The sequence below is a fragment of the Felis catus genome, chromosome D3 (assembly GCF_018350175.1).
Source record: "Felis catus isolate Fca126 chromosome D3, F.catus_Fca126_mat1.0, whole genome shotgun sequence".
NCBI classification, from domain to species: domain Eukaryota; kingdom Metazoa; phylum Chordata; class Mammalia; order Carnivora; family Felidae; genus Felis; species Felis catus.
The window spans coordinates 30,956,271-31,100,449 of record NC_058379.1 but is presented as its reverse complement, the minus strand read 5'-3'; the positions used below and the strand labels follow the sequence as shown (position 1 = coordinate 31,100,449).

At 38.7% G+C, this 144,179-nt stretch overlaps 2 protein-coding genes and 1 long non-coding RNA gene across 3 annotated transcripts; 2 read left to right on the top strand and 1 right to left on the bottom strand.

Moving 5' to 3' along the window:
- The first annotated feature begins 26,376 nt into the window (after window positions 1-26,376).
- On the top strand, window positions 26,377-30,529 carry MC5R (melanocortin 5 receptor). The gene is made up of 2 exons (XM_019814371.3): window positions 26,377-26,718; window positions 28,037-30,529. The coding sequence occupies exon 2, from the start codon at window positions 28,063-28,065 to the stop codon at window positions 29,038-29,040; it is 978 nt and encodes a 325-aa protein (XP_019669930.1). The 5' UTR covers window positions 26,377-26,718; window positions 28,037-28,062; the 3' UTR covers window positions 29,041-30,529.
- A 15,289-nt stretch (window positions 30,530-45,818) lies between these two features.
- Window positions 45,819-102,344, top strand: LOC123381324. The gene is made up of 3 exons (XR_006588205.1): window positions 45,819-46,064; window positions 56,813-56,856; window positions 101,201-102,344. It is a non-coding gene; the product is annotated as an uncharacterized LOC123381324 (long non-coding RNA).
- Window positions 102,345-109,818: 7,474 nt separating this feature from the next.
- MC2R (melanocortin 2 receptor) lies at window positions 109,819-111,428 on the bottom strand. Its single transcript, XM_003994992.4, has one exon. The coding sequence runs from the start codon at window positions 111,183-111,185 to the stop codon at window positions 110,292-110,294; it is 894 nt and encodes a 297-aa protein (XP_003995041.1). The 5' UTR covers window positions 111,186-111,428; the 3' UTR covers window positions 109,819-110,291.
- Between the last annotated feature and the right edge of the window lie 32,751 nt (window positions 111,429-144,179).

The window sequence follows — 144,179 nt, the reverse complement described above, 5'->3', positions numbered from 1 at the left end:
TTGCATAAAAAATATACAAAGAACTCTCAAATTTCAACAGTAAAACAAACATCCCAACTACACAATGGGCAAAATGTCTGAACAGACATTTTACCAAAGAAGATATACAGATATCAAAGTATATAAAAAAGATGCTCAACATCATATTTTATGACATATGCAATTAGGGAATTACAAATTAAGACAACAATAAGATGCTACTACATACCTATTAGAGTGACTAAAATCCAAAATACCAACAACAAATGCTGATGAGGATGCGAAGCAACAGGAGCTCTCATTTATTTCTGGTGGGAATGCAAAATAGTGCAGCCACTTTAGAAGACAGTTTGATGGTTTCTTACAAAATTAAGCATACTCTTACAATAGAATCCATCGATGACACTCCTAGGTGTTTACCCAAATGAATGGAAAACTTATTTCCACACAAAAACCTGCACAAACCACACAAAAACAAATGTTTTTTTTATTTTTAAGTTCTTATTTAAATTCTCGTTAACATACCATGTAATATTAGTTTCAGGTGTACAATATAGTGATTCAACACTTCCATACAACACCAGATGCTCATCACAACAACGCACATAAATGTTTATAACAGCTTTATTCAGAGTTGACAAAATCTGGAAGCAACCAAGATGTCCTGCAATAGGTGAATGGATAAACAATTGTGGCATATCTATACAATGAAATATTATTTAGTGATAAAAAAGAAATGAGCTATTAAGCCATGAAGAGACATGGAGGAAACAAATGCATATTCCTAAGTGAAAGGAGCCAATCTGAAAAGGCTCTGTACTGTATGATTACAACTCTATGACATTCTGGAAAAAGCAAAAGTATAGAGATAATAAAAAGATCAGTAGTTACTAGAGGTGTAGGAGTGGGAAATGAGGAATACATGGAACACAGGACATTTATAAGGCAGTAAAACTATTCTGTATGGTACTGTAATGGAGGGTAAATGGCATCTTACATTTGTCAAAACTCACAGAATGTACAACATCAAGAGTTAGGCAGTGGTGGGAGCCCAATAAGTTCTCTGTTCCTCTAGAGGGCCCCTTTTAAGGCATTGACAACAAATAAGTAAATGAATTTCTGCTAGTTTTAGAGGGTGCACATCCATAGTTCTGTGCTTCAAAGACACGCTTGGATGAGCAAGTCATTGACACATGAGCTATCTACCACCTGGGATTTGGATCACATAGGCCTTGGGACTTCAACTGCAATAGCAGGAACCTATGTAGGTTCAGTTCCATAATACTTAATAATGACATTTTTTTTTTGTCACGAACGATTAAGCGGCAGGTGCTATTAGACCAGTGTCTAGAATTTGTTAATGTGTGTTGGACATTCAATCAAAAAATGTCTGATGAGTAATATGTAGAAAAAATATCTATTTGTACTTGGCACATCAAACTTGGTTCTGTCCCAACCTGAGCTCTTCTAAAAGAAATAAACTTTTTCCAATTCCTCCAATAAAAAGAACCCAAAGAAGCTCTATCTGGTACCATGTTCCTCCATTTGCCAAATTGCCACTCCCTTTATCAATTTGGCATCCCATCCATTTTCTAGCCAGGAGGACCTAAGGTCAGTTGTTGGACTTTTCCTGGATTCCTGGTGTTTGAATCCTTGTGCTAAATATTCAATTACTTGACATACTTTAGACAATTTCTTGTAACAAAAAACAGCTTATCAGAGAGCATCTATAACAAACATTACACCGCACAAGGACCCAGTCAAGAAAGTAGATGGGAGTTGAAGTCAGTCTGCTTCTCAGGCTGTCCATCAGTGTTGGTAGGGGTGAGGGGCTATCTTCCTGGAAGGAGGGATGGCTTTTTTCTGATTTCCACAAAGCCATTGTTCAATAACCAAGCTATGTGTCAGTGTGGCTGTCTGCCCAGAGGAGACCCCTTTTCCTAATTTGTATCACACCTCATATAAACTAGCTATGATTTGGTGACATATTTAAGGATGGGAAATTTGATATGGTACCCTGTTCGATATATTACAAAATTCTGACTCAGTATGTATCTTTATTAGATTGCACTATCTTTTCAGCTTTTGTTTGAAAATATCAGGCTATGAAGGTGCTAGCTCAAGGAAGTAAGTCTTCCCCCAAGTTCTTCAATGGGATGAAAGAGAAAGAAAACCATTATTAGAAGCTGCAATGGTAAATCTCTGAACTGAAAATGACTGACATAGATGTAGTTCGAGTAGGATTGGACCCAGGAGTGTTGTTGAGCCATATACTCAGAAATTTATCCCTCTGAAGCAGTCTTGTATTTCAGAGACTTCAGAAGATTCCAGAAGTTGGAGCAGTTTCCTGGGATTTTTAATGGCTCCCACCACAGATATCTGCAGAGGATGCTTTTTCCTAGCTTTATAGGTAAGCACAAACTTTGAAGCACTGAACAAAAGTAACAGCCTATGGGTGCTGTGGATGCTGACTAAGATAGTAGGAATCAGCTCTTCCCAGGGGCTTTTTTGCATGGCAGCTTTTTTGTGAATGATTGTCTTTGCTCATTCACAACATAGTCATGCACTGCCACAATGGTAAAAATCATGCACATCTTGAAGAACACAGGAACATTAGCAACTTGGGAAGAGAGCTATGCCATTTACAATGAATTCCACTGCAAGCCAAAGGAACCTTGGCTCAGGCTAGCTTAAGAACAAGAAATTAATGATCTCCTATACAAGTTGTCCAGTAGTGGAATGGGTTTAGAGTTGGTTGACTCAGAGGCTAATCAAATTCCCAGGTTGTTTCTTTCTCTCTTCTACCATACACAATGAAGACCTCACCTTCATGCTTACTAGAAGTTGCTTCAGCAGTCCCAGAGTTTCATGCACACTTGATGCTGCCTCCCAAAGAAAGAACCCTGTTTTGTTTTGTTGCTGTTGTTGTTTTGTAGCTCTCTTAGAAGCCGTTCAGCAGATTCTTCTCCTATTTTATTGACTAGAATTAGCAAAACCATGAGGCCCACTCCTGGGACTGGGTATGGTAGGGAGACAGCTTCCTCTGAGGAATGTGGTAGGCAGTGGGTGGGGGGAATGGATCCCTGAACACAGTCCAGAATCTATAGGGAAGGATAAAGGATGAAAACCCCCAAACTCCTAAGCAAGAAAATTTAAGTGCTGCTGTGGAAGATTCCTATACCAAAGCTAATGCATCAGTGGATTTGATTTCCATCTCATTCTCTAGCCTTTAAGAACCACACTGGAAAAGACTGGACAAGACAGTGCCTGTGAGAGCTTAAGATCTCCTAGTGTCACACATTCAGAGTTTTAAAAATAGTTCCTGAGCTTTACTTTCAGTAGAATCTGCACTTAACATTCTTACATCTGCAGATAGACTTCAAGTATTTAGATTTCAGGGTTAGGACAGAGACTATGAAATCCATACCTGATTCAATTTGTGAAATTTAACTCTTAGAACATTATTGGGTCCTGAAAGTTGCACTTCCACTAATCCCTAAAGTTCTGAATGTACCAGTCTTAGGTGAAATAGTGATGAATAATAATTTTATTAGGGAAAATTAGACTCCCAACTTTCCAGGAATGCAACATGCTTTTTGTTCAGCTACTTTGTTATCTCCTTTGTTTAAGATAGAATAGAAGGTTCTCAGAAAATGATTGCTAGAACTCTTCTTCCTAACTTCCAGGTTTTGTTTGAATATTTGGGAGATTTAGACTTTCATGGGGCTGCCTAAGTAGTGCCATCTGTGATCAGGAGAGGGCAGCAAAGAGTCATTTGAGTCAGGCCTCTGAGGGCCAGTCTGCCAGTCTGCCCAGGAATCAATTAAGGAACCAAGGGAAAATCCCAGCCTCAGTTGATACCAGCAGAAATCAGGGAAGATTTAGAGCTAAAGCAGAGTCCAAAGCAATGTGTATTGCAACAGGGTTGAGGTTAAATGGTGCTAGAATCCAGGAGGAATAATCGCATCAGGAGGGGCTTATATTTCCAAAACAAAAACTGGTGTTAGCAAAATGAAAACTGGCAAATTTGAGTCAGATAGAAGTCAGGCCAGAGGGATTGGGTTGGATCAGAGAGTTATAAAAGGTTAATTATATTGATGGTTTGAGGTGAGATGCAACATTTTTATTTTAAAAATACTGCGGTGCCTGGATGACTCAGTGGGTTAAGGGTCTGACTCTTAAATTTGGCTCAGGTCATGATCCCAGGGTTGTGGGACCCAGCTCCACGTTGGGCTCTGCATTGAACATGGAGCCTGCTTAAGATTCTCTCTGCCCCATTCCCCTGCTCACACACTCTCTCTCTAAAATAAAAAAATAAATAAAAATAACATTTGTAGTTTATAATTACAAATATAAAATACCTTCACTATAGAAAATCTGGAAACTAGAGAAAAAGACACAGAAGAAAATAAAACTCATTTGGAGTTGTTAGCTCATCAGAGATAACAGTGTTGGTATATATTCAATCAGTTAATCATGTATTTGCCCAAATAAAATTGAGATCATGCATTTAACCATATACTATCAACATTTCTCTTTGGTATTAAATATTTTTCCAAATCATTTTAAAAACTGTCTTCATAACATTCCACCATATGGATGTGTCATGAAGCGTTTAGTATGTGCTGTCTAGTCCTCTGGAGGTCATCCTGGAACTGCTTTGCACTGATTGATGTCAAACCTCATCAGATGCTCCAGATCAGGCATGATAAAATCAATACATTCAAAGCTTGGGAAATTAAGAAAAAAACAAATCATTGCTGAGCCCAGTACCCTAGTCCATTTTTATTTTTGTATATTTCCTCCTAGTCTTTGTCCAAATGTATAAATATTTTAACATGATTACAATCATTATGTACCTTTGAATCTTATTATATCATAAACATTTTAAAGCTGATTAATGATTTTCTAAATTTTTAATGACAGGGTAATATTTCTGTCAGTAGACACACAATGATTCAATTAGTCATTATCCTATTGCTTCTTTTTGGTATTATGAATAATTCTTCAATGAACATCTTTATGATATTGCCCTTATCTTTTATTATTTGGAACATACCTTAAGCAAAGTCTTTCAAGGGGGTGATAGAGTCTGCTTAAACTCTAGTAGTAATGTAAAATTTCTTGACTTAGACATTGAGAGTGGATCAAAAAAGGTTTTTGACAGTGGATTTGGATTGATTTTGTTACTCAATTATTTTTAAATTGATTTCATTTTTATTCCTAGAAAACATGTCAATTGGATAGGGGCACAATTTAGAAAAGAAAAAAAGCTGATTTTAAGTGAGATGAGACAGTGATTGATTTTTACAGAGGTATTTTTGAGTAGATGATCTTTTCCTTCCATATGCAGCCATGGAGACTTGAGAGGACTAAGACACACTCATAAAAAATAACTAACAATATACTTGGCAAAGTCTTTTCACATTAGGTTTTCCTTATGTGTAAATTTTTATTTTTATTTATTTTTACTTTTTAATGTTTATTTATTTTTGAGAGAGAGAGGAAGGGAGAGAGAGAGAGAGTGGGGGAGGGCCAGAGAGAGAGACAGAGACACAGAATCCCAAGCAGGCTTCAGTATCTGAGCTGTCAGTACAGAGCCCCACGTGGGGCCCAAACCCATGAGCCGTGAGATCATGACCTGAACCAAAGTCGGACGCTTGACTGACTGAGCCACCCAGGCGCCCCTCCCTTATGTGTAAATTTTTTAATTTATGTGTAAGTTTTTATTTTTTTTATTTTTATTTTTTTAATATATGAAATTTATTGACAAATTGGTTTCCATACAACACCCAGTGCTCATCCCAAAAGGTGCCCTCCTCAATACCCATCACCCACTCTCTCCTCCCTCCCACCCCCCATCAACCCTCAGTTTGTTCTCAGTTTTTTTTTTAATTTTTTTTTTCAACGTTTATTTATTTTTGGGACAGAGAGAGAGCATGAACGGGGGAGGGGCAGAGAGAGAGGGAGACACAGAATCAGAAACAGGCTCCAGGCTCTGAGCCATCAGCCCAGAGCCCGACGCGGGGCTCGAACTCACGGACCGCGAGATTGTGACCTGGCTGAAGTCAGACGCTTAACCGACTGCGCCTCCCAGGCGCCCCTGTTCTCAGTTTTTAACAGTCTCTTATGCTTTGGCTCTCTCCCACTCTAACCTCTTTTTTTTTTTTTTCCTTCCCCTCCCCCATGGGTTCCTGTTAAGTTTCTCAGGATCCACATAAGAGTGAAACCATATGGTATCTGTCTTTCTCTGTATGGCTTATTTCACTTAGCATCACACTCTCCAGTTCCATCCACGTTGCTACAAAAGGCCATATTTCATTTTTTCTCATTGCCATGTAGTACTCCATTGTGTATATAAACCACAATTTCTTTATCCATTCATCAGTTGATGGACATTTAGGCTCTTTCCATAATTTGGCTATTGTTGAGAGTGCTGCTATGAACATTGGGGTACAAGTGGCCCTATGCATCAGTACTCCTGTATCCCTTGGGTAAATTCCTAGCAGTGCTATTGCTGGGTCATAGGGTAGGTCTATTTCTAATTTTCTGAGGAACCTCCACACTGCTTTCCAGAGCGGCTGCACCAATTTGCATTCCCACCAACAGTGCAAGAGGGTTCCCGTTTCTCCACATCCTCTCCAGCATCTATAGTCTCCTGATTTGTTCATTTTGGCCACTCTGACTGGTGTGAGGTGATACCTGAGTGTGGTTTTGATTTGTATTACCCTGATAAGGAGCGACGCTGAACATCTTTTCATGTGCCTGTTGGCCATCCGGATGTCTTCTTTAGAGAAGTGTCTCTTCATGTTTTCTGCCCATTTCTTCACTGGGTTATTTGTTTTTCGGGTGTGGAGTTTGGTGAGCTCTTTGTAGATTTTGGATACTAGCCCTTTGTCCGATATGTCATTTGCGAATATCTTTTCCCATTCCGTTGGTTGCCTTTTAGTTTTGTTGGTTGTTTCCTTTGCTGTGCAGAAGCTTTTTATCTTCATAAGGTCCCAGTAATTCACTTTTGCTTTTAATTCCCTTGCCTTTGGGGATGTGTCGAGTAAGAGATTGCTACGGCTGAGGTCAGAGAGGTCTTTTCCTGCTTTCTCCTCTAAGGTTTTGATGGTTTCCTGTCTCACATTTAGGTCCTTTATCCATTTTGAGTTTATTTTTGTGAATGGTGTGAGAAAGTGGTCTAGTTTCAACCTTCTGCATGTTGCTGTCCAGTTCTCCCAGCACCATTTGTTAAAGAGGGGGTCTTTTTTCCATTGGATGTTCTTTCCTGCTTTGTCAAAGATGAGTTGGCCATACGTTTGTGGGTCTAGTTCTGGGGTTTCTATTCTATTCCATTGGTCTATGTGTCTGTTTTTGTGCCAATACCATGCTGTCTTGATGATGACAGCTTTGTAGTAGAGGCTAAAGTCTGGGATTGTGATGCCTCCTGCTTTGGTCTTCTTCTTCAAAATTCCTTTGGCTATTCGGGGCCTTTTGTGGTTCCATATGAATTTTAGGATTGCTCGTTCTAGTTTCGAGAAGAATGCTGGTGCAATTTTGATTGGGATTGCATTGAATGTGTAGATAGCTTTGGGTAGTATTGACATTTTGACAATATTTATTTTTCCAATCCATGAGCAGGGAATGTCTTTCCATTTCTTTAAATCTTCTTCAATTTCCTTCATAAGCTTTCTATAGTTTTCAGCATACAGATCCTTTACATCTTTGGTTAGATTTCTTCCTAGGTATTTTATGCTTCTTGGTGCAATTGTGAATGGGATCAGTTTCTTTATTTGTCTTTCTGTTGCTTCATTGTTAGTGTATAAGAATGCAACTGATTTCTGTACATTGATTTTGTATCCTGCAACTTTGCTGAATTCATGTATCAGTTCTAGCAGACTTTTGGTGGAGTCTATCGGATTTTCCATGTATAATATCATGTCATCTGCAAAAAGCGAAAGCTTGACTTCATCTTTGCCAATTTTGATGCCTTTGATTTCCTTATGTTGTCTGATTGCTGATGCTAGAACTTCCAGCACTATGTTAAACAACAGCGGTGAGAGTGGGCATCCCTGTCGTGTTCCTGATCTCAGGGACAAAGCTCTCAGGTTTTCCCCGTTGAGGATGATGTTAGCTGTGGGCTTTTCATAAATGGCTTTTATGATCTTTAAGTATGTTCCTTCTATCCCGACTTTCTCAAGGGTTTTTATTAAGAAAGGGTGCTGGATTTTGTCAAAGGCCTTTTCTGCATCGATTGACAGGATCATATGATTCTTATCTTTTTTTTGTTAATGTGATGTATCACGTTGATTGATTTGCGAATGTTGAACCAGCCCTGCATCCCAGGAATGAATCCCACTTGATCATGGTGAATAATTCTTTTTATATGCCGTTGAATTCGATTTGCTAGTATCTTATTGAGAATTTTTGCATCCATATTCATCAGGGATATTGGCCTGCAGTTCTCTTTTTTTACTGGGTCTCTGTCTGGTTTAGGAATCAAAGTAATACTGGCTTCATAGAATGAGTCTGGAAGTTTTCCTTCCCTTTCTATTTCTTGGAATAGCTTGAGAAGGATAGGTATTATCTCTGCTTTAAACGTCTGGTAGAACTCCCCTGGGAAGCCATCTGGTCCTGGACTCTTATTTGTTGGGAGATTTTTGATAACCGATTCAATTTCTTCGCTGGTTATGGGTCTGTTCAAGCTTTCTATTTCCTCCTGATTGAGTTTTGGAAGAGTGTGGGTGTTCAGGAATTTGTCCATTTCTTCCAGGTTGTCCAATTTGTTGGCATATAATTTTTCATAGTATTCCCTGATAATTGTTTGTATCTCTGAGGGATTGGTTGTAATAATTCCATTTTCATTCATGATTTTATCTATTTGGGTCATCTCCCTTTTCTTTTTGAGAAGCCTGGCTAGAGGTTTGTCAATTTTGTTTATTTTTTGAAAAAACCAACTCTTGGTTTCGTTGATCTGCTCTACAGTTTTTTAGATTCTATATTGTTTATTTCTGCTCTGATCTTTATTATTTCTCTTCTTCTGCTGGGTTTAGGCTGCCTTTGCTGTTCTGCTTCTATTTCCTTTAGGTGTGCTGTTAGATTTTGTATTTGGGATTTTTCTTGTTTCTTGAGATAGGCCTGGATTGCAATGTATTTTCCTCTCAGGACTGCCTTCGCTGCATCCCAAAGCGTTTGGATTGTTGTCTTTTCATTTTCATTTGTTTCCATATATTTTTTAATTTCTTCTCTAATTGCCTGGTTGACCCACTCATTCTTTAGTAGGGTGTTCTTTAACCTCCATGCTTTTGGAGGTTTTCCAGACTTTTTTCTGTGGTTGATTTCAAGCTTCATAGCATTGTGGTCTGAAAGTATGCATGGTATAATTTCAATTCTTGTAAACTTATGAAGGGCTGTTTTGTGACCCAGCATATGATCTATCTTGGAGAATGTTCCGTGTGCACTCGAGAAGAAAGTATATTCTGTTGCTTTGGGATGCAGAGTTCTAAATATATCTGTCAAGTCCATCTGATCCAATGTCTCATTCAGGGCCCTTGTTTCTTTATTGACCGTGTGTCTAGATGATCTATCCATTTCTGTAAGTGGAGTGTTAAAGTCCCCTGCAATTACCACATTCTTATCAATAAGGTTGCTTATGTTTATGAGTAGTTGTTTTATATATTTGGGGGCTCTGGTATTCGGCGCATAGACATTTATAATTGTTAGCTCTTCCTGATGGATAGACCCTGTAACTATTATATAATGTCCTTCTTCATCTCTCTTACAGCCTTTAATTTAAAGTCTAGTTTGTCTGATATAAGTATGGCTACTCCAGCTTTCTTTTGGCTTCCAGTAGCATGATAAATAGTTCTCCATCCCCTCACTCTCAATCTAAAGGTGTCCTCAGGTCTAAAATGAGTCTCTTGTAGACAGCAAATAGATGGGTCTTGTTTTTTTATCCATTCTGATACCCTATGTCTTTTGGTTGGCGCATTTAATCCATTTACATTCAGTGTTATTATAGAAAGATACGGGTTTAGAGTCATTGTGATGTCTGTATGTTTTATGCTTGTATTGATGTCTCTGGGACTTTGTCTCACAGGGTCCCCCTTAGGATCTCTTGTAGGGCTGGTTTAGTGGTGACAAATTCCTTCAGTTTGTTTGTTTGGGAAGACCTTTATCTCTCCTTGTATTCTAAATGACAGACTTGCTGGATAAAGGATTCTTGGCTGCATATTTTTTCTGTCTAGCACTCTGAAAATCTCGTGCCAATTCTTTCTGGCCTGCCAAGTTTCAAAAGAGAGATCAGTCACGAGTCTAATAGGTCTCCCTTTATATGTGAGGGCATGTTTACCCCTTGCTGCTTTCAGAATTTTCTCTTTATCCTTGTATTTTGCCAGTTTGACTATGATATGTCGTGCAGAAGATCGATTCAAGTTACGTCTGAAAGGAGTTCTCTGTGCCTCTTGGATTTCAATGCCTTTTTCCTTCCCCAGTTCAGGGAAGTTCTCAGCTATTATTTCTTCAAGTACCCCTTCAGCACCTTTCCCTCTCTCTTCCTCCTCTGGGATACCAATTATGCGTATATTATTTCTTTTTAGTGTATCACTTAGTTGTCTAATTTTCCCCTCATACTCCTGGATTTTTTTATCTCTCTTTTTCTCAGCTTCCTCTTTTTCCATAACTTTATCTTCTAGTTCACCTATTCTCTCCTCTGCCTCTTCAAGCCGAGCTGTGGTGGTTTCCATTTTGTTATGCATTTCGTTTAAAGCGTTTTTCAGCTCCTCGTGACTGTTCCTTATCCCTTGATCTCTGTAGCAAGAGATTCTCTGCTGTCCTGTATACTGTTTTCAAGCCCAGCGATTAATTTTATGACTATTATTCTAAATTCACTTTCTGTTATATTATTTAAATCCTTTTTGATCAGCTCATTAGCTGTTGTTATTTCCTGGAGATTCTTCTGAGGGGAATTCTTCCGCTTGGTCATTTTGGATAGTCCCTGGCATGGTGAGGACCTGCAGGGCACTTCCCCTGTGCTGTGGTGTATAACTGGAGTTGGTGGGCGGGGCCGCAGTCCGACCTGATGTCTGCCCCCAGCCCACCGCTGGGGCCACAGTCAGACTGGTGTGTGCCTTCTCTTCCCCTCTCCTAGGGGTGGGATTCACTGTGGGGTGGTGTGGCCCGTCTGGGCTACTTGCACACTGCCAGGCTTGTGATGCTGGGGATCTGGTGTATTAGTTGGGGTGGGTAGGCAAGGTGCACAGGGGCAGGAGAGGCAGGCTTAGATCACTTCTCCTTAGGTGATCCACTTCAGGAGGGGCCCTGTGGCAGCGGGAGGGAGTCAGATCCGCTGCCGGAGGCTTGGCTCCGCAGAAGCACAGAGTTGGGTGTTTGTGCGGAGCCAGCAAGTTCCCTGGCAGGAACTGGTTCTCTTTGGGATTTTGGCTGGGGGATGGGCGGGGGAGATGGCGCTGGTGAGCGCCTTTGTTCCCCACGAAACTGAGCTCTGTCGTCAGGGGGCTCAGCAGCTCTCCCTCCCTTTGTCCTCCAGCCTTCCCGCTTTCCGAGCAGAGCTGTTAACTTATGACCTCCCAGATGCTAAGTCGTGCTTGTTGTCGGAACACAGTCAGGCCCCTCCGCTTTTGCAAGCCAGACTCGGGGGCTCTGCTTGGCCAGCGAGCCGCCCCTCCGTCCCGGCTCCCTCCCGCCAGTCCGTGGAGCGCGCACCGCCACACCACCCTTCCTACCCTCTTCCGTGGGCCTCTCGTCTGCGTTTGACTCCGGCGACTCCGTTCTGCTAATCCTCTGGCGGTTTTCTGGGTTATTTAGGCAGGTGTAGGTGGAATCTAAGTGATCAGCAGGACGTGCGGTGAGCCCAGCATCCTCCTAAGCCGCCATCTTCCTTTCCATCTGTATGTGTAAGTTTTTAAAGGCCAAAACCAGTTTTATGTGTGTACTAGATTATGTGTGATAAATAAGGAAATTCAAGAAGTAACTGGAAAACTATGAAAACTCTTCCTTAGTTTTATATATCTCTCCTTGGACTAATTTATGTTCAGTACAGTATTTAGTAAATGATGTTTGATAGGATGGGTCCAAAAGCTAAGATCCTAACAAACTTTTTTCCTTAAGAATTCCCACAAAAATGGAAAGCACAAGCCACAGAATGGATCCAGAATGCTTTCGGCTCATTGTCATTGCTCACATTATCTATTGCAATAGCAATTGTAAGAGAGTTCATGGCTAAAACTTATCAAATTAATAAACATAGTTTCTAAAAACTTGTAAAATATATAACAACAAAAACCAACAGGTAAAATATATATTTTTAAATTTTAATTTATTTTGAGAGAGAGCATATGTGAATGGAGGAGTGGCAGAGGGAGAGGGAGAGAAAGAATCCCAAGCAGACTCCATGCCCAGTATGGAGCCCTATGTGAGATAATGACCTTAGCTGAAATCAAGAGTTTGATACCTAATTGGCTGAGCCACCCAGGTGCCCCACTGAGAAGTAAAATCTTAATAACAATGACCACCTTGCTATAAAAACTGAGGAAAGATATTCTTAGCATCACATCCTGATTTTTCTCTCTCTTATCACTTACCTCCTTTTCACCTCTTTCCATGCTCAGAGGAGGAAAGCTGATATTAAATTTGTCCTATATCTTTAGATTTATATTAATTTTCTATTGTTTATTCATGAAACCATTGATTTCTTAGAAATTAAACATATTTTCAAACATAATTCTTTCAACTGTTCTCCAGGTTACAGCCAAAGTAATACTGCCACATGCACTGAAACTTCAATGTGTGGCTTTCAAAGGTCAAAACCTTTCCCTCCTTTTCAGATGTGACCAAAAGTGTGAATGAAACACTTCATGGCCATTGCCTAGAGTATATCCTCTTTCTGAGTACTGCATGCCCCCTCCGGTCCTAGTGGGAAGGTGTGGGGCCCTACTGCCAAGCTTGTATCAAGGGAAGACCTACCTGGCCAATGCTGATTGGCCCATAGCTAGACCAATGATCTATGTGCTGGGCCAATCTTATAAGGTTTTGAATTTGAGTACAGAGACTAGTTATGACATTCTACATCACTGTTCAGTGAATATTTACTCCATTTCTTCTTCCCCTATATTCTGATACTGAGCGTGACCATGCAATTTGCTTTGGCAAATGGAATATTAGCAGATGGGTTACAATCATAGGCATTAATTATGTTTGCATGTCTTGACTTGTTAATGTTTGCATGTTTTGACTTGTTTCTTACACTCTCTGGTGGGAGGAGGCCATGCCCAGGTCACCACTGTGCCTTCATCTTGACCTCAGGATGAGGTAGGGAGATACTCATGGTAGCTAGTGGAGCAAGGACTGAGCAGAACTGAAAAACCCTCTAGTCTGAAGTCTTGGAGCCTGATGTCTGGTGTAGCCTGGTGGGGTTGCAATTGAAGTGAGCATGAGAATAGGTTATTTTTATTTTAAGCCTCTGTATTTTAGTGTGCTTTATTATGTAGCATTATTGAGACAATAACTGACTCATAAACTAGGAATTATTTTATTGTGTTTCTTGGAGATGACATGTCATTCAGCCTGGGCTTGAAGTGGCCATTTTGGGACACTGGAAGCTAGTGAACAAGTAGAGAGAACTGCAGCTATCTCTTGTTCCTTTCTCCATTGGAATGTATTCCTTGTTTCTTGGGGACTGATTTTTAAGTGGTAGAGAAATAGAACTGACTCTTAGTCAAATGTATGATGTGCATTTTTCTCCAATGTCTTTTAGACATTATTTTCCCATTAGACTGGAATTTTGTAATGCAGAAGACCAGTATCTTGAGTACACTTTGTTGGTAAATGTAGGGAAGGGCTATATAGTGATTTAATGGAAAGTGGTACTGGATTTAAATGTTCATAATAAATTCAAATTGGTTTCCTTTCAAAGTAGTCACAATGTAAAATGAGAACAAAGTGAAAGCTATTCTACTTGAAAGCTGTTGAAGTTGTTAAATGCTCAGAGAATATTGTAAAAAATGCACTTTCCTGCTTGCAGATGTACAAAAGGACTTCCTGGAGATTCATGAAAACATAACAGTCTACATTGATCAGTGGGCTTATTGGTTAGTTGAAAACATAGTCAATGAGCTAGATGGAATCCCAGTCTTCTTGATGTGAGAAAAAGATTTTTTCCATAAATGAGTTTGTATCACTGTATTTATGAAACTATCAATGTACTTATACCTTTTATAAAATGTCAAAACAGAAAAATCCTTGAGTTGCTATGTAAGAATTCAGATGTTCTGTGCTACTGTAGGATAGTCAAGACAAAAGACAGTGTGCAATAGAATTTTAAGGATGGTAGGATCCTTTTAGTTGCAAATGTAAGAAAACCAAATCAAATTTATCTAAATAATGAATATAATGTATTAACTCATGTAACTAAAAGTCCTGAAAATGTTGGTCTTGAAGAAGGGCTGGACCTGGTCAGTCAACATCAATCAGATCCTGTTTTGGCTCCTACCGTTAGGCTCAGTCCTAAGGCTGGCTGTCCTTGGGTTGGCTGTCCTACTAGTTAACTATTAATAGGACTACATAGGGCTTTAAATCATACTTAGCAGGGGAGATAGAGTGCACCTTTTGTGGTAGCTGCCACCAATAGAAAATAAAATTCCTTCTCAGAAGTCCCTGAGAAATGTCTGCTTTCCTCTTGTTTTCCTGAATTGGGTCACATGGTTAGTCTCCAAAGAATCCTGTGGCTAATGGTTAATCAAGGCCACACTGAGTTCACCTGAATGGGAAGAAGAAAGGGAAATGTCAGGCTAATGCTGATTATGGGGCCACGGAGGAGAGTCCTGCAACCAGGAAGTCTACAGTCTGCTAGGGAAGATGTCAGACAGATAATTATAATACAGGGAGATCAGAAGGGGGCAGCCACTTGCATTGTAAGGATATCTTTGCAAAGACTCTCAGCAGGAGGTACTGGTCTGGATCTAAAAGAATGAATAAGAATTTAGTGGACAAAGGAGGAGAGAAAGAAAGAATTTTTGGGTAGAGGGAGCATCATGTTATAAAACAAAACAAAACAAAACAGTTTTATTGGGAAGCCTGAAGTATAGAAGAAACTTCTTGAATAAAAATTGGCAAGGTAGCCACAAGAACAGTAAGAAAAGATTTAAAAAGTGGCAGAGACCTTCCTCTCAGATCTTGTGGCTAACTTCCTAATGATTATCTGAATGTTGACCTAAGAAATCTCTATATGCCCCTCCAGTGAGCAATACAGTATCTTACACACACATTGAGTGAGTTGTTTGTTCATTAGGATTTATATGCTTCTAAAAGGGGAGAACTTTCTCCATTCAGTTTTTTCTCTAAGATCCTTAGCTTTATACCAAATACAAAGATGGTTATTAAATCTGGTTTAAGGTTGAGATGTACGTAGGATTTTAAAACTTACCCTCCTCAAGGACTTACAGAATCTTGACTTACATAGCTTGATGTGACATGGCATTACAGAGACCATGTCTTTCTGGTGGTCAGAACAAAACAAACTTGAAAACAGTAAAAACAAACAAATAAAATTTAAAAGCCCCAAACTCCATGTCCTCCCTTTCTTACCTGAGAAGGAACGTGGTAGTGTTGGTGTGATAAGCATTGTACTGTCCAGTGTCTCTTTGTTCAGGGCCATCTTTGGTTTTCAGTCTTGGTGTGCAGGTGGGTCTACAGGATGACTTTATAATTTTGCTGCTACTGCAAAGAATTTGGTCCAAGCAGAATCAGCCCAATCACAGGATACTGGGTGGATATAGAGACACAGCCCAGGGACCTATCTGTCTTATTGTGAGGCATTGCCACTGACTTGCAAACTTCTTCACTCTTGAGCTCCTCTGGTTCCATCTTATGACTGTATTGATGTGCTTAGGACTTTGCAAGGCTTCCTGTTGCTCTTAGAATGAGGTCCTAAGCTTTCACCACAACCTACAAAATAATGCATGGTCTGGTTCTGCTTCCTCCCCAGCACCTCAGGCTCCAGTCACCTGGAATTCCCCCCAATCCTCAAAGAAATCAACTCCTCCAATCTCAGTGCATTCATGCCCCCTGAAGTGCTTCCTTGCACACTATGCTCCCACCTATGGCTGTCCTTACCTACCTACCTCTGCCCATTTGCCTCTCACCCACTTTGCTCAAGTCCTCCCTCTTCTCTTCTCTGGCTGGCTTCTGGAGTCCTGAATTTCCTACTCTATAGCATGTGACTGAGTCACAAGATTGAAGACACTAGACTCTGTGTTAAGCATAGTTGTGGTTAAAACCTGGATTCAGGTCCTGATTTTATCATCAGTTGAAGAGTCAGTCACACAACTGCTCTGAGCTTCAGTTTCCTCATCTGTAAGATGGTGCTAAGTATGTTGACTCCCAGGTTTCTGGGAGAATTTTCTGAGAATCTGGACATGCAGAACATGGTAGGCTTTCAATAAATGTTTCAATAAATGTAGGAAATCTGGTGCATATTTAGGACTCCACTGTCTATTGTTCATACATGAACAGGGGAATGTGTGTATATGCAGGCATGAGCTTGGGAGCAAGAAGACCTGGCCTCAACAGCTGGTACCACCACTTATTAGCCATGTGATGTCAGAAAATTCATTTAGCTTTTCTGAACCCCAAATTCCCCAACTATGGAAATGGCAATAACATTAATAACTCCCAGGGTTGCTATGAGGATCAAGTGAGTTAATACAGGAAAATGTTTTATAAACCTTGAAGTTAAAAATACTGTAATCTATATTTCAGTAATTATTCTTTGTTCTATCAGTGTTTAATCAGGTAAGTTTTGTCTCTGTAGCAAGACTCTGAGTCCCATTGGCTGGACCCATGATGGCATTTAACATGGACCTCAGCATAGCGATCATATACAATAAGAGTTTGCTGAAAATCTAACCCACAATGAGATATCATCTCATGCCTGTTAGGATGACTATTGCCAAAAAGACAAGAGGTAGTAAGTGTCAGCAAGGATGTGGAGAAAAGGGACCCCTTGTGCACTGTTGGTGGGAATGTAAATTGGTGCAGCCCCTCTGGAAAAACAGTGGGAAAAACTGTCTCCTAGTTTATTTAACAAAGCCAAGGTAAATTAAATGCAAAATATGATAAAGACAGGAAAAAGAAAAAAAAACCTGCAAAGCAAATCCAACAGCATTTTAAAAGATTAAGCCTGGAGAGGGGCCAACATGGAGAAGTAGGGGGATCCATACTTCCAGTGTCTCTCAAACAAAGAAGGGCTGAAGCCAAAGGACTTTGAATCTCAAGAGTCTGGGAGGAAAAGAGACAGAGTCTACCAGGGAGAAACTGGGACAACCTGATGGGCCAGAGGTGGGTGATTGTTAACCGGGGGGGGGGGGGGGGGATAAAATGGATTGCATAGGCACAGAGGGGAGGGATCCCCTTCTGCGGAGAGACAAAGGGAAGAAAAGAGTGGCTGGGGAAGCGTAGGACTATATCTGGACAAGAGAAAAAAATCTCAGACTGGGACAGAGAGGGATCCCATCTCTTACTGCAGGGCTTTCTTTGGACTGAGGCCAGCTGCCCTATTCACACACCTGAGGATGAGGGGAGCCACCTCTGGGTTTGGTGGTAGGTCAGTGGTGCAGTCCACAGCAGAAGAAACAAGTCTCCTCCCCTGAAGTGTTGTGGCACAGAACAAAACCAGCTAGGACCACATATCCAACAGCATCAAGAGGCACTTCCTCAGTACTGGGGCGCACAGAGCAGGAGTTTAAGTCCCAGCCAACGCTGGGGCACAGGAGTCTCGTCTGCTCCCAAGGCACAGTGATGATGGCTCCAAAGGAGTGATTTGGGACACTGGGTTGTGGAGAAGAGACTGGGGGTGTTGCCATTTTTCTCCCCATCACCACCAAGGCAGGGCCTCAGAGATCAGTCTGATGGACCCACAATGCAGGCGGGAGCCTGCATCAAACCACACCCCTCCATGCCAGTGTATCTACTGGAACAGGATAGATGCTGTGGAACCAGATGGACCCCTCTTCCAGACCAGCGCTGCTGCATTGCCTGGATCAATTCTAGAACAATTCTTCTTATATAGATATAGTCTCCTTTCCATTTCTCCTTCTTATCTCTTTCCTCCTCTAGGCTGGGTACTCTGGTTATTGGTTTGTTTAAACAGACACATTTAATCCATTCTCTTGATACATGTTCCACTCCTCCTTCTTTACGAAAGGAAACTTTCTCTCTCTGGAATAATCAAGCCATATAGTTTGTCTGGGTAACTTTATCTCCCCCTCCTCCTTCCTTATTTTCCTTTCTCTCTCTCTGAATTAACCTTTTTAGTCTCTCTGCCTGGTTAATGTTTATTTTTTCTTTTTCCCTGCCCCTGTCATTTCTCTCTTTGTATGTGCTCTTCCATCAGCACCGCCTCCACCCTGTTCTTGTAGCTGTTGTTTCTGGTTTTTTGCTTTTGTTCTTAGCTTTTTAGTTTTTGTTTTATTTGTTTGTGTGTAGTTTGTTTGTTTATTTGTAGTGTGTTTTTGTTTCCTGTTTGTCTGTCTGTTTGTTTTCCTTTCCAGGGCTACTTCAAGGAACAAATCAAAGCATACCTTGTGAAGGGTCCAAAACATCACTACGAGCAGGGAAATAAAAAACTAAAGTCACAACAACAGAGAGCAAGTAACACTCTCCAAAAAACACCTCCTGAAGGGCTAGGCCCTGGACAGTGTATGAACACCCTTTAATATGGCAGTACTTGCAAGTGAAGAACATATAACAAGCTTTTAAAACTCATAAGGGACAGAAAACTAGCCAAAATGACAAAACAGAAGAATTCTCCTTAAAAGAAATTCAAGGAAGAAGTGACAGCTAAAGAATTGATCAAAACAGGTATAAACAACATAACAAGAATTTAGAATAATAGCCATAAAATTAATCGCTGGGTGTTGTAGACTCTAAGTCTAAAGTTCTCTTTTGGCAGCAAAAGAGTGGACATAGGATTAAAGCAAGACATGGCTAATGTCTGGGAAAAGACAAGAGTCCCAAATAAGAGTCCTTTGCCCGTATTTATTAAGATCAGAAGGCTTACAAATGTGATGAGTGTGTACAAAGAGACAAAGAAACTGGGAACATTAACTTGGGGACATGAAGGAAAAGGGGAGTTTTGAAGATGTACAGTGTTTGGGGTTTGGGTCAATGTAAAACAAAATCCTGGCGCCGGGCAGATGGGCAGATGGCTATTAATGGCAGACAGGAGGCGCTGTGTCTATTTAACTTAGCTATCCTAGGGGATGAGGCAGATAGGGGGAATAAACTCAGGGTTAACAAGACACCTTTTCTTTTGTTAACCATTTTTGCTCTGGGCTGCTTCACATCCAGTGCAGTGGTCTATAGTCCAATTCACCAGTTTATGTAACTTGGCACTTTCCTCCTGTGAGAGCAGATTTTCTGCTATAGTACTAAATTGGGGGGCATTTTCGCCCTGCATGCCTGATCTTGCTTACCTCAATATATCCTTGTATTGGGAGCCTTTGCTCCCATTCCTATTTTGGGCCTTTGCCCCTCCCTTTCTATCCTGGGGTCTCTGCAACCCCTTTATATGTTGGAGTGCCAATCAGGTTTACCCAAACTTGGGTGTGAGCATTCTATGGCTTTGTATTTCTTTGTGCTTTGTTAACCCATTGTTTTATGCCCAGGGGATTACTAAGCTTATCACCAACAGCTGGGCTTGAAAAAAGCCTAGAAGATAGCAGAGAATCTATTGTTGTAGAGATAAAGGGACTAAAAAATCATCAAGATGAATTTAAAAATGCTATAAATGAGGTGCAAAATAAAATGCAGGCAGCAACAGCGCAGATTGAAGAGGCAGAAGGAAGAATAGGTGAATTAGAAGATAAAATTATAGAAAAACATGAAGCTGAGAAAAATAGAGATAAAAAAAATCCAGGATCATGAGGGGAGAATTAGAGAACTAAGTGATTCAATCAAACAGAACAATATCCGTATCATAGGAATTCCAGAAGAAGAAGAAGAGAAAGGGGGTGAAGGTGTACTTCATAGCTGAGAACTCCAATCTGGGAGGAAACAGACATTGAAATCCAAGAGGCACAGAGAACTCCCTTCAGACAAAACTTGAATCCATCTTCTGCAAGACATATCGTAGTGAAACTGGCAAAATACAAAGATAAAGAGGAAAATCTGAAAGCAGCTAGGGATAAACAGGCTCTAACTTACAAAGGTAGACACATAAGAGTAGCAGCAGACCTATCTACTGAAACTTGGCAGCCCATAAAGGAATGGCAGGAAATCTTCAATGTGATGAACAGAAAAAAATATACAGCCAAGAATCCTTTATCCAGCAAACCTGTCATTAAGAATAGAAGGAGAGATAAAGGTTTTCCCAAACAGACAAAAACTGAAGGAATTCATCACCACTAAACCAGCCCTACAAGAGATCCTAAGGGGGACTCTGTGAGTGAAACTTTTCAAGGACCACACAGTACCAGAGACATCACTACAAGCATGAAACCTATAGATAACACAATGACTCTAAACGCATATCTTTCCATAATAACACTGTAAATGGACTAAATGCTCCAATCAAAAGACATACGGTATCAGAATGGATAAAAAAAAGAGACCCATCTATTTGCTGTCTATAAGAGATCCATTTTAGACCTGAGGACACCTTCAGATTGAAAGGAGGGGATGGAGAAATACCTACCATGCTACTGGAAATCAAAAGAAAGCTGCAGTAGCCATACTCATATCAGACAAACTAGACTTTAAATTAAAGGCTGTAACAAGAGATGAAGAAGGGCATTATATAATAATTACATGGTCTATGCATCAGGAGGAGCTAACAATTATAAATGTCTATGCGCCAAATACAGGAGCCCCCAAATATATAAAACAATTAATTGCAAATATAAGCAATCTTATTGGTAAGAATGTGGTAATTGCAGGGGACTTTAATACTCCACTTACAACAATGGAAAGATCATCTAGACAGAAAATCAGTAAAGAAACAATGGCCCTGAATGATACACTGGACCAGATGGGCTTGACAGATATTTAGAACTCTACACCCCAAAGCAGCAGAATACACTTTCTTCTCGAGTGCACATGAAACATTCTCCAAGATAGATCCCATACTGGGTCACAAAACAGCCCTCAATAAATATAAAAGAATCGGGATCATACCATGCACATTTTCAGATCACAATGCTATGAAACTTGTAATTACAGGAAAAATTCTGGAAAACCTCCAAAAGCATGGGGGTTAAAGAACATCCTAAAGAATGAATGGGTAAACCAAGCAATTAAAGAAGAAATTTTAAAAAAATATGAAAACAAATGAAAATGAAAATACATTGCAATCAAGGCCTAACTCAAGAAACAAGAAAAATACCAAAAACAAAATCTAACAGCACACCTAAAGGAACTAGAAGCAGAATAGCAAAGAAACCCCAAACTCAGCAGAAGAGAAATAATAAAGATCAGAGCAGAAATAAACAACACATAATCCAAACAAACAAACACTAGCACAGATCAATGAAACCAAGAGTTGGTTTTTTGAAAAAATAACCAAAATGTAGAAACCTCTAGCCAGGCTTCTCAAAAAGAAAAAAGAGAGGACCAAAGTAGATAAAATCATGAATGTAAATGGATTTTATTACAACCAATCCCTCAGAAATATAAGCAAGGAGTAATTATCAGAATTATCAGAAATATTATCAAGGAGTACTATGAAAAATTGTATTCCAAACAATATCCAAACTGGATAACCTGGACGAAATGGACAAGTTCCTAAACACCCACACACTACCAAAACTCAAATGGGAAGAAATAGAAAATTTGAACATTCCCATAACTAGTGAAGAAATTGAATCAGTTATCAAAAATCTCCCAACAATAAGAGTCCAGGACCAGATGGCTCCCCTGAGGAATTCTACCAGACATTTAAAGCAGAGTTAATACCTATCCTTCTCAAGCTGTTCCAAAAAATAGAAAGGGGAGGAAAACTTCTGGACTCATTCTATGAAGCCAGCATTACTTTGATTCCCAAACCAGACAGAGACCCAGAAAAAAAAAAGGGAACTACAGGCCAATATCCCTGATGAATATGGATGCGAAAATTCTCAATAAGATACTAGCGAATTGAATTCAACAGCATATAAAAAGAATTATTCACCATGATCAAGTGGGATTCATTCCTGGACTGCAGGGTTGGTTCAATGTTTGCAAATCAATCAATGTGATAGATCACATTAAAAAAAGAAAAGATGAGAACCTTATGATCCTGTCAATAGATGCAGAAAAATACAACATTGATAAAATACAGCATCCTTTCTTGATAAAAACCGTCAAGAAAGTCGCGATAGAAGGAACATAACTAAACATCATAAAATCCATTTATGAAAAGCCCACAGCTAATATCATCCTCAATAGGGAAAACCTGAGAGCTTTCCTTCTGAGATCAGGAACACGACAGGGATGTCTACTCTCACCACTGTTGTTAAACATAGTGTTGGAAGTCCTAGCATCAGCAATCAGACAACAAAATGAAATAAAAGACATCAAAATTAGCAAAGATAAAGTCACACTTTCACTTTTCGCAGAGGACAGGATACTCTACATGGGAAAACTGAAAGACTCCACTGAAAGGCTGCTAGAACTGATACATGAATTCAGCAAAGTTGCAGGGTATAAAATCAACGTACAGAAATCAGGTGCATTCCTATAGACCAATAATGAAGCAACAGAAAGGGAAATGAAGAAACTGATCCTATTCACAATTGCACTAAGAACCATAAAATACCTAAGAATTAACTTAACCAAATATATAAAAGATCGGTATGCTGAAAACTATAGAAAGCTTATGAAGGAAATTGAAGAAGACACAACGAAAGGGAAAAACATCCCATGCCCATGGATTGGAAGAATAAATATTGTTAAAATGTCAATACTACCCAAAGCAATCTACACATTTAATGCAACCCAATCAAAATTGCACCAGCATTCTTCTCAAAGCTAGAACAAACAATCCTGAAATTTTTATGGCACCACAGAAAACCCAAATAGGCAAAGTAATATTGAAGATGAAAATCAAAGCAGGAGGCATCACAATCCCAGACTTTAGCCTCTACTACGAACTGTAATCATCAAGGCAGTATGGTACTGGCACAAAGACAGACACATAGACCAATGGAATAGAATAGAGACCCCAGAATTGGACCCATAAATGTATGGCCAACTAATCTTTGACAAAGCAGGAAAGAGTATCCAATGGAAAAAAAGACAGTCTCTTTAACAAATGGTGCTGGGAGAACTAGACAGCAACATGCAGAAGAATGAAACTAGACCACTTTCTTACACCATACACAAAAATAAACTCAAAATGGATGAAGGACCTGAAGGACCTGAAGGACCTGAATGTGAGACAGGAAACCATCAAAACCCTAGAGGAGAAAGCAGACCTCAGCCACAGCAATTTCTTAGTTGACACACCTCCAAAAGCAAGGGAATTAAAAGCAAAAATGAACTATTGGGACCTCATCAAGATACAAAGCTTCTGCACTGCAAAGGAAACAATCAACAAAACTAAAAGGCAATCGACAGAATGGGGAAAGATATTTGCAAATGACATATTGGATAAAGGACTAGTATCCAAAAATCTATAAAGAACTTACCGAACTCCACACCAGAAAAACAAATAATCCAGTGAAGAAATGGGCAGAAGATATGAATAGACACTTTTCCAAAGAAGACATCCAGATGGCCAATAGGCACATGAAAATATGCTCAGCGTCACTCATCATCAGGGAAATACAAATCAAAACCACACTCAGATACCACCTCACGCTGGTCAGAGTGGCTAACAGAATAAATCAGGAAACTATAGAGGCTGGCACGGATGTGAAGAAACGGGAACCGTCTTGCACTGCTGGTGAGAATGCAAACTGGTGTAGCCGCTCTGGAGAACAGTGTGGAGTTTCCTCAAAAAATTAAAAATAGAACTACCCTATGACCCAGCAATAGCACTGCTAGGAATTTACCCAAGGGATACAGGAGTGCTGATACATAGGGGCACTTGTACCCCAATGTTTATAGCAGCACTTTCAACAATGGCCAAATTATGGAAAAAGCCTAACTTTCCATCAACTGAGAATGGATAAAGAGATGTGGTTTATACATAAATGGAATACTACTTGGTAATGAAAAAGAATGAAATCTGGCCATTTGCAGCAATGTGGATGGAAGTGGATGGTATTATGCTAATGGAAATAAGCCAGGCAGAGAAAGACAGATACCATATGTTTTCACTCACATGTGGATCTTGAGAAACTTAACAGAAGACCATGAGGGAGGGAAAGGGGGAAAGAAGTTACAGGGAGGGAGGGTGGCAAACCATAAGAGACTCTTAAATACTGAGAACAAACTGAGGATTGGTGGGGGGTGAGGGAGAGGGGAAAGTGAGTGATGGGTATGGAGGAGGGCTCTTGTTGGGATGAGCACTGGGTGTTGTATGGAAACCAATTTGGCAATAAATTATATTTCAAAAAATAAAAAATATAAAAAATAGTAGTTGAACAACACACAGAAAAACTTGTTTACAATAAAAAGTTTTTTCCACAAAAAAATAAATAAATAAAAATAAAAGATTAAGTCTGGTAATAACTGGGGTTCCTTGCACTGGGCATCAAGCTGGGGAATTGCTTGGACTCTGGACTCAGACTGCCAGGGTTCTTGCCTAACTGTGCTTCCTGCCAGTGTCAGGAACTTGAGTTTGCCATGTCACCTCTCTATGCATTGTGAAACAAGACTGGTAATAGGACCGACTTCCTAGTAAAGATTAAAGTAATTTATGTACTGAGTATCTGCGCATAGGCTTAGAGATACCATATGACCATCATCAAAGACAGCCATGCCATGTAGTCCAGACAATTATCTTTAATAGAAACCTCTAGTTTTACTATTTTGTTGGGAAACCAGGATCTTTTGAGCAGCCTTCTGTGATCTAGAATATGAGGGACAAATAGAGAATGCTTGAATCTTATGTTTTGTCATCCATTCCCTTTGTGGAAACAAGCACTACTATTCTCAGCAAAAGAAATCTCTTCACAAAATTCCATCCTATGGCTCTCAAAATGGCACTAAGACACTAGTGTCACTGGACCACTTAGTTTGTGGCCTTGTGTTCCCTGTTGGAAAGGTTGTCTGATCAAGTGTGAAGCTCTAGTCACATTTCTGGTAGTAAAGCAGCCCTGAACATTTCAGCCCTGGGCTTGTCCTGGCAGTACTTGTGCATCTTTCTCTTGGGTTGTGTGATAAAGATCCTTTTGAGAGAAGAGGTCAGTGTTTTAGGTAGCAGAGGTCTTGAAACCATTGCCAAAAGCCAGGATATTTGGCCAGAGGAATGTCTATTTTCTTCTTTTTCTAGTGGCATACAGTCTTGAGCCAACAAAGGGGTGTGTAATCAGAGTCACAATTGAGGGCTTCCTAGACTCTGGTTTCTCAGTGATAAGGGAGCCTCAGGTCGGCTGAGGACAAAGTGCAAGCTAGGGCAACCTCCTCCCACCCCCTGCTGCTAGGTGAGATGTCTGTGATATTCCTCAGGCACTCTTGGTTGCCCAAGGCCAAAGAAAGGAAAGAAAACAAATGGCGAACTGACAGAGATCACAGTCACACAGGACATGGGTCTCCATCAGTTTACAAATATCTTAGTAAATTACAAGAAAAAGGCAATCTTATCAATCGCTTAATCTCCAGAAACCTATAAACTCAGTTTCCTGGAGTCCCAACATCACCCCTCCATGATATGGGGAACAAAGGCAAGAAGGAAATGACAGGTAAAATTAAGTTTCCTCATAACCTGCAGCCCATTGGTAGATACTTGAGGCTGGCAGAGTAAAAACTTTCTCCAGGAACTCCCTACTGTCTTAATTTAATGTTTTGCTACAGGGAAAAACAACCTTAGCTTGACAATAGCTAGGACTCCAGTATCTTGTGAATCTTCCTTAGCATATGAAAATCCCATTGAAAATTTCCCCTTGACTTTACCTCCCCCAACTCCCAAATATATAACCACAGGGTCTGATGCAGCTCTTTCTGCCCGCAGGTCCTGTCCCATGCTTTAATAAAATACATTTTTGCACCATAGACGTCTTCAAGTATTCTTTCTTGGTCCATTGGCTTCTGATCCCCCACTATCACTGCAAAAATCTCATCACCCGGGACTGGCTGTCCTGGATAGAAGGACTTAACAGGGATGGGAGAAGCTGAGCTGTCACACTTTCTGACAGCATTTGCATCAGTGCATAAGGGAAAAAGAAAAAGAAGCAATGTCAAAAAGATCAACTAGCTAGAAAATACATCTGAACACACTTTTGGGGAAAGATTATCCACAAATAGGAGAACACTGTTCTATGCAAGTGTCACCAGAGCTCCAAAGGCCAATGGTCAGAGCTACCAGGAGGGGCATGCTCTGTCTCTGACCACTAGGTGGTAGCTCAGCCCCTGACTGAGAAGAGAGAAGGCACAGACTCCCATCTAGAGGAGGCGGTGACAGAGAGGCGGGCCTGCTAGGCTGCATAAAGGCAAGGGAACTGTGACTGAGGCTCAAGCTGCCTTAGCACTTTGTTCAGAAGATCCTATCCTAGGGTGATGACATTTAGCCTGTGGATGCCAGGTACCCAGGCTGAGCTAGCGTCCCCAGTGAAGAGCCCAAGGGCTGCTGTGCAAGAGAAGAAGCACGAGGGAGCACTGGTAAATAGCCAAACTTTCTATTAAAATTGCCTTGAAAGGAATGCAAAATCATGTCTAACCTACATGTAGGAGGCAGGTAACTGGTTATTTAAACAATCTGATGTGATGTTTAACATAATAATACAATTGGTCATTATCTCTGAGATAGAATTAGACATAAATAACAAATGATTACTGTTCAAAGCCTACTTTGTATCGATGATGAGAATGAGAATGCTGACAGAAATTCTAACTCTCTCCCTAGATGTGGTCTAAGTTTGGAGGACAAAGGCATTTGTGAATATAAATCATGGGAGAGAAACTGAGCAATAAAAGAGTGAAGTATCTTGCTCTAGGATTTGGCAAATTTAAATCCCTTGTTTCTTTGTACTGTGTTTCTGGGAATTTTAAATCTGTTAATCACACTTTGTGGAATTTCAAATGCAGAAGTCAGGGAAAATATTTATAAAGTTAAAAACAGCATTCTGTGAGCTCCAATTTTAACACATGTGCAATCTAAATTTATGTATTGAAGACAGTAACTTTTTACATGTAATTATGCTCAGATTAACAGATCACAGTAGTCTTAGTTACACCTAGGGAGACTGAGTCCTAGCAGGTTTTAGAAGTGTGTGAGGACAAACGTTGACAAGACACCTGTCTTTTCTCTCTTAAGAGAACGTGGGCCTGTATATCATTTAGAAATCTGTGCTCGCTTGAGAAAAATGCAGTCCATAGCCTCAGAAATGTAAAAATCGGACTGGAAGGGACTTTGTAGGTTATGAGTTTGGTACACTTTTAAGAGCAAACTTGGGTGCCAGGACAACAAGCATAAAAAGTGAAACCATTCTGGGCACACTGAGATGTCTGGTCATTCCAGTAAGAGGCATGTGAAAGAATGGAAACTCAAAGGCAGCGGAGGATGGTGAAAATTCTAAGCCTGTGTGCATGTTGGAGAGACACTATTCCAGGGTTCCAGGCAGACTGGGACACACTAGCCTCATGCTAATGTGTTGAGCCTATTCAACCTCATTCTTAGGTTGTGCTAGCTTTTGGCATGCTGTTGTACTTCTTTGGTAGACTGTTGACCTCTCAGAATCATGGATTAAAACCCGTTTTACAGGGGCACCTGTGGCTCAGTCGGTTAAGTGTCCGACTTCTGCTCAGGTCATGATCTCGCAGTGAGTTGGAGCCCTGAGTCAGGCTCTGTGCTGACAGTTCAGAGCCTGGAGCCTGCTTGATTCTGTGTCTCCCTCTCTCTCTGCCCCTCCCCCACTTACTCTCTGTCTCTCAAAAATGAATAAATGTTAAAAAATTTAAAAAAAAACCTGTTTTACAGTAAATTTGTTGCCAAGAAGAGGAGCAATGAATTCCTCATTTCACGTGCTTTTCTTGGATCTCAACCTGAATGCCACAGAAGGCAACTTTTCAGGACCAAATGTCAAGAACAAATCTTCCCCATGTGAAGAGATGGGCATCGCTGTGGAAGTGTTTCTGACTCTGGGTCTCATCAGCCTCTTGGAGAACATCTTGGTCATAGGTGCCATAGTGAAGAACAAGAACTTGCACTCCCCCATGTATTTCTTTGTGTGCAGTTTAGCAGTAGCTGACATGCTGGTGAGCATGTCTAACACCTGGGAGACCATTACCATATATTTAATAAATAATAAGCACCTGGTGATAGCAGATGCCTTTGTGCGTCACATTGACAATGTGTTTGACTCCATGATCTGCATTTCTGTGGTGGCCTCCATGTGCAGTTTGCTGGCCATTGCAGTGGATAGGTATGTCACCATCTTCTATGCTCTGCGCTACCACCACATCATGACAGTGAAGCGTTCTGGGGTAATTATTGCATGTATCTGGACCTTTTGCACAGGCTGTGGCATTGTTTTCATCATTTACTATGAATCCACTTATGTCATCATTTGCCTCATCTCCATGTTCTTTACCATGTTGTTCCTCATGGCGTCTCTATATATACACATGTTCCTCCTGGCAAGGGCTCATGTCAAGCGGATAGCAGCTCTCCGTGGATACAGCTCCGTGCGGCAAATGACCAGCATGAAAGGAGCTGTCACCCTGACCATGCTGCTGGGCATTTTTATCGTGTGCTGGGCTCCGTTCTTTCTCCATCTTATTTTGATGATTTCTTGCCCCCAGAACCTCTACTGTTCTTGCTTTATGTCTTACTTTAATATGTACCTTATACTCATCATGTGTAATTCTGTGATTGATCCTCTGATATATGCCTTCCGCAGCCAGGAGATGAGGAAGTCCTTTAAAGAGATTATTTGTTGCCATACCTTCAGAATACCCTGTAGGTTCCTTGGCAGGTATTAAACAAAAAGTTTTTCTCCCTGTGGCTCTCTTTTATCCTTCATTTACTTTATGACAAAATCAGTTGGTACAGCCAAGGAGTAAGCCAGAAAACTAGAAATCAAAAATGTGTAGAACTGTTTCTCTTTTTTCTGTTGAATTTGTGCTTCACTTTTTCCCCCTGTGGCAGTTGTTAAGTCAGACATGCATATGTTGCTTTTAAAATTTGGGAATGGGGTGTGACAATTTTTTACTGTCCTGTTTTCCTCTTACTTTTTCTTCTGCTCCCACCCATTTCTGGTAGTCCAATCTATCCTCCATCTAGTAAGTGTGTGCTCAGGGAAGATAAAACATCCTGGGTGCAGGTCTCAGTGTGAGGAATAGCTATAACTGAAACTATAATTATAACTGAAAGAAAGGCTGTGTGATTGCTTTCTTTCCATGGAAGCAGTTTCATAATTTTGCTTGATGCTCGTGGGAGTCATGCATGCTTTTCAAGGCAGAATTGAGTGGTCAAATTCTTTGCATTTGAAATTTCCATTTCCATTTCCATTTCATTTGTTATAGGATGACTCTACAGCTCTCTTTTTCTGAACTTTTGATTTTATGGCTTATGTTCATAATTGTCCAAGAATGGAATTTCCTTACCTACACTCTGTCAATCATGTTTTTGCACTTACCTGGACATAAACCTTCATGCTACAAACCTTGCTTCATGTAATGTGAAAGTCTCTGTCACCCTTTCTTAATTGTCTTATTCTGATTCACTCCAGGGTTTCCAAATGAGTGTTTTGGGGTCATGTCAGGGACTCTAGGTGCCCCCATCCTGCATGTAGCACATGCCCATAGCCAAGTTATCTTTGAACTTCTCAGAATCTGTCATGGAGTCTGAAACCCCCTCACCATATTCTTTTCACATTGCAATCTAACTCCAGCAGCCGGAGGTCAGGTGCCTATCTTTAACACAGGGAGTCTTGTTTTTTCCAATGTAGAATGGAGGGAGAAAATTTGAGTTCAGGTCTTAACTTTGCCACCAACCAGCAATGTTACCATAATCATCTCATTTCAGATTCCACATCTGTGCTGACCTCATAGGATGGTCATGAGAACTGTATGGAAAAAATGTGAGAACACTTTGAAAACTTGTGAAGCACCATAAAGATTGATTATTTATTTTAAAGAAATGTTGCACATAGAACAAATACTAAGGAAAGATGCACCAGTCAGTGGTTGGAGGAATGGCCCAGAAACCAGGAGGCCTGCTTTGCCATAGAGCAGTTCTGTTACGTTGGGCAAGTCTCTGACCACTGGGTCGCAATGTTCTTATCTGAAGTGAAGAGCTTGGTCCTTACAGCTCTCATATTTTTGGTATTAATACCTTCTCTTTTGTTTTGGATATCCATGTCTAGACTGTTCCCAATAAAGGAAATAGTATAAATAAAGCTATGGTCCATTAGGGTCACATAATGATGAACTGTCAACAGCTCAGGGGCAGAGGAATTTCTTAGGTATGGCTCACATAAATACTTATAGACATGATCCCCACCCTTGACAGCTCAGAGTCTAGGAAAACAGAACAAAACAAAACAAAACAAAACAGTGCTGGTATAAGCAGGAAAGTGCATAAAACATCCAATGCTTTGGAAAATAGCAAATTAGCAGGTTGTTGACAACTGAGGTGTGAAGGGACAGCTAGCTCTTCAAATGTTTCTGGTCCTTTTAACTGAACAATCTTGTGTGTATCCATTAATGCAAGTGATCAGTATGCAATTATGATGGGAAACCACAGTCCATGTTTTACATGGGACATCTCAGGAACCTAGGTTCTGTGAAAGCTGACTCCTCAGCCTATATGCTCATCTCTGTGGTCCTGTTGTCTGCAGTAGTTTCTGGTACAGAGTAGGCACTCAGGTGATGTTTGTTATTGTTGCTAAACAAATGTGTACTTAATCTGCTGCTCAATAGCAGATTGCCTGGTAGCATTCACTGAGTACTAATTGAGGTCACTAGGTCTCTGATCCTTGGGTATAGTCAAACTTTGGCTCTAGAGGTTTACATTGACTTCACCTGGGAACCCAGTACTTGTTAGGCTCACTCTCTGCTCTGGTGCTTCAGGGTTTCAAACAAGGTCTGACCTTTTCTATAAGGAAATGCTTTAAGGAAATGCTCAAATGTCTTAATATCTATATGAATGAGACAGAAATAACCAGTATTGAGATGTGTCTTCAGTTGGAAGGAATACATGTATATAGTGACATGGTAAATATCTGTAAACAAGCCAATCCCTAGAATCCCAACACAAAGTCCCACTGCCCCCTCCCCCCCGCCCAAAATAATCTGTGTAACTGTTGTTTGGTACTATATATTAACTTTTGTTGCTTATGCAGGGACTTTATATGATGTAAAAATATGTGTCAAAGAAATGGTTAATAAAATGGAAGGACCAGACCACTCATTTTAACTGGTCATTCTGATGTGTGATATTCAGAGTATTTTTGGTCTTCCTGCCAAATTGTCAGTAACTGCTGCAAAATGAGAAGGTACATTCATTGGTGATGAAGTGTCCTTGACAGTATTTATCATCTGTAGGATGGCCAATTTCTCAGTTCCAAATGATTTAACTCCTGAAAATAAAACAAAATTGTAAACTTGACATTATATACTGTCCCCAAATCTGTTTTTTTAGTAAACAAATAAGCATTTTTGGAGATATCAACTATTAGTACTCAGTATGGGGCTAAAACCAGTGGCCATTAGATAATGTCTACCTCTGCTTATGAGGCATAAATTATTTCAAAGTGTGAATATTTCAAGATACATAGAAACATTGTCCATAATTCAAGATGCTGCACATAAGTGTGAATTTATGAGGCCTTGTCTCTTCTAGGTTGTAATGGAAATTTTCGTTGGTGGAATGTGGGGTGCACATCAGAGTTTTGGGGTGCAGGAATAACTTTGAAAAGGTAAAAAATGTCTTTACATCAGGTCCAGATGTGGCTCCTCTTGATCTGGAGACCAATAAACCAAAAGGACAATTTATGTGATACCTTCCCTCAAGCCAGTGAATAATGGTGGAATAGGGGACCACACAGATACTCCCATTCAAGAATGAGAAGAATAGGAAACAGGCATTATACTTTCAGGGCTCACCAGCACCCTGTGGCTACTGCCACCATATTGGACAGTTCAGATCTAGACCTATTTCTTAGGTTTGTTGTATATTTCTCCTTTTGCCTCATGACTTTTTTTTCTTCCTTCCTTCCTTCCTTCCTTCCTTCCTTCCTTCCTTCCTTCCTTTTTTTTATTCATGTATTCTTTGAGTCTAACAGGCTTTGGGGGAGACTCATGCATTTAGTCTATTTTCCTTAGATATTTTGTCCAGCTAAAGTCCCTGACTCTGGATTTTCTTGAATCCTTTCTTTTTCTTTTTTCTTTTTTTTTTTAAGATTGTTTCTTTGTTTGTTTTTTGAGAGAGAGAGACAGAGAGACAGAGAGAGAGAGCGCGATGAACAAGGGAGGGGCAGAGAGAGAGAGAATCTCCAGCACGGAGCCTGAGGTGGGGCTCGAACTCATGACCGTGAGATCATGACCTGAGTGGAAACTACCAGTTGGACATTCAACCAAGTGAGCCACCCTGGTGCTCCAAATCCTTTTTTTCCTTAATGATGGGTTCAAATGTGTCACTAAAGAATCTTATTTATTTCTAACTTTGTGATAAAATACATATAACATAAAATTTGCCATTTTAATTTCTAAGTCTACAGTTCAGTGGCATTAGTGCATTCACATTGTTGTGTTGTCCTTTTGAATCCTTTTTTTTCGTGCTTGTATTTAGTCACTTCTTTCTGTAGCTCATCTCTTTCTTGTAGTATCTCATTAAATCCAGCCAACAGTAACAAGCACACACTACTGATGTCCTGTTTTCCAATCTTTCCCTGTATAATTATATGTTTTCCATCAGTCAAGCTCTCCTTTTTTTCCACCACATAGCATGCACTGCCATCCTTCCTTGCTCTCTGTGTACCATTTTAAGTTTTGATTCAGCCACTTTTAAGTTACAATTTCTGTACTTGTCAAGATAGTCTAGGCCAGTTTTTCTCAAACTTCAATAACCATATGAAACATAAGAAAAGCTTTTTAGAATCAAATACAGATCTAGTGGGTCTTAGGTAGGAAATGTGATTTTCCATTTTGAACAAGCTTCCAGGTGCTGTTTGTCCAAAGGCCACACTTTGGGAAGAAAGGATATCCTGTAGAAACAAACAGATCCCAAGTGTCAGTGACTTAACATAGCAAAAGTTTATATTTCCATCATGTTACATGCTTAGTGCAAATTAGCAGGGAGTCTCGTAGTTACTCAGGGACCTAGGATGATGGAAACCCCACCCTGACATATGAGTTTCTATTTCCACTCACATTTCCATTGTTAAAATAAGTTCCATGATCTAACATCCAAGTGAGCTGGATAAATCAATCCTACTCTGTACCTGGAAGGTACATAGACATTGGTGAATAGCACCTATCATATGTTCAGCCATAATGCCAGGAGTGTGGCCATTCAGTGTTTTTGTCCTCAAGTATCAAACAGGCCAAGGCCAATTATAATAGGCATATGTATATGAAAGTACATTCCAAGCAATTAAAAATGAACTAGTATGGCATAGTGTGATATTGTGATGTATAATAAATGTATATATATTTGGTCTGTATCCCTATTCCTGGTACAGAGCTCTTCAAACCTTTGGAATTTCCTAAGCAATGGGAGCAATAAAGTTGTTTTTTGTTATGTCAATAATGTGGCTTTTAGAATGCCCCTAAAGGATTTGTAATCACCTAGAGCTGTCATCAGAGGAACTGACCATGTGATTAGAAGGTCAGAATCTTCAGCCCCACCCCCACTATCACCCCACTCTCTGACCTCCAGGAAGTGGGGGTTGCTGGATATTGAGTTCAATTGCCACTGGTCAATGATTTTATCAGTCAGGCTTATGTAATGAAGCCTCTATAAATACCCAAAAGGATAAGCTTTGGAGAATTTCCAGGTTAATGAACATAGGGAGATTTGGGGAGAGCAGTTTGCCAAAAGAGCATGGAGGCTCCACACCCCTTTCTCTGTATGTTGTCCTGTGCATCTCTTCCAACGGGCTGTTCCTGATTCTTTATAATAAACCAATAATCTAGTAAGTAAAATGTTTTTTCTGAGTTCTGTGAGCCTTTCTAGCAAATCAATCAAACTGAAGGAGGAAGTTGTGGCAATCTCTTATCTATAGCCAGTGGGTCAGAAGCACAGGTGATAACTGGACTTGCCATTGGTGTCTGAAGTGAGGTGGAGGCAGTCTTGTAGGAACTCAGCTCTTGCCTTGTGAGACCTGATGCTAAGTCCAGGTTGGCAGTGTCAGAATTGAGTTGAATTGTAGGACACCCTGCTGGTGTCAGAGAATTGCTTGGAGATGTGTGAAAATATATACACATTGTAACTGGTGTCAGAATCAGAATAGTATATAACTTATTTATAGCAATGAGGAATGAGGGATATGGTGCATTCTCATATCAGTAGCACTAAAACTCACAGATGATTGTGGGCACACAGCAGAGTTTGGGGATAGGAGTAGGGGGATAAGTTTGGAAAAGGCCCTAAGGTGATTAGAATATATTTGGCTCTTTCCTTCTTCACCAGGGAATATCACTATGTAAAATTTGAGAGGAAATATTAGATTTAAAATTAGTAAAATCAAGGGAGATTAATACATGAGTATGTTTATAAATCTTTGAAGGGTGGAGGAAAAGGGAACATAAGATGTAAGAAAGCAACAGCTTTTACTTGAGTACTCATTAGTGGTAAAATAGTCTGACTACAGCCAAGAGCATATGTTGAGGTTAAGAGTGAAAAATCCCTGATACGTATTGGGAGTGATAGAAAGCCAAGGAGAAGAATCTATTTCACTTTTTTTCTTTTTTCTTTTTCTCTTTTTGGTGGAAACTAGGGGAGCCATTGAAAATTTCTCTTTTTTTTTCTTTTAATAAACATGGCCATGATCCGGTAAAATATGTGCTTGTAAATTAGCTTGATGGAAAATGTGCATTTATGTTGGGAGAAATGGGAGGGAGGCTGTCACAATCAGACAGGATGCAGGCCTGAGTCTTGGATCAGGTGTGCAATTGAATGTAGAGAACAGAAGTCATCTACAGGAAGGATCCCTCTGCTCAATGTCCAATTAACTACCAAGTTTTAAAAAAATGTACTCAGATTCTAGTTTGCCAATTATTGCTACTGTCTTCTGACATTATGTTGGTTCCTCTCTCAGTATCCAATGAAATTATGTTTAGAGTTTTTGACCTCTAGATTGAGGGTTAACTCTTATTGTCCTTTTCCTGATATCTTTCAGATCACAATTTGCTCTGTGTCTGTCCCATCCCTCCTTCTTCACCCCCCTTCCTGTTTTTTTTGTTTTTTGTTTTTCGCTTGTTTGTTTGGCATCACTACCCTTACTTGAAGAACAAATACACTTTTAAGTCAAGTTAAAAGAAAAAAAAGACTTGACTACATGTTTTCCACATATTGGCTTTGTCCTTACCCGTGATATGCATTTTAGGTAGAGAATAATGACATTCTTATGTGTTGATTGATGTATAAAGAAGAGAGGCTTGACCCTTCTTTGCATTACACTAGAGTATGCCTCAATCATATCAGCAGAATTGAAAGCAGGAACCTATAAAAAGACCCTTAGAAATCTCCCAACAGAAACGTGATAACTTCTTAAGCTAGTTCTCTATTTTTGTCCTCTGCTTTTACCACTAAACTATTTTTCGTTTCTTTTTTCTTTTCTTTTTTGAATCTTGGGCTATTTTTTAAAATTCTTTTCTTTTTTTAAGTTTACATATTTATTTTGAGAGAGAGAGGGAGGGAGAGAGGGAGAGAAGAAGTGAGAGAGAATCGCAAGCAAGCTGCCTGCATGGAGCCTGATGCCGGGCTCGAACTCATGAACTGTGAGATCATGACCTGAGCCAAAATCAAGACTGAGCCACCCAGACACCCCAGCCTACTTTTCCTTTCTATCTGAGGACTGCAGGGCCTGACAGTGTGTTGTCGGCTCACAGCACCCTGCTGAAGTACTGCTCATCAATTTCAAACACCTTTCTCAGTCTCCACCCTCTTTACCTCTTTTGCAACCTTTAAAACTATCTTCTGCTTCTTAAAGCTTCCTTCATTAGCCTCCCTAATAAATGCTCCCTGTCCTGTTCTGGGCCACTTCTTTGTGCCAGTGTCCTTACATTCTTTCTGATCTCTTCCATTTTCCACAGTTAGCCCTGTCTTAAGATTGTATCTTTAGAATTTTTTCTCCATTTAACTTATATGTTTTTTAAGTGGTCTCATCAACTTCTGTGGTTTTGATTTTTATCTCTGAGGATATGGCCTCCAAATCCTTTATCTCTAGCCTTAACTTCTCTTCTAAATTTCTGCAAGTTTGGGGGAAAATGCACACTAGGCATCTCTACATCTGCCTCATAAGCTCCTCTTCCCACCTCTCCTCCATATTGGCAAAACCATTTCCCTGGTCCCTAAGTCCAGAGACCTTGGCATCATCTTTGGCTCCTTTCTCTCCCTTGACCTCTCTATATAGTCATTTGGAAAATCCTGTAGAATCTACTGACAAAACGTCAATGCCTTAATTCCTTCTTTCCATCCCCACTGCGATAAAAAGGGGCCTATGTTTTTACCTTTAAGTTTGGATTTTTGTATTAACACCTATATTACCTCTAGTCTCTTCCTGTGCTGACCTCTCCTAAAGTGCTGTTCTGTTAGTATAATTCCTTCTATTCAGAAACCTTCAAAAACTCAATACTTGCCTAATTAAGTACTCAATCCTCACCTTAACCTTCATTGAACTCCAAAATATTATCTAATCTTCCTATCATCTTACATGTTAATAAATTGATACTCCTCTGAATATGACTTGTGGCTTTCTGCCTCCAGATTTTGTTAAGGCTGTTCAATATGCTTGGAAAACCCTCTCTACATCCATATGAGCTTTATTAATGTGCATCTCAAATGCCTCTTCTTCAATGGATCCATTTTGATCACATACTATGGCACACATTCTGCCAGGAACTTCAGAGAGTAGGCAGGATTTATGTCCTTTACCAGAACATAAGAATCTCTGTGGGAAGGGACTTGCATCAGTTAGGGCAGCACTATCCAACAGAACTTTCCACAATGATGGAAATGTTTTATATCTCTTCTGTCCTCTACAGTAGCCAGTAGCTACATGTGGCAATTGAACATTTAAAATGTGGCTAGTATGACTGAGGACCTTAATTTTTCATTTAATTTATATTTACATTTAAAAACCACATGTGGTTAGTGACTACCATATTGGACAGTACAGAATTTAAATTTGGTTCATTGCATACAACAGAACATCTGCAAACACCAGGGACCTAGTTAAGATGAAACTTTATTTCTCCTTTACAGAAAAAAAGCCTGAGGTAAGCATTTCAAATCTACACTGGAGCTCTAGGGGGCCATAAAGAATCAAGTCTGTATCATTCTCAAGGTAGATCCATGGTCCGAGATGACTGTTGGAGCTTTAGCTATCATGTTCAATTAGACATGAAGGAAAGATAGTCAGGAAAGTCAGATTTCCATTACAGATGTTTTTATTCAACTCTGAGAAATTATCTTCTATTATTTCTAATTATTTTTTGTCTTTTCCTTATTTCTCTGTAACTCTTTTTGTAGCTCTTATTAGTCAGATGCTGGTCTATCTGGATTAATCCTCTATGTATCTTAATCTTTCTTTTCATATTGTCTTCCTCCTTTTGTCTTTTTGTTATGCATTCTGGAAGACTTCTTCAACTTTTTCTTTTTTCCTCCATGTCTTCTATTGAATTTTTAATTTGGCAATTGTATATTTTATTTCTATGACTTCTTATTTATCTTTTCATTGGCTTGCTTTCATAGCAAACTGTTTTTGAAGTCACGGATCCATACCTTGTCTAATCTTTATAAAGATAAATTCAATTAAAAAAATCTGTCCTCTTACTTGAATCACTTGTTTTTTTTCAGAAGTCAATGATTCTATTGATCTTGCTCCTTTCCATTTGTATGGCTCATTCCTCTCCAATGCTTTGTGAACCTACATTTTCCATTCATACATATAAGTGAAGGAGTGGGTGTGATTGGTTTAGTTCTTGGATAGGATTCCTTGATGTTTTCCTAAATGAAAAAGAGTCATCAGGTGGCTCTCTGTGTGTGGGTGGGGCACATAAATTGTCAGAAGTTACTTGAAGGGTGTGAGAGGGCAAATAGCTATGGCACATCTCCCACCCAGCTGAGCTAAAATGGGAGAGGATTGTTCTGGAATTCTGATCCCCAGTCTGAGAAACTAACTCCTCCTGGGTGACCTCCTGTATGCTTTAAGGAGTATTACTTTACATTCACTTTGAAGGCACTCTCAGTGGTGCAGTTTGTATGCCATGCCATTGATCTACAGATAATTCTTATATGGAGCACCTTAATTTCTTCCTTTCTCCCATCCTAGCTTCCATCCTGCTGACCCTGGTGGACTCCTCTGTGAAAAACTGGTGGGCTCCATTCCAGGTTTCTCTCCTGTGTGTCTTGGGTTATGGTACTCCTTAGTCTATCTGTCAGTATGACCCATCCACCTTCCAGCTCCCTAAATTCATCACAAGTTTTAGTCCTCTGACATCTCCCAACCTGTTCTCAGTGCTCTTATGACTTCATTCCCTTTTATACTTTTTTTTTTTTTCTGTCATTGCTGTGGATTTGGGTGAAGAAGTGGTGATAGATACTTGAATGAGCAATTTATTTGGGCTACACTTCAGGGAAAGCAGGATCTGACTTCTATGCAAAATAGAAAGGCAAGAGATTGCCCAGAATCCAGCATCAGGTTCCAACTGTGGTTCTACTTACAAGGACATGGCCACACCAAGGACAAGAGCCTTTGCAACATTAAGGAGGCACGGGAGTCTTACCTCATTCTGGCACCTTGATCATTGTTTTATCATCTTTCTTATCTTCACTCTTAATTAGAGAGTGCAAAGCAATTTGTCAAAGACCATAACCCAAGTCACAGGAGATGAGCAGAGTCCCTGAGGCATCCATTCATCTATTCAGCATTTGGTGGCCTTTCAAAGTTAATGGTCAAACTTTTTTTTTTCTGCCAGTAGGTGGCAGTGAACATATCTCAAATTTTTTTCTGTCTTCTATCTAACTCTCTGACTAGTCAGTTAATGAGTTAAAGTAACCCCAGGTCAGAATTCTTCCCCAAGCTTAAAAACTACTCATTTTTGAGTATATATATATATATATATATATATATATATAATGCAAACTGCAATGTTCTATGTATTTGGAAAGGAGTATCTCATTTACTCCTCTAACCACCATAACAAATAAATATTACCATTCTCAATTTAACCACGTTAAATTTTGAGACTGAAGCTCAAAAAATTAAGTTGTCTAAGATTGTACACCTAATAGGTAATTGTCTTTCAATTCAAAGTTAGAGGCTTCCAAAAAAATTACTGCATTTCTTTGTTGTAAGTCCTGGAATGCCTTTGCTTGCTTTGGGTTCCTCCTACACTTCACATGGGCCCAGTTTGGCTCCATGCTCCTTCATGGGACTCTGCATTCCTGCACCATGCCACCCTCTGTGTGTGGGAGACAGGGTGGAACGGGGATAGGAGATGGATAAGAGTGACTCGTAAGTTCAGATGCTAGAGGTAGCTGTAAAATTTTGGTTTAGACCCATGGTTCTGCAGAAGCTGATATGGCCTCAGTCAGCTCAGTTTCACATTCAAAATGGCACCTTGTGGCTAACTGTTGGGCATTGCTATGTTATGTGTTGTAGCCTAGAAGCAGCAGCATCTTATCAGCAGGGTCATATGAGAGAGTTGCACTCGGCCTACTCCAAACCCTCTTTCTGTGAGCACAGTGGCACAGGCTCCTCAAGCCCTTCACTGCCCAGATATGCATAATAGGAAGAAGACCCTTCATGAACTTGTGAGGCCACTCCATCCTCCATCATGTCAAGGGTGGCTGCTGGATGCACTAGTGGCTTTAAAAGGGCACCTCTTTCAAGACTTCCTTTATGAGCCTGTGTGAAGTACACTTGAAGACTGCTAGCATCTCATCCAAATATTCTCCCAGTGTTCTTTTGGAGTGCTGGAGTTCCTGCATTAATGCCACTTCTTTTGGGTAAGTCATTGTTTCCTAAGACCCCACATTCATTCATTTATGCACCAAACAATTATCAAGCTCCCAACACTGGGAACACAATAATGAATAAGTGGCAGTTCTTTCCCTAAAGGGTCTCATGGTCTATTATGACTCTAGCAATAAATGGAATTGGGAGAGTCAAAGCCAAAAGGGAAAGGGCCAGCATGCAGGACACATCTGTCATGGCCTGAGCTCCCACCAGCCTGAACCAGATGTTGGCTGGACGGGACTGGGGAGAGCCAATAACTGGGATACCAGGACAAAAGGGGGATGGAAGGGTTTATGGTTCTGCCTAACAAACATTTTATTCTTGCTCATAAGTGTTTCTGTCTCTTCTTTATTCTCTTCCTTCTTAGAATTCGAAGCTGAGAAGGTTTATGTGTGAGTGTGTGAGAGGGCTTCAGTTGCCAAGGGTGTATTGTTGTGGTCCATCCAGAGGTACTTGGCTAGATGGTGCTTTGGAAAATTCACAACTGCCCTCTGACTTGATTTTCTCTTGTCAGACTGTGGTGTGCTGTCCTGAGATCCCAGAACCACTGAGGAGCAGGAGGGGAGATTGGAGGCATTCTGGGATTAGACCCAGCAGACAGAGCATCTAATGTCTAATGAGAACTATGATTCTTCACCATATCCATCTGCTTCTGCCTTTCCACTAGTAGTGGAAGCCAGCTCCATCTCCAGTAAATTTTGCCTTCATGCCTTCAAACCACTCACTCTTGTGGCCACATACCAGCCAATTCCAGAAACCTAGTAAAGTCTGTCCAAACCTCAGAATTCCATAAATGACTGGCAATGCTCTTCACAATTTGGTTTTTGCTTATCTCTTCACCTTCATGTCTTTCCACTCTTCCCTGTGCTTTGTGTTTTTGTCACATGGCCCCACTTTCTTCTCTCAGTTGGAACTGTGTTCTCAGTTTCTTCCTTCCAGACCTTTGCCTGTCTAGAACATCTTGTGTTCCTTTTTCCTTCTCCCCTTGGCTGATTCCTGCACACCCTCAACACAGTTCCCTGCAGGAGACAAGTCCCTTTGTCCATCCTCTGAGCTCCCTTATCCAGGTATTTTCCACTCAGCATTGGCACTGCTTGTTTAATTGTCTTTATTGAGCAGTAGACTCTAAGTTGCATGAAGAGGAAGAGCAGTGTCCTCACTGATTTTTTTGTTCAATAAATCTTTTGAGTGGCTACCAAGCACCAGATATGGTATTAGGCACTGGGGGTACATTCATAAATATACCTATGACTTTCAAGGATGTGCCTTCATTTTGTGACTCTGGCTTGGAACAGTTTGCAGGTAATAGATATTTGTGGATTGAATGAATCAATTTTCCCAAACGTATTTAGACCTACTTCTGATGCTTTAATAAAAAAGACAGTTCTCTATTTAGCATTTATGAATTGTAACACAAGCCAAGACTTGTCAATCTTTTGCCAAGTCACAGTATCTAGCACACCCCTCAGCAAATGCATCTCACAGGTACCAAGTGTAATGAGTCCTGGGAATATATTTTAACCAATAAGCTGACTGCAGTTCTCAATCATGGTGTAGTCTCCTGAGAAAAGAAGTGCATATGTAAAAACTCACAGAAGCCTTCTCTTTAGTAACTGTCCCACCTTGGGTTCCCACCTAGGGCTGGGCAGATTATACTGTTGGGGTGTCTCTAATTCCAGTACACACACTTGTACATATGTGCACACACACACACACACACACACACACACAAACTCCTGACTAAAGTCACTATCAGTGGAATTATTTAAGGGTCAGGAGGCTAAGATGTCATACAAAGGCCTCAAAAGTATGAGTGCCAGGGAAAAGCAGAAGGGGCCCAGATTCTGGTCAGTGCTGCTCATGTGTATGAGTGCATCCCTCCATCATCCATAGCTGTAACACATAATGACTAGAACATTTGCTGTACTCTCTGGGCTATTCAATCTAATCATATAGTTTAAAGTTTTAATTCAACTCAGTTCAACTCATTTGTAGTTATTAATACTTATACGATGGTCTTTTTCTGATTTTAATGCTAAGTTATATTTCCCCTTTTTTAAAAAATCGAAGGCACAGGTTAGCATAATACAAAATCTGTATCCCACTGGACAACCAACAATTAAGAAGCAAATCTCTAGGTTGTGCAAACAGGTAACACAAATATAGTAGTACCTGAAAAAATCCATGTGAGGTCTTGGACAGGCAAGTAGGAAAGATGTTTGGTAGTGGCTGGTTTAAAACAACTTCTGAAGGAATTTTCTCCACCCTGATAGCAGTTCTATCAAATCCAGCTGCCAGAGCTGTGGGGCATATTTTATAGGCGGTAGACAGCAAAGTGTGTTCACATTCTAATGCACTGATAGGAAGTCACGATGGAAAGAAGCAGTTCACCAATGTTGGGCCTTGTGCATTCGCTGTTAAGAATAAAAACAACCAAAGCTGGTATATTGTGCATTTGAGTATAAATGTTCTGTACTTCAAATATAGAACTCTGCTTATTAAGAGACTGAGAACTCCAAGGCTCAATATGAGAGTGACCAGAATGGGGTAGAAACACATCATAGACTAACATGAATTATTCCTAAAGATTAGAAGATGTATGATTACCTATGATTATTCATAGCTCAGAAAACAGCACAGTATAATTGAAAAGGAGGAACCAGCAACTACCCAAATACTTTTTTATCCCAAGCACTCCTGTCTAAGGACATCAAACCTAGGAAGCAGGATTGAGTGGTTAACACCAGGCTTGAACCATAGTTTAACTACATATTATTTCTAAGTTGTGTGCATGCAAACATTTATTGTGCATTTATAATTACTCCTGCCTCCAGCCATGTTCCCTAAAGGAAGACTTACTAAGACTCTTACCATATACCAGGTACTATTCTAAGCCCCTGTCATGTAGAAACCCATTTAACAATTGTAAGAACCCTAGGAGGCAGGTACCATCATTGTCTCCATTGTAAGGATGAGAACATGGAGGCAGAGAGAAGAAAAGGAACTCGTCTGACTCACTTATCTGTTAAGTGGCAGACATGGGATTTGTGCTTCGACAGTCTAACTACAGAGTCTATGTCCTCCATTACTGTATATATATATATATATATATATATATATATATATAGCCTCTATGTGTCAAAGTATTAATTGGCTCTGTAGAGTCCATTGCATTTTGTAGGATTATTTTCTTTTAACCTAATCTTCTTGTTGACTTCATAAAATTCGGAGTCAGGTGTCTGTCACTTCCTCTGATCCTTCATCTCCTTGTAGGTGCCCATGCCTAGGGTAAGGAGGTGGAAAGAAAAGAGCAAGTCAGACCCAAGGGTTCCTTTCTCTGGGATAGACTAGGTGTTGGTAGCACTGGGCTGGTTATTCCTGCAGAAAGAAGCAGTGGGATGGGAGGTGGTGTCGCTTCCAGGCTTCAGTCTCAGAGGGCAGGTGACTGCAGTGGCACTCAGCGGACGTCACTGGTGTGTGAACATCATGGAAACTAGCGGCAGAACTCCCAGTGGCAGGGCCTAGAGTCAAGGAACCTGAGGCAGCAGGCAGGTTTGGGCAAATGTCAATGCCCACATCAGGCATGCAGGACCCTGGGAGTCTAGGCAAGGCCTGCTGACTCTCAGAGTGGCAGTTGGGTGTAAGCAGGCTGGTGTTCTCAACAGAGCCTGGCAAGAGCCAGAGAAGTACTATTTTCTGGTTACTTATGGTGATTTAAAAACTTCAGGATTCGTTTGACCTGGAAAGCACAGTTTATGTGTTTGGTCACTCTCAGCTTTCAACAGTCTTGGATGAACCAGGTGGGAATTTTCTACTCTTTTGGATAAATTAAATTATAAGTCACTATTCTGTGACTCGAGCTACCTCTGCAAGTGTTTGTTTTTCCTCTGCTCCCTTAAATTTCTTGCTTTTTTAATGATCTCTACTAGGGTTGAAAATAGAGAGAGAGAGGAGTTTCAAAATACTGATTTTTAAGGCAACTCTTTGATTGGTTCACTGTTAGACTTTGGAATAAAAGAATTTGAAAACATTGATCAAAAAGATTTTGAATCACCTGTCATTTTCCCTTATTTATACTATCCATGACTTTTTTTCCCCTTAAAGTAATGGAAACTTCTTCTCATATGAAATATGTGGGAAGTTAATAAATCAAGTAAAAGAGTAGTATTCATATTGAAATGGGGTAGAGCCCTGAGCCCACTGAGTGGCCTCTTCTGATCTTCTCTTACTTTCCAGGGTGACTGAAACCATTTCTAAAACATGACATAGGAGGTCAAAGACTGAGGGGTTCCTGGCTGGCTCAGTCAGTAGAACATGTGACTCTTGATCTCAGGGTTATAAATTCAAGCCCCATGTTTGGTATAGAAATCACTTGAAAAAAGTTTTTTAAAAAACAAGAAGGTCAAGGACTGAATATGTTCTGAAAAAAAAAATTAAAGCAATAATACAAAGCGATCAAGGGAAAACTGGTCTCCCTGAGGTCCAAATGCTGCAGTGGGGAAACCATGGCCTGATAGTTCAAATCCCCACCCTGATGCTTGCCAGCCCTGAGACCTCAAACATGTGGCAAAAGTTCTCTGAGTTTGAGTTTCTCATCTAAGGTAAATTCAGGTTTCTTATACTGTCAAATATTGTTTCATCTGTCATTGTAGGTGTTAGGTATAATAAAATATGGAAGAACTTGACACAGAAAACTCTCAATTAATAGCTATTATAGCAAGGATTCATACATAATTATTCATCAGAAAACAAGCTGATCAGGTCCAGGCACTTCAAATTTTTGCATTCAGGGTGCTGCAGGCATGAACAGACATGATGTGTGTTCAACTGAGAGCTGGGTAGTTTAGTTTCTCTGTTGTAAGTGATCCATTAAGATTCTGTCCAGATGACTCTCCCTCTGTGGATTCAAAGTGATGAGAAGATGGAGATGAGCTAGATGCTCATTATTGGCCTGTTTCCCACCAAGGAGCAGAGCAACCTGGGGGATGGAGGGAACTGACCTGTGGTGGGCCTTATAGAGGCCAAGAATAAATCCAGCATTTGTCCTGATGAGTCACTGGAGTGGCAAAGCCATCTAAGACAAAAGGTACTGAAAACGGCATGCTCATTCCATAGCTTTTACTATACATATCAGCTAGAAAATTATATCGAATTGAGAATGGTGGTAATAATAGCATTTTGAAGGAATGCCAAGAGATTTCATCACCAGATTTGGCTTGCCTTTTCTGGTAACAACACTTTTAAGTATGAATGGAAGTCCTTGAGACCAAGAGAGAGGTGGAGTCAAGAAGTGGGGTAGCTGGTTCACTGTGGGTGTGGGAAGGTATAGCCTGGCACGTGCAGCCCGATGATTTCAGGAAAGGTGAGCACTTCCATAGGTTCCTAATGGATCAGGGAGCATATGATCATCTTCTAAGATCACTCTGTGGGGACATTATGGGAAATTACTGCTGATTTTCTCAGTGAAAGCAAAATATGTTGCAAGAAACTGAGTGGGAAACAAAATCATACATATGCATCCTGCACCCTGACAACTGAAGTCATAGTGGGAACAATGGGGACAGAGGCAATGATCAAAGATCAGAGGGACCAGAGATGTCAGTAGGTGCCAGCTAAGAGCTGTGGACAGACATTCCTTTGTCACCAGTCCCTTGACATCTTCTGGCCTTTAGATGCTACTCTGAGAGGGAATGGTGATAAGGGTGAGGTGGGGCTAAGCCATTAATCCTCGGAGTGTAAGTCTGAAATGGTGGAGAAAACAGTGAATTGATCGAATCTATCTGCAATTAACCAGATTAAATTGTTGCATCAGACATAGTAAGTATGCAATTAGAAAGTAAATTTAGTTAAAAGACAATAAAATTACAATTTTGTACACCTGAGTGGTGTGAAATGTAATTGTAAAATATTGGGTCCATTAGACCGCCCATGAATTATTGGGTTCAACAAAGTGAGGAAATTATCTTTTTAAAAAATTAATTTATGGGGCGCCTGGGTGGCGCAGTCGGTTAAGCGTCCGACTTCAGCCAGGTCACGATCTCGCGGTCCGTGAGTTCGAGCCCCACGTCAGGCTCTGGGCTGATGGCTCAGAGCCTGGAGCCTGTTTCAGATTCTGTGTCTCCCTCTCTCTCTGCCCCTCCCCCGTTCATGCTCTGTCTCTCTCTGTCCCAAAAATAAATAAACGTTGAAAAAAAAATTAAAAAAAAAATTAATTTATTTTTTAGTTAACACACAGTGTAGTCTCGGCTTCGGGAGTAGAACCCAGTGATTCATCTCTTACATATGACACCCAGTGGTCATCCTGAAAAGTGCCCTCCTTAATGCCTGTCACCCATTTAACCCCATTCCTACCCCCTCCTCCAGCACTCCTCAGTTTGTTCTCTGTATTTAAGAGTCTCTTATGGTTTGCCTCCCTCTCTGTTTTTATCTTATTTTTCCTTCCCTTCCCCTACGTTCATCTGTTGAGTTTCTCAAATTCCACATATGAGTGAAATCATATGATATCTGTCTTTCTCTGACTGACTTATTTCGCTTAACATAATACCCCCCAGTTGCATCCACACTGTTGCAAGTGGCAAGATTTCATTCTTTTTCATCGCTGAGTAGTATTTCATTGTATACATATACCACATCTTCTTTATCCATTTATCAGTTGATGGACATTTGGGCTCTTTCCATGATTTGGCTTTTGTTGATAGTGTTGCTATAAACATTGAGGTGCCTGTGCTCCTTTGAATTGGCATTTTTTAATCATTTGAATAAATTTCTAGCAGTATAATTGCTGGGTCATAGGGTAGTTCTACTTTTAATTTCCGGAGTAATCTCCATACTGTTTTCCAGAGTGATTGCATCAGTTTGCATTACCACCAACAGCACAAAAACGGTTCCCCTTTCTCCACATTCTCACCAGCATCTGTGGTTTCTTGAGTTGTTAAATTTAGCCATTCTGACTTGTGTGAGGTGGTATCTCATTGTGGTTTTGATTTGTACTTCCCTGATGATGGATGATGTTGAGTATCTTTTCATATGTCTGTTAGCCATCTGGATGTCTTCTTTAGGAAAGTTTCTATTCATGTCTTCTGCCCATTTCTTCACTGGATTGTTTTTGTGTGTTGAGTTCGATAAGTTCTTTATAGATTTTTGATACTAACCTTTTATTCTGTATGTAATTTACAAGTATCTTCTCCCATTCATAGGCTGCTTTTTAGTTTTGTTGATTATTTCCTTTGCTGTGCAGAAGCTTTTTATCTTGATGAGGTCCCAATAGTTCATTTTTGCTTTTGCTTCCCTTGCCTCCTGATACATGTCAAGTATGAAGTTGCTGCAGCCAAGGTCAAAGGGGTTGTTGCCTGTTTTCTCCAGTAGGGTTTTGATGGTTTCCTGCCTCACATTTAGGTTTTATATCCATTTTGAATTTATTTTTGTGTATGGTGTAATAAAGTGGTCCAGGTTCATTCTTCTGCATGTTGCTGTCCCATTCTCCCAGCATCATTTGCTAAAGACTGTTTTTCCATTAGATATTCTTTCCCACTTTGTAGAAGATTAGATGGCCATATATTTATGGGTCTATTTCTGGGTTCTCTGCTCTGTTCCACTGATCTATGTGTCTGTCTTTGTGCCAATACCACACTGTCTTGACGATTATAGCTTTATAATGCAGGTTAAAGTCTGGGATTATGATGCCTCCAGCTTTGGATTTCTTTTTCAACATTACTTCTGTTATTTGGGGTCTTTTGTGGTTCCATACAAATTTTGTATTGTTTGTTCTAGCTCTGTGAAGAATGCTGGTGTTATTTTGATTAGGATTACATTGAATGTGTAGATTGCTTTCTGTAGTATTGATATTTTAACACCGATCCATGAGCATGGAATGTTTTTCCATCTCTTTGTGTCTTTTTCAATTTCTTTCATAAGCTTTCTATAGTTTTCAGTGTACAGATCTTTTATATTTTTGGTTAGGTTTATTCCTAGGTATTTTATGGCTTTTGGTGCAATTGTAAATGGGATTGATTCCTTGGTATCTCTTTCTATTGCTTCATTATTGGCATATAGAAATACAACCAATTTCTGACATTGATTTTATATCCTGTGACTTTGCTGAATTCATGTATCAGCTCTAGCAGTTTTTTGGTGGAGTCTTTCAGGTTTTCCATGTAAAGTATCATGTCACTGCAAAGAGTGAAAGTTTGACTTCTTTGCCAATTTGGATGCCTTTTATTTCATTTTTGCTGTCCGATTGTTGAGACTAAGACTTCCAACACTATGTTGAACAGTGATGAGAGTGGACATCTCTGTTGCACTCTTGATATTAGGGGGATAACTCTCAGGTTTTCCCCATTGAGGATGATATTAGCTGTGGGCCTTTCATATATGGCTTTTATGTTGAGGTATGTTCCTTCTAGCCCAACTTTCTTGAGGGTTTTTATCAAGAAATAATGCTGTATCTTGTCAAATGATTTTTCTGCATTTATTGACAAGATCATATGGTTCTTTCTTCTATTAATGTGGTGTGTCATGATGATTGATTTGCAAATATTGAGCCAGACTGGCAGCCCAGGAATGAATCCCACTTGATCATGATGAATAATTCTTTTAATGTACTGTGAATTCAATTTGCTGGTGTCTTGGTGAGAATTTTTACATCTGGGTTCATCATAGATATTTGCCTATAATTTTCCTTGTTAGTGGGGTCTTGGTCTGGTTTTGGAATCAAGGTAATGCTGATTTCACAGAATGAGTTTGGAAGATTTCCTTGCATTTCTATTTTTTGGAACAGTTTTAGAAGAATAGGTATTAACTCTTATTTAAATGTCTAAAAGAATTCCCCTGGGAAGTCATCTGGCCCAGGACTTTTATTTTTTGGGAGATTTTTGCTAACGAATTCAATTTCTTAGCTGGTTATGGTCTGTTAAAATTTTCTGTTTCTTCCTGTTTGAGTTTTGGTAGTGTGTGAATGTCTAGGAATTTTTCCATTTCTTGCAGATTGTCCATACTGGTGGCATATACTTTTTTATAGTATTCTCGTAATTCTATGTATTTCTTTGGTGTTGGTTGTGATCTCTCCTCTTTCATTCATGATTTTATCTATTTGGGTCCTCTTTTTTTTTTAGAAGTCCAGCTAGGGGGTTATCAACTTTGTTTATTCTTTCAAAAAACCAGCTCTTAGTTTCATTGATCTCTTCTACTGCTGTTTGGATTCTATATTATTTATTTCTGCTCTATTCTTTATTATTTCCTTCTACTGGCTTTGTGCTTTATTTGCTGCTCCTGTTCTAGCTCCTTTAGGTGTAAGGTTAGGTTGTGGACTTGGGACCTTTCCTGCTTCTTGAGATAGACCTGAATTGCAGTATATTTTTCCTCTTAGGACTGCCTTTGCTGCATCCTAAAGGGTTTGGACTGTCACGTCTTCATTTTCATTTGCTTCCATGTGTTTTTAAATTTCTTCTTTAATTTACTGTTTAAACCATTTATTCTTTAGTAGGATGTTCTTTAACCTCCATGTATTTGGGGTTTTCCAAATCTTTTCCTGTAGTGGATCTCAATTTTCACAATGTTGTGATCTGGATATATGCATGGTATGATCTCAATCTTTTTGTACCTGTTGAGGGCTGTTTTCTGATCCAAAATTTGATGTGTTTCAGAGAATGCTCCTTGTGCCTTCAAGAAGAATGTATATTCTGTTGCTTTAGGATGAAATATTCTGAATATATCTGTTAAGTCCATCTGGTCCCTTGTGTCATTCAGAGCCATTGTTTCCTTACTGATTTTCTGCTTAGATGATCTGTCCATTGTTGTAAGTGGAATATTAAAGTCTCCTATAATTACACTATTATTGTCCAAAAGTTTGCTTATATTTGTGATTAATTGATTTATATATGTGGGTTTTCCACATTGGGGGCATAAATATTTATAATTGTTAGCCCTTCTTGATGGATGGACCCCTTAATTATGAGATAATGACATTCTTCATCTCTTGTTACAGACTTTGTTTTAAAAGCTAGTCTTTGTTTTAAAATCTGCATCTTTGTCTGATATAAGTATGTCTACTCTGGCTTTCTTTTGATGTCCATTAGCATGATAGATGGCTCTCCATCCACTCATTTTCAATCTTCAGGTGTCCTCTGGTCTAAAATGAGTCTCTTGTAGGCAGCATATAGATGTATTTTTTTTTTTAATCAATTCTGATACCCTATATGTTTTGATTGGGGCAGTTAGTCCATTTACATTCAGAGTGATTATTGAAAGGTATGAGTTTAGTGTCATTGTGTTTTCATTGTAGATTTCATGTTTCTTGTGATGTCTCTGGTCCTTTGTAGTCTATGCTGCTTTCCCCTCACAGAAACCCCCTTAGGATCTCTTGCAGGGCTGGTTTAGTGGTCATGAACTCCTTGAGTTTTTGTTTATCTGGGAAAGCCTTTACTTCTCCTTCTATTCTGAATGACAGTCTTGCTGGATAAAGGATTCTTGGCTGCATATTTTTCCTATTCAGCACATTGACCATTTCCTGCCACTCCCTTCTGGCCTGCCAAGTTTCAGGGAACAGGTCTGCTACCAACCTTATATATCTACCCCTGTAGGTTAAAGACCACTTGTCCCTAGCTGCTTTCAGAATTTCTCTTTATCTTTGTATTTTGCAAGTTTCACTATGACATATCATGATGTTGACTTGTTTTTCTTTATTTTAAAAGGAGTTCTTGGTGCCTCTTGGACTTGGATGCCTGTTTCCTTCCCCAGCTTAGGGAAGTTCTCAGCTATAATTTGTTCCAGTAAACCTTCTCCCCTTTCTCTTGCTCTTCTTTTGGAACTCCTGATATGGATATTCTTTCATTTCATGCAATCAGTTAGTTCTCCAGTTCTCTCTCCCAATCAAGTAATTTAATTTCTCTTTTTTCAGCATCATTATTTTCCATAATTTTATCCTCTATTTCATCTCTTCTCTCCTCTGCTTCTTCCACCCTCACTGTCACTGGGTGACATTTTTTAAAATTCATTATGACTAGTTCTTAGGGCTTCAATCTCTGCAGCAAGAGATTCTCTGGTGTCTTCTATGCTGTTTTCAAGCACAGCTATATTGTTTGTATTTGTTTTGAGCAATTCTCTGGCTGTGATTCCTTCCTGAATTTTCTTTTGGGGAGAATTCCTCTGTTCTGTAATTTTGGCTAAGTTTCTGTGTTTTGCATGTTTTTTTTTCATTTTTTTTAACGTTTATTTATTTTTGAGACAGAGAGAGACAGAGCATGAACGGGGAAGAGTCAGAGAGAGGGAGACACAGAATCTGAAACAGGCTCCAGGCTCTGAGCTGTCAGCACAGAGCCTGGCGCGGGGCTCAAACTCACGGACCGTGAGATCATGACCTGAGCTGAAGTCGGATGCTTAACCGACCGAGCCACCCAGGCGCCCCTATTTTGCATGTTTTACAAGCTTGTTATGTGTCCTGCACCTGTGAATACTACTATATTAAAAAGGGGTCATACACTGTCTAGGGCCTGGCCCTTCAGGAAGTGTTTTTGGAGTATATTGTGTGCACTCTGTTGTTGAGGTTTGGCTGCTCTATCCCACTGGTCAGTCCTCTGCAATGTTCCTCCTTGCCTGTAGTGGTGGCATATTTGGACCTTTCACCAGGTGTGCTTTGATTTTTTTGTTGAGTAATGCTAAGGAAAACAAAAAAGGAAAGGAGGGGGGACCTGATCCCATAAAAAGAGAAAAATGAAAGGGGAGAAAAAACCAAGCAGAGAATCACAAAACTATAAAGCTAAATCCAGAGGAAGAGAAAGGGAAATAGAGAAGAAATAAAAAAGGTGTAAAAGAAATACAATAAAAATGCTTGATCAAACAACAAGAATTACACACACACACACACACACACACGAATTGACCAAAAACAAATCAGAAACTGTGAGCCTGATTCAAGAAGAAAAGAAAAAAAACCCCAGCTGTCTGTTGGTGCCTGGGCCCAGTGGCTGTGCTGGTCTGGAGGAGAGGCTAGTTGTGTTGAGCTAGTCAGTCTTGTTTCAGTAGGTAAACAGTTGCCGGGCCTAGAGGAGCAGGGTTGAGTGTGTGTCTCACCTCCACTGGAGGTGGCTATGCTGCTCTCTTGATCCTGACAAGCTGTCTCCCTCCAACGGTGGAGATCTTTCTGTCACTCCACAGATTGATTGCCTGGGTGTTCCAAGTGATCTGACCTTTATTAAAGTCAGCTATGTTTGAGGGACAAGGAAATTCCCAGTCCCCTTACTTCTCCACCATCTTAACTCCATCCCCATGAAGAAATTATCTTGAAAAGCCCAAAACAGTGTCATGAAGGGCAAGATAACTTGAATGAGGAGAGACAAGAACAAATTTCCAGCCTAGAGTCACTGCATACTGAAGTGGGAGACTTTGGTTGTGTAGTGATGGATGAAGTTCTCGAGGATGCTCATGGATTAAACCCAGGCATGGGTTAGAGTGAGCTTCTTGTCATTGAACAAAATCTCATCAGTTTTGATTCCTGTTTAGAATTCCGTGGTCTGGTCAGTTGTGGCATCTTCCCAGAACAATGCTTAAATCTGAAGGGGTTCAGAACAAGTCTCCTCAAAATGCATCACTTTGGCATGTGGACTATTTCAAGCTGAAGGCAATCAAGATCCAGCAGATCCAGGAGAAAATTTTACCTCTCCCTTCAGCTATCTGAAAGTATTGAGATAGGGGACCTGGTGCAGAAAGAGTACTATTACTAAAAGATAACTTTTTAATGTGAATGACCCATTTGTACAGCAGGACAAACATCTAATTCCCAAACACCTACTCTTCTTATCCTGTGAATCACCTGCCTCCCTTTTGCAACCCCAGCTCCTTTCCCATTCCTTAGCTCAAAATGTCATACATGCCTCAATTGCCAAGCTTGCTTTGGGTCTCATATTATCAGATGGCCCCATGCATTGGTAATTAAATTAATTATTCTCCTGTTAATCTGTTTTATGTTAATTTGATTATTAGACCTGTCAAAGAACCAATCAAAGTAGAAATTTTTTTCCTTCCTAACAAATCTAAGCCTAGTATAGCAACAAAATGTTTCAAACCTGTTTTCTAAGAGGGCTTTAGAAAGTGAAGGGGCTTTCAAGATGAAGGGAGAAGGCTCTGCATGGTGTTTCCTTTTGCCCCTCATCTAAAAAAAAAGACCATTATAATTAACTCATAAGGTTGTTGAGAGTATCAAATTAAAACAAATGATATAGCATAAGAGAACATGCCTGGCTTACAGCACATGGTTGACAATTGTTTTAAAAATCTGAATATTTCTGCTAGACAGATGAAAGTAGAGATAAGCTGATTGTTCATCTTAAATCTTCATTTTAAACTGCCTTTTGCTGTGAGCTGTATATTTATATCATATGTTATATATTGTATGATGATTCTTGGTGAGAACAGCATAATGTAAAAGTCCCTTCTAGAATGTAACATTGTTCTCAATGTGACAGTTGTTGGGAATCAGTTGTTGCCTGGGGATGGCCCCCCTCGCCCTGCTCCTCCCTTTCTTTGTTACCTGTTCACTCTCCATATTTGTTCTCTTTGCTCTGAAAGGGTTTGTTTTTCTTTGGGTGAGGTGCCTTGCATTTGTTTTCAAGGCTGCTCTTTCTTCATGGTCACCTGTCTCTGAAGTGTTGTTTCCAGCCAACTAGGTTACTGAGCAGGCTTCCTAAATTCAGAGCACAGGATTCACATCTTTTCCTCCCTTGTATTATGCTAGATATCTTGGACAGTGGGCAGTGAACACATTAGCTCCGTATTGAATTTCTAAAAATTGAGTTTATCAGGCAGCTGCAAGGCCCATTGATTTACCTCTAAGTTTGTGTATATAAAGAAGTGTCCCTTGTGCAGATAACCCTTGTCAGGGGGAGAAAACAAGAATACGTGACTTCTTACTCCTTCACCTTGAGCCTTACTCCTTACTCCTTACTCCTTACTCCTTCACCTTGAGCCTTTCATTCTTTAGCAGCTGTGGGGCAGGAAGCAAAATACCTGCTGTGAACCTCCTGACATGAAAGTATCTTTCAGCCCATCCTTTAATTCTTTAACATTTTCTTGATCTGCATATGAGCTCATTTACCAACATGAGGTAGTTATTCTCAAACAGAGTAAAAATATTTCCAGAAAAAGTATTACATTACATTTTATTTATAATCTTGGGTTATAATCATTTTTGCTTAGTTTATTATGTGGCTTAGTCTTTGGTCTATTATTTCCTCTTTATTTGCACAGCTGTGAAGAGATACTTAAGGACATTCTTTTCCTCCCCAGGGATTCTTTTTGTGGGAAACCAATCTCAACTGTTCTATTCTGCATTTTTACCTAAAAGCCCCATTATTCATATGAATCAACACTCTACTTGTTCTACCAAATTTCCTGAAGTTTCAAAAATGATAGTCTAATAATTCCCTGCAACAAGATGTAACTCACTCATAAACTTATTTGAAAGCAAGTTTTTTGGTGTTTGCATAATGTTTGTGATACTTAAAATTAGTATTGAAAGTAAGTTAACAGGAAATTAATTTTTCTATGTGTTTATTGTGCGACCTAATATTCAATAATGAAATCCAAAGAACAAATGGAGTGAGAAGACTACAATGCTGGAATAAAATAGATAAAATATAAAAGATATAATTGCTTCTCTTTGCAAAAACCTTCACATTTCCTAAACCAGTCTGAAGGGAATCATAGAGTTATAAGGTTTCAAATACAAAATTTGAAGGTCCTTAGGCTGAGCACTTCCTCACCTCTCATTATCATGACCTCTGATTGTTGAGCTTATTTTTGAATGTTTCTTAAAGGATGGATGAGGAAGTATCATACTTAGAGTGTAAAAGTGAGACAAATGTCATCTGTTTTCAAAATTAAGAATGCTGGTTTTCTCTGTCAAATAGCTCTCAAATTTCATCTCTTTTGACCTTTACTAATCATGATGCTCTAGGATTCATATTAATGGCAAATCAAAATCTTCAGGTTTATATAATCATAGAACCTCTATGAGATTATTTAGGAAAACGTTCTTAGTTTACAAGTAAGGAAACCTCTCATAAGCTACCAAGGTCTGCACAATATGTAATTTAAATATGGATAATTTCCTTGTGTGATATTGTGACTTATAAGAAACATATATTTGGTCATTCAGATGACTTTGGTCATTCAGATGACTAAATATATATGACATATATCATACATATTCAATCTTAGTCCATTGTTCCTGACTCATAGCTTCCAAAATCCTTGGAGTTTCTTGAGAATAAAACCAATGAAAGCATCTTTTTTCTTTTTTTTTTTTTTTAACATTTATTTATTTATTTTGAGAGAGAGAGAGAGAGTGCTTGAATGAGGTGGGGAGGGGCAGAGAGAGAGAGGGAGAGAGAGTATCTCAAGCAGGCTCTACATTGATAGTGCAACACAGGGCTTGATTTCAGGAATGGTGAGATCATGACCTGAACCAAAACCAGGATTTGGACACTTAACTGACTGAGCCACCCAGGTGCCCTAGGAGCATGTTTTGTTACAACATTTGCCCTCTTGAATCATCAAGGTGAGATGGGTGTCTTATTATTCATAATAAGCCCCTTTCCATCACAACTGTTTATGTTAATAAAATGACTTTTGGAAAGCACCTATGGAGGGGGGCTGGTCACTAAGAAGCCAATCATGAGTAAAGGGTTGGAATTTTCAGTCCCACCCCTTGACTTCTGTGGAGGGGAGAGGGGCTGGAGGTTGAATCAGTCACCAATGATTCAATGGTCAGTGATTTAATCAATAATGCCTTTGTAATAAAGTCTTCCACAAAAAAAAAAGAAGCTTGGAAAGTTTCCAGATAGGGCAACAGAATGCTTCCACATGCAACCATACCATACCACAAGTCCAAACTCCATGGGGACGGAAGCTTCTTTGTTCAAGACCTTGCCCTGTGTATCTTGTCATCTGGCTATTGATTCAAATATTTTTATATCATTTGTAATATAATTCTTTTAAAAAAATTTGTTTATTTATTTTTGAGAGAGAGAGAGACAAGAGTGCAAGCAGGGGAGGGGCAGGGAGAGAGGGAAACACAGAATCTGAACCAGGCTCCAGGCTCTGAGCTGTCAGCACAGAGCCCAAAACAGGGCTTGAACTCATGAATTGTGATATCATGACCTGAGTCAAAGTCAGTCGCTCAACTGACTGAGCCACCCAGCTCCCCTAAACTTCTTTTCTATATGAGTTAACATGACTAACATGCCATATCTAAATGAAATAATGGGGGTAATTATTTAGCACAGTACCTGGCACATGGTGGTAATCAATTGATCATTATTATTTGTAATATTTTCAAATAAACATAAAAGTATTGATTTAAAGACCTGTACAAAAGCATGCTATATTTCTTTTTGTTTACAGCATTCTGACAAGACTACAAAAATGTCTCATGAATTATTTCAGCTAGTCACATTAAACAATCATTGTAGGCATTATATTTAGAAAAATTATGAGTTCCATTTACTTTGACTTTGGAAAATTAAAAAAAATATATTTTTGGTTTATGAACAACAGATATTTATTTCCAACAGTTCTGGGGGTTTGATGTCCAAGATCAGTGTTCCAGGATGATCAGGTAAGGGTCCTCTTCTGGTTTGCAGATTTCTTGTTGTGTACTGATATGGCATAAGAGGCAAGGGAGATCTCTTGGGACTCTTTTACAAGAACCACTAAAAGTTTTATAGACTGTAAAATATCTATATCAAATGCCAGTGATAGAAAGCTTTCATTTGAGTCTTCTTTTAGATAACATGATATTTAATTAATTCCTCAAACATGCCTTTACCATCATTTATTTAGTCATTAAACAATTACCAAGTATCTGCAATTTATCAGCTGCCCAGATAAGTGCTGGGGACTCTAAAATAAAAAAGACAAGTTCTTGTCCTGGAGAAGTTTGTGGTCAAATGGGGGATATAGAGCTATTGGCAGGGATTCACAGGGATACAGAAGCATCAAAGAAAGGACAATGACCCTAATTGGATAGGGCTGATGATTACAGAAATCTTCCTGGAGAAGAAGATGTTTGAATGAAATATTTAAGAAAGAGCATGTGATAGTGGAGGGAAGGACATTCCAGGCAAGAGTGACACATGAACACATAGAATGAGATGAGAATCATGAAGTGGCACAAGGCAAAAGACAAACAATTTAGTAATCTGGAATGTAAACTGAAAACCAGGGAGTGCTGAGAACTGGGACAATGAGAAAGAAAGGTCTTAGAGGCCATTGTGAATCAGGATAAGGAACTTGTATATTCATTATATTAGCATGGCAAATTTTCAGGGGTTTAAAACAGAAAAATGATATGACCAGACATGCAACTATGGAAAGCACATCTCTGGCTACTTCGGGCAGGGAAGGTGCACAGATAAGAGAGAGTTGTGTGAAAACTAATATACCAAGAACGAGGCTGCCACTGCGCTCTAATTGAAAGATGACCATGGCTGAGACAAGAGGTGGTAGTGAATATGGAGAGAAGTGACATTGAGGAGGCAAAGTCAATAGGAATTGGTGACTGATGGGTTATGGTAGGGGAGAGAGTGGTGAAGATAAGAAGAGTCTAAGATAAGAAGGTGGTGCAAGAAGAATATTTTCACAGATAGGAGCAGAGGAGGAGAAAACTTAGGGGATTCTGGATTCAGCTTGAGGCTGAATGTGTTCATGGGACTTCAGTAAGGATGCCCATTAGGCATGTGGTTATTCAAGAATGAAACCAATGGAGGGGTGCCTGGGTGGCTCGGTTGGTTGAGTTTTCAACTCTTGATTTCAGCTCAGATTATGATCCCAGGGTCATGAGATCAAGCCCTATGTTGGGCTCCATGCTGAGCATGGTACCTGCTTGGGATTCTCTCTCTTTCTCTCTCTCCCTCCACCCTTTTCCCCTTGAGCTCTCTCTCTCTCAAAGGAAAAAAAAAAGAATAAAGCCAGTGGAAAAGTTTGGGTTGAAGATATGTAGTTGTGTGTCTCCAGCCTAAAGGTACAAATGAAATCAAAGTCTATCATGTTGCAGAAGCAAAGACAGAGTTTTACAGGAAGAAGAGGGTGATTGACAATAACAAATATAACAAAAGTCATTTTATTAACATAAACAGTTGTGATGGAAAGGGGCTTATTATGAATAACAAGACCCCCATCTCACCTTGATGGTTCAAGAGGACAAATGTTGTAACAAAACATGCTCCTAGGGCGCCTGGGTGGCTCAGTCAGTTAAGTGTCCTAATCCTGGTTTTGGCTCAGGTCATGATCTCACCATTCCTGAAATCAAGCCCTGTGTTGCACTATCAGTGCAGAGCCTGTTTAAGATACTCTCTCTCTGTCCTTCCCCAGCTCATGCACACACACACACACACACACACACACACACTTACATGCACTCTTTCAAAATAAATAAACATTTTAAAAAGACACTCTTGGAGCAACTGGGTGGCTCAGTCAGTTAAGAGTCTGACTCTTGGTTTTGGCTCAGGTCATGATCTAATGGTTTCATGAGTTCAAGCCTCACATAAGGCTCTGTGCTGGCAATGTGGAGTCTGCTTGGGATTCTCTGTCTCCCTCTCCTTCTGCCTCTCCCCCATTTGCACTCTCTCTATCTCTCTCAAAAATAAATAAACTTAAAAAAAATCCTTTCATTGCTCTTATTGTCAGGAAATTCCAAGGATTGGGGCTTTTGGCAGGTCATAGGTAAACAGGTAACTATAGTGAGAACTCTTTTGCCCGAATGGGAAGGAGCCAGGTCATAGTGGGCTGACGAGTGACTCTGAAAAGTGGGAGCAATGCTTATAGATTTTAAAAACGTTTTTTGTTTTGGAAACATTTACATCTATAAAAGTAGACAGAACAGAGTAATGAACCTTTTGTTCCCAACATCTTGCTTCAACAATAATCAACTCATGGCCATCTTGTTTCATCTGTACCTCCTTCTACTTGACCTTATTCTTTATTATTTTAAAGTAAATTTCAGACATCATATTATCTCATTCTTTAATATTTCATCAGGTCTCTAAATGTTAAGGACTCTTTAAAGCTATCATAACCACAATACCATTGTTCTAATCTATTCCCTCAACAATTTTAAATAAGGAGAAAACAGAAATCAGACAGTAGTTAGAAATGTGAAGTCAAGGGAAAATTCTTAGGATAAGTGAAATTTAACATGTTTATAGAGTGAGGAATAAAATTACTAAAGAAAAAGAGATTTATATGTTATTAGAGAAAGAAAAACTAAATGACAAAATTGAGTCCCAGAGAAGCATGAAAATGTGGGGCCAAGAGGCCAGATGGGCTTTCCAAGCCATGAAGAAGGGAAATCTTCTGCATTAGAGGGAAGAGAGGCAGTGTTAGAGTGTTTTGTAAGCAGAAGGTAAAAGAGTATGTCAGTGGTAGGAGGTTAGGATTGAACGAGGTATTGACAGAGGATAGCATAAGGTTACAAATAGATTCTTTGGGGAAAGAAGAAAAGATGAAGAATAACATGAGGCAAGAGACTACAAGGGCTTAGGGCCATAGCAGGCACAGGTGCGTTTCTCCAGTGGCACTTGGAGGTCTGACACATGAGGAAAGTGGATGGGTCTTATGGAGTGTGGAGCATCTGTACTTGAGGGTGAGGTGTATGGGATGGGCTTCAGGGTGTGGTTTTCCTGAGTAACAATAGGGAAGGGGAGGGGAGAAAGGAAACAGTGTGTTTTGGTGAGCCTGTATCTTATATAATCAATGACAGTGCACTGGGTAGGCAGAAAGGAGAGATGGTAGATAGAAGAAGCAACTGAAATTCATTTTAAAGTTCTTTCTGAGATTGAAAAGCAGAAAGTGTGAGAATGAGGATGTAGAAAGTGCCTCAGTGGTTCTCAACTTTGGCTGTTCTTTAGAATCAACACAGGAGCTTAAAATATAAAATAATGTCTATGGAAAAATGTCTATTCATGTCTTCCTCCCATCTTTTTAGTTGGGTTATTTGTCTTTTGGTGTTGAGTTTTATATGTTCTTTATAGATTTTGAATACTAACCCTTTATTAGATATGTCATTTGCAAATATCTTCTATTTCATAGATTGTTTTTTAGTTTTGTTGATCGTTTCCTTCACTGTGCAGAAGCTTTTTATTTTGATGAAGTCCCAATAGTTTATTTTTGCTTTTGTTTCCCTTGCCTTGGGAGACATTCCTAGAAAGTTGTAAGAGCTGATGTCAAAGAGATTACTCCTTGTGTTCTCTAGGATTTTAATGGCTTCCTGTCTCGCATTTAGGCCATTATTCTATTTGAATTTATTTTTGTGTATGGTGTAACAAAGTGATCCAGTTTCTTTCTATTGCATGTTGCTGTCCAGTTTTCCCAACACCAGTTGTTGAAGAAACTCTTTTTCCCCTTGTATATTCTTTCCTGCTTTGTCAAATATTAATTGATCATAATTGTGGGTTCATTTCTGGATTTTTCTATTCCATTCTATTGATCTATGTGTCTCTTTTTGTGCCAGTACCACACTGTTTTGATCACTATAGTTTGTAATATAAGTTGAAGTCTGGGATTGTGATCCCTCCAGCTTTGCTTTTGTTACTCAGTGTTGCTTTGGCCATTTAGGGTCTATTGTGGTTCCATACAAATTCTGGGATTGTTTGTTCTAGCTCTGTGAAAAATGCTGGTGGTATTTTGATAGGGATTGCATTAAATGTGTATATTACTTTGGGTAGTATAGACATTTTAACCATATTTGTTCTTCTAATTCATGATTATGGAATGTTTTTCCACTTCTTTGTGTCATCTTCAATTTCTTTCATTAGTGTTTTATAGTTTACAGAGTACAGGTCTTCCACTTCTTTGGTTAGGTTTATTTCTAGGTATCTTATGTTTTTTTTGGGCAATTGTAAATAGAATTGATTCCCTATTTTCTCTTTCTGGTGCTTCATTATTGGTGTATAGAACAGATGGCCAATAGACACATGAAAAGATGCTTGGGACACCTGACTGGCTCAGATGGTTAAGCGTCTGACTCTTGGTTTCAGCTCAGGTCATGACCTTGGATATCTGTGGGATTGAGCCCCTCATCAGGCTCTGTGCTGGCAGTGGTTCTCTCTCTCTACCCCTCTACTGCTTGTGTTTTTTTCTCTCTTTCAATAAGTAAATAAACATTTAGAGAAAAGATGCTCAACATCACTCATCATCAGGGAAATGTAAATCAAACAATGAGATATCACCTCACACCTGTCAGAAAGACAAAACCAACTACACAAGAAACAACAGGTGTTGGCAAGGTTTTGGAGAAAGCGAAACCTTACTGCACTGCTGGTGGGAATGCAAATGGGTGCAGCCACTCTGGAAAACAGTATGGAAGTTCCTCAAAAAGTTAAAAATAGAACTACCTTAATATCTGGCAATTGCATTATTAGGTATTTACCCAAAGAATACAAAAATACTAATCCATAGGGCTACATGTACTCTAATGTTTATAGTAGCATTATCTACAATAGCCGAATTATGGAAAAAACCCAAATGGCCATGGACTAATGATTGGGATAAAGCAGATGTGATGTATATATACAGTGGAATATTAGCCATAAAAAAGAATGAAATCTTGCCATTTGCAATGATGTGGATGGAGCTAGAGAATATTGTGTTAAGTGAAATAAGTTAGAGAAAGACAAATACCATATGATTTCACTCATATGTGGAATTTAAGAAACAAACAAACAAAAGGGAAAAAAAGAGATAGGCAAATAAGAAAGAGACTCTTAACTATAGATAACAAACTGATGATTACCAGAGCGGAGATAGGTGGGGGGATGGGTTAAATAGGTGATCAGGATTAAGGAGTGCACTTGTTGTGATAAGTACTGGCTGTTGTATGGGGATGTTGAATCACTAAATTCTACATCTGAAACTAATATTACACTGTATGTTAACTAACTGGAATTTAAATAAAAGCTTAAAAATAATATCTATATCTGGACTCCACCCTCAGTGACTGCTCTATTTGATCTGAGTGGGTCCCAGGCAATGGTATTTGTTTTGTTTTGCTTAGTTAATCTGCCTAGTCTTTTTTTTTTTTTAATTTTTTTTTCAACGTTTATTTATTTTTGGGACAGAGAGAGACAGAGCATGAAGGGGGGAGGGGCAGAGAGAGAGGGAGACACAGAATCAGAAACAGGTTCCAGGCTCTGAGCCATCAGCCCAGAGCCCGACACGGGGCTCGAACTCACGGACCGCGAGATCGTGACCTGGCTGAAGTCGGACACTTAACCGACTGCGCCACCCAGGCGCCCCGGCCTAGTCTTTTTTTTAAATATGAAATTTATTGTCAAGTTGGTTTCCACACAACACCCAGTGCTCATTCCAGAAGGTGCCCTCCTCAATACCCATCACCCACCCTCCCCTCCATCCCACCCCCATCAACCCTCAGTTTGTTCTCAGTTTTTAACAGTCTCTTATGTCTTGGTTCCCTCCCTCTCTAACTTTTTTTTTTTTCCTTCCCCTCCCTCATGGTCTTCTATTAAGTTTCTCAGAATCCACATATGAGTGAAAACATATGGTATCTGTCTTTCTCTCTATGACTTATTACACTTAGCATAACACTCTCCAGTTCCAACCACATTGCTACAAAAGGCCATATTTCATTCTTTCTCATTGCCACATCGTATTCCATTGTGTTATAAATCACAATTTCTTTATCCATTCATCAGTTGATGGACATCTAGGCTCTTTCCATAATTTGGCTATTGTTGAAAGTGCTGCTATAAACATTGGGGTACAAGTGCCCCTATGTATCAGCACTCCTGTATCCCTTGGGTAAATTCCTAGCAGTGCTATTGCTGGGTCACAGGGTAGATCTTTTTTTAATTTTTTGAGGAACCTCTACACTGTTTTCAAGAGAGGCTACACCAGTTTGCACCAACAGTGCAAGAGGGTTCCCATTTCTCCACAACCTCGCCAGCATCTATAGTCTTCTGATTTGTTCATTTTAGCCACTCTGACTGGCATGAAGTGATATCTGAGTGTGGTTTTGATTTGTATTTTCCTGATGAGGAGTGACGTTGAGCATTTTTTCATGTGCCTGTTGGCCTTCTGGATGTCTGCTTTAGAAAAGTGTCTATTCATGTTTTCTGCCCATTTCTTCACTGGATTATTTGTTTTTTGGGTGTGGAGTTTGGTGAGCTCTTTATAGATTTTAGATACTAGCCCTTTGTCTGATACGTCATTTGCAAATATCTTTCCCCATTCTGTCGGTTGCCTTTTAGTTTTGTTGATGGTTTCCTTTGCAGTGCAGAAGGTTTTTATCTTCACGAGGTCCCAATAGTTCATTTTTGCTTTTAATTCCCTTTCCTTTGGGGATGTGTCAAGTAAGAAATTGCTGCAGCTGAGGTCAGAGAGGTTTTTTCCTGCTTTCTCCTCTAGGGTTTTGATGGTTTCCTGTCTCACATTCAGGTCCTTTATCCATTTTGAGTTTGTTTTTGTGAATGGTGTGAGAAAGTGGTCTAGTTTCATCCTTCTGCATGTTGCTGTCCAGTTCTCCCAGCACCATTTGTTGAAGAGACTGTCTTTTTTCCATTGGGTGTTCTTTCCTGCTTTGTCAAAGATTAGTTGGCCATACGTTTCTGGGTCTAGTTCTGGGGTATCTATTCTATTCCATTGGCCTATGTGTCTGTCTTTGTGCCAATACCATGCTGTCTTGATGATTACAGCTTTGTAGTAGACGCTAAAGTCTGGGATTGTGATGTCTCCTGCTTTGGTCTTCTTCTTCAAAATGACTTTGGCTATTCGGGGTCTTTTGTGGTTCCATACAAATTTTAGGATTGCTTGTTCTAGCTTTGAGAAGAATGTTGGTGCAATTTTGATTGGGATTGCATTGAATGTGTAGATAGCTTTGGGTAGTATTGACATTTTAACAATATTTATTCTTCCAATCCATGAGCATGGAATGTTTTTCCATTTCTTTATATCTTCTTCAATTTCCTTCATACGCTTTCTGTAGTTTTCAGGATACAGATCTTTTACATCTTTGGTTAGGTTTATTCCTAGGTATTTTATGCTTCTTGGGCAATTGTGAATGGGATCAGTTTCTTTATTTGTCTTTCTGTTGCTTCCTTAATAGTGTATAAGAATGCAACTGATTTCTGTACATTGATTTTGTATCCTGCAACTTTGCTGTATTCATGTCTCAGTTCTAGCAGACTTTTGGTGGAGTCTATCAGGTTTTCCATGTATAATATCATGTCATCTGCAAAAGTTGAAAGCTTGACATCATCATTGCCAATTTTAATGTCTTTGATTTCCTTTTGTTGTCTGATTGCTGATGCTAGCACTTCCAAACGCTATGTTAAACAACAGTGGTGAGAGTGGACATCCCTGTCGTGTTCCTGATCTCAGGGAGAAAGCTATCAGTTTTTTCCCCCATTGAGGATGATATTAGCTGTGGGCTTTTCATAAGTGGCTTTTATGATGTTTAAGTATGTTCCTTCTATCCCGACTTTCTCAAGGATTTTTATTAAGAAAGGATGCTGAATTTTGTCAAATCCTTTTTCTGCATCGATAGAAAGGATCATATGGTTCTTATCTTTTCTTTTATTAATGTGATGTATCACATTGATTGATTTGTGAATGTTGAACCAGCCCTGCATCCCAGGAATGAATCCCACTTCATCATGGTGTATAATTATTTTTATATGCTGTTGAGTTTGATTTGCTAGTATCTTATTGAGAATTTTTGCATCCATATTCATCAGGGATATTGGCCTGTAGTTCTCTTTTTTTGCTGGGTCTCTGTCTGGTTTGGGAATCAAAGTAATGCTGGATTCATAGAATGAGTCTGGAGGTTTTCTTTCCCTTTCTATTTTTTGGAACAGCTTGAGAAGGATAGGTATTATCTTTGCTTTAAATGTCTGGTAGAATTCCCCTGGGAAGCCATCTGGTCCTGGACTCTTATTTGGAGATTTTTGAAAACTGATTCAATTTCTTCACTGGTTATGGGTCTGTTCAAGTTTTCTATTTCTTCCTGTTTGAGTTTTGGAAGTGCATGGGTGCTTAGGAATTTATCCATTTTTCCAGGTTGTCCAGTTTGTTGGCATATAATTTTTCATTGTATTCCCTGATAATTGCTTGTATTTCTGAGGGATTCGTTGTAATAATTCCATTTTCATTCATGATTTTATCTGTTTGGGTCATCTCCCTTTTCTTTTTGAGAAGTCTGGCTAGAGGTTTCTCAATTTTGTTTATTTTTTGAAAGAACCAACTCTTGGTTTCATTGATCTGCTCTACAGTTTTTTTAGATTCTATATTGTTTATTTCTGCTCTCATCTTTATTATTTCTCTTCTTCTGCTGGGTTTGGGGTGTCTTTGCTGTTCTGTTTCTATTTCCTTTAGGTGTGCTGTTAGATTTTGTATTTGGAGTTTTTCTTGTTTCCAGAGATAGGACTGGATTTCAATGTATTTTCCTCTCAGGACTGTCTTTGCTGCATCCCAAAGCGTTTGGATTGATGTATTTTCATTTTCATTTGTTTCCATGTATTTTTAAATTTCTTCTTTAATTGCCTGGTTGACCCACTCATTCTTTAGTAGGGTGTTCTTTAACCTCCATGCTTTTGGAGGTTTTCCAGACTTTTTCCTGTGGTGGATTTCGAGCTTCACATAGCATTGTGGTCTGAAAGTATGCATGGTATGATCTCAGTTCTTGTATATTCTGAAGGGCGGTTTTGTGACCCAGTGTGTGATCTATCTTGGAGAATATTCCATGTGCACTCGAGAAGAAAGTATATCCTGTTGCTTTGGGATTCAGAGTTCTAAATACATCTGTCAAGTCCACCTGATCCAATGTATCATTCAGGGTCCTTGTTTCTTTATTGATCCTGTGTCTAGATGATCTATCCATTGTTGTAAATGGAGTATTAAAGTCCCCTGCAATTACCACATTCTTACCAATAAGGTTGCTTATGTTTGTGATTAATTGTTTTATATATTTGGGGGCTTCCATATTTGGTGCATAGACATTTATAATTGTTAGCTCTTCCTGATGGATAGAGCCTGTAATTATTAAAATTTTTTTCAACGTTTATTTATTTTTCGGACAGAGAGAGACAGAGCATGAACGGGGGAAGGGCAGAGAGAGAGGGAGACACAGAATTGGAAACAGGTTCCAGGCTCCGAGCCATCAGCCCAGAGCCTGACGCGGGGCTCGAACTCACGGACCGCGAGATCGTGACCTGGCTGAAGTCGGACGCTCAACCGACTGCGCCACCCAGGCGCCCCGAGCCTGTAATTATTATATAATGCCCTTCTTCATCTCTTGTTACAACCTTTAATTTAAAGTCTAGTTTGTTTGATAGAAGTATGGCTACTCCAGCTTTCTTTTGACTTCCAGTCAAAAGACTGGAAGATAGCATGGTAGATAGTCCTCCATCCCCTCACTTTCAATATGAAGGTGTCCTCGGGTGTAAAATGAGTCTCTTGTAGATCGCAAATAGATGGGTCTTGTTTTTTGTTTTTGTTTTTTTTATCCATTCTGATACCCTATGTCTTTTGGTTGGAGCATTTAGTCCATTTACATTCAGTGTTATTATAGAAAGATATGGGTTTACAGTCATTGTGATGTCTGTAGGTTTCATGGTCATAGTGATGTCTCTGGTACTTTGTGGTCCTTGCAACATTTCACTCACAGAATCCCCCTTAGGATCTCTTGTAGGGCTGGTTTAGTGGTCTTGAATTCCTTCAGTTTTTGTTTGGGAAGACCTTTATCTCTCCTTCCATTCTGGATGGCAGACTTGCTGGATAGAGGATTCTCGGCTGTATATTTTTTCTGTTCATCACATTGAAGATTTCCTGCCATTCCTTTCTGGCCTGCCAAGTTTCAGTAGATAAATCCGTCACTAGTCTTATCAGTCTCCCTATATATGTTGGAGCGTGTTTATCCCTAGCTGTTTCAGGATTTTCTCTTTATCCTTGTATTTTGACAGTTTCACTATGATATGTCATGCAGAAGATCGATTCAAGTTACGTCTGAAGGGAGTTCTCTGTGCCTCTTGGATTTCAATGCCTGTTTCCTTGCCAAGATCAGGGAAGTTCTCAACTATGATTTGTTCTAGTAAACCTTCAGCCCCTTTCTCTCTCTCTTCTTCTTCTGGAATCCCCATTATACAGATATTGTTGTGCTTGATTGCATCACTTAGTTCTCTAATTGTCCCTTCATACTCCTGGATTTTTTTAATCTCTTTTTCTCAGCTTCCTCTTTTTCCATAATTTTATCTTCTAATTCAACTATTCTCTCCTCTGCCTCTTTAATCGGTGCTATGGCCACCTCCATTTTATTTTGCACCTCATTTATAGCATTTTTTCATTCTTCATGACTATTTCTTAGTCCCTTGATCTCTGTAGTAATAGATTCTCTGCTGTCCTCTATACTTTTTTCAAGCCCAGGGATTAATTTTATTACTATTATTTTAAATTCATGGTCTGTTATTTTGCTTAAATCATTTTTGATCAATTCATTAGCTGTTGCTACTTCCTGGAGTTTCTTTTGAGGAGAGTTCTTCCATTTCATCATTTTGGATAGTCCCTGGAGTGGCACTGAACTGCAGGGCACTTCCCCTGTGCTGTCTGGAGTAACTTGGGTTGGTGGGTGGGGCTGCAGTCAGACCTGATGTCTGTCCCCAACCCATAGCTGAGGCCACAATCAGACTAGTGTGTACCTTATCTTCCCCTCTCCCAGGGCTAGGACTCACTGTGGAGTGGTGTGGCCCCTGTCTGGGCTACTTGCACACTGACAGACTTGTCGTGCTGCTTTGATGGGATTTGGTGTATTAGCCAGGGTGGATCCTCAGGGTGCACAGGGGTGGGAGGGGCAGGCTTAATTAGCTTTGCCGTAGGTGGTCCCCTGTGGGAGCGGCCCTGCAGCACCAGGAGGCAGGCAGACCCAACAGAGGGATGGATACACAGATGCACAGCATTGGGTGTTTGCGCAGTGCAAGCAAGTTCGGTGGCTGATTCCCTTTGGGATTTCTGCTGGGGGATGGGATAAGGAGATGGCGCTGGCCAGTGCTTTTGTTCCCCAATGAGCTGAGCTCTGTCTTGTAGGGCTCAACAACTCTCCCTCCCAGTGGCCTCTCACCCTCCCGCTCTCTGAGCAGAGCTGCTGACTTTTAACATTACAGATGTTATGTCCTGCTGGCTGTCAGAACTCATGCAGTCCAGCCCCTCTGCTTTTGCAAGTCAGACTCGGGGGCTCTGCCTTGCTTGGCGGGCTGCCCCTCCACCGCCCCAGGTTCCTCCTGCCATTCCGTGTAGTGCACACTGCCTCTCTGCCCTTTCTTCCGTGGGCCTCTTTTCTATGCTTGGCTCTGGAGAATCCATTCTGCTAGTCTTCTGGTGGTTTTTTTGGGTTATTTAGGCAGATGTGGGTGGAAACTAAGTGACCAGCAGGACGCGGTGAGCCCAGCATCCTCCTATGCCCCCATCTTCTCCCCCTGCCTAGTCTTTTAATTTTTTTTTTTTTTTTTAGATTTTACTTTTTGGAGCAGTTTTAGGTTCACAGCAAAAATTGGGTGAAACTATAGATTTCCCATATGCCTACTACTCCACTGCTCAGCCTCCCCTTTTAGGGAAAAATCTGTTATATATCATGTCCAACAGGACTGATAAGGAACTTTCAGTCCCTGCCTGAAGACTTCCTTCCAGATTCCTGTTCCCCACCCTTCTTGCCTCAGGCGCCAAATTACTACTGTTGGGAAAATAAGTAAAGTTCTGCACCATAAGATGGCCGATAGGACTAAAACAAGCTCTAGTTCCCAACTTAGAGACTCCTCTTCTGGGTTCTTCCTGCCCTGTTTGCTGTGCACGCAAAAGCCACCAAGAATGCAGAATGCAGAATGTAGAAGATGATGCTATAATTTACCCTTCCCACCAGCATTCGGCACTCAGATCTCTGGAGAATGATCTCCTCTGAGCCCACTGATGTAAAATAAACCTCCTTCCTTCCAAGATCTCTTAGTGCCACTTGGTTCTTCTGCCGGGTGATCCAGAACAGTTTCCAAAACACCCCCACTATCAACACCTGCACCAGATTGGTTCATTTGTTACAATTGTAAAGGAGGAAAAACGTTTTTACTTTATCCTTTTAAGTTCAGTCCTTGAGGACCTGCAAATCAAACTGATAAAGGATTAACAGGAGGAGAAAAAACCCCTGTAGGGTTTATTTATGTGTATAATGCACACACATGGGAGACCTCAGTGATGAGTAACTCAGAGTGGAATGTGGAGTTTTAGATGCCATCTTAACAGACAAATTGTAGAGAAGTGACAAGACACAAGAAAAGGGGTTTGGGGTTCTAGGGGCAGTAAATTGTAGGGAGGTAAATATATGGGAAAACTAATGAAAGAAGATAAAGGTCATTTTCATTAGGATTGTTACCCAGACCTGAATCTTACTCAGCCTGCAGTGTGATAAGAGCATCTCTGGTGATTAGGAGTAATTCTCCTCTTCCTGATAAAAGATGCAGGAGGGGGAACATCTTCACACCTTCACAAAGGGAAATTTATACTCTGCCTTTATGCAGAGATGGGGGAGATAGATAACTTTTCCTCTGTTTCTCAACTGACTTCAGCTCAAAATAATCTTTATGCCACAATGGCATATTTGATACCTTTCACATCTATGGCCATATGGAACCTACATATCATTATTACCCAAAGTCCATAGTTTGCGTTAAGGGTCACTCTTGGTGTTGTACATTATATGGGTTTTGACAAAAATGTAATGATATTTATCCACATCATAGCATCATACAAAATTATTTCACTGCCCTAAAAATTCTTGTGCTTTGCCTATTTATCCCTCTCCACACCCCCTGACACCTACTAATCTTTCTATAGCCTCCACAGTTGTGTTTTTTCCAGAATGGCATATAATTGGAATCATACAGTATGTAGACTTTTCATATTGGTTTCTTTCACTTAGTGATATGAATTTAAGTTTTCTCCATGTTTTTACATGGCTTGGTAACTTATTTCTTGTTATTGCTGAATAATATTCCATTGTATGGATGTACCATTTGACAGCTCATAGCCTGGAGCCTGCTTCAGATTCTGTGTCTCCCTCTCTCTCTGTTCCTCTCCTGCTTGATTGCTCGCGTGCTTTCTGTCTCTCTCTCTCTCAAAAATAAACATTTAAAAAATTTTTTAAAAAAGCATCTAGGTGATAATACGTAGTCATATATGAGAACCCCTGAAGAAGGAAAGGAAGCTGTGTTCTGTGTGTATCTGGGAATCGAGTAGTTTTTGGGTTGGATCAGATATGGTGTAGCTTGGGAGTATCAAACCATTGAGAAGTGGTAACAGCCATTCCATGTTTTATTCAATTTTTAACGTTTATAGTTTAACATGTGAAGTTTAGTAAATGTTAAGTGACTTGCTTAGGTCATCTAGCAAGTCAATGACAATACAGAACATACCACAGTCTTGTTTTTTAAACAAGATATAGAAATCAAATGATCTCTTTATTTGCTTCTCTTCAGTTACCTTTCCTTCCTGTAACTTTATCCACCCTCCAAACAAATTACCTTGAAGAAGAAACTTTAATAAAAATGTAGATATATAAAACAGGGGAAATACCAAGGTTCATGCCATGACATGTGAATGTTAGCTTCATCATGTGTGTTTGTAGTGAGGACTAACTCTAATGGTATAACTTGTACAGAAATCAGGGGGATTTCACTTATTCAGTTAAAATTTTTTTTAATGTTTATTTTTGAGAGAGAGAGAGAGAGAGAGAGAGAGAGAAAGAAGAGAGACAGAAGGCAAGCAGGGGAGGGGCAGAGAAGAGAGAGAGGGAGAAACAGAATCTGAATCAGGCTTCAGGCTCTGAGCTTTCCAGCACAGAGCCTGATGCAGGGCTCCAGCTCATGAACAGTGATATCATGACCTGAGCTGATGTTAGACACTTAACCAACTGAGCCACTCAGGCACCCCCATGTCACTTATTCAGTTTTACACTTCCTACTGACTCCTGAAATAAAGAGAAGATATGGGAATGTTATTTAAATATGACAATATCAAATATAGCATCAGGAAAAAAAATAAAACCCATGATACATTTCTGTATCTGCTTAAGGAAATCTAATTCTGAAAACAACTATTTAACAAGCACCAATAAAGGCTTAATATGTGCCCAGAATTAAGAACATTCTTTTAATCCTCCTGACAAATTCATGAATACAGATACTATCCCGACTTTACAGAGAAGAAAAAGCAGGGGAAGTGAAATCACTTGCTCAAGGTCCCAGGAGAGTAAGTCCTATGCAGAGCTGGGATCTGAACCCAGATGATCTCATAGTTTGTATGCCATGCTGAAGCAGCATAGGTCTGAAAAAGGGGTGGGGTTCTACCTTTAGACAAAAATACAGACAAAACCCTCTGTGTATACTCTGAAATGTACAAAACGCATTAACAACAACAACAGCAGCAGCAACAACAGCAACAACAAACCAAGCTGGAGATTAAGACATGGAAATTCTGGCAAAGTAAGTGTAAATTAAATAGATTGCTATGCAACCCTCATATTTGTATGTTTTTCTTAGTGGAATAGATTAGCTGATATTCAGATGGAGCTTTAATGAAATATGCATAAAAGTTTTATAAAACTGATCATTTGTTACATTTATCTATTATAGAACAATGGACTTTTAGATATCAAAGGGACTTTTGATGTTATATAGTTAGACAATTTCACTTTATAGATGAAGTATCAGGGCTTAGAGAGTTTATGTGACTTTTAAAATGCAATATAGCTTCTTGAAAGTCAGATGAGAACTAGCAGAAGTTAAAGTTTTTTCATTAAACCAGTTTCTCATATAGTTGATTTACTCATGATTCTTATATTTTTTGTAATGCTATTGTGAAATTTAATAATTTATCCCATTTTTAATACACTTATTGTTAAGTCAGAAGTTTTGGGATTTTATAAAATCTCCACAACTTGCACACAACAATGATAGTCAATATAATCATTTAAATTTATTTTTTTTCATGAATTTTTGAGTGATGAAAACCCCGTGTTTACACTTAGCATTTCTACTTTTGAGTTTTACCTCACCTATAAAGTATAGATTGTTACTTATCAAATCTTTTTTTAAATTATATATTGAGGGTTAGCAGTTGCCCATAGTCAATGATATTATTAAAGAAATTATTACAGGGGCGCCTGGGTGGCGCAGTCGGTTAAGCGTCCGACTTCAGCCAGGTCACGATCTCGCGGTCCGTGAGTTCGAGCCCCGCGTCAGGCTCTGTGCTGACGGCTCAGAGCCTGGAGCCTGTTTCAGATTCTGTGTCTCCCTCTCTCTCTGCCCCTCCCCTATTCATGCTCTGTCTCTCTCTGTCTCAAAAATAAATAAACGTTAAAAAAAAAATTAAAAAAAAAAAAGAAATTATTACATAAGAAATATAACATATAATATCTTGTACCATTTTTATCTCCAACATACAGATTTAGGATAAAATAAGCAGAACCTAAACTTGATCACTGTCAGGATTTTCTCACTACTCTTGAGGTGAATGAATTATTCATGGAGAATAAAATCTTTAGAAGCTTTTTATCTTGATGAGGTCTCAAAAGTTCATTTTTTTGCTTTTGATTCCCTTGCCTCAAGCAACATGTCTAGTAAGAACTCACTTCAGCCAAGGCCAAAGAGGTTGTTGCCTGTGTTCTACTCCAGGATTTTGATGGCTTCCTGTCTTACATTTAGATCTTTCATCCATTTTGAATTTATTTTTGTGTATGGTATTAGAAAGTGGTCCAGTTTCATTCTTCTGCATGTAACTCTCCAGTTTTCCCAATACCATTTGTTGAAGAGACTTTTTTCCATTGGATATTCTCTCCTGCTTTGTTGAAGATGAATTGATCATTTAGTTGTGGGTCCATTTCTGTGTCTTTGTTCTGTATAAAATTTGTTTGTGTGACTTGTCATGAAATTCTACCTAGAAAGCACATACACAATCATTGGGGACTTAGTTGGCTTGTGCTCCATATCTGGTCTTAGAATCAGAATTGGCCCTTCTGTTTCTGATACCAAGAGGGATTAATGGGCTTCACATTCCTCTTGGACCCAGACCAGGCTACCCCCCTGGGATGGACCCAGGAAGGAAGAGGAATAAACAAATGCCAGTCTCCTAAGATTGTGAGATATGATAAGAGAAACAGAAGAGGAAAAAAAAAAAACCAGCTCGCTCAGGACTGCACTTAGGTAAACGTAATAACTAACCATAAATCACACACGGATGGTATATCTGTTGCCCTCGTGAGAATAGTTAGTTGGAAGCTTCACCTGAGGACTGAAACTCTGTCCAGGACCATCAGTTGGGACTCCAGCTGGGCTGTTCACTGTGGGGCTTCAGTAGCCAGAGGTTGGATGTTGTGAGTACCTGATTTGATGTACGAACGCTTCTTTTTTCTTCTCTATACTTCTCTCCCTCTTTATGTTTACTATAATTGTTTAATTCCATATATTCCCTTTCCCTTATAATTAATAAAGCTTTCCTCCAGGAAACAGAAAGTACAGTTATTATGAATTACTGTTATTCAGAACAGTCCAAAATTCTGTTCCACTGATCTATGTGTCTGCTTTTGTGTCTGTACCATACTGTCTTGATGATTAAAGCATTGTAATACAGGTAGACGTCCAGAATTGTGATGGCTATTGCTATGCTTCTCTTTTTCAACAATATGTTGGCTACTTGGAGTCCTTTCATGTTCCATACAAATCTTATTTTCTTTTATTATTAAAGTTTATTTGTTGAGAGAGAGAAGGGTGGAGGGGCAGAGAGAGAGGGATAGAGGGAGAGAGAGAATCCCAGTCAAGAGTCAGATGCTTAACTGACTGTGCCAGCCAGGAACCCCTGGTTCCATACAAATTTTAAAATTGTTTGTTCTAGCTCTGTGAAAAATGCTGGTGTTATTTTGATAGGGATTACACTGAATGTGTAGACTGCTTTGGGTAGTATAGACATTTTAACAATATTTGTTCTTCAAACCCATGAGCATGGAATGTTTTTCCTTTTTTTATGTTTTCTTCAATTTCTTTCATAAGTGTCCTATAATTTTCAGAGCACAGACCTTTTACCACTTTGGTTAGATACATTCCCAGGTATCTTACAGTTTTTGATGGAATTATAAATTGGATTGATTCTTTGATTTCTTTTTCTGCTGCTTCATTATTGTGGTATAGAAATGCAACAGATTTCTCTGTGTTGATTTTATATCCTGTGAGTTTGTTGAATGCATGTATCAGTTCCAGCAATTTTTTGGTGGAGTCTTTTTGGTTTCCATGTAGAGTATCATGTCATCTGGGAATAGTGAAAGTTTGATTTCTTTCTTGCTGATTTAGATGCTTTTTATTTCTTTTTGTTGTCTGATTGCTGAGGCCAAGACTTCCAGTACTATGTTGAATAGTAATGGTGAGAGTGAGTATGCTTGTCTTGTTCCTGACCATAGGGAAAGGCTCTCAGTTTTTTCATGAAAACATGCATTGGTGTGATCTAAATCTTTTTGTAATTGTTGAGGGCTGATGTGTGGCCCAGTATTTGGTCTATAGTGGAGAATGTTTTGTGTACACTCGAAAAGAATGTGTATTCTGGAGGAGTTAAGATGGCAGAGAAGAGGACCCTGGGTTTTCCTTGTCTCTTAATCACATCTGTATTGAGGTCACGTCACTTGGAACACCCAGGAAATCTATCTGCAGACTGGCACAGGGATCTCCATGGTGTGCTCCTGCGTGGCAGGAGCAAGGTGTGTAGAAGTGAATTGGGGGTGAGAAAAATGGTGGTGCTGTGGGTGTAAGGGAACCATTCCACAGAAAGACAAAAGGAGAGAAGGAGAGAGACGTTGAGAGAGTGCAGCATCGGGTTTGCACAAGAGGAGAATCTCTCTGGACCATGGACTGGGGAGAGAGAAGTACTGAGTGTTGTGGGGTTTTTTTGGGTTTGTTTTCTTTTTTTCAAACAAAGTGTGGGACTCAAGCACTGAGGTTTGGAAATGTGTGACTTTCTCTGGAGCAGAGCTGTGGCACTTGTTCCTGGGGAGGAGGGAGATGACACCAGAGTGCATAGCATGTTGTAGGGATCTCTGGGGGCAAATTGGGAGAGAACATTCCTCCTCCTGGAGTACTTTTGGAAGAAGATATATTGCCTCTACAAGGAAAAAAGACCCTGTAGGTGCCAGCAAAACACCTTTAAGTTGCAGGAGACAGAGACATGCCAAGGGGGCATATAACCTTGTTGCTGCTTTTAGTGGTGTTACACCATAGATTCTATGCTCTGTACAGGGGTGAGACTCTTTTCTGGGGCAAAGAACATCAGACACAGCATAGAGAGGTTCTACTCCCTAGGAGAGGGGTAGGCTTATGCAGTTCCAGGTCCTTTAAGATTTCAAGTTTTGAATTCCAGCCATGTACCAAAGGAAAAAAAAAAAAAAAACAAAAACAAAGGAGAGCTGTGGTACAGGGAGCGCTGACTGCCCTTGCTATTCTGTGAGACCTCCCTGAATAGTGGGGAGTGTTAGATTCCCCTGTTCAGGGACAAGAGATTGGGGTGGAACCATTTCCCCCCCAACTCCAACACAGTAGGACTTCAGAAGGCAACATAGTGGCCCCTAGTGTAGGTAGGACCCACTTACACCAAACCTCACTCCCTGTTTCTGGTCACTGCTTAAACTAGAGCAAGACTGACTCTTAACCAATGCAGTGGGCTTCTCCTCCAGATGACAAGCATAGGCAGCACCCCACATGCACTATTGTACTGAAAATCAAGCACTTCAAAATGACACCTGCATTTCTGGTGGAAATAGGACCAGACTTACTTTTTTTTTTCCTTTTTTCATCTTTTGGAATCAGGCTTATAGTTTTTTATTTGTTTGTTTTTTCATTTGCTTTTCTCTGTATTTTTTTGGGGGGGCAGTCTTCTTTTTTTCTTTTTTCCTTTTTTCTCTTTCTTTTTCTTTGGAATCAGCCTTATAATTTTACATTGTCTATTTTTTGTTTTTTGGGGGGTTTTTTTCCCCTTTCTTTTTTTCCTTTTTTGGGGGATCAGACTTCCCCCTCCTTTTTTGTCCAGGCTTATTTTAACAAACAAAGTAAATCACACCTAGATAAATGTCCAACATTCTCCACTATAAGGAAGAAGGAGCTCTGCAGAGAACTGACCAGTGGGAAAGAACAGCCAAAACACAACAGCAGAATGCACACACCATACATCAGAAACACTTCCTGAGGTGCCCGGTTCTGGAGAGTGCACAACCTTTTTAAACATAACATTACTCTAAGATGCAGGAAACATAAAAGCATCCAAAACACACAAAAGACAGAAAGTTAGTCCAAATGACAAGATGGGGTAATTCACCCCAAAAGAAAGGTAAAGAAGAAATCAGAGCCTGGGATATGCTCAAAATAGATATAAACAATATATATGAACAAGAATTTAGAACAACAGTGATAAGACTACTAGCTGGGCTTGATAAAAACATTGAAGACACCAGAGTAACCCTGGCTTCAGAGATCAAAGACCTAAACACTAGTCAGGCTGAAATAAAAAATGCTATAACTGAGAGGCAAAGCCAACTGGATGCAGTCACAACAAAGACTGAAGAAGCAGAGGAGATAATAGATGATATAGAATATAAAATTATGAAAAATAATTTATTAAAAGAAAGAGAGAAAGAAAAGTATAAGATCACAAGGGGAGGATTGGGGAACGCAGTTATTTCCTAAAACAAAACAATATTTGTATCATAAGAGTCCCAGAAGAAGAAGAGTGGGAAAATCGGGAAGAAGGTTTTTTTTTTTTTTTTAACGTTTATTTATTTTTGGGACAGAGAGAGACAGAGCATGAACGGGGGAGGGGCAGAGAGAGAGGGAGACACAGAATCGGAAACAGGCTCCAGGCTCTGAGCCATCAACCCAGAGCCTGACGCGGGGCTCGAACTCACAGACCGCGAGATCGTGACCTGGCTGAAGTCGGACGCTTAACCGACTGCGCCACCCAGGTGCCCTGGGAAGAAGGTTTATTTGAACAAATTTTAGCTGAGAACTTCCCTAACCTGAGGAAGGAAACAGGCATTCAAGTCCAAGAGGCACAGAGAACTCCTGTCAGAATCAATAAAAACAGGTCAACACCATGATATATCATGGTGAAATTTGCAAAATACAAAATTCTGATGCACCTGGGACAAAAGGTCCTTAATCTACAAGGGTAAACACATAAGGTTAGCAGCAGACCTGTCCACTGAAACTTGGCAGGCCAGAAAGAAGTGGCAGAAAATATTCAGTTTGCTGAATGGGAAAAGTATCCAGCAAGACTGTCATTCAGAATAGAAGGAGATATAAAGAGTTTCCCAGACAAACAAAAACTAAAGGAGTTCTTGACTGCTAAAACAGCCCTACACAAAATTTTAAGGGGGACTATCTGAGTGGGTAGAAAAAAAAAAAAAAGACCAAAACATCAAAGACTAGAAAGGACCAGAGAAGAATCATCAGAAAATCCAACTCTAGAGAGGTTACAAAATGGCACTAAATTCATATCTTTGAGTAATCAGTCTGAATGTAAATATACTAAATGATCAAATCAAAAGACATAGTGTATCAGAATGGATACAAAACCAATATTCATCTGTATGATGCCGACAAGAGACTCATTTTAGATCTAAAGACACCTGCAGATTAATTGTGAGGGCATGGATGGATCATCTGTCATCCTAATAGCTGTCAAAGGAAAGCAGATTAGCTATACCTATATCAGACAAATTAGATTTTAAAACAAAGACTGTAACAAGAGATAAAGAAGGGCATTATATCATAATTAAGGTATTTTATCTATCAAGAAGATCTAACAATTGTTAATATTTATGCCTCCAAGCTGGAACACCCAGATGTATATATCAGTTAATAACAAACATACAGAAACTCATGGATAATTAATACAGTAACACTAAGGGACTTCAACACCCCACTTACAACAATGAACAAGTCATCTAAGCAGAAAATCATCAGAAAAACAATGGCTTTAAATGACACACTGGACCAGATGGACTTAACAGATATATTCAGAATATTTCATCCTAAAGCAGCAGAACACATTCTCTAGTGCACATGGAGCATTCTCCAGAATATATCACATACTCTGTCACAAATCAGCCCTCAGCAAGTACAAAAAGATCACCATCATTCCATGCATATTTTCAGATCAAATCTCTCTAAAACTTGAAGTTAACTACAAGATAAAATTTGGGAAGCCCACAAATACATGAAAGTTAAAGAATATCTTACTAAAAAAATGAATGGGTTAACCAGGAAATTAAAGAAGAAATTAAAAAATACATGAAAACAAATGAAAATGAAAACACAACCGTCCAAACCTTTTAGGATGAAGCAAAGGCATTCCTAAGAAGAAAGCATATTACTATTCAGGCCTATCTCAAGAAACAAAAATGGTTCCAAATACACAATGTAACCTCACACCCAAAGGAGCTAGGAACAGAACAGCAAATAAAGCCTAAAGCTACCAGAAGAAAGAAAAGAAGGAAAATAATAAATATCAGAACAAAAATAAATGATACAGAAACAAAAAACTCAGTGAAACATATCAACAAACCTAAGAGCTGATTCTTTGAAAGAATAAACAAACAAACTTGGAAAACACCAGCCAAACTTACCAAAAATAAAAGAGAAAGGACCCAAATACAGAAAATCATGAATGAAAAAGGAGAGATCACAACCAACACCACAGAAATAGAAACAATTATAAGAGAATATTATGAAAAATTATATGCCAACAAACTGGGCAATCTGGAGGAAATGGACAAATTCCTAGATATATACAAACTATCAAAACTGAAACAGGAAGACATAAAAAATTTTGAACAGACTCATAACCAGCCAAAAAAAAAAAAAAAGAAAAGAAAAGAAAAAAAGAATCAGTTATCAAAAATCTCCCAACAAACAAAAGTCCTAGGCCAGATGGCTTGCCAGGGGAATTCTACCAGACATTTAAAGATGAGTTACTATCTATTCTTCTCAAGCTGTTCCAAAAAATAGAAATGGTAGGAAAACTTCCAAACTCATTCTATGAAGGAAATATTATCTTGACTCCAAACCCAGACAAAGACTCCACTGAAAAGGAGAATTACAGGCCAATATCCTTGATGACCTGGATGCAAAAATTTTCAACAAGGCTAGCAAATCAAATTCAACAGTACATTAAAGAATTATTTATCACAGCCAAGTGGGATTTATTCTTGGGCTGCAGGGCTGGTTCACTATTTTCAAATCAATAAGTATAATACACTATATTAATAAAAGAAAGGATAACCATATGATCTTGTCAATAGATGCAGAAAAAAAAATTGACAAAATACAGCATCACTGTTGTTTAAAAAAAACCTCAACAAAGTAGGGATAGATAAAAAAAATACTTCAACATAATAAAGACATATACGAAGGACCTACAGGTAATATAATCTTCAATGGGGAAAAGCTGAGAGCCTTTACCCTAACGTCAGGAGCACAACAAGGATGCCTACTCTCACTATTACTAGTACTGGAAGTCTTAGCCTCAGCAATCAGACAACATGAAGAAATAAAGGGCATATGAATTAGCAAGGATGAAGTAAAACTTACACTATTTGCAGATGACATTGTACTCTATGTAAGAAAACCTGAGAGACTTCACCAAAAAGTGCCAGAACTAATACGTGAATTCAGCAATATCACAGAATATAAAATCAATGTGCAGAAATCTGTTGCATTTCTATACACAAATAATGAAGCAGCAGAAACAGAAATCAATGAATCAATCCAATTTACAACTCTAGCCAAAACCATAAGATATCTAGAAATAAATCTAACCAAAGAGGTAAAAGATCTGTATTCTGAAAACTAAGAAGATTTACGAAAGAAATTGAAGAGGATACAAAGAAATGGAAAGCATTCGATGCTCAGGGATTGGAAGAACAAACTTGTTAAAATGTCTATACTACCCAAAGAAATCTACACATATAATGCAATCCCTATGAAAATAACACTAGCATTCTTCACAGAGCTAGAAAAAACAATCCTAAAATTTGTATGGAACCACAAATGACTTCGAATAGCCAGAGCAATCCTGGAAAAGAAACAAAACTGGAGGCATCATGATTTTGGATTTCAAGCTATATTGCAAAGCTGTAGTCTTCAAGACAGTATGGTACTGGAACAAAAACAGGTACCTAGATTAATGGAAACCAGAAATCAACTCACAACTCTATGGTCAACTAATCTTTGACAAAGCAGGAAAAAATATCAAATGAAAAAAGATAGTCTCTTCAACAAATTGTGTTGGGAAAATTGAATAGTAACATGCAGAAGAATGAAACTGGATGACTTTCTTACACCATACACAAAAATAAATTCAAAATGGATGAAAGGCCTAAATGTGAGACAAGAAACAACAAAAATCCTAGAGGAGAGCACAGGCAGTAAAGTCTTTGATCTCAGCCATAGCAACTTCATACTAGAACCTTCACTGAAGGCAAGGGAGACAATATCATAAATGTGCTATTAGGACTTAACCAATATAAAATTTTTTGCACAGCAAAGGAAACAATCAGCAAAACTAAAATGCAACTTATGGAATGGTAGACGATATTTGCAAATGGCATATCTGGTAAAAAATTAGTATCCAAATCTATAAAGAACTTATCAAAATCAACACCCAAAAAACAAACAACCCAGTTAAGAAATGGGAAGAAGACATGAATAGACACTTTTCCAAAGAAGACATCCAGATGCCTAACAGACACATGAAAAGATGCTCAACATCACTTATCATCAGTGAGATACAAATCAAAACCATGATGAGATTCCTCCTCACAACTGTCAGAATGTCTAAAATTAACAACACAAGAAATAACAGGTGTTGGGGGGATGTGGAGAAAGGGGAACCCTCTTGCACTGCTTGTGGCCAGGAAAACTGGTGCAGCCACTCTTGAGAACAGTATGGAGATTCCTCAAAAAACTAAAAATAGAACTACCCTATGATCCAGCAATTGCATTATTATGTATTTATACAAAGGACATAAAAATACAGATTAAAGGAGGTACATGCACCCCAATGTTTATAGCAGCATTATCAACAATAGTCAATCTATGTATAGAGCCCAAATGTCCATTGACTATTGAATGGATAAAGAGGTGGTATGTATCTACAATGGGAAATAACTCAGCGATAAAAAGAATGAAATCTTGTCATATGCAATGACATGGATGAAGCTAAAATGTATTATGCTAAGTGAAATATATCAATCAGAGAAAGACAAATTCTGTATGATTTCACTCATATGTGGAATTTAAGAAACAAAACAAATGAATATATTGGAAGGGGGAAAGAGAAGAGAGTGAAACAAATCACAGGAGACTCTTAATGATAGAGAACAAACTGAGGGTTGATGAAGGGAGCTGAGTGGTAAATGGGCTAGATGAGTGATGAATAGGAAGGCACTTGAGATGAGTACTGTGTGTTGTATGTAAGGGATATATCACTGAATTCTGCTTCAAAACCAATATTGCACTGCATATAAAAGCTAAAATATAAATAAAAAAGAAAGTATAAAATTAAAAAAAAAAGAAAATGTGTATTCTGCTTTATGATAGAGTGTTCTAAATATATCTGTTAAGTCCATCTGGTCCAATATGTCATTCAAAGCCATTTTTTTCCCTGTTGATCATCTGCTTAGATTATCTGTGCATTGTTGTAAGTAGCATGTTAAGGTTCCTTACTCATATTTTATTATTATCAATGACTTTCTTTGTGTTTGTTATTAATTGATTCATATATTTGGGTGCTTTCCAGTTGAGGCATACATATTTATAATTGTTAGATCCTCTTGATGGGTAGACCCCTTAGTTATGATATAATTCCCTTCTTTATCTCTTGTTACAGTCTTTGTTTTAAAATCTGGTTAGTCTGTTATAAGTATGGCTACTTCAGCTGTTTTGACATCCATTAGCATAGTAGTTGGATCTCCATCTCCTCACTTTCAATCTGCAGGTGATGTTATGTCTAAAATGAGTCTCCTGGAAGCAGCATATGTGTAGGTCTTGTGTTCTTTCTTATTAATCCTTTCTGATATCCTATGTCTTTTGTTTGGAGCTTTTAGCTCATTTACATTCAGAGTGATTATTGAAAGATATGAGTTTAGTGTCATTGTGTTACCTGTAAAGTTGGTGTTTCTGATGATGTTCTCTGTTCCTTTCTAGTCATTGATGCTTTTGGATTTTTTCCCCCTCACTCCAAGAATCCCTCTTAATATTTCTTGCAGGGTTGGCTTAGTGCTCACAAACTCCTTAATTTTTGTTTGTCTGGGAAACAAAAGATTCCTTGTATTCTGAATGGCAGTCTTGCTGGATAAAGTAGTCTCAGTTTCATATTTTTCCCATTCAGCACAATGAATATATTATGCTATTCCCTGCTGGCCTACCATATTCCTCTGGAGAGATCTGCTGCAAACCTTATTATTCTTCCTTTGTAGGTTAAGCACTTTGTATTCCTTGAACATTCAGGATTCTTTCTTTACCTGTATATTTTGCAAATTTTACTACAATATTTCTTGGTGTTGGCTGGCTTTTGTTTATTTTAATGGGAGTTGTCTTTGCCTTTTGGATTTAAATGTCTGTTTCATTCCCGAGTTTATTTTCTCCTATAATTTTCTCAGATTAACCTCGTGCCACTTTTTCCCTGTCTTCCTCTTCTGAAACTCCTATCATATGAATTTATTAAACTTTATGGAGTCATTGAGCTCCCCATGTCTACATTTGTGATCCATTATTTTTCTTCCCTTCTTCTTTTCACTTCATTATTTTCCGTAATCTTATCTTCTATATTACTGATCCATTTCTGTGCTTCTTTCATCCTCATTGTCAATACATCAAGTTGGTTTTGGATCTTGGTTATAGCATTTTAAATTTTGGTTTGACTAGCTTTTAGTTCTTTTATCTCTGCAGAAAGGGTCTCCCTAGTGTCTTCTACGTTTTTCTCAAGCCCAGATATTATCCTTATGGTTGTTGTTTTAAATTCTGGTTCAGGAATATTACTTATATCTGTTTTAATTACATCCCCGGCCATGACTTGTTCTTTCTTTTGGGATGAATTCCTCTGTCTTGGAATTTTGCCTGGATCTATGCCTTCTGTGCATTAGGAAAAACTATGTTTCCTTCTCCTGAAGATAATGGCTATGTTAAGAAGAGGTCATATACTGTTAACAGCCTGGTGCTTCAGGACTTTTTTTGGTGTATGCTGTGTGCACTTTGCTGTTGTGTTTTGGCTGCTCTTTCCTCAGATCAGTCCTCTACAGAATTTCTCCTTGCCTGTGGTGTTGAATGTTTGGACCTTGTCCAGTTTGTGGTGAGTTTTAACTAAGTGTGTTTTCATCTGCTTGTTGGAAAAGGCTAGATTCTATTTACCCTAGAGGTGAATCATCAGTAGACTTGGTGCACATGGTGGGGATGGTGGTGTTGCGCTGGTCATTTGTGGGAGGGACCTACTGTGTTGTTTCTCAGGCTGACTTGCCCTAGTAAAGATGTTCATACAGGGTGTCATGGCACTGGGCTTGGTGTAAGCAGTTCTAGTATCCATTGGGGGCGCTGAGTTACTCACTAAAGTGTCTGTGCTGATCGGGGGAAAATAGTGTCACCCCACTCTCTTGTCCCTAGAGAGGAGAGTTTGCACCTCTGCTGTTCAGGAAGCCCTTGTAGAAGAGTGAACAATCTCCCCTCTTGTGTCCCAGGCTTTTGTCAGATCCAGACACTGTCTGTGTCTGGGCTGTGTGCCTGCCTTGCACTGCAGTATTCCTTTGTTTTATCTCAGATGCATGGCCAAATTTTAGGGACCTGGTGCACACAGACCCATGCTGATCCTCTGGGGTAAGATCTTGTCGCACCGTGGCTGGTGCCGATTTGTTCCAGAAAGCAGTTGAACGACCACGGAGGGGCTTGGAGTGTATGGTAAAATGCAGCCAAAAGCTGGCTTCCACGCTAGATGCCTTCAGGAGGTGCTTTTGCTGCTATGCTAATTAGTGGTGCAGCTCAATTTTGCCTTTTTTGTCCCCTGAGAGGCAGTGCCACCTCTCCTAAATGTGCTACAAGAAGGGGAACTGTCTCCTGGTGTGACAAAGGGGTCCCCAGACCAAGATGTGTTATCCCTTTTCCCTCCTTCCCACAAGAGCATCACTAAACCTGCCAGGCTTGACCCTGGTGTTGGTGCAGACTACCAAAACTTGAGCTCTGCTGCCTGTAAAAACTTGTGATAATCAGCCCCTCTCTTTTCCCCAGTCATGGTTTTGGGGAAGTGTTTTTCTTGTGGAATCCCCTTCAGTCTGCTCCCTCTCCCTCTCCCTCTCCCTCTCCCTCTCCCTCTCCGTCTCCCTGTCTCTCTCTCTCTCTCTCTCTCTCTCTCTCTCTCTCTCTTCATGATCAGGGCTCCCTTACCATCTATAGCATGTGCAATTCTTTTCTCCCCCAAATCAACTCTCCACAACTCCTACCTTCCACAATGTGGCAGTTTTTCTCCTTCTAGATATGCAGTTTGTTCTCTCCGTCCTCAGATTGGTTTCTTGGGCATTCAGAATAACTTGGTATTTATCTGGCTGTGTTTAAGGGACAAGGCAAGAATTGGGTCCCCCTACCACTCTACCATCTTAACTCCTCCCCTTCAATCATTATTTCTTTAAATATTTTTTCTGCCTCTTTATCCATCTCTTCTCCTTTTGGGAACCTAATAATTCACAGATTATTTTTCTTAATTGTATCCCAAATGTTGTCCTACAGGGTTTCTCCATTCTTTTTCTTTTTTCATCATCCAAATAGATACTTTTATTTTCTTTTTTCTTTTTTTTAAGTTTATTTTTTAAAGAGAGAGGACAAAGGCAGGGGAGAGGCAGAGACAGAGGGAGACACAGAATCTGACGCAGGCTGCAGGTTCTGAGCTGTCCTTGCAGAGCCTGACATAGGGCTCAAACCCACAAGCTGTGAGATCATGACCTGAGCTGAAGTCGGGCACTTAACTGAGACACCCAGGTATCCCTGAATGGATAATTTTAAATGATCTGTTTTCAAGGTCATTGATTCTTTCTTTTCCTTGGTACAGTCTCCTGTTGAAGCTCTATTATTGAATTCCTTGCTTCAGTCATTGTATTCTTTAGCTCTGACATTTGCTTATTTTTTTTTAAAAAAATCTTATCTCTTTGTTGAACTTCTTATTTTGTTCTTGTAGTTTTCTTGATTTCATTAAATGCTCTATCTTAGTTCTTTTGTAGCTCTGTGAGCATCTTTAAAAAAGTCAATTATTTGTCAGGCAATTCAAATATGTCCACTTCTTTGAGGTCGGTTACTGAAAGTTTACTGTGTTCCTTTGGTGATGTCATGTTTCCCTGATTTTTCATGATCTCTGCAGGCTTGTGTAGATGTATGTACATTTGAAGAACCTCTTCCCACATTATGGGCTGAATTTGACAAGAAAAGTCCTTCTTCTATGGGTAGTGGCATGCTGGGGCATGCTGTGACCCTGAGTCTACTGGTACTACCAAATGTACTGCATGTGGCAGCTCCTATTCCAGGAGGGTGTGTGATGCCTTGTTAGCTTAAGTTTCAGGGGCTTGAAAGATCTATAATTGTGTGATTCTTGGTGAGATCTGTGTTGGAGGAAGGACAGTTAGAGATGTCACTGGTATTACCAGGTCCATTGGCTAGGGACCAGGGTAACTGGTGGTGGTGGCAAAAACTGGTAGTGTGTACATATGCTTGGTTGTGGGGGTTGACTGCTGGTGCCTGTGTAGTGGCATGGGACAACTGCAGATACACATGTAATGGCAAGGGCTAGGACAAGCAACAAGGTTCATGACCAACTGTTGGTGCACTGGCAGCTACAGCTCCTGGTTGTCAGTGATGACTCATGCAGCTGCAGTCTTCCCATAGGTGCATGCACAGAAGTGAAGGCTACTGACAGGAGTCAGGCTGCAGGTGCACAGTTGCAGGGGTTAGCTACAGGTGAGCCCAGCAGTACAATCCAATGAAAGGATATGGCAATGAATCTAGGCCCACAAACAGCTGTGGGGACCTTGGCTGTCAGCATGCATTCCTGTGACTTCCATTTGTTTTTGTGTAAAGCTTAGGTGGAGGAAAGTAAGTACATGAATGTGACTATTTTTTTTCTGACAAACAAATATGTTAGGCTCATTAGATAAAGTGTGTGATTTGCCTCATTGGACAATACCACTCAACTAGAAATTGTGTGTTTACAGTCATGTATTAATTGTGTGCATGCTGATCTGTGATCTGCAGACTAAGTAGACTTTTGGTTTTCCTGCTGACCTATAATCTGCTGATATTCTGTTGGCTTCTCTGCCAGGACCACCATAGGACAGGGAAAAGAGTCACAACCAAACCTTTCAAATTTTCAAGTCAGTGGCTTTAGGTTATTGCTGAAGCTTCTATATTTCTACTGACTCTTTTTTCAGGCTATCAGGCCACCCTGGTTTGCCCAGATTACTCTGGTTTTAGCATAAACATTCCATCATCCTGGGAAATCCCTCAGTCCTAGGCAAAGCTGGACAACTGCTCACCCAACTTTTATATTCCATTGCTATTGATAATGGAAGGTGGTCTATAAATTTGATTCCTGGAGGTGAGTTTTGGCCTCACCTGAGTTATAAACATGCTACATTCCTGACTCTTCCTCATATTCTGTACTTTATATGCCATATTTTGTTTTTACATAATACTGACATGTTACTTACCTGTGTTTTTAATCTTGGTAGCTGTTTATATTTCTTTAAGTGTTCACTTGTGTGATTCTTTTTACTCTTATTTTTAATTTTTTTTTTTTTTTTTACAAATTAGGGACAATCTGCTCTCTTATTTTTTATAGTACCACATTTGGATTGATTAATTCTTTTAGAGGAAAATTTTATGAAATATAGTTTTTTTTGTATTATTTAGACAAAAGTTTCCTTTTGGTACTAAAATTCATCCTGGTGATATGAAGACATAGAGTTGAGAAGGACTTAAAAAGTCACTTAGAGCATGAAAAACTTGTTTCTCAAGGCAAACAGATGAATGAGATAAAAAAAAAAACCTCACTGAAATGTTATTGAACAACTGCCTCAACTTTGTATACTTTTATTTATTTTTTTTAAATATAATTTATTGTCAAATTGGTTTCTATGCAATACCCAGTGCTTATCCCAACAAGTGCCTTCCTCCATGCCCATCACCCACTTTCCTCTCTCCCCCACATCCCACCAATCCTCAGTTTGTTCTCAGTCCTTAAGAGTCTCTTATGGTTTGCCTCCCTCCCTCTCTGTAACTCCCCCCCCCATGGTCTTCTGTTAAGTTTCTCAAGATCCACATATGAGTGAAAACATATGGTGTCTGTCTTTCTCTGTATGACTTATTTCACTTAGCATAATACCCTCCAGTTCTATCCATGTTGCTACAAATGGCCAGATTTCATTCTTTCTCATTGCCAAGTAGTATTCCATTGTATATATAAACCACAACCACATCTTCTTTATCCATTCATCAGTTGATGGACATTTAGGCTTTTTCCATAATTTGGCCATTGTTGAAAGTGCTGCTATAAACACTGGGGTACAAGTGTCCCTATGCATCAGCACTCCTGTATCCTTTGGGTAAATTCCTAGCAGTGCTATTGCTGGGTCATAGGGTAGTTCTATTTTTAATTTTTTTTGAGGAACCTCCACACTGTTTTCCAGAGTGGCTACACCAGTTTGCATTCCCACCAGCAGTGCAAGAGGGTTCCCATTTCTCCACATCCTTGCCACCATCTATAGTCTCCTGATTTCTTCTGTTAGCCAATCTGACCAGCGTGAGGTGCTATCTCAGTGTGGTTTTGATTTGTATTTCCCTGATGATGAGTGATGTTGAGCATATTTTCATGTGTCTGTTGGCCATCTGGATGTCTTCTTTGGAAATGTGTCTATTCATGTCTTCTGCCCATTTCTTCACTTTTGTGTGTGTGTGTGTGTGTGTGTGTGTGTGGAGTTTGGTAAGTTCTTTATAGATTTTAGATACTGGTCCTTTATCTGACATGTCATTTGCAAATATCTTTTCCCATTCTGTCAGTTCCTTTTAGTTTTGTTGATTGTTTTCTTTGCAGTGCAGAAGCTTTGTATCTTGATGAGTTCCCAATAGTTCATTTTTGCTTTTAATTCCCTCGTCTTTGGAGGCGTGTCAACTGAGAAATTGCTGTGGCTGATGTCAAAGAGGTTGTTGCCTGCTTTCTCCTCTAGGGTTTTGATGGTTTACTGTCTCACATTCAGGTCCTTCATCCATTTTGAGTTTATTTTTGTGTATGCTGTAAGAAAGTGGTCTGGTTTCATTTTTCTGCATGTTGCTGTCCAGTTCTCCCAGCAGCACTTGTTAAGGAGACTATCTTTTTTCCATTGGATACTTTTTTCTGCTTTGTCAAAGATGAGTTGGCCATACATTTGCAGGTCCAATCCTGAGGTCTCTATTCTATTCCATTGTTCTAGGTGTCTGTTTTTGTGCCAATACCATACTGTCTTGGTTATTACAGCTTTGTAGTAGAGGATAAAGTCTGGGATTGTGATGCCTGCTTTGGTTTTCTTCTTCAATGTTACTTTGGCTATTCGGGGTCTTTTGTCATTCCATCCAAATTTTAGGATTGCTTGTTCTAGCTTTGAGAAGAATGTTTGTAACCTCTTTTTAAGGAAATAATTATCCTATGGTAAAGGCATGCAATGGGTGAAGAAGGTAGGTGGAGGTGTATTTTGGGACAAAATTTCACTTGTTACTAGAATTTATTATGACCATCTGAAATTTTCTAATATCCTTAAATGTTCTAATATGCTTAAATAAAACTAATCACTCTTTCAAGTGTAGGTGCTCTGATATTGGTAAGTGGCAGACAAGGTGGGGCTTGGAAGTGATAGCTGACATAACACAACTGAGTGGAAATTCAGGTAAACTAGGAGTTCACAATAAAATGCCATATTTCAGCCCACTCATCTCAACAAATATTCAGACTAGTCTTGCCATGTTAATTGGTCACAAATCCTGGATCACTGGCTGATTCATTGATTAGTCAGATCTGAGTGAGTTGAGAAGCACTAGTTCACTGCCAATTCTCTCTTGGTTGATCTGAGTCAGAAAGTTTTGTGACTGTTTCTTGTTCTCTTATGTAAGGTATATAATGCTGAAGGCCTCCAAAAGGATGCTCTGATGCAGCTGTAGTGAGGCACCTAAGATGTTTTGTTAAAGGCAGTGCAGAGGAATGGCAGAAACCAAAATAAGGAGCAAAGGGCTGGAGAAGCGGGGACACTAGGCATGGAGCTGTTCATAACTCCTGCCTTCTCCCAAAGGGAAATTTGGAATCAGGAAAGCAAGATGTAGTCTGCACAAATTTGGGGAGCAGTGAGTGTTTGTTCTTTTTTTCAATGTTTATTTTTGAGGGGAGGGGAAGGGAGAGAGAGAGACAGAGAGAGAGAAAGAGAGAGAGAGAATCTGAAGCAGGCTCCAGGCTCTGAGCTGTCAGAGCTTAAACCCACAAACTGTGGGATCATGACCTGAGCTGAAGTCCGGTGCTTAACTGACTGAGCCATCAAGGCACCTGAGAGTGTTTGTTCTTATGGACATATTGGAATTAAAGTAGGTGGTGGTAAAGAAAGGAAGAGAGATGAATAAACAGTTTTTACTTTGCTTTTATAACCTTGGATTAAATTCTCTCTAGAATAAGGAGATGGGGAAACAATAGCCCACTCTAAATTAATGAATAACAAAACTTGTCCTTACACTAAAACAGGAGAAAAGACAAAGTTGTTATATAATATTCCAATCAATGTATGTGTGTTACATATATTTTCTAGAGAATGTATAACTAAGGAATAAAATATTTTATTACTTAGCTGGAACCCAGAAGTAAGCCTTCTGAAAAATCATTACTGGTGGCTTGACTCTACCAGCTAATTGGTTTTAGTATTTTTTAGTATTTTTCAGAAATAATGAAAAAATATTAGGACAGTAAACTAAACAATGAGGACAATAAGAAAAAATATATACATTATCCTCCAGCATTCACTTCCTTCCTTCTTGATCTGTCTAGATAAGTTTATTTCTTATTTTGCTAGAGGGAAAAGGCTACTTGAAATAAATTCCTTTGATTTCCTTCTTTTCTTCTCAAAATATTTTTAAATTATTTACTCATCCTTTTCTCATTTTTTCTTCTCAGAGGAAGAAGTGTCTTCTCTCCTTTTTATGACCCATCTGTCTTGTACTTTCCACTATCTTCTGCTTCCACACCCCATATGCCCACTTAACTTTTTACCATCAACTTCTCCCCAACTTTCTAAATAGAAACTATTTACCTCTGTCTATAAATAATCTATCTTGACTTCTGCCTCTGGTTACAGTCCCCACTTCCTACTTTCCATTATACCTCAAAATCTTGGAGTATGTTTTTCCTACAGCAGACACTAAGGGGCATTTTTACTTTGTTTGCAAAATCCCTATTTGTCACTCTCTTTGGCCTCTGTTCAGTGTTCATTGCTAAGAATTCTTATTCATTGTGTCCCTGGCTTCCATGACACAAGCTCTTGGCATCCTTCTTCAGTGCCTTTTTTTGATATCTCCCCTTTTCACTCTTATTCCTGTTATTATGGTAGCATAAGAAATTATTTCTAAACTGAGGTGCCTGGTGGCTCAGTCGGTTAAGCATCTGACTCTTGTTTTCATCCCAGATCATGATCTCACAGTTTGTGAGATTGAGCCCCACATCGGGCTCTGCACTGAGAGTGTGGAGTCTGCTTGGAATTCTCTCTCTCCCTCTCTCTCTGCCCCTTCCTTGCTTTCTCTATCTCTCTCTCACAATAAATAAATTAACTTAAAATTAAGAAATTATCTTTAAAATTAGTAGTGTAAAACTACCATTTATTATGTTCGTGGATTCTGTGGGTCAGGAATTCAGATGAGAAATAACAAGATTGGCTTGCCTCTGCTCAGTGATGTCTGGGCAGACAGGTAGGCTGAGCTGGAATTATCTGAAGGTTGGTTTGCCCCCATGTCTGGTGCTTTATGCTGGTTTTTGGCTGAGGGCCTCATTTCCTTTTCATGTAGGCCTTCTATGTGGACTTTCAACATGGGCTAGTTGGCACTTCCTCACAGCACTGAGGCTGGTTCCAGTGGATTTTATCCCCATAAAGAGTAGGCCAGACAGGAGCTATTACTTTGAAGGATTTGTCTTACAAATAATATAGCATCATTCCTGCCATATTCTATTGGTAAGGAGTAGTCACAAGCCCAGATTCACTGGAAATATTCTTCAGTGAAAACACTGAGTACAAAAGATTGAATTTTTTTCTCCAAATTAAAGAGAATTTTATTGATTTATTTCTTTAGAAGAGTAAAATTTTAGTACTCTTTAAGCACATACAATATGAGTCTGCTGGTCAGCAGCTCTTTCACTGATTACATGCATAAAAATGTTTAAGAAGAACACAGGTACAATTACACATTCTGCAACCTAAAATTTTCTATGTTAACTTCAGAAAATATTCTTATATTTATTGCCAATTGTTTAAGACAAGCTCATTTCTTCTATTGAGTCACTGGGTAATTTTAAGAAAATTGATTTTCCTTTTGTTTTCCCTGAAATGAATTCTCAAAAGACAATTTTCAATTGCTCAAATTTGTTGGTGATGTGGCTGAAACCCCAATTAAGGAAAATTACCAAATTTTAGAACCTTTGATCTTTAGCCAACCATTTGCTGGAAGAAATTGACTTTGGGTGATGAAAGTACATTACATTTATAACCAAAGTTGTTGCAAGGATAAATTCTGAGACTGGTCCAGAGAACCAAATACTGTCATTGCTCCCAAATGGATTATGATTGAAAACTCATCCAGATGTCCCTATGTACTTAGAAGAGTCTAGTTGATGATCTCCCTAGAGCTAAGTAACCTGGAGGCAGGTTGTGAAGCATTAAAATATTAAAGTTTAAAGTCCATTAATAGGTCAGAAAGGGAAATGAAAAGACAGAAACGAGGAAAAAGTACGGTGATACTTTCATTGTAAAGTCAAATGGCAGAAGGTCAGGAATGATGATTTTGTTTACATTATTAACTATTTTATTATTTTTTAAAAGTTTATTTATTTATCTAAGAGAGAGCAAGAGAGAGCGCGTAAGTGGTGGAGGAGTAGAGAGAGAGAGGAGAGAGAGAGAGAATCCCAAGCAGGGTCCACATCACAGAGCTTGATGCAGGGTGATCAAGCTGTTCCCAAGTTGTTCCCACAACCCTGGATCATGACCTGAGCCAAAATTAAGAGTCAGATGCTTAACCGACTGAGCCGTCCAGGCACCCCTGAACTACTTTATCATTTATAATGATACTTTGCATTCACAGGACTATGCCTACAAAAGATTTCAGTGTGCTTTGTAGATGAATACTATCATTCTTATGAAAGATCTTAGGGAAAAAAACTATATTTGTATAAAATTGGCAAAATAGACTACAAGTCAAAGCCCTCTTAGAATTATTCACCTTATTAGTTAATAGGTGACTGTGGTTTCTGGAATTCTGGGTTTCTTATTTCAGATCAAAATTCAAAACATAGAGCATGAAAGTATCTCCAGAAAATTCATGATTGAGAACATTTTCCTTATAAATTCTTACTTTTATTGTACCATGAGGAATTTAGTTTAAAAAACGTAGCAACCATGGTTGAGTTTTCCTGAGATGTTTATTTCTTTTCCAAGTCTTGGTGAAAAGTAAATACAATATATTTATATGTAGCTGGGGTTAGAAGACTATGATTGGTGACTGGTTTGAAGACCATCAGGGGATTCTGGTCAATAACCATTAGTATCTTAGTGGTCAGGGTTGAGAAGCAGATATTTGATTTTGAAAATTCAATAGAAATAAAGTTTTCTATCACAGGCTCTTTCTACATAGATCACATGAAATTGAAAATTGGGAAAAGCCCACTACTAAAACCATCATTTATATTCTTAAAGCAAAAAAAAAAAAAAAAAGTAAGTATTTTGGTTTTGCAACTATTATATTTTTTCCAGTAAGAATTTATGTTCTCATAAACTGTGCTTTTAATTTCTCCAGCTTTGGGGGATCTTCCTTCTCTCAGAATTTAATAAGACAGTACTGATTTCCCATTCCATATCCTGTTGCAAGTCCAACACATCAAAAACTCTCAGGCTTTTCAGAGAATTTGCGAACCTTTGGTGGCTACCCCTTCTGAGCTCTGGCTCTTGTGGACTTCTCAATCCTTCCTCACTAGTAGAGCTTTTCTGGATTATTTGGGCTAACTGAGAAGTTTCATGCTATAGAATAAGAAACTACTTGAAATTGTATATTAGTGATCTCTGCTTTTAAAGGCCTTGACCATCTTTGTTATAAAAGGAAATTTCTTACTGACCCCTTTCTCCTAAGAACTTGTCTGCTATGATTTGTCAAGTTCCACTCTTACCCTCCTAATCCTGAACTTTTCCCCTTAATTACCTTTGCCCTGGACTGATCACCTCTTCCTTGGGCTGCTGCTGGAAAAATCAAAATAGTTGTTAACTTTGTTGTGAAGATCTTATTAGCTCTCTTTTGCTCAATCTTCTTCCTGCCTGAGTTTTTTTTTTAAGTTAAAACAAAATTACCAATAAACAATAAAATAGACCATTATAACGATCTTCTAAGTAAATTTACTTTCTATCTGAATCTAATTCTTAACCATACAGAATCAGCAGAAGCTTTGAAAGTACAGTTTTTGTTTAACACGTCCAGTTAGAGTTGCCTCAGGAGGGCTCATCTTCTAGAATAGGGGTCTCAGTGAGTGTAAGGGAAGATATAAAGTTGTTTTTCTCCTATTTTTTAAGGGTAAATTTTCCTAGTTCATATGTTGATCTATTTTGGACATGATCCTAGAAATTGTGAATATTATGTTGTAGAGACTTTGATTTTTATTATATTCTTCTAAAGGATTTTTATGATTTTGTTTAGCATGCAGTTAACTCACTTAGACTCAAACTGAAAATGCTTTATCACCTGTAGTGTTGGCAGTTCAAATTCCTGTTTAGTTCTTTAAGCCTTATATGCAATCTGTACAGTCTTTTCTCTATATGCTTGGTTCAGGGGTCAGACCGAGGCTTGGGCAGGATTCATACTTAAAATTTAGAGGTCCGTCTTTTCTGGTTTATCTCCTCTATGACACCTCCCTTCACTGGTTCCTTAGGCCAGAAAGATGGTAGGCTTTACATAAGAATTTGAATCATCCTGCACTACACTGAGACTGATGTCCTTCAGATCAAAACCAAAGAAATGGGGACTCATTCGTGTCAGTGTCCTCCAAGGTAAAACTCCTCTCCAAAACAAGCCTGCTTTTTGTTCAATTTTCATGGTCTTTAATGTATTTAAACATTGTATCCAGAGTTTATAGCGATCTGCTAGAGAGCTGGTTTTTAGGAGCCTGTTCCACTATACCTGAACTTTCTTTTAAATATTTTTTTATGATGCTTCCAGAATGTCCTCTGTAATATATTTGGTCACAATCCAAGATCAAGAATTAATAGCTTAACCTCAGTCTCTGTTTAATTATATGAAATGTTAGAAATAATAATAACCATACTGTCATTTGTTAACTATGTACTAGTCAACAAATGTGTTGTATTTTATGCTAAGTGCTTTAAAGACATTACCTCATCAAATCCTCATTATATCACTATGTAGCCATATCAAGAGGGAGTATTAACTCAGTTTTATAGATGAAAGAAATGAAGCTTCAAAGAACTTAAATAATTTTCTCAGGCTTCCCCAGATATGAATCTAGCTCTCTCTGACACCAGAATCTGAACTTTTAAGCACTAATCAATGTGCCTGTTTGGATTGTTTTTAGGAGTAGAAACTAGTGAAACTCATAATAACATAATTTATAAATCTAGAGCTGTAGTAAAGACCTGCCATGGCAATATTTAGAAGCAAGTAGTTTCCAGTAAAGCACTCAAAATTTTTAGAACTGGGTTTTTCTTTGCCATGGTCATGCAGAAGTGGTTTTGCCATTATGCTGAAACCATGGTGTTTTAGACTTAAATTCTTGCTTATTGTTAGAATGAGTGTAGAGATGGGCTTTTAAATTAGAAGTACTTTCACATATTTGGAGTTAGAGTTTAAAAGCACGGGGAAGGTGAGCAAAGAAAAGGCTGTATATAGTGAGAGTACCAGACAAGGAAACATTAAGCTAAGCAGAGCATTTTTATGCTGTGGTTAAAAAGTTTTATCAGTAGCACCAGGTGGCTCAGTTGGTTGAGCACCTGACTCTTGATTTCAGCTCAGTTCATGGTCCCAGGGTCATGGGATTGAGCCCCACATCAGGCTCTGTGCTGAGTGTGGAGCCTGCTTAAGATACTCTCTCTGTCTCTCTCTCTCTCTCCCTATGCCCCTCTCCCCTGCTTGTGCTCTCTCTCTTAGAGACATAATTAATTAATTAATTAATTAATTAAAAAGCTTTACCTACTTGTCTTCTCACACTGCAGGAAGAAGGAAAATAACAACAACAAAAACAACAACAATAATAGCAATTAACACTTATTAAGTATTAATAAGCGCTGTCTTATTTATTTCTCACAAAAATCCTCTGAGGTAGGTAACATTACTGTCCCTATATAACTGGTGGAATTATGAAATCTAATTAAAGTAAATATCTTGTCCAAGGTTATATAAATAGTAAACATGGATCTGGATTTGAACCCAGTAGTGTGAATTCTGAATCACTCTATCACTTGTCATGACAGTATTTTCCTATTTGAAAAAGGAAGTTCTTACCACTTCTAGGTATATTCTATGAAGTTATTGGATCATTTTAGCTTTATTGGTATTGGGACAGTTTTCCACGTGCCCCAGCTCTTTTCAGTTGAGTATCATCAAAGAGGCAGGCTGTTATAAAGAAGCATGGGGAAAGTTTTAGCATTCTTCAGCAAGGGCTGGGAGAGGCCATGATTAGTCCATATAATGTTCTGTCCTCATTCAACAACCCCCAGACTGCTAGGCTGCTAGAAAATTGGGAAGGATAAATTAGGAACAGATAAAACAAAGAGTCTTAACATGTTATGAGCTCTTAGAATTTGTCATCTCACATGTGGCATACATTCTACCAACATAGAACTTTCTTAAAGAATTAAAATAGGTAAATTTATTAATAATCCCTCCAAATCAAGAGAAATGCACTGTTCTTGAGGGTGTACTTAGTCTTTTGTGGGTCTCCTGCCTTCTGTAATACCTATTTTGGGCAAAGTTCTGGGAACATGGTTAAAGTCTGACCTTTAGACATTAGGAAATGTGAAGAAAGCTATACTTTCACTGCATGAGTGTATATACACATTTAAGGGCTCCTAAAGACTTAATATACAACCAAAAATTTCAATTATAACACAAACTACACTTATGTCAATAAGGGAGCATGTATGTAGATTTGCAGAGAAGAATAATGATTACTTTCTCAGCAATACTTTCTGAAGAATAGTTAGATTTTAAATATGCAACACATACTGGCAAAATAAATAACAGTTGCTTGCTATTTCTTTAATGACCATATAGTAATATCCACAAGAGATTGATATCACAAATCTAGCTTCTAGCTTCACAAATCTCTTCTAGCTTCAAACTGCTTCATGTGTAGCAAACATGGGTCTGCACAAAATAGATTAAAAACCATCACTAAATGTATGTAAAGGAGTAGCCAACTAATTATTACATGTAGAATTTCTTCTTTTTCCTTCTTTTCCGTTATTTTAATGGGAATACTTATGGAAGCCACATATATTGAGTTTGGTTTTTTGGTACTGCTCCCATTTCTCATAAAATTTGTTAAAGTTTGTTCATGCAATATATATTAAATTATATCATTATAAATAATTTTGAATATATAAGTCTAATTCAAGGATAAGTCTTTGGTCAAACAACATATTTTGACTTTATAAATATGGCCATAATTGATATAATGCATGTCAAAGTTTGAAAATATAGCTCAGTATTAAGTAATCTATTAATGTAATATACCACATTAATAAATTAAAGGAGGAAAAATGATTATGTGATAGATGTTGAAAAAGTATTATATAAGATTCAACATTCATTAATGATAAAGATACTGTTAGGAAACCAGGCAAAAGAAGAATATCTTCAATTTGATAAAAGGTTATTTTTGAAAAATAAATATATTGGTGACATTTTAAAAAGCATTCCTAGTAAAGTTAAGAAAAGCATAGTAATTCCTCAATCTTTGCTTCTTTTCACCAATTTACTGGAGGTCCTAGCCAGAGAAATAAGAGGAGAAAAGAATAAGAGCTGTATTTGCAAATTTTATCGGTGTCTACATAGAAAAATCCCAAAGAATCCAAGACAAACCAATAAAATGAGTAAGTGCCATCAGTAAGATTTCATGAAACGCAAATGGTTAACAAACATGAAAATCTCCACCTTATTAGTCATCAGGATAGACATTTGATACCAGTCAAACTGATGAAAGTCTGAAGATACCATGAATTGATGAAGATACAGGCAAACAGGAATTTTCATGCATTGCTGGTGGAATTAGAACTTGACACAATCATTTTGGAAAATAAATTTGCATTTTCCAGTTAATTTAAAGTGAGCCCACCCTGTGTGCTCCAGAAGAACTCTTACATGTTCACAAGCAGACTTACACAGCAATATTTATAGAAGCATTTCTCATAATAGTGAACAATTTGAGGCAACCTAAATATAAAGCAATAGGATAATCGACAAATTATGTTTTATTCATACAATGGAATAAAATACAGCGGTGAAGTGAATGATCTATACCTACTGGTATTAATACAAGCAAAAAAAGTTACTGAAAAATATGTTTACTATGTTACTATTGATATAACATTTGTAAAAAGTGAAACAATACAAAAATATTAATGGAATAAAAGTCTGCACTGTCTTGCACAACTTCAAGAAGCACCATTCACATGACTTCATTTGCAGTGGAACTCCCATTCAATGTAACAGGAATGGTGCTTCTTGGAGTCTTGCAATGCAGAACCCCTGGTAGTTGGCTCTGGGAGAGCAGAAAAGGGCAGGGAGGAGTGAAGTGGACCCCAGCATATCTGTAATGTTGATTAACTCCCATGCTCAGAAAGATTTGATTCTATCTCTTTTGCATTTCTGCCTCTCCCCATATCACTTGTAGAAAAAGAATTTCAAAATAGACACACCCAGAGAGAGATGTTAACTGAATTTGAATAAATATGTATAGGAGTGAGAAGATAAAAGGCTTTCTTATGGTCAAAGTGTGAAAATTAATTTAATATTGGCTTTAGTACCAAATTAGTTAAGGCAGCAGCTAGGTTATTGTTGGAATAAAATTGCACAACATATTTCAAATCAAATATGGGTACTATTTGGAATTATCCGTGTCATTGCATTTTCCCTTTGAGGTACTGGTATGAAACCATTAAATCTCAAAATACTATCTTGTCATAGGTTTCAGACATTCATAGAAGGAAGGCACTCAGTAGGAGCATTTGGCAGAATTCATCTCCTTTGAAAGGGAATTAATCACTAGCATTTTAGCAAATCTTTATTTGGCAAAAAGATTAGAAGTAATTTGAGCAGTAGATATATTAGAAATTTGCTCAGTTGGGGTAGTGGTCTCTGAATTTTAAAAACTGTACTTTGAGCAGATGCAAACAGAGAGGAGCCAAAATCTCTGCACATAAAATATCAGTTGAGATGTAAAGGAGTGACATGTCTGATGTGTCCCATTGTGGGAGGTCTGAATGGACCAGAAGAGCACCAGGTACAGAAAGAAAGGTGAGGGTGTGGACAGAGCAATGAAATGTCAGATAATCCTAATATTTCACCACTATCCTGAAGATGGGTTAATGAATAATTACAAAAATCTTACTAGAAATGCATCCAAATATTATTTGTAATGTGCCATATCTGTTATATTAAGAATGTTAGATATTAACAAATGTTGATGAAGAAATGGATGGAGAGCGCAGTGTCTGAACAAGGTGGTTTCACTAAATGCCAGTGCCTCAACTGAATGGGTAAGAATACTTTTTACAAAATGATACTCAAACAGGTCCATTTTGTTTGAGATATTCCATAATATTTATACAGTTTTATTTTATACATGTTTTCTTACATCTGCATGCATACAAACACTGTTAGTAAATTAATACAAGCATCCTTCCAAGATCTTAAAATTAGCTTCACCACATTCAGAATATTTTTGTGGAGCAATAAGCTAGGATGTTCTTGAATGAACTTATTAGCTAGACCATGTCAGTTACATCCCTCTGAGTCTCAGCTCAGAGACTGAGACTCAGAGACAGTGTGCTGTATTTCTTACCAAGGAATATTTAATATGCAGAAATTGGTGATATGGGTGGTAATTTTAACCCAAAGGAATAAAATAAAAATTACTTGCTTCTGAAATTGTGACTTTCAGCTGTTCTTTCTTTTTAATAAAAGTCAGAATTAGACATGTTCTCAATGAAATTCACCTAGCTTGTCTACTGGACCAGTGTCTAGCTTATTAAATCCAGTTGGCTTGAGCCTTGTGCCAGAGACACAAAATTTGTAAGTGTTTACTCTCCAAGAGCAGTAGAGCTTCGGCTGCCTTTGTGACACAGGCCCCTAGAAAATCATGCACGATATATACAGGCATACCCTTTGGCTCCTGGGACAGCATCGTTATTTTTTAACATGAAGGGCAGCATGAAACAAAGAAAGAAATGAATGAGCACATAAAAGGTATTTCCTCTACATAACCTGAGTATCTGAAAGCCTTGCTGTGCACCTGCACTGCCATGTGGAAAACTGCTGGCTGAGACCACAGGCATGGGCACTGCCTGCAGCTCACAGCTGGGCTGCTTTGCCTTCATTTTTGCTGCTGCAGGCACTTTTTCCTCCATGAACCTCCACAAACCTTTCCTTTGGTAAAGGCCTGTTCAATTCTTCTCATGTTAACTGGAGGATTACTGGAGGATTGGGAACTGTCAGGCAAAGTCTTTCTTGTGATATTACCATTTCCGAGAGCCATTAAAATATCCCTGTTACCTGTCTGTGTATGTAGACTCTGAGTTCAGCAAAGGAGCAAAATATAAGGGGTAAATGGTACTAAAGCCTAACTGCACTTGGGAAACTTTGATTTTTCTGTCTGCTGGCTTCTAATGTCACTGTCAAGATGTATTGGACTTCTCTCTTTCTCAATATCTCATAATAAAAATCATGGTAATTATAGCTAAGAATATTAGGAAAAGATTAATCAAGACCTCAAGAACTAGAGGTATCTCATACCATTCTGAATAGCAGGGATGATGAGTCCGGGTCCCTCCTGCTCAGAGCCTTGTCACTCCCTGCTCCCTGAGGGCTTGCAGAACTCCACCTGAATTTTGAAAAACCTCATAAACTCTCATTAACTGGCCTCATAAACTCTCTCATTACAGCAAGTGCAATGAAGGAATTACCAAAAGGTATGTAGTTGCTAACTTACTATAACTAGGGCAAGAATCTAGATCTCCTGCTTCAGCCAAAGTGTATTTCCTACTGCACCGCAATGTATCCTATAAAATGGAAAAGGTTTAATTTGTTGTGTTGTTGTTGTCATGGAAGAAAATGGTACTCAGTGCTCCTGTGCCTCATGAGGCTATGAGGTGGCAGTGATGAAGCAGTGTAGTGTGCTGTATTTCTTACCAAGGAATATTTAATATGCAGAAAGCAGCATATCAGAGCTGAACCCATAATTGGGCCTTCTATGGGGTAGGTGGGTCAGGGGATTCCTGAGAATATGGCATTTTCATTACTTTATATTCTTAAGGGCTTCTCTTTTGGTTTAAAAAAGAAGGAGGATTTTTTTTTTTTCCATAGGAATCTAAAAGAAGAAACTGAGGTGAGCAAAGGAAATGGAATGACACCAGCCATCCTCTCCAGCACTGGTGGTGGGTTCTCATGGAGAGAACATGAAAGAACAGTTTGCACAACCAACCTTGTGAGACTCTGAGCATAAGAAGTGAGAGGCAGATCCCAGGAGAGGGAATCTGCTCACTCAGCAGAGACAGAAGCCTCATCAGCAGCCCTAAACACAGGCAGCTTTGGAAGCCTTTCCCTGGATCTAACAGTTTTCCAAGTTTGGTTTCCACACCTGGCTCTCTGTATACTTCCCCCTCAATGTGCCATTCACTCACATGGCTTCCATTATCACCTAGTCTGCTATTGACTCCCAAGTTAATCTTGCTTAGGCCTCCCTGTGCTCCTCACTCAAAATGCCAACTCCCTAATTGAAATCTATGCTGTTTCCTGGGCACTTCACAACACACTTCTCGTCTTCCATTCTCCATCTCTGTCTGTAATGCCCTCTCCACAGCCCAATCAGACCCAGAGCCATCTCAAGTTCCTTTATACCCCTTTCCACATCTAAGCTTTGGGCATGTCTGTCCAATCTACCTCAAGACTGAATTCCTGCACCTCCTACTCTCCATTAGTGATCCAGACCACCATCATCTCTTGCCCAAAGAACAAAAACAGTATCTAGATGATCCCTGCTTTGCGTTGTTTAATTCATGATCCACACAAGTGCCAGAGATGTTTCTAAAATGAAAACTTTTGTCATGCCACTCACTCCCTGGTTAAAATGTCTTCAGTTACATCCAATTACCCTTTAGATAAAACACAACTTTAAAATGGTTGGAAGGCTGTTGGTTATTACTCTGTCTTTTGCCTGCTGTACTTTGCCTCCACCTCTGTACTCTTTCTTCTAGTGTCCAAATTCTTTTAATCATGAACCCTTGTCAATAAAATACTGTTCTGTATGTTTTTGCCAGTCGTACATTTTGAGCATGTATTTGCTATGTACAAATCTTATTATGAATCCTATTTTACATCAGTAAAGCATAGCTCTTTAGATGTAATAGAAAACTCAGCAGATGTGCTAGTACTTCTGTCCTCCTGGGTGGAGGGTGTCCTCTCTGTGGAGACTTCTCCTGTGTCAATGTGGGGTTGCCTTCAGACCTCTGCATGTGATTTTTTTTTTTTTTTTTTTTTTGCCTGGGACACTTTCTCCTAAACTTCATCTATTACTCCTGCTCACAGATAAATTTGGATATTTATTAAGCCATTAGGCACTAAAAAGTCATCATTGCTAAGAGGAAATGAGCCAACTTAAGCTCAGTAATTAAGAGTTATATTAATAATTTTTAAGTAGGTGTTAGATTTTGCTAGTACTGAGTGCCAAAACATACAGTTACAAATAGCTGACTTGAACTTCAACCCTAATCTCATGTCATGTAAACCTGGAGGCTGGAAGTTTGGGTACTGCCAGGCAAAGTCTTTTTTGTGATATTACTATTTCCAAGAGCCATGTTTGCTCTTCCCTGGTGGTTATGGATAGTGTATGCTTTCACTGGGTATTTTCTAGGACCTTGCTCTAACTCAAAGCAGGTAAAAAGTTAGCTTCTGTACTGGTCCCTTGAGGAACTACCAGACACTGCAAAACACACAGCCTTAATTTTTGAGAACAAAGTCCACATTTCCCTCCAGCACCAGCAAGCCACACAAGGAATGTGGGTCTTCATTTCCATGGTCACTAGCAAGTTGGAAGTTTGGGGATGATAGGCAAGTAATAAAAATGCCAGCATGGGGAGGTAGAATTGGATGAAGGTGGTCAAAAGGTGGAAAATTCCAGTTATGAGATAAATAATTACTGGGATGCAATGTACAACATGATGACTATAGTTAACACTGCTGATGTGGGAAACAAAGGCAAGCTGAGGACAAAGCACAAGCTAACAACCCTCACCTGTAACCCCAGATGGGATATGTGTGACATTCCTCAGGTACTTCTGGCTGTCCAAGAACAAAGAAAAAGGAAAAACAAATGGTTCACTGATACAGATCACAGTTATGCAGGATATGAGTCTCCATCAATTTACAACTGTGTTAATGATTTATATGGAAAAAAGCAATTTTATGAATAGCAAAATTTTCAGAAACCTATAGACTCAATTTCCTGAAGCCCTAACATCACCCTCCACTACATAGGATAGAAAATCTTTTATAATCAGTCACTACTCACAACCCCAGTGCATCATGGGGTCCTATCCCCATACTTTAATAAAATCAACTTTTTGCACCAAAGATGTCTCAAGAACTCTTTCTTAGCTGTCGGCTCTGAACCTCAACACTTCAAACCACATCACTGCTATATAGTATATTTGAAAGTTACTAAAAGAGTAAAAGAGTAAGTTCTAAAAGCTCTCATTACAAGGAAAGCAATTTTTTTTTGTAATTATATGAGGTGATGGTTGTTAACAAAACTTATTGTGGTGATCATGTTACAATATATATGTCAAATCATTCTGTTGTACCTCTTGAACTTATACAGTGTTGCACATCAACCAAATGTCAATAAAACTGAAAAAAAGATGCCATATGTTTTCTTACAGAAATTTAGTTGCTTCTTTCTTTATTAAACACTTTCCTGGTTGCTGTGTTTGGTTAGATTCTAGAGTTCAGAAAATTTTATGTAGTCAGTTTTTGCTTCAGTGAAAAGACCAAATCTTGGAGCTCACTACTCCATTATTTCTGTTGTCTCACTTCTGCATTCTCTTTAAATCGTCCAGTTGTTGCACTTTAATCTCTATAATTTGCATTTAAAAATAATTTATATCTTTTTATTGATAGTCTGTTTTTGAAGTGACATTGCCATCATACTTTCTCTTCTTTAATCATAGTTTTCTTTAATTTTTTGAACATGTTTATAATAACTACTTTGGCATCTTTGTTAGACATCTGGTTGCTCTCACAGGCAGTTTCTATTGCCCGCTTTTCTCCCCCTGGCATATGGATCATACTTTCCTGTGTTTTTTGCATGTCTTATAATTTTTTACTGGGAACTGGACATTTTAGGTAATATAATGTAACAACTCTGGGTCCTGGTTCCCTTTCCCCCTTCTAGGGCTTGCTATTTTTAGTTGCCTATTTATTTGTTTAGTGACTGGCTGAATTATTTCACCCTGCAGTATGATGCAGTATTATGCCTCTGACATTCCCCTTGATGCGGTTTTGGAGTGGTGGTGAGAGTCCAGAACTGACGACCAAAAAAGAATTCTTGAGATGTCATTGGTGCAAAAAGGTTTTTTTATTAAAGCATCAGGACAGGACCTGTAGATAGAAAGCACTACACTGAGGTTGTGAGGAATGACTGATTATAGAATATGGAGTTACAGGAGGTAAAGGCAATAGGGAAGTTTCCAAAAGAACTTTCATATTCTAAAGAGGACTCATAAGATACTGGAGGCCTTGTTATTGTCAAGCTAAGGTTGGTTTTCCCTCTAGCAAAGCATTAACATTAAGACAGTAGGGAGTTCTGGAGAAATGTCAACTCTGCCTGCTTCACGTATTTGTCAATGTGCTGCAGTTTACAAAGAAATTTAATTTTATTTACATTTTCTTCTTGCCTTTGTCCCCCACATCACTACGGAGGAGGGGGGTGATATTAGGGCTCCAGGAAACTGAATCTATAGTTTTCTGGAGATTGCCTTTTTTCTTATAAATCATTAACATAGTTGCAAAGGGATGAAGACTCATTTCCTGCATGACTGTGATCTCTACAGGTTAACCATTTGTTTTTCCCTTTCCTTTGTTCTTGGACAGTCTGGAGTGCCTTAGGAATATCATACATATCCCACCCAAGGGGGGTTTTGTGGGGTGTCAGCTTGCCTTATGCTCCCTCATCACCCTCAGGAGATATAGTTTTGGGTTTGCCTTGGAATGATGATGGTTTGGACAGGGCTATTTGATGGCTCTTTCCCTGGCCATATCCAGCTGATAATCACCACTAATTGCTGACTCTGTTGTTTTCCACAATGTCCTGTGGCATAAATTGCTCCAAAAACTAATCTAACTAAATTTGGGATTGCTTATAGGGAAAGTTCTCAAGGTCAGTGATTGAGATTTGTTCTGACCCTAAGAGGGCTCCCATTGCTGCCCCACTTCTTTCAGCAAACTTCCCAACATATGTACTCACCAATACCTTCAATGTACCTATTGTTCTTACAATTGCTTTTTGCCAAACCTCTACTGTTTTCAAGAGTACGGGAACTTATCCACACTATTGAAAATGAAGTCTGCTACTTTGAAAAGATATTAGGAGCTATTTGTTTTGGAGCCTACTTCTCCCCTCAGGCAAAATCCCTGAGCCAGTATCTCTGGAGGTGGGTGGGAACAATGGGGTCCTTCTTTCTGAGTGACATCCTCACTTTAGTGTTTAAGTGCTCAGTGAGGTGGAGCAGTAGGCTCAGGTGCTCCCACCTTGCCTGTCTTGGTGTAGAATGAGACAAAGTGAACAGTCACTATTCCATGATATGGCCATTTGTTTGTGTGTGAGGCATCATAATAACAGAGCTCTGGGGCAGGTGGCAGCCTGGAAGTTGACTTTTGACTCTGCCATTCACTGTTTTGATTTGGGTAAGTATATTCATTTTCCATAGCTGCATAACAAATTGCCACAAAATTAGTTTAAAACAACACACATTTGTTATCTCCCAGTTTCCGTGCCTCATAAAACTGTACATGGCTTGGCTGGAACCTCTGCTCAGTATCTCACAAGGCTAAAATCAAGGCCTGAGCTGTGCTGCATTCTCATCTGATGTTGAAGGGCTGGTTCCAGACTCATGTGGCTGTCAGCAGCATTCAGGACTCAGAACTTCTGGTTTTTTGCCCAGCTCCCAGAGACTGCCTGTAATTCCTTACTACCTGAGGTTTTCCAAATGTCAGTTTACTCAAGCCAGCCTGTAGCAAGATGATGTTTTATATAATGTAATATAATCGTGAGAGTGATGTCCCATCACATTTGCCACATTCTATGAGTTAGAAGCGAATCACAGTCCCAACTATACTCAAGGGACAGGGGTTATATGATGCGAAACACCAGGAGGCAAGGATCATGAAGATTACTTCAGAGTCTGCTGAATCAGAAGGTACTTAATATCTCAGAACCTCAGCTTATTCACTAGAAAGAAAAAGAAGAAGAAGAAGAAGAAGAAGAAGAAGAAGAAAGTGAAGGTATAATAGTACCTATTCTTAGGATTGTTGTGAGGACTAAGGCATGCAAAGCTTTTAGAATAATACCTGGTTTATTGTAATTGTTCAGTAGTACATAGGTACTGTTGTCACTGCTTTTAATTCCTAGATCTCCACACAGCCCAGGAAACATCAACTCTGACAATTGTTCATGATTTATTGATTTGACAGCTCTTAAACAGATGATCTGGGGGTGCTCTTTGGCTGCTCTCAGTCCCTTTCCATCCTCAGTCCAGTAAATGTGTGGATGAAAGAATGGGGTGTTTATTGAACTACCTACTCATATCTGTCCATGACTAAATGGGTGTCTTAGTCTTTGCAGGCTGCTATAACAAAATGTCATAGGCTGTGTAGCTTATGAACAACAGAAGTTTATTCCTCACAGTTCTGGAGGCTGGAAGTCTAAGATCAGGATGCCAGCATGGTCAGACTGGTTCACAGCTGATGACTTCTCTTGCTGTGTTCTCATGTGGTAGAAAGGATGAAGGATCTCTCTGGGGTCTCTTTTATAAGGACACTAATCCCATTCATGAAGGCTTTACCTTCATGACCTAATCACTTTCCAAAGTCCCCACATCCAAATACCACCACCTTTGGGGTTTAGGTTTCAACTCTGAATTTTGAGGGAAAACAAACATTCAGACCATAACATAGTAATGGGAAAGTAAGGGAGAGGAAGAGGAAACTTCCCTCCTTTTTTACTATGTTATGGAACCAGGCTGGAATGCTGGTGGAAAAACCAAGTGGCACTCGGAAATCTTGGTGGATTGGAGATTTCTTTAACACTGGCGGGCTCAGAGGAGACTGTTTCTCCAAAGTCTGAGCCCGGACTGTAAGTGGGGAGGGTAATTTATAGCTGACAGCCTCCATATCTGTGGGGGTTTTTGCACACACAACAAACAAAGGAAGAAGAAACTGGAGGAGGGGTCTCTAAGCTAGACACCAGAGTTTGTTTTAGTCCAATCAGCCATCTTTGGTGTACTTTATCCACTTCTCCAACAACTAGAGAGGGCTCAAAAGTACTATAGGAACTTAGAGAGTAAGTGAAACAAGTCAGAAAAAGAAAGACAAATACCATATGATTTCACTTATTGTGGAATCTAAAACAAGAAAACAAACAAAAAAACTAAACAGACTCTTAAATACAGAGAACAAACTGGTGGTTGTCAGAGGAGAGGTGGGAGGGTGAATGGACAAAATAGATAAAATAGCTTAAGAAGTTCAAACTTCCAGTTTTAAAATAAATATAAGTCACAGAGATGAAAAGTATACCATAGGGGATAGAGTCAATAATATTGTAGTAAGGTTGTATGGTGACATATGATGACCACATTTATCTTAGTGAGTGCTGAATAATGTATAGAATTGTCAAATCACTATATTGTATACCTGAAAATAATATAACATTTTATGTAAATTATACTTCTATATAAAAAACCTAAAAAATAAAAATAACACGAACAACAAAAAGAAAGGCAAAGAGATGAAAAAAAAGAGGACATCAAGTCTGCTATAGTACTTCATCCTTTATCTAATCTTAGCTGTCTGGTCCAAGGCTAGATTATCAATAAAACTGTACACATGCTTATGGCATCAGCAAAACAGTTTTAAAATGGGCTATTTTGATAAAAAAATTGAAGTGATCATCATGGGAAAAATCTGAGCCTTGTTGATCTTCCTTAACTCAGATGTGTGAGGCTTAATACTGCTTTTGTTTGAATTACATATGAAGGTACAGGTAGGAAACCACACTTTTTTCAGTAATTATTAGTATTAAAGACTTTGAACTGATTTGAATATAGCTAAGGACCTAGAATTGGAAATATCTTTGACTTGGCACTCAGTCTTTATTTTTGTTTTATACACTATTAGAATAACCTTCTTGATTTTGTTTCTCAGATTAAATGCAACAAATGAAAGGCAGTGAGAGGTGGAATTTCTAGGTGATTTCCTCTGACAACAGATGTGACAACTGACAGCTTGGGAGTGATGAGGGGATGGAAACAAATGCAGATTTCAACAAGCATGGCAGTTTGGGACCTTTTATGACAGGTGTTAAGTTACACTACTCACCCCTACAGCATCATAGAATAGCACAGCATCAAAGAAAGTTTACATTTTATTGAGAATACTCAATTTAATCACAGAAAAGATGTTTATACATTATTCTTCGGTGGAAATAACATTTAAAAATCATTTATAAGCTGTGCTTTAGATTTCATGAAAAATAAACTTACATGTACTTAAAAACTTAAATCCAGGTTAGCATCCATTAGAATAATATTGTGCATTTGGTGAGATGTAACCAAGGAAGGAACACAGAACACAGAAGGCAAGACATACTTTGGGTTCCATCTTCAATCTGTGATGTACACCGTGCCAGCTGCCATCTTCCCTTTAACTACGTACTTCCTGCTTTGCTTCTTAAGTTCATGTGCTTACCCCCATCTGATGTCAAACCCACTACCAGACCAGCAGTCCTGTTTGTGGCTGGCTTCTTCTCTTGACAGCTCAAGGAAAATTCCCTTGAGGGTCAAGTATTTCCTCTTCCAGAAGACACAACCACTCTCATTGCGTTCCAAGCAGCCCTGCTCTGTGGATTAAAGACCTTACTTCTTTCCTCTCATCATTCATCCCTTTAAGTTACTCTCCAACTTAGTGAGGATTTATGGTCAGAATTTGCTTCTTTTTTAAGCTTTATCTTTAACTATTAAAAATGGATGAACTTACCAATTTTTTTCTATATTGTCACTGGGGTGCCACTTTTCAATATCTAGCATCTTTCCTGTGGCTGATGGTAGGATGAAGTTTTCCAGTGACTGGATCTACCTCTTAGACTTATCTGTGGCAGGAGGTAAAATGTTTTTCATCAGTCTCTGGCTTGGGTCTCAATAATAGGGCTGTTCTTGAAGTGGTGTTTTGTTTTTGTTTCCCCCATAGTTCCAAAGAATAGTGAACACCCACACATGTGCGCACACATACACACACACACACACACACACACTCCAAAATATATATTGGGGCTTGGGGTCTCTTTTCCTTTACCCCTAATGTTCCAACAAATACACAAAGACTGGTTATACTTTCTTCAAATAGTCACAATTTTCTTCTGGCCTTTGTTTCCATATAGGAAACAAGTGGATTAAATTTTTATTTCTTCCTCTGAAATTTATGCTTCTAAAGCATGAGGAGTTTTAACGAGGAAAGGACTTTAAGGCCAGTGGTACAGTGGTATACTACATGAGTAAAGAAGACTAACAGAGAAGGTTCCTTTATTATTGAAGACTCAAAGTTGTTTATTTGACATTTATAATTTATACCATGCCTGCTTCCAAAAAATTTGAGATGGCATACAGTAAAGCAGGCAGGCAGAAGGGAGGGAGGGAGGGAGAAAGGGAGAGCAGGGATTCTGTGTGGTAGTGCATGATAGGCAAATTCAACTGCAGTAATTTATTGGCATCTTTGACTTACAAAGATATTGCAGCTTGTGCCCTGAGTATTTGTCCTTGTACTTTAACTTCTAGAAATTGATTACAATGGTCTCCAGGCCAGAAAGGCCACCCAGAAACAGACTTGATAGATAGCTATAGAAGAACAAGTTTTTGCCTTAGTGCAAAGCTCTCAAATTTGTACTACTGTCTGTGCTTTGTATTCTGTACCTCTTTTTAATATATTATTTTATCTCCTTAGTTATAAAAGTTGTACTTACAAGACTTCACATAGGGTTAAGCTATTACAAACACTAGTCTGTGGGATTATCCTCATGCACATTAGGGAAGGAAAGGACAGTTGGAAAGCATTAGCATTTGTTGGTATGTCATGATATTCTGTCCCTTGACAATATTATCTCCATGGCTTCTAAAATCAGGGACTAATAATCCTACCAGTACTTGCTACAGAGGATCATCTTTTTAAATGCATCCCTGAGTTCTTGGCTCCGGAAGGCATATATAAAGGGGTCAATGACTGCATTGCACATGATCAACATGCCATTCACCTGGAAGAGGGACATGTAGCAGGCACAGTAAGGGTTATTTGGGCAAAACGTCATTAACAGGATGTGAAGGACAAAGGGGGCCCAACAGAAGATGAAGACCCCAAGTAGGATGGTCAGTGTGATGGCCCCTTTCATGTTGGCTCTGGGAAGGGTCAAGATCTTCCTGGCGTGGGACCGAGCAAGCAAAAACATGTGCACATAGAGGCACAGGATAAAGACCAACATCAGAGGAAATAGCGATGTGAAGGTGATCACTGTGGGGATGTGATGGGAGAAGATCACCATGGTAACGGCGCTGCCTGTGCAGCTCGCCCAGATGACCATCAGGACGACAATGGCACGGCGCATGGTCACAATGCTGTGGTACTGTAGAGCATGGAAGATTGTGAGGTAGCGGTCAACAGCTATCACAGACAGGCTGAAAATGGAGCCAAGGAGGGAGAGGATGAACAGGGAGTCGATGATGTCATCTGCTGTGGTTTCAAAATTACCACGAGGCTTGAGATAACCCATGTTTCTGAACATGATCAGGATATTTTCCAGGATCTTATATAGGCTGCCCAACATATCAGAAATGGCCAAGCTGCAAATGAAAAAGTACATGGGTGACTGGAGATTCTTATTCTTCATCACAGCCAGAAGGACCATCAGATTTTCCAAAACTCCGATGATGGATATTGTGAAAAATATCTCTTCTGGCAAAACCACATGAGGGCAGTCTGAATTATTTCTTGTTGTGTCATTGATGTTTTCATATAGATTGATAATATGCTTCATTTCTCCTGCTAGTGGTTAAGACAGGGGTGTTACTTGGACCAGACAGAAAACTTGACTGATTCTTCAGAATCTTTTCTTCTTTGGAGTACTTGTTGGAGGTATAAGGTAAAACCACCTGACCACCTAAAGAATATACAGCAACATTAGTTGCAAAATACTCTACAAAGTAAAAACTAAGTCACATTTTCTTTCAGAAAGCTCTATTGCTTCAACGAAATACGATGGTGTAGTAATTTAAAAAAAGCAATTTACTGGACCCTCATATTAACTTCTCTATGAAAAAAATCTTTAGTGGAATTTTAAGCCCAGAGATAAAAATAATCATCCTTTGTCATCTGTCCTTTCCATTCCCCACCTTTATCATGAATCCAACTGTGTGTGAGAAAAATTAAAATAAGAAAATAAGTAAAAAAAATGAAAGCCATGTGTAGAAACAGGAAAGCACATAACTACCCTTCTTTGATTTGGAGGTAGTGGCTGGATTCAATGAATTAATGAGATGTTTAGGTTCTTTCTATTCCACTGTTTGTCTTTCTGGGTCACTGACTGACCCTACAACTTATGGGGTAATGGCAAGAGTATTGATGTGTCATCCCCAAAACTGACTATGAAAATGTGTTATTACTTCCATTTCAAAGGTAGAACTCACAGGAGTCGTAGTTCTAGAGACTCCCAATATTTTCAAGGTGTTGGAATTGAATTATGACAGCAGAAGGGTTCAATTTCCCTTAATTAGAAAGGGCTGAGTAGATAGATGATAGTTGAATGATTTTGAGAAGTCTACTTCTGGTGAGAGCTTGTGGAATTTTTACTGATTTAGTTTTCAGATAGTTGGACACAGGTAGTTTTATGAAATGTATAAAATTTGCCTTCACCAAGATGATGGTTTTAAAAGTCATAGATTCTTTATACTTTTCCCCTCAAGAAGTGGAGCTTAATTCCCCTTCACTTCAGTGTGTGGGAAGCCACCTGCCATATTGTAAGGTTGTCCTGGGGAGAGTAAATCTAGGAGTGTAGCATTTGATCAAAAGTCTGCAAGGCACACATTACTATATTACAGTAAGATTTCTCCTGGAAAGGAATTAATTTCCTTACAACGGACTGAAGTCATAGGTCATGTATTAAGGTGGAAGTGAATGAATTAGGTAAGTCAATGTTAAGAAAGATGTGGAGTGGCAGTTGGTAGCAACTGATAGGGTTCTGCCTAGGCTGATCAATTTGTCTCTGTTTGCCTAGGGCTGAGAGGCAAGTATCAGGCTTCTCCCTTAGCCCCAGGCAAACCAACATGATTAGTCACTCTAGTTCCACCTACTTAGGTCCAGGGAAGTCTGTAAGTTGTCAGTGTGCACTCAAGTGTCCACACGTGTTCAGGGGGATGGGGTGAATAATGGTTAATTTTATGTGTCAACTTGACTGGGCCCTATATTAGGTCAAACATTATTCTTGGTGTGTCTATGAAGGTGTTTTGGGGTGAGATTAACACTTCAATCAGTATATTGATTAAAGCAAGTTGCCTTCTCCACCAGGCCTAATTCAATCTGTTGAAGGGCTGAGTAGAATAAAAAGCCTCCAATGAGTGAGGGGGAGCTCCTTCTACCTGCTGCTGAGATGGGCATTGGTCTTTTCCCACCTCTGGACACAAACAGGAACATCAGCTCTTGGGTCTTGAGGCTGCAGCCTTCCTGATGGAACTATACCATTGGCTTTCCTGGGCCTTCAGCGTGTGGACTGAAGATCTTGAAACTTCTCAGCATTGATAATAGTGTGAGCCTATTTCTTATAACTGATCCCTTCATATCATCTATCTATCTATCTATCTCTCTATCATCTATTATTTATCTATCTATCTATCCATCATCATCATCATTATTATCTATTATCTATCTATCTATCTATCTATCTCTATCATCTACCTATCTATCATCTTCTGTTGGTTCTGGTTCTCTGGAGAACCAAATAATACAGGGCTCAAGACTGTCCAGCATGAACCACCTATGGAGATGCTGTCTGGAAAGAGATTCCTGTCTTCTACTTGAGTGAATTAAATGTGATCAGACTTGGTGTGTGTGTGTGTGTGTGTGTGTGTGTATTAAAGTGTTGTTGATATACAATATTATATTAGTCCCAGGTGTACAACATAGTGATTCAACATTTAGATACATTCAGAGCAATTACCACAATAAATCTAGCTATTGTACAAGGTTGTTACATATTACTGAGTATATTACCTATGCTGTACATCATATCCTCATGTTTTGTTTATTTTATGATTGAAAGTTTGTACCTTTTAGTCTCTTTTCCCTATTTTACCCATCTTCCTCTTCTCCTCTGTCAACCACCAAATTATTCTCTGTACCTGTTTTGTTTTGTCTGTTTTTTAGATTCTACATATAAGTGAAATCATACAGTATTTGTCTTTCTTGTCTTGTTTAGCATAATGCCCTCTATGTCCATCCATTTTGTCACAGATATCAAGATTTCATTATTTTTTATGGCTGAGCAATATTCATGTGTGTTTGTGTGTGTGCATGTGTGTGCACATGCACCACATTTTTATCCATTGATCTATTGATGGACACTTAGATTGCTTTCATATCTTGGCTATTGTAAATAATGCTGCAATGAACATAAGAATGTAGGGATGCATGAATCTTTTCAAATTACTGTTTTCATTTTCTTCATATAAATACTGAGAGTGGAATTGCTTGATCATATGGTAATACTATTTTTAATTTTTTGAGGAAACTCCATAATGCTTTCCATAGTGGCTGCACCATTTTGTATTCCCATCCACAGTTCAGGAGGGCTCCTTTTTCTTCACATCCTTGCTAACATTTGTTGTTTCTTGTCTTTTTGACACGGCCATTCTGTGAGATATGAGATGATATTTCATTGTGGTTTTGATTTGCATTTTTCTGATGATTAGTGATGTTGAACACCTTTTTCATGTGTCTGTTGACCACCTGTATGTCTTCTTTGGAAAAATGTCTATTCAGGTCCTGTGCCTACTTTTTAATTGGATTGTTTGCTTTTGCATATTGAGTTATGTGAATTCTTTATGCATTTTGGATACTAATGCTTTATTGGTTATATCATTTGCAAATATCTTGCAAATGGGTTGCAAATAGGTTGCCTTTTCATTTTGTTGATGACTTCCCTTGCTGTGCAAAAGCCTTTTAGTTTGATGTAGTTCCATTTATTTATTGTTGATTTTTTGCCCTAACCTGAGGAGACAGATCCAAAAAAATATTGTTCAGACCAATATCCAAGAGCTCACTGCCTATATTTTCTTCTGATAGTTTTATGGTTTCTAGTTTTACACATAAGTCTTTAAATTATTTTTTATTTTTGTAAATGGTATAAAAAAGTGGTCTAGTTTCATTCTTTTACATGTAGCTGTCGAGTGTTCCTAACACCATTTATTAAAGAGACTATAATTTTCCCATTATATATTCTTGCTTCCTTTGTCAAAGATTAATTGACCATGTAAGTCTGTGTTTATTTCTGGACTCTGTTCTGTGTTCCATTGATCTATGTGTCTGCTTCTGTGTCAGTACCATAGCGTTTTGATTACTATAACTTTTAATATAGTGAAATCAGAAAGCAGGATACTTTCAGCTTTGTTCTTTCTCCATGTTGCTTTGGCTATGTGGGGTCTTTCATATTTCCTTACAGATTTTAGGATTCTTTGTTCTAGTTCTGTGAAAACTGCCATTGGTATTTTGATAGGGATTTTATTGAGCTTGTAAATTGCTTTAAATAACATAGACATTTTCACAATATTAATTCTTCTAATCCATGAGCATGGTATATTTGGTATATTCTTTCATCAACTTTTCAAAGTTTTCAGAATATAAGTTTTTTATCTCCTTGGTTAAATTTATTCCTAGGTATTTTTTGATGCAATTGTGAATGATATTGTTTTCTTAATGTCTCTTTCAGGTAGTTTATAAGTGTATAGAAATGCCACAGATTTATGTATACTAATCTTATACCCTGAAACATTTTTTTTTTGGTGGAGCCTTTAGTGTTTGTAATCTGCAAATATTGAAAGTTTTAGTAAAAATTTTTTTCAGTTTGGATGTCTTTTATCTCTATTCTTCTCTCATTGCTGTAACTGGACTTCTCAATACTATGTTTAATAAAAGTGGCATAACTGGGCATTCTTGTCTTTTGATATCTGATCTTAGAGGAGAAACTTTCAGCTTTTTGCCATTGAATATGACATCAGCTGTGGGTTTGTCATATATGGCCTTTAATATGTTGAGGTGCATTTTCTCTCTCCTAACTTTGTTGAGAGTTTTATCATAAATGAATATTGAATTTGATAAGATGCTCTTTATGCATCTATTGAGACGATCATACAATTTTTATATTTCTTTTTGCTAATATGGTATATCATGTTGGCTGATTCGTGGATGTTGAGCCATCCTTGAATCCTTGGAATAAATTCCATTTGGTCATGGTGTATAATCCTTTTAATGTATAGTTTAAGTTGGTTTGCAAATATTTTGCTGAGGATTTCTGAATCAATTTCATCAGAGATATTGGCCTGTAATTTTCTTTCTTTGTGGTATCTTTGGTTTTGTTATCAGGATAATTCTGGTTCTATAGAATGAGTTTGGAAGCATTCTTTCCTCTTCAATTTTTTGGAATAGTTTGAGAAGAATACGTATTAATTCTACTTTAAATGTTTGGTAGAATTCACCTGTGTAAACTGTTTTGTTTTTTGGGAGGATATTTTTTTAATTACTGATTCTATTTCATCACTAGTAATCATTCTGTTCATTTTTCTATTTCTCCTTGATTCAATTTTGGAAGACTGTATGTTTCTAGGCATATGTCCATTTCTTCTAGGTTATCTCATTTGTTGACATATAACTATTCATAGTAGTCTCTTATGATCCTTAGCATTTTTGTGCTATCAGTTGTAATGTCTCCTTTTTTGTTTCTGATTTTATTTGAGTCCTCTCTTTTTCCTTTATGAGTATGGCTAAAGTTTATCAATTTTGTCTTTTCAAAGAACCAGAACTTCGTTTTATTATTTCCTTCCTTCTACTAACTTTGGGTTTTATTTTATTTTATTTTTCTAGTTTCCTTAGGTGTAGGGTTAGACTATTTATTTCCTATTTCCTTGTTTCCTTTTTTAATGTTTTTATTTATTTGAAAGAGAGAGAGCGAGCAAGCAGGAGAGGGGCAGAGAGAGAAAGAGAGAGAGAGAGAGAGGGAGACACAGAATCTAAAGCAGGCTCCAGTCTCTGAGCTGTCAGCACAGGGCCCGATGTGGGGCTTGAACCCACGAGCCATGAGATCATTACCTGAGCTGAAGTCAGATGCTCAACCGACTGAGCCACCCAGGCGCCCCTTCTTGTTTCTTGATGTAGGCCTGTATTGCTATAAACTTCCTTTTGCTGTATCTCCTACATTTTGGACTATTGTGTTTCCATTTTCAACTGCCTCAAGGTATTTTTTGATTTCCTCTTTGAAATTTTCATTGACCCATTGGTTATTTAGTAGTGTGTTGTTTAGCCTCCATGTGTTTGTTTTCTTCTTGTAATTGATTTCTAGTTTCATACCATTTTTGGTCAAAAACGATGCTTTATATGATTTCAAACTTCTTAAATTTACTGGGACCTGTTTTGTGGCCTAACATGTGGTCTATTCTGGAGAATGTCCTATGTGCAGTTGAAAAAAATGTGTATTCTGCTACTTTTAGATGGAATGCTGTGTATATATTAAGTCCACCTGGTCTAACGGGTCGTTTAAAGCCAATGTTTCCTTATTGATTTTCTTCCTGGGTTATTTACCTCTTGATGTAAGTGGGGTGTTAAAGTCACCTATTATTATTGTATTGCTGTCAGTTTCTCCCTTTATGTCTGTTAATATTTGCTTTATTTATTTAGGTGTGACTATGCTGAGTGCATAGATATTTACAAGTGTTATATCCACTTGTTGGATTGATCCCTTTACGTAAAGCCTTTCTTTGTCTCTGGTTACAGTCTTTGGTTTAAAGTATATTTTATCTGATATATGTACTGCTACCACAGCTTACTTTCTGTTTCAATTTTCATAGATGTTTCCCATCCTTTCACTTTCAATTTCTGTGTGTCTTTAGATATGGAGTGACTCTCCTGTAGGCAGTATACATAGATATTGTTTTGTTTATCCATTCAGTCACCCTATGTTTTCTGATTGGAGCATTTAGTCCATTTACATTTAAAGTAAGTATTGATAGATGTGTACTTTTTACAATATGTTGGTTGTTTCCAGGTTGTTTGTAGTTCTTCTCTGTTCTTTTCTTCTGCTCTCTTCTGTCATGATTTGGTGACTCTCCTTAGTGTTGTTTGTATTCCTTTCTCTTTGCTTTTTATGTATCTATTATAGATACTCAGTTTGTGGTTCCCATGAGGTTCATATATAATATCCTATCTATTATCTAGCTAGCTAGCTATCATATATCTATAGCAGTCTATTTTAAGTTGATGGTTGCTTAAGTTCAAGTGCATTCTAAAAGCACTACATTTTAATCCCTCCTCATTTTATGTTTTTGATGTCATATTTTACATCTTATTATTTTTCTATGCTTGACTAGTTATTGTAGATCTAGATGATTGTACTACTTTTCTCCTTTAACCTACACACCAGCTATGTAGGTGGCTGATCTGCTACACTTCCTTTATGTTTACTTTTACCCATGAAAGTTTTTTTTTTTTATAATTTTATTATTTCTAATTATGGCCTTTTCTTTTCTGTTTAAATAAGTCAATTTAACATTTTTTATAAGGCTGATTTGGTGGTGATAAAATTCTTTAGCTTTTTCTTGTCTGGAAAACTATTTCTCTTTCAATTCTGAGTGATAACTTTTGTTGTAGAGTATTCTTTGTTGTAAATCTTTTCATTTCACCACTTAGAATGTATCATGCTACTTCATTCTGGTCTGCAAACTTTCTGCCTAAAAGTCAACTTATAGTCTTATGGGGACTACTTTGTATGTAACTAGGTGTTTTTCTCTTGCTGCTTTTAATATTCTCTCTTTAACTGTTGACATTTTGATTATAATGTGTCTTCGTGTAGTTTCCTTGGGTTCATTTTACTTAGGAATTTCTGCCATTCCTGAACTTTGATGTCTGTTTCCATCATCAGTTTCCTTTACTTCTTTTTCTGAGGTTTTGTCTTTCCTTTCATTTGAAACATATTCCTTTCTTTCCTTATTTTGCCTAACTCTTTGTTCATTTCTATGTATCAGGTAGATCAGTTATGACTGATCAGTTATGATTCCTGGTCTTAAAGGAGTAAACTTATGCAGAAGGTGCCCTGTAGAGCTCAGTAGTTCAAATCCCTCTGGTTATTTGAGCCAGTTGCTCTATAATTAACCCTTGTGTGGTCTGTGTGTACCCTCTTAATGTGGCTGAGTCACAATTGGTGCACACTCACTGGTGTGTGGGGCTGTCCCCTGGCATGGCTGCCTGCAATGTCTGGCTGTGGTTGCTACAAGCATGCTTATAAGCAGGGATGGCCTTTGGCTCTTCTTGTTTGAATGCTGTGGGTGCACTGGTGGGTCTGATAGACATCTGGTGTAGCTTGCTATGAAATGTGACTGAGACTTTTCTAGGCATTCTGGTGTTCAGTGTTTGCTTCCTTGGTTGGGGGTGCTTGAAGGAGCTCTGTTGTTCATTGAAGGTACTCGCTGGACTGGTAGGGCAGGGAACTGCTTGGAAGAAGCTCTGATGCTGTCTGAGGGCATCTGCCAAGTATGGTGGGGTTGTGAACCACGTGGAATGGGCTCTGGTGCAGGCTGAGGCTGTCTGCCAAGAGTGGCTGGGCAGTGAACCATTTGGCAGGGGCCTAGACCCAGCAGATCGGTTAGACATGGCAAATCCACAGGGGAATTCTGGGTCAAGATGAGCAGAGCTAGTACAGCAGATGTCAGTGGTAGGGCAGCTAGAAAAAAATGAATGCCCACCAGTGCTTCTGTCCCTGGGGAATGTTATAACAGATCCTCACTCCTGTGGCACAAGCCCTAAAATTAGTCAGTGGATCTCCATGTATGATCCAGGTGTTTTTCAAACTGCTGTCTCTGTTCTGGGTCTCAGAGCAAGTGAGATCATGGGCATGCCACTTAATAGTGAGATCTGGATATCCTACTGCTTTCTGGGTTTCTAAGAGATAAGCCCCATGTTTTCAAAGCCAAATGTTATGGAGGCTCACCTTCCCAGTTCAAGTCCCCTAAACTGTGGAGCCCAATGTGGAGTCCCAACTCCTTGCTCTTCAAGCAAATCCTCTACAGTTCTGATATCCTTCCTGCTTGCAGACCACCATGCTGGGTGTGTGGATACTGACTGAACCATATATCTGCTCCTCCTAGCAACCTCAATGTGGCTTTTTCTTTATATCCTTAGCTGTGTATGATCTGTTCTGCTAGTCTTCAGTTTGTTCTCAGAGATAGTTGTTCTCTATATAGATTAGATTTTGGTGTGTCTGTGGGAGGAGGTGAGCACAAGATCTTCCTACTTCCCCATCTTGATCCCACCCTCAGAGACTATTTAATCAGATTTAGTATACATTTTCAATATGGAATGAATTTGATGGTAGAACTGATAAAGAAAAAAAAAGAAATGTTGAAAGAGATTCTGGCACTTCTTAGGAAGAGGTGGTTCTGAAACTCAGCTTCAGTCAATATGCTGCTGTCAATCTTATATCTGAGAAGAGTACTGAATTTGAATAGAAACCTGACTTTGAAATAATGTAGTCCAGGGAGCCACCTTGAACAGGCCATGAATCAGCCACTGTTCCTGTGAATTCATGAATTGCTGCCAATCTGGTTGGTAGGGTCTACAAGTGGTGTGCAACCCTATTTTTTTTTAAATATTTAAATTCAAGTTAGTTCACATACAGTGTAATATTAGTTTCAGGTGTACAATATAGTGATTCAACCATTCCGTACATCACCAGGATCAAATTGGCTTCCATACAACACCCAGTGTTCATCCCAACAAGTGCCCTTCTCAATGCCCATCACCCATTTTCCCCTCCACCCCACACCCATCAATCCTCAGTTTGTTCTCTGTATTTAAGTCTCTTATGATTTGCCTCACTCCCTTTCTGTTTGTATCTTTTTTCCCATTTCCCCTCCCCCATGGTCTTCTGTTAAGTTTTTCAAAATCCACATAAAAGTGAAAACATATGGTATCTGTCTTTCTCTGACTAACTTATTTCACTTAGCATAATACCCTCCAGTTCCATTCACATTGCTGCAAATGGCCAGATTTAATTCTTTCTCATTGCCAAGTAGTATTCCATGTATATATAAACCACATCTTTCTTTATCCATTCGTCAGTTGATAGACATTTAGGCTCTTTACATAATTTGACTATTACTGAAAGTGCTGCTATAAACATTGGGATACAAGTGCCCTATACATCAGCACTCCTGTATCCCTTGGTTGAATTCCTAGCAGTGCTATTACTAGGTCATAGGGTAGTTCATTTTTAATTTTTTGAGGAAACTCCACAGTGTTTTTCAGAGTGGCTACACCAGTTTGCATTCCCACCAGCAGTACAAGAGGGCTCCTGTTTCTCCACTTCCTCACCAGCATCTATAGTCTCTTGATTTCTTCTATTAGCCACTGCAACCAGTGTGAGGTGCTATCTCAGCGTGGTTTTGATTTGTATTTCCCTGATGATGAGTGACATTGAACATCTTTTCATGTGTCTGTTGGCCACCTGGATGTCTTCTTTGGGAATGTGTCTATTCATGTCTTCTGCCCATTTCTTCATTGGATTATTTGTTTTTCGAATGTGGATTTTGGTGAGTTCTTTATGGATTTTGGATACTAGCCCTTTATCTGATATGTGATTTGCAAATATCTTTTCCCATTCCGTTGGGTGCCTTTTAGTTTTGTTGACTGTTTCTTTGCAGTGCAGAAGCTTTGTATCTTGATGAGTTCCCAATAGTTCTTTTTTGCTTTTAATTCCCTCGCCTTTGAAGTTGTGTCGAGTAAGAAATTGCTGCGGCTGAGGTCAAAGAGGTGTTGCCTGCTTTCTCCTCTAGGGTTTTGATGCTTTCCCATCTCACATTTAGGTCTTTCATCCATTTTGAGTTTATTTTTGTGTATGGTATAAGAACGTGGTCTAGTTTCATTCTTCTGCATGTTGTTGTCTAGTTCTCCCACCACCATGTGCCAAAGAGACTGTCTTTTTTCCATCGGATACTCTTTCCTGCTTTGTCAAAGATTAGTTGGCCATATATTTGTGGATCCAATTCTAGTTCTCTATTCTATTCCATTAGTCTATGTGTCTGTTTTTGTGTCAATACCATACTGCCTTGATGATTACAGCTTTGTAGTAGAGGCTAAAGTCTGGGATGGTGATGCCTCCCACTTTGGTTTTCTTCTTCAATATTACTTTGACTATTCAGGGTCTTTTGTGGTTCCATACAAATTTTAGGATTGCTTGTTCTAGCTTCAAGAAGAATTCTGGTGCAATTTTGATTGGGATTGCACTGAATGTGTAGATTGCTTTGGGTAGTATTGACATTTTAATAATATTTATTCTTCCAATCCATGAGCATGGAATGTTTTTCCATTTCTTTGTGTCTTCTTCAATTTCCTTCATAAGCTTTCTATAGTTTTCAGCATACATATCTTTTACATCTTTGGCTAGGTTTATTCTTAGGTATTTTATGATTCTTGGTGCAATTGTAAATGGGATCAGTTTATTGATTTCTCTTTCTGTTGTTTCATTATTGGTGTATAAAATACAACCGATTCCTGTGCATTGATTTTGTAACCTGCGACTTTACTGAATTCATGTATCAGTTCTAGAAATCTTTTGGTGGAGTCTTCCATGTTTTCCATGTAGAGTATCATGTCGTCTGTGAAAAGTGAAAGTTTGACTTCTTCTTTGCCAATTTTGATGCCTTTGATTTCCTTTTGTTGTCTGGTTGCTGATGCTAGGACTTCCAACACTATGTTAAACAACAATGATGCAAGTGGACATCCCTGTCATGTTCCTCATTTCAGGAGGAAAGCTCTCAGTTTTTCCCCATTGAAGATGACATTAGCTGTGGGCTTTTCATAAATGGCTTTTATGATGTTTAAGTATGTCCCTTCTATCCCAACTTTCTTGAGTGTTTTTATTAAGAAATGATGCTGTATTTTGTCAAATGCTTTTTCTGCATCTACTGACAGGATCATATCCTTTCTTTTATTAATGTGCTGTATCACATTGATTGATTTGCAAATACTGAACCATCTCTGCAGCCCAGGAATGAATCCCACTTGATCATGGTGAATAATTCTTTTTATATGTTGTTGACTTTGATTTCCTAGTATCTTGTTGAAAATTTTTGCATCCATTCATCAGGGATATTGGCCTGCAGTTTTCTTCTTCTTCTTTTTTTTTTTTTTTTCTGGGTCTCTGTCTGCTTTGGGAATCAAAGTAAACTGGCTTCATAGAATGAGTCCAGAGTTTTCCTTCCATTTCTATTTTTTGGAACAGCTTGAGAAGGATAGGTATTAACTCTGCTTTAAATGCCTGGTAGAATTCCCCAGGGAGGCCATCTGGTCCAGGACTCTTATTTATTGGGAGATGTTTGATAACTGATTCAATTTCTTCACTGGTTATGGGTCTGTTCAAGTTTTCTATTTCTTCCCGTTTGAGTTTTGGTAGTGTGTGGGTGTTTAGGAGTTTGTCCATTTCTTCCAGGTTGTCCAATTTGTTGGAATACATTTTTTTCATAGTATTTCTTAATAATTGCTTATATTTCTGAGGGATTGGTTGTAATAAATCCATTTTTTTCGTGATTTTATCTATTTGGGTTCTCTCTCTTTTCTTTTTGAGAAGCCTGGCTAGAGGTTTATCAATTTTGTTTATTTCTTCAAAAAAACTAACCCTTAGTTTCATTGATCTGTTCTACTATTTTTCTTGGTTTCTATGTTGTTTATTTCTGCTCTGATCTTTATTATTTCTCTTCTTCTGCTGGGTTTTTTTTTTCTGTGCTGCTTCTATTTCCTTTAGGTGTGCTGTTAGATTTTGTGTTTGTGATTTTTCTTGTTTCTTGAGATAGGCCTGGATTGCAATGTATTTTCTTCTTAATACTGCCTTTGCAGCATCCCAAAGGATTTGAAGTGTTGTGTTTTAATTCTCATTTGTTTCCATATATTTTTTAATTTCTTATTTAATTGTCTGGTTGACCCATTCATTCTTTAGTACGATGTTCTTAACCTCCATGATTTGGAGGCTTTCCAAACTTTTTCCTGTGGTTGATTTCAAGTTTCATAGCGTTGTGAAATGAAAGTGTGCATGGTATGATCCCAATTCTTTTATAGTTATAGAGGGCTGTTTTGTGACCCAGTATGTGATTTATCTTGGAGAATGTTCCATGTGCACTCGAGAAGAAATTATATTCTGTTGCTTTAGTATGTAAAATTCTAAATCTACTTGTCAAGTGAATCTGGACTAGTGTATCCTTCAGGGACATTGTTTCTTTACTGATTTTCTGCCTAGATGATCTGTCCATTTCTGTAAATGGAATATTAAAGTCCCCTGAAATTACCACATTCTTACCCATAAGATTGCTTATGTTTGCGATTAATTGTTTTATATGTTTGGATGTTTCTGAATTTGGCACATAGACATTTATAATTGTTAGCTCTTCCTGATGGATAGACCCTGTAATTATCATATAATGCCCTTCTTCATCTCTTGTTACAGCCTTTAACTTCACGTCTAGTTTGTCTTATATGAGTATGGCTACTCCAGCTTTCTTTTGACTTCTAGTAGCATGATAAATAGTTCTCCATCCCCTAATTTTCAATCTGAAGGTGTGTCAGTTCTGAAATGAGTCTCTTGTAGACAGCAAACAGATGGATCTTGTTTTTTTATCCATTCTTATACCCTATGTCTTTTGGTTGGAGCATTTAGCCCGTTTACATTAAGTGTTATTATGGAAAGATATGGGTTTAGAGTAATTGTGATGTCTGTAGGTTTCATGGCTGCAGTGATGTCTCTGGTACTTTGTGGTCCTTGAAACATTTCACTCACAGGGTCCCCCTTAGGATCTCTTGTAGGGCTGGTTTAGTGGTGATGAATTCCTTCAGTTGTTGTTTGTTTGGGAAGACCTTTATCTCTCCTTCCATTCTGAATGACAGGCTTGCTGGATAAAGGATTCTTGCCTGCATATTTTTCCTGTTCATCACATTGAAGATTTCTTGCCATTCCTTTCTGGAATGCCAAGTTTCAGTAGATAGGTCTGTTACTACCTGTATGTATCTACCTTTGTATGTTAAGGCCTATTTATCCCTAGCTGCTTTGATAATTCTCTCTTTATAGTTTCACTATGATATGTCGTGCAGAAGATTGATTCAAGTTGTGTCTGAAAGGATTTCTCTGTGCCTCTTGGATTTCAATGCCTGTTTCCTTCCCCAGACTGGAGAAGTTCTCAGCTATGATTTGTTCAAGTACACCATCAGCCCCTTTCTCTCTCTTCTTCTTCTTCTGGAATTCCTATGATATGGATATTGTTCTGTTCGATTGCATCACTTTGTTCTCTAATTATCCCCTCGTGATCCTGGATTTTTTAATATCTCTTTTTCTCAGCTTCATTTTTTTCCACATTTTAATCTTCTGATACACCTATTCTCTCCTCTGCCTCTTCAATCCGCTCTTTGGCTGCCTCCATTTTATTTTGCACCTCATTTATAGCATTTTTAAATTAACCGTGACTATTTTTTAGTTCCTTGATCTCTGCAGCAATAGATTCTCTGGGCTCTTCTATGCATTTTTTTTTTTTCAAGCCCGGTGATTAATCTTATGACTATATTTTTAAATTCTTGTTCAGTTATATTGCTTATATCTGTTTTGATCCATTCTTTAGCTGTCACTTCTTCCTTCAATTTCTTTTGAGGGTAATTCTTCTGTTTCATCATTTTGGCTAGTTTTCTGTCCCTTATGAGTTTTAAAAGCTTGTTATGTGTGCTGTACCTGTGAGCACTGCTATATTAGAGTGGGATCATACACTGTCCAGGGCCTGGCACTTCAGGAGGTGTTTTTTTGGAGAGTGTTACTTGCTCTCTGTTGTTGTGACTTTGGTTATTTTATTTCCCTACTCATAGTGATGTTTTGGACCTTCCATGAGGTGTGCTTTGATTTGTTTCTTGAAGTAGCCTTAGAAAGGAAAACAAGCATAGAAACAGGAAACGAAAACATGCAAACACAGAAACAAATATACCAAGAAACAAACAAAAAACAATCCAAAAGTAAAAAAAAAAAATCAGAAACATCAGCTACAAGTAAAGAAAAGGGTGGAGGTGGTGCTTATGGAAGAGCAGATACAAAGAGAGAAATGACAAGGGTGGGGAAAAAGAGAAAATAAACATTGACCAGGCAGAGAGACTAAAAGGCTTAATCCAGAGAGAGAGAAAGAAAAATAAAGAAGGAGGCTGGCAAAAAAGAAATGACAATAAAGTTACCCAGATAGAGAAAGTATAAGGCTTAATTATTCCAGAGAGAGAGAAAGGAAAGTATAGAAGGAGGTGTAGAACAGTATCAAGAGAATGGATTAAATATGTCTGCTTAAACAAACCAGCAACCAGAGGAACCAGCCTAGAGGAAGTAAGAAATAATAAGGAGAAAAGGAAGAAAGAATATATCTAAATAACAAGAATTGTCCTAGAATTAATTCAGGGAATGCAGCAGTGCTGATCTGGAGGAGGGGACCATCTGGTTCCTCAGCTCCAGTAGATACAGTTACCCAGCCTGGAGGGTCCTGGTTTGGTGTAGGTGGGTCCCACCTCCACTGTGGTCCCCGAGAACAAATCCCTGAGGCTCCTCTTGGTGATGGTGGGGAGAAAAATGTCCACCCCCAGGCTCTTCTCCATGGACTGGGTGTCCCAAATCACTCTGTTCAAGCCGTCCTCACTGTGCTGTGGTCGCAGACAAGGCAGTCTGTTTCTCTCCACCAACTAGTGTGCTCTGGTGCTTGGCTGAGATTCAAACTCCCAGTCTGTGCACCCTGGTACTAGGAAAGCGTCTCTCCATGCTGCTCAATATGTGGTCCCAGCTGTTTTTGTCCTGTCACGCAGCACTCCAGGGAGAGGATCGCTTTCTCCTACTGTAGGCTGTGCACCTGACCTAGCCACTGAGCCGAGGGGTGGCTTCCCTACTCCCCAGGTGAGTGAACAGGGCAGCCGGCCCCAGTCCAGAGAAAGTCCCACAGTTAAGGATTGGATCCTTCCCAGTCCAAGGTTTTTCTCTTGTCCAGATACAGTTCTACACCTCCCCAGCCTTTCTCTTTCCTTTGTCTCTCTGCAGAAGGGGATCACTCCCCTCCGTGTCTACATGGCCCATTTTATCTCCCCCAGTTTGCAATCACCCATCTATGTCCAATCAGGTGGTCTTGGTGTCTCCCTGGTAGTGACTCGGTCTCTTTTCCTCCAAAACTCTTGGGATTCAAAGTCCTTTGGCTTCAGCCCTTCTTTGTTTGAGAGACACAGGAAGTTCAGATCCCCCTACTTATCTGCCATGTTGGGTCCTCCCAAGTGCACTTCTTAATACCCATCACTTATTTAACACATCCCCGAATCCATATCCATTCTGGTAAGCATCTGTTTTCTATAGTTAAGAGTCTGTTGTTTGGTTTGCCTCTCTCTCTCTTTACTTCACTTTGCTCCTTTGTTTTCTTAAATTCCACATATGAGTGAAATCATATGGTATTTGTCTCTCTCTAACTTATTTCACTTAGCATTACACTGTCTAGCTTCATCCATGTCACTGCAAATGGCAAGATTTCATTCTTTTTTATGACTAATATTACATTGTGTATATAGAACACATCTTCTCTATCCATTCATTATTCAATGGACATTTATATTGTTTCCATAATTTGACTATTGTAAATAATGCTGCCTTCAACATAGGAGTGCATGTATCCCTTTGAATTAGTGTTCTTGCATTATTTGGGTAAATACCCAGTAGTTCAATTGCTGGATTGTAGGGTCGGTCTATTTTTAGTTTTTTGAAGAACCTACATACTGTTTTCCAGAGTGGTTACATCACTTTGCATTCCCACCAAGAGTGGAAGAGGGTTCTCATTTCTCCACATCCTCCTATCACCTGTTGTTTCTTATGCGGTTGGTTTTAGCCATTCTGACAGGTATGAGGTGTTGTCTTATTGAAGGTTTGGTTTATAATTCCCTGATGATAAGTGATTTTGAGCATCTTTTCATATGTCTGTTGGCCATCTATAGTCTTCTTTGGAAAAATGTTTATTCATGTTTTCTGCCCATTTTTTAAGTGTATTAGTTATGTTTTGGGTGTTGAGTTTTATAAGTTCTTTACATATTTTGGGTACCAATCCTGTATTGGATATGTCATTTGCAGTTATCTTCTCCCATTTCATAGGTTGCCTTTTAGTTTTGTTGATTGTTTCCTTTCCTGTGCAGAAGGTTTTTATTTTGGTAGGTTCCAATAGTTCATTTTTTATTTGTTTCCCTTTCCTCAGGAGACATATCTAAAAAGAAGTTTCTATGGACAATGTCAAAGAAGTTATTGCCTGTGTTCTCCTCTAGGGTTTTAATGATTTCCTGTCTCACATTTAGGTCATTATTCCATTTTGACTTTATTTTTGTGTAGCATGTAAGTGGTCCAGTTTCATTCTTTTGCATGTTGCTGTTCTGTTTTCCCAACACCATTTGTTGAAGAGACTGTCTTTTTACCATTGGGTATTCTTTCATGATTTGTTGAAGCTTAGTTGACTATATAGTTGTGGGTCCATTTCTGGGTTTTCTATCCTGTTCCATTGACGTATGTGTCTCTTTTTGTGTCAGTATCATACTGTTTTGATTACTACAACTTTGCAATAGAAACGAAGTCTGTGATCTCTCTGGCTTTGCTTTTCATTTTCAAGATTGATTTGGCTATTCAGAGTCCTTGTGGTTCCAAACAAGTTTTAAGATTGTGTGTTCTAGTTCTATGAAAAATGTTGTTAGTATTTTCTTAATGTTATTTTGAGAGAAAGAGAGAGTGGGAGAGGGGCAGAGAAAGAGAGAGAGAGAGAGAGAGAGAGAGAGAGAGAGAGAGAGAATCCTAACTTGCACTTTGCAGCACAGAGCCTGATGTGGGGTTTGATCCCACCAACCATGAGATTATGACCTGAGCTGAAATCAAGAGTTGGATGCTTAACTGACTGAGCCACTCAGGGTCCCCAAGTTGGTATTTTGATAAGGATTGCATTAAATGTGTATATTGCTTTGGGTGGTATAAACATTTTAATAATATTTATTCTTCCAATCCATGAGCATGGAATATTTTTCCATTTATCTGTGTCATCTTCAATTTTTTCATTACTGTTTTATAGTTTCCAGAGTAGAGGTTTTTCGTGTCTTTGGATAGATTTATTCCTAGGTATCTTATTTTTTTTGGAGAATTGTAAATGGGATCAATTCCTTGATTTCTCTTTGTGCTGCTTCATTATTGGTGTATAGGACTTCAATGGATTTTTGCACATTGATTTTGTATCCTGTGACTTTACTGAATTTGTTCATCAGTTATAGCAGTTTGTTGGTAGTCTTTAGGATTTTCTCTATGTAACATCATGTCATCTGCAAATAGTGAAAATTTTACTTATTCCTTGCTAATCTGTATGCCTTTTATTTCTTAATGTTGTCTGATTGCTGTGACTAGGACTTCCAGTACTATGTTGAATAAAAGTGGTAAGAGTGGACATCCCTGTCTTATTCTTGATCATAGAGGAAAAGCTCTTAGGTTTTACCCATTGAGAATGATATGAGCTGTGGGTTTTTCATAGATGGCCTTTATTATTATGAGGTATGTTTCCTCTCAAACTCCTTTGTTGAGGACTTTTATCATGAATAGATGTTATAATTTGTCAAATGTTTTTTTTTTGTTTCTGCATCTATTGAAGTGATCATATGGTTTTTATTTTTCTTTAATTAATGTGGTGTATCACATTCATTGATTTGTGAATATTGTATCATGCTTGCAACCCAGGAATAAATCCCACTATATTGTGGTGAATGAATTTTTAAATGTATTATTGGATTTGAGTTGCTAGTATTTTGATGAGGATTTTTGTATCTGTGTTCATCATGGATATTAGCCTATGGTTCTTTTTCAGTGTGTCATTACCTGGTTTCAGTATCAGAGTAGTGCTGGCCTCATTGAATGAATTTGGAAGTTTTTCTTCCTTTTCTATATTTTGGGATAGTTTGAGAAGAATCGGTAAAATTTGCCTGTAAAGCCATCTGGTACTGGATTTTTGTTTGTTGGGAATTTTTGTTTACTGAGTCAATTTCTTTGCCAGTAATTGCTATTCACATTTTCTTTTTTCCAATTTCAGCTTTGGTAGGTTATATGTTTCTAGGAATTTATCCATTTATTCTAGGTTGTCCAATTTGTTGGTATATAGTTTTTCACAATATTCTCTTATAATTGCTGTATTTTTGTGGTGTTAGTTGTTATTTCTTCTCTCTAATTCGTGATTTTATTTATTTGGGTCCTTTATCTTTTCTTTTTGATAATTTTGGCTTTATCAATTTTATTGATTTTTTTCAAAGACTCAGTCCCTGGTTTCATTGATCTGTTGTATTGCTTGTTTTTAGTTTATTTATCATTTATTTCTACTGTAATATTTATTATTTCCTACCTTCTGCTGGCTTTAGTGTTTGTTCATTGTTCTTTTTCCAGCTCCTTTAGGTGTAAGGTTAGATTGTTTATTTGAGATTTTTCTTTCTTCTTGAATTAGGCCTGTATTGCAATACACTTCCCTCTTAGGGTGACTTTTGCTGCATTACAAATATTTTGGACCATTTTGTTTTTATTTTCATTTGTTTCCATGTAATTTTTTACTTTTTTTTATTTCCTGTTTGACTCATTAATTGTTTAGTAGCATATTATTTAACCTCCGTGTATTTGTATTTGTGTATTTTGAAAAGTTTAAGATTTTTTTCTTGTGGTTGATTTCTAGTTTCATAGGATGTTGGTCAGAAAAGATGCATGGTATGACTTCAATCTTCTTGAATTGTTGAGGTTTGTTTTATGGGCTAATCTATTCTGGAGAATGTACCATTTGCACTTGAAAATAATATGTATTCTGCTATTTTTGGATAGAGTGTTCTGAATATATCTGTTAAGTCCATCTGGTCCAGTGTCACTCAAAGTCATTGTTTCCTTGTTGATTTTCTGTTTAGATGATCTGTCTGTTGATGTAACTGGGTGTTAAAGTTCCCTACTATTATTGTATTATTATCAATTAGTTCCTTTATATTTGTTATTGTTTTATGTATTTAGGTGCTCTCATTTTGGGTGAATAAATATTTATAATTGTTATATCTTCCTCTTGGCATGAATTTGTGTTGGTTTCTGGGGGAGCATCCCACCACACTGGGATTGAGGTAAGCATAACTGAGGACAATTTCATCAGTGTGCAGGGATGTGGGGTTTAGTGTGAACAAGTTAAGCAGCCAATTTTGGCACTGCACTGCTTCCTGACGGTGGCTCTGTATTTATGCTAAGGGTCAGGTGAGGGAAATGGCTCCATCCAGATCCTTTGTTCTCAGGGAAGGGTTTCCTTGAATGCTGCCTCTCAGGGACATGGTCCAAGAAGAGCAAATATTCTTTCCATTGTGTGCCCCAGCATGTTTCCATGCTGTCTGTCCCTCAGTTTTTTCCCTGTCTTCTCTCCAAGACCAGCACTTTGGCCTCTGGGCTGTATCATAGACAAGGCTGCTGACCTTTACACTCCAGGATTTAAGCCTTGCTGGTTGCAAGAACTAATAAAATTCAGCCCATCTCATTTTATATGCCAGTGGTTATGGGGAAATGTTCTCCTTGTGCATTCCCCTGTGTGATCTCTCTCTCTCTCTCTCTCTCTCTCACACACACACACACACACACACATTCTCTGTGACCATGGCTCCTTTCCATCCACAGCAGCCAAGATCCATTTCTCCTCTAAACCAGGTCTCTATATTTCCTACCTTCTTCTATGTGGCCTCTTCTCTCCTTTAGTTGTGGAGTTTCTTCTGTCAGTCTTCAGGTCAGTTTCTCAGCTATTTAGGATGATTTGATAGTTTTCTAGTTGTATTCATGGCAAGAGGTGAGCTTAGGGTCCTCCTATTCTGTTGCCATCTTCCTGTCTCTGGTGTGCACCCTTATTCTTGGTTGGAGGATGTGATGACACTAATAGGTATTGATGAATGCTTACTGTGTACTGGCATCATTCTAAGCATTTCACACACACTAACTCATTTAACTCTTCAACATCCCTGTAGGTAGGTGTTGTTATTATACCTGCTAAAATTGAGATAACCATCCCGAAAGTTTAAGTAACTGCCCAATGCCACACTCTGGGCAGGTGTGCACTACAGCTACCTCTTAATTGCCATGCCTGCCCTTTCTCAAATAGCAAGGCTAACAATATATGCAAGAAGCCAGACAAATAAATCCCTCACCCCAACTTAAATTTCAACAAAAACTGATATGTATTATTTGCTTATTGTTTCATTGCCCTTCTCAGAGCTCAGTAGTGGTCTTAAGTTATACTATATCCCTATTCCCCTGTTGTTCTGACTTAGGTATTGCTTGTAGAAAATATTAAGTGACAGAAGAAACAAAACCATTTCATTAAAACTTCACAGTGACCCTCTGTTAACTGACCTCAGTGATCCAAATATTTCAGGTGAAAGTATTCTTTGGCTTAAAGGTTGCAGATAATAATACCTACTTGTGTCATCTGGCTTTCTTTAATTCAGAACCCTCTGCTGCTTCTCTCTCATCTATTATTTTGTGTCTTGATTTCTTTACTCTAAGCAACATAGTTTTAGACTATTTTTACTTCTGTCTTGAGCTTGCAGTTTGCTGAGAGTGTCTACCTTGCAAATCCATACTGCCTCTCTGCCCAAAATTCTGTTGAAACTTGCTTCTGGCTAAACAAAATGAGTCAGGATTCCAGCCTCTGCTATACCCCTCATCTATTCCACTATGATCTCTTTTGGCACAGAATGTTGCATTAACACAACCAACACTCATGAATTTATAGCCATATTCTATATTTCAGGTTAAATAAATTATATTTTACTTGGGAACACTGTGTTTATTATTTTGTTTTATTTTAATTTGGCAGAGCCATAGACTACTAAGGAGTCTCCAAACCGCCCCAGTTTAATATTCTTTCAATATAAAAGACTTAGGTAAATTATTCATCAAAATTGGAGAATCAAGTGTGTGTTTATTAGTTTTGACTATTTCATTTTGAAAATCATTGTGTTCAGTAAATACGAAAAGCAAAACAACTTATTCATAGGATATTTATTAGAAAATGAAAAAGATCCTATTTGCGCTCCTTCCCACTTGACAAAATGTTACTAGTTCTAGTGTCTATGTACCAAATGTAAGGTTCTTTTACAAATTAATGAAACACATTCCTTGAAGTCATGGTTTTCTTTGCAAACACTCCTTGTTTTTTGTACTTGTATGTGAAACTGCCTTTTATATCAATGGGGATCTGGACTTCAGTATGTACTAAATAACAGCTTTCTATATTACACTGCTAGATAGGATAGTTTGATAGTGTTCCACAGAATGCTTACAGTCCATTGGAACAATTGCTAAAATGACGACTAAATAAAACATCTTAGAAAATAACACTAAGAATTATTGTCCCACAATAAATACAGTATCAATTTATACTTAAACTGGCAGGTGTTCTGTTTTTGTTTTTGTTTTTGTTTTTGCTTCCTGCTGACTCTGGCCTTATCCACACAAATGAAGCATTTGATTCCCTGGCCTCAGTAGGAACATGAGATTACTGATTGGCCAACTATTTGTGCACACCCTCTAAGGGAGGTCAGATTCAACTTGACTAATCCAATCTAGCTGGATTAGTCTGGATCTTGGTTTACAGAGAGATCTTTAAATTTCAGTCATTCTTACATTGTTGTTCACTTCTGAGGTTAATTCTTTGCTTCTCCAACTTGAGCTTCAGAAACCAATATCTTAGAAGGCTCCACCTCTGGTGTTGCCCTGGGAGTCAGAGACAAGAGGGTGAATTATGGAGAAGTGAGGGAGGTCTTTTATAGCTGTGGAATCTGTACCCAGAAACAACTTTGCTGACTCCTTTGCCCTGAAGGGTGAGGTTAAGGTGTAAAGTCAAGAACTGGGGACATTTATAACCATATAAGGACTACAGGGAGAAACAACACCAAATTTGTCTTGGCTGGATCTATGAATACATGAATTATCAAAGATATTGGCATCATGGGACTAACAAATATGACTCAAAATACTGTTATGTGGCTCAACTTGACAGATGCTTCTTGCAAAAACAAAAAGAAAAGAAGCATGGGCAACAGAAAATGAGATTTTTATATTGATTATTACCTTTGACCAGAAAGTATAAACATATAATTTTTATATTTTCAAAGAGCTGAAAGAAAAAAGAGAAAGCTCTATTAGTTGCTAAATTCCTGTTATGTGCCAACTGGTACTATGCCATGTGCTAAACGTGGCATATATCATTTTAATCCTCTTGACAACTATATGAGGTAGTTGTAGTCTCCTTAATTTGCATCTGAGGAATTGAGGTGGAGAGGCCAAACTACTGGTCTGAAATTCCATAGGCTTTAAGTTGCAGTGTTGAGATTTAAATCAAGGTCTGTTTGGCTCCAAAAATGAGAATCTTTTACAAAAAATCTCAGTGCTTTTATAAATATTCATCTGATAGGGAAATTTTATTGACTTTAGTAGAAAATAAAAATAACTTAAAAACCTTAAACCTGAGTATATTTGACCAATTCAGAATGTTTTTCTCAACTCTCTCTTTGAAAAGTTATTGAGGAAATTCAAAGAACAGAAAGGCCTCACAATCCCCACTTTAGGTTGAGAAAGGACATTGATGCTATGTGAGGCCTTGAGTAGAAAGGCTGTAGGCATCCTGGAAATGGTAGGCTGTGTTTTGGGAGATCCCCTGAACCTTTCTGAAGATAAGTTAGCAACACAATGCCAGCACATTCTCTGTGCTGCTGGAGGTTTTTTGTATTGTTCTCAAGGAGAACAGCTGAGAAGGATAACATGATATATTTTTTCTACTGGGCAGATGAGTGATTTTTATTATAGGGCCTTCAGCCTTTTCCAGCAGGGAGAGTCTAATAATGTAGGCCTTGTGGAGAGCCAGCATAGTATTTGAGCCCTGGGCCTGAGGTGGTCTCTGTGAGCTGTCAGATGTGGTTGAGACTGAGCTGGGTGGATGTGTATACTTGGGGTGAAGTTCTGGATTACTACTGAGTGAATTGAGAGCTTCCAATTCCAATGTGGGAGCAATTGTCAGACATCAGCTGAGTGTCCTACAATTCAACTCAATTTTGACACTATCTGAATAGCATCAGATCTCACAGGTTAAGGGCTCAGTCCTTTAAGACTGCTTTCCCCCAACTTCAGATGCCTGTCACAAGTCCAGTTGTCACCTATGTTTCTGACATGACTGATTATAGATCAGAGGTGATTGATTCAACCTCAGAAGGGCACCCAAGCTCATCTGGTGTGCTGCTAAGAATTTTTCACTATGGGATTTTTGTTTATTTGTTTGTATCTCCCACCAAACTGAAAAAGAAAGACTTTATATTAATTACCATGGCTCTTTCTCCCTTCAAAGTAATGGTAATCTCAACCAGTCTCAACTGTTACTTGTGCTATCCTTAGCATTTTTATTTACTTTGGGGTTTGATATAAATGTGTGGTCTCACAAGCTAGGGAAGCCTCAATTGAATTTACTAACAAAATAGATTTTGAGTCTTATACAGACAGCTAAGTGGATGCCAATTTTTCTCAAATTACATTATGCAATACAAATGAAGATTGAAAAAAGTCAATCACTGAAGTGGAAACGCTGAGTCTGTAAGAAATTTAGGTCTGCTGTCTTGTTTAACTATATTCCAGAGAAATGGTGCACTTTTCTGGGAAAAGAACTGGATATATCCATAAGAATACAGTTGACAATGCTCATGAGAGGGATTACGTAAAATACACTAAATATGATCCCTAAACACCTTATCATGATGAGATATTTGCCCTCTAGGGGAGTTAATATTTTTAGTGATGATATATCCTTGCATCTCTGCTTACTCATCATTCTTTCTCTTTAAAGCAATTTCTTAGATTCCTGGAAATTTTCCAATATTCCTGGAAAGGAAATCTGGGAAATCCACAGGAACAATCACGGGTTGATGGCCTGTTCAACTTTGGCCAATGAGAGTTCTTTAAGTTGGCACTAGTGTCCATTGAACATACCCTCATAATTGTGGTTTTTCAAACCATGTACTTTCTGATACTAAGAGATGTTCCAGGCTCATCTTGTTAATTTGTGCCATCATCATGGAGTCAGCCATTGTTTCAAGGCCCTGATTCCTTTAATTTTAGAGAATGGTGTTAGAAACCAAGATCTGAGTGCTACTGTGGTGCTATAGCTTCTAGGCCTTTTCAGGTAACAGAGTGAAAGAATATATGTGTGTGCACTAAGCAATGTATATACACAAATCTATAAATTTTTCTCTATCCATCCCTACTTACATTAAGCTAAACATGAGCTCATACTAATGTCTCCATCTCCAATCCATTACCACATGGATCCTTCTCGCCTTCTCTCCTTGATTATTTATAACCTCCTGCTTCAACACTGAGATACATGGCTTCTGCCCTTTGCCATGCACTACTTAATTGTACAATTTTAGTATATATTTATAGTAACTTCAGAATTGTTAATCAATATCACTGTGGTGAACTTTATCAACTAGAGAACAGTGTTTTTGCCTTTATCTTACAATCTCCATTAATTTTCAGTTACTTTAATCAGCACCTTCCTTCCCCCCATTCATTGAAATTATCTCATCTCTTTATAATATAATCAGATTTTTTTCGTTGCTTTTCATCCTGAGATCCCTTAACCTTGTAAATTACTTGTTAAAAATTTGCACACATAAGATTCACTCTATATGCCATAAATTTATATAGGTTTTAACAAATGTATAGTGTCATATATTCATTATTACAGTATCACATGGAATAGTTTTACTACTCTAAAAATTCCCTCGCACTTCATCTATTCAACCCTCAATATCTCCCCAAACCACTGGTAACAGCTTATCTGTTTATAAATATGGTTTTGCCATTCCCAGAATGTCACGTAATGGAAATCATATACTACATAGCCTTTTCAGACTGGCTTGTGTCACCTAAGTGACATAATATTCATTTAAGTTTCACCTATATCCTTTTTAGGCCTGAGTGCTAAAGGGTAATTGAAGGACATCTTGGATGCTTCCAAGTTTTGGCAATTATGAAACACGCTGCCAAAGACATCCATGTGCAGGTTTTTGTGTGGACATTAGTTTTCAACTTATTTAGGTAAATATCAAGGAACATTACTATTGGATCATATGGTAAGAGTCTGCTTAGTTTTGTAAGAAACTGCCAAAGGGATTTCCAAAGTGTCTGTACCATTTTGCATTCCCACCAGCAATGTATGAGTTCCTGCTGCTCTACATTTTCACCAGTATCTGGTATTGTCAGTGTTTTGGATTTTAGCCATACTAATAAATGTGTAGTGATATCTCATTTTTTTGAATATTTATTTTTGAAGGAGAGACAGACAGAGCATGAGCAGGGGAGAAGCAGAGAGAAAGGGAGACACAGAATCCAAAGTGGGCTCCAAGCTCTGAGCTTTCAGCATAGAGACCAATGCGGGGCTCGAATTCACAAACTGTGAGATCATGACCTGATCTGAAGTCAGAAGCTTAACCGACTGAGCCACTCAGGTGCCTCTCATTGTTGTTTTAATTTTCACTTCTCTAATAATGAATTATGGTTGAGTATCATTTTATATGTTTATTTACCATCTCTAAGTCTTCTTTGGTGATATGTCTATTCAGATCTTTTGTCCATTTTTAAATTTTTTTAATGTTTTGTTTTATTTATTTTTGAGAGGGAGAGAGAGAGACAGAGATAGAGACAGAGAGAGAATGAGTGGGGGAGGGGCAGAGAAAGAGGAAGACACAGAATCCTAAGCAGGCTCCAGGCTCTGAGCTGTCAGCACAGAGTTGACGCAGGGCTCCAACTCACTAACCGTGAGATCATGACCTGAGCTGAAGTCGGATGCTTAACCGACTGAGCCACCCAGGCACCCCTCATTTTTAAATTTTTTTTTTTTTAGTTTAATAGTTCTTTGAATATTTTGGAAAAAAGTCACATTCCACTATTTGAATATTTATTTTTGAATACATTTTGAATTTGCAAGTACTTTCTCCCAGTCTGTGGCTTGTCCTTTCATTATCTTAATGTCTATCACAGAGCAGAAGTTTTAAATTTTAATAAAGTCAATTTATTTAGTTTTTCTTTCATTGATGATGCTTTTGGTGTTATATTAAAAGCTCATCACCAAATCCAATATTATGTAGATTTTCTCCTGTTTACTTCTAGAAGTTGTATAGTTTTGTACTTTACATATGTGTTAATTTTTTTGTGAGATTTATGTCTGGATTCTTCTTTTCTGCATATAAATAATTGTTCCAGTGTTGTTTAAAAGCTTATCATGTTTCCAAGGAATTGCTTTTGCACCATTGTTCAAATCAATTGGGTTTGTTTCTGGGCTCTCTATTCTGTTCTACTGATCTATATATCTATTCTTTTGTTAATACCATATTGTCTTGATTTCTGTAGCTTTACAATAAGTCTTGAAGTTGGCTCATGTCAATCTTCTGGCCTTGTTATTTGATATTGTGATAGCTATTCTAAGCCTTTTGCTTTTTCATATAAATTCTAGGATAAGTTTATCAAAATCTATAAGACAACTTGTTGGGATTTTGATTGGGACTGTGTTGAATCTATAGGTTAAATGGTAAAGTATTTTTTTTGAATGTTTGCTTTTTGTTTTCCAAGTTTTCTGAATTTGGCACTTAAAACATATTCTGCAAAATGCATGAAGGGAGCTTTGGACAGTTTGCCCTCAGCCTCCACTGAAGTGGAGTAACCTATAGCCACTGGGTGGATCCTCTTACCACTTTTCAGCACTGTGGTTTGCTTCCATGAACCAAGAGTATGCCTTAGAGTCCTTTACAAACCATCTCTGCTTCTCATCATAAGAATGGTTGCCTCAGGTCATCTCAGCCATAGCATGGGGAGATTTCTGGATAGTCCCAGATGCCCCCATCTTGCATTAAACTGATGCCAGTCTGCCACTCCCATCCTGGTGCTTTTCTTTGGGTGAAAGTATCATCTCCAGAAAATGCTTTTACAGTCATTTTTTTTTAAATAATTTATACCTGAGGTTGACACAAGCTCACTTAATCCTATTATATGCTTTATATAAAGTGGTCAGATATCTCAGAAAGGAATATAGGCAGGTATAGTTGACTTTGGTGAGAGTGTGAAGTAAGAAGACCCCAGAATTGTGTCACTGCTAGGGAAAAGAGGACTGCCACAGTATGAGGGACCAAGAATGCATGCAAATAATGGGAGCTAAGGGCCTCAGGCAGAGGTGGGGTATATCAGGGATCAACCTTAGTGACATGCAATCTCTCCTGGAACTTCACTTTTATCAAATGAAAAAAAAAATCCATCAAACCTTTGTTATAAGTCCCCTTAATGTGGCACCTGGGTGACTCAGTTGGTTAGGTGTCCAGCTTCGGCTCAGGTCATAATCTCATGGTTTGTGAGTTCAAGCCCTGCATCAGGCTCTGTGCTGATAGCTCAGAGCTTGGAGCCTGATTCATATTATATGTCCTTTTTCTCTGCCCCTACCCCAATCATGCTCTTTCTCTCTCTCGAAATATAAACATTAAAAAAATAAGTTCTAGGTTTCTCACTGCACAGTTTCTTTTCTATTCCCCTTCCTGAAATAGCTCAAAATTTCTCCTCCTTTAAAAAAGAATGAAATGGTTTCTAACTGATTCAATCAGCTAAACGTAGGCCACTAAATAAAGAAATATTAAACAATTGCTTTCCTCTTGAAGAATTTTAAACTCTCTTCATATCTTTGGATGGATTCCCTGAAGCCTTCTTTGCCTCACCTGGCTCCTCTTATCACTACCTTTAGGAAGTGGGCCGACCCCAGCCTAAGTGCACCCCAAGGCTGCCATGAGAACAAGGAGCAGCTTTGGTTTTTGCATCTTGCTCTGGAGTTTTGAGAAACTAGTGGTCACTGCTTTATATTTTGTGCACTCCATAGTGTGTCTTAGTCCCAGAGGATGAGGGGGTGTTAATTGGAGGCAGTTGCTAGCAGATCAACGAAACCAAGAGTTGGTTTTTTGAAAAAATAAACAAAATTGACAAACCTCTAGCCAGGCTTCTCAAAGAGAAAAGGGAGATGACCCAAATAGATAAAATCATGAATGAAAATGGAATTATTACAACCAATCCCTCAGAGATACAAACGATTATCAGGGAATACTATGAAAAATTATATGCCAACAAATTGGACAACCTGGAAGAAATGGACAAATTCCTGAACCACCCACACTCTTCCAAAACTCAATCAGGAGGAAATAGAAAGCTTGAACAGACCCATCACCAGCGAAGAAATTGAATCGGTTATCAAAAATCTCCCAACAAATAAGAGTCCAGGACCAGATGGCTTCCCAGGGGAGTTCTACCAGACGTTTAAAGCAGAGATAATACCTATCCTTCTCAAGCTATTCCAAGAAATAGAAAGGGAAGGAAAACTTCCAGACTCATTCTATGAAGCCAGTATTACTTTGATTCCTAAACCAGACAGAGACCCAGTAAAAAAAGAGAACTACAGACCAATATTCCTGATGAATATGGATGCAAAAATTCTCAATAAGATACTAGCAAATCGAATTCAACGGCATATAAAAAGAATTATTCACCATGATCAAGTGGGATTCATTCCTGGGATGCAGGGCTGGTTCAACATTCGCAAATCAATCAACGTGATACATCACATTAACAAAAAAAAAAGAGGAACCATATGATCTTGTCAATCGATGCAGAAAAGGCCTTTGACAAAATCCAGCACCCTTTCTTAATAAAAACCCTTGAGAAAGTCGGGATAGAAGGAACATACTTAAAGATCATAAAAGCCATTTATGAAAAGCCCACAGCTAACATCATCCTCAACGGGGAAAAAATGAGAGCTTTGTCCCTGAGATCAGGAACACGACAAGGATGCCCACTCTCACCGCTGCTGTTTAACATAGTGCTGGAAGTTCTAGCATCAGCAATCAGACAACAAAAGGAAATCAAAGGCATCAAAATTGGCAAAGATAAAGTCAAGCTTTCGCTTTTTGCAGATGACATGATATTATACATGGAAAATCCGATAGACTCCACCAAAAGTCTGCTAGAACTGATACAGGAATTCAGCAAAGTTGCAGGATACAAAATCAATGTACAGAAATCAGTTGCATTCTTATACACTAACAATGAAGCAACAGAAAGACAAATAAAGAAACTGATCCCATTCACAATTGCACCAAGAAGCATAAAATACCTAGGAAGAAATCTAACCAAAGATGTAAAGGATCTGTATGCTGAAAACTATAGAAAGCTTATGAAGGAAATTGAAGAAGATTTAAAGAAATGGAAAGACATTCCCTGCTCATGGATTGGAAAAATAAATATTGTCAAAATGTCAATACTACCCAAAGCTATCTACACATTCAATGCAATCCCAATCAAAATTGCACCAGCATTCTTCTCGAAACTAGAACAAGCAATCCTAAAATTCATATGGAACCACAAAAGGCCCCGAATAGCCAAAGGAATTTTGAAGAAGAAGACCAAAGCAGGAGGCATCACAATCCCAGACTTTAGCCTCTACTACAAAGCTGTCATCATCAAGACAGCATGGTATTGGCACAAAAACAGACACATAGACCAATGGAATAGAATAGAAACCCCAGAACTAGACCCGCAAACGTATGGCCAACTCATCTTTGACAAAGCAGGAAAGAACATCCAATGGAAAAAAGACAGCCTCTTTAACAAATGATGCTGGGAGAACTGGAGGCAGTTGCTATCCAAGGGGAGTAGCAAGAGTGGGTGCATGGGAGAATAAGGAGAGAGGATAGTTTTAGGATATTTTGGCTTTAATCCAAGTAGCAAAATAAAGAATTGGCATTTGTGAGTAACTTCTAGGACCCAATTTTGCATTATATATGTTTGGGAATAAAAAAGATAGGAAACACCATGCTTCTCAACAAAATCTAGCTGGGAAGTTGTGCCATGCAAACTTGAGAAAACAAGTAAGGCTATATTGACTTGCTAATCTGAATCATGGTTTCCACATGGTGTACATGATTTGAAAGAGGATTGGCTTTACCTACAAGTGCTGTAGGTAATTCATTGTCTACTGTGTATGGCCCAAATGTGTGTTTAGCAATTTTAATTAATACTCTGATAACCACATAAACTCCCCAATACATTGGCACATTGTTAAAATTCTGTACTTTAAGGATGATTTGATTTTGCATGGCTTCTCTTACAATGGTCTCCATGTTAAAAGTCACAAAGAGTGGACAGTACAAGGTATTCTTTAATGCTCCAATTAAACACAAGAGGTACTATTCTTATTCTCTGCTCTCCCACCCATTTCATAGATAAGAAAACAAGCTCAGACAGCTTAAGTAACTTGCTCAAGGTCAGCCAACTACTAAATCTGCCTTGCTCCAAGGCCTATGCTCTCTCTTTTATTCCAAACAGGCTCTGGAGGCTAAGCATAAATGGAAGCAGCAGAGTTTCAGACCACATGGCTAGTCTGGGTAATTATCCTGCTTCCTCTAAGCATTTAGGTGGTTTGTAAGTTTGGGCCTGGAGTGAGTGGTAGGAGGAGCTGGAGACTGAGCCTCCTACTCTAAGGTTATTTGGGTGCTAAATAGGATAGGATAGGATAGGATAGGAGAATGGAATGGAATGGAATGGAATAGGATGGAATAAATAGCATCATAATAAGATTTGTGGCTGTTATTAATCAGCACTCTGTTGAAAGAAAAAGGGAAGAACTCCAATGATAGATTAATTTTTAATTCACTTACTAATCTTAGGCTGTTCCACAGCCTTTGCTGGCATCAAATCACAATTATCAGGTAATGTTAACTTTCTTGATCTGACTGAATAGGAACATCCCTCACTCTAAACATTGACTATTCACATGACAGTCCTCATTAATGATAAACAATGGTTCATCTGAATCCAGTGCACTTCCTTCTTTAAAACCCATTTAGGATCAATTATAAGAGGCCATACAGTGACCTTGTATATTGGGGTATGAGGCAGCCTCATTCTTTTATTTCCCAATGCACTGTATAGGCTGCAGCACTGTCAGTGTAAGCACCCAGGTAATGGTGCCTATAGGTGGCCAGTGTATAGATATTACATTTTGCAGACCTCTGCTCTTATAGTCTGATGTCTTATTTGATATTCACAAAGAGACTGGTATTAGGCAGGAATGAAAATGCTACCACATTTTAGGACAAGGACATGAAAGTCCCAAGAAGTAAAGTTTTGCCCAAGTTTACATAACTGGGGAAGGTCCCTCCATGCATAGGGTATCTCCACTCCTTTTTTTCTCCCTTTACCCTTGACCTTACACTGACTCCAGTGCTCCCCTTTTGAAGTTCTACTCCAGTGATATGTATTCCTCCAAGACCCTTCCTGCATGTGTCTTCATGTTGACCTTTCCCCAAAGTCGGTTGTTGTAGCCACTTCAGAAATGCTTGCTGACTTTATACTTTGACACTTGAACATGCGCTAGGTCATTTAGTCTCTATTGGTTGCATATGTTTTGTTTTCCAACCAAGTAAGCATCCATATAAGTCTTACATGTGTTGATGGCATAGTGCATATTTTATGCATATTTTAAGTTGAGCACTTACTTTAAAAACCCACCTTGTAAATTTCAATACCATGACTCCTCATAGCTATAGAAAAAAAGCACAAACTTAAGATTTACACTATCTCCATATATTCTTTCTTGTCTCTCACCTTTCTGAGCCCCAAGTCCACCTGAACTCCATGTACACTAGGGCATCAGTCTCAGCTCATATATTCCAATCAAGCCTATGCATATGGTATAATTTCCATGTTGTGCCCCTTCCTCATTTTCTTCATTGTCTTTTCATTTTCAACAAATTCAATTCTTTTCTCTGTGCATAATTTCCTATACTGTCTCTTGTCTCAAAGGAGGATGAAAGAGCTTACCATCCATGGTCTTATAGACCATATGTCCTATTTTTTTCAATAACATTACTCTCATTAAAACACGCGGTTTTTTTTTTATCACAACCAATCCTTCAGAAATACAAGCAATTATCAAAGAATACTATGAAAAATTATACACCAACAAACTGGAGACCCTGGAAGAAATGGAAAAATTCCTAGACACACATACACTACCAAAACTCAAACGGGAAGAAACAGAAAATTTGAACAGACCCATAACTAGGAATAAATTGAATCAGTTATCAAAAATATACCAACAAATAAGAGTCCTGGCCAGGGGAATTCTACGAGACATTTAAAGCAGAATTAATACCTATAGTTCTCAAGGTGTTCTAAAAAATAGAAATGGAAGGAAAGTTTCTGGACTCTTTCTATGAAACCAGAATTACCTTGATTCCCAAGCCAGACAGAGACTTCACACACAAAAAAAGAGAATTACAGGACCATATCCTTGATGAACATGGATGCAAAAATTCTCAACAAGATACTAGGAAACTAAATTCAACAGTATATAAAAAGAATTACTCACTATGATCAAGTGGGATTCATTCGTGGGCTGCAGGGCTGGTTCAATATTCACAAATCAATCAATGCAATACATCACATTAATAAAAGAAAGGATAAGAACCATGTGATCCTGTCAATAAACACAGAAAAAGCATTTGACAAATTATAGTATCCATCCTTAATAAAAACACTCAAGAAAGTCAGGTAGAAGGAGCATATTTAAACATCATAAAAGCCATT

Coding starts and splice junctions, on each gene's coding strand:
- MC2R (XM_003994992.4), bottom strand. CDS start 111,185: ATGAAGCATATTATCAATCTATATGAAAACATCAATGACACAACAAGA.
- MC5R (XM_019814371.3), top strand. CDS start 28,063: ATGAATTCCTCATTTCACGTGCTTTTCTTGGATCTCAACCTGAATGCC.